General features: G+C 43.2%; 1 protein-coding gene across 1 annotated transcript; it reads right to left on the bottom strand.

Moving 5' to 3' along the window:
* Positions 1-12690: 12690 nt before the first annotated feature.
* LOC123993819 (contactin-5-like) lies at positions 12691-99259 on the bottom strand. The gene is made up of 4 exons (XM_046296287.1): positions 99046-99259; positions 70007-70130; positions 66838-67007; positions 12691-12812 (listed from the first exon to the last, which is right to left on the bottom strand). Exons 1-4 carry the CDS (start codon positions 99185-99187, stop codon positions 12691-12693), a joined length of 558 nt encoding a protein of 185 aa, XP_046152243.1. The 5' UTR covers positions 99188-99259.
* Positions 99260-133356: the final 34097 nt, after the last annotated feature.

Below are 133356 nucleotides of genomic sequence, written 5' to 3' on the forward strand. Positions count from 1 at the left end.
GAGAGGAAAAGAGAGGAGAGGAAAGGACAAGAGAGGAGAGGAGAGGACAAGAGAGTAGAGGAGAGGAGAGGAGAGGAAGGGCGGGGAGAGGAGAGGACAAGAGTGAAGAGGAGAGGACAAGAGAGCAGAGGAGAGGAGAGGAGAGGAGAGGAAAGAGGTAGGGAGGATGTGAGAGGAGAGAAGAGGAGAGGAGGAGAGGAGAAGAGGAGAAGAGCGGAAAGGAGAGGAAAGAGGTAGGGAGGATGTGAGAGGAGAGAAGAGGAGAGGAGAAGAGGACAAGAGTGGAGAGGAGGAGAGGACAAGAAAGGAGAGGAGAGGAGAGGAAAACAGAGGACAGGAGAACAGAGGAGAGGCGAGGACAAGAGTGGAGAGGAGAGGACAAGAGAGGAGAGGCGAGGACAAGAGTGGAGAGGAGAGGACAAGAGAGGATAGGAGAGGACAAGAGAGGAGAGGCGAGGACAAGAGTGGAGAGGAGAGGACAAGAGAGGATAGGAGAGGACAAGAGCGGAAAGGAGAGGAAAGAGGTAGAGAGGATGTGAGAGGAGAGGACAAGAGAGGAGAGGAGAGGAGAGGAAAGAGGTAGAGAGGACAAGAGCGGAAAGGAGAGGAAAGAGGTAGAGAGGATGTGAGAGGAGAGGACAAGAGAGGAGAGGAGAGGAAAGAGGTAGAGAGGAGAAGAGAGGAGAGGAGAGGACAAGAGCGGAAAGGAGAGGAAAGAGGTAGAGAGGATGTGAGAGGAGAGGACAAGAGAGTAGAGGACAGGAGCGGACAAGAGAGGAGAGGAGTGGAGAGGAGGTGAGGACAAGAGAGGAGAGGAGAGGACAAGAGAGGAGAGGAGAGGACAAGAGAGGCGAGGCGAGGACAAGAGAGGCGAGGCGAGGCGAGGCGAGGCGAGGAGAGGAGAGGTATCTGAGGCTGACAGGCTCTTGGCAAGCCATCCCGAGGGGCCACTCCAGCCGTTGAACAGTGGGATCCTGGAAGAGAGCTGAGCCAAACAGATATTGTACATCCCAAATGTCACCCTATTTCATATTTAGTGCACTACTTTTGACCAGCGCCCATAAGGCTCTGGGCAAAAGTGGTGTACTTTATAGGCAATAGGGTGACATTTGGGATGCATGCAAAAACCAAGATGATTCATGACCAAGGAGATCAGATCAACTCAAAGCAGAGCGTACATTAGAGGACAACTGCAGTGAGATGTGAGATATGTCATTAAAGGTTGTCACCTCCCACACACACTACCGCTATGTCTGCGTGAAAAAATAATGGATTTAAATTTCTAATGACCCGGTAAATTACCCGGTCAATTTGAGCTCTTGGGTCAAACTGAGCGTCCGCTGTGAAAAAAATCACATTTGTAGAATGATAGCTAGGCTAACATGACAAATGATAGCTAGGCTAACATGACAAATGATAGCTAGGCTAACATGACAAATGATAGGTAGGGTAACATGACAAATGATAGCTAGGCTAACATGACAAATGATAGCTAGGCTAACATGACAAATGATAGCTAGGCTAACATGACAAATGATAGCTAGGCTAACATGATAAATGATAGCTAGGCTAACATGATAAATGATAGCTAGGGTAACATGACAAATGATAGCTAGGCTAACATGATAAATGACAGCTAGGCTAACATGATAAATGATAGCTAGGCTAACATGATAAATGACAGCTAGGCTAACATGATAAATGACAGCTAGGCTAACATGACAAATGATAGCTAGGCTAACATGACAAATGATAGCTAGGCTAACATGATAAATGATAGCTAGGCTAACATGATAAATGATTGGTAGGGTAACATGATAAGCCTAGTGGTTAGAGGAGGCAGGTAGCCTAGTGGTTAGAGGAGGCAGGTAGCCTAGTGGTTAGAGGAGGCAGGTAGCCTAGTGGTTAGAGGAGGCAGGTAGCCTAGTGGTTAGAGGAGGCAGGTAGCCTAGTGGTTAGAGGAGGCAGGTAGCCTAGTGGTTAGAGGAGGCAGGTAGCCTAGTGGTTAGAGGAGGCAGGTAGCCTAGTGGTTAGAGGAGGCAGGTAGCCTAGTGGTTAGAGAAGGCAGGTAGCCTAGTGGTTAGAGGAGGCAGGTAGCCTAGTGGTTAGAGGAGGCAGGTAGCCTAGTGGTTAGAAGAGGCAGGTAGCCTAGTGGTTAGAAGAGGCAGGTAGCCTAGTGGTTAGAGATTGGCCCAGTAACTGAAAGGTTGCAGAATCCCTGAGCTGACAAGGTAATAATATATACCATTTAGCAGACGCTTTTATCCAAAGCTTACAGTCATGTGTGCATACATTCTACGTATGGGTGGTCCCGGGATCGAACCCACTACCCTGGCGTTACAAGCGTCATGCTCTACCAACTGAGCTACAGAAGGACTACCCAGGTAAAAATCTGTCATTCTGCCACTGAACAATGCAGTTAACCCACTGTTCCCCGGTAGGCCGTCACTGTAAATAAGAATAAAGGTTAAATAAATAAAACATATAGAGTGCAGTACATTTACTAAGGCCCAGCTCTCGTCAAAAGTAGTACACTTTTTAGAGAATACTGTGAAATGTGGAAGGCACTTTGGTCTTCACTGCAGAGGGCTGAGCTCAGCAGAAATCATCCTGCTGTTGTTTGGTCTGTGCTGCAGAGGGCTGAGCTCAGCAGAAATCATCCTGCTGTTGTTTGGTCTGTGCTGCAGAGGGCTGAGCTCAGCAGAAATCATCCTGCTGTTGTTTGGTCTGTGCTGCAGAGGGCTGAGCTCAGCAGAAATCATCCTGCTGTTGTTTGGTCTGTGCTGCAGAGGGCTGAGCTCAGCAGAAATCATCCTGCTGTTGTTTGGTCTGTGCTGCAGAGGGCTGAGCTAGCAGAAATCATCCTGCTGTTCTTTGGTCTGTGCTGCAGAGGGCTGAGCTCAGCAGAAATCATCCTGCTGTTGTTTGGTCTGTGCTGCAGAGGGCTGAGCTCAGCAGAAATCATCCTGCTGTTGTTTGGTCTGTGCTGCAGAGGGCTGAGCTCAGCAGAAATCATCCTGCTGTTGTTTAGTCTGTGCTGCAGAGGGCTGAGCTCAGCAGAAATCATCCTGCTGTTGTTTGGTCTGTGCTACAGAGGGCTGAGCTCAGCAGAAATCATCCTGCTGTTGTTTGGTCTGTGCTGCAGAGGGCTGAGCTCAGCAGAAATCATCCTGCTGTTGTTTGGTCTGTGCTGCAGAGGGCTGAGCTCAGCAGAAATCATCCTACTGTTGTTTGGTCTGTGCTGCAGAGGGCTGAGCTCAATAGAAATCATCCTGCTGTTGTTTGGTCTGTGCTGCAGAGGGCTGAGCTCAGTAGAAATCATCCTGCTGTTGTATATCCTCATCTTGCCAAGCATATAGAAAGTGAACTAAATACTAGCTTGGTCCCAAAAAGCACGCTATTCCCTATATAGTGCACAACTTTTGACCTGGGATGTATGAGCATTTTAGGCCCCTGAAACTAAATCCAATTCATGTAAACCATGATTTTATCAAATTGAAGAACAATAGAGCCATGTCTTTTAAAGTAGCAATCTGTTGTAAAAAAAATAAAACTGTTATCATAAACAGCTGAGGGATGGGCCTGGAGAAACAGTAAACAGCCTGGAGAAACAGTCAACAGTTGAGGGCCTGGAGAAACAGTAAACAGCCTGGAGAAACAGTAAACAGTTGAGGGCCTGGAGAAACAGTAAACAGCCTGGAGAAACAGTAAACAGTTGAGGGCCTGGAGAAACAGTAAACAGCCTGGAGAAACAGTAAACAGCCTGGAGAAACAGTAAACAGCTGAGGGCCTGGAGAAACAGTAAACAGCTGAGGGCCTGGAGAAACAGTAAACAGCTGAGGGCCTGGAGAAACAGTAAACAGCCTGGAGAAACAGTAAACAGCCTGGAGAAACAGTAAACAGCCTGGAGAAACAGTAAACAGCCTGGAGAAACAGTAAACAGCTGAGGGCCTGGAGAAACAGTAAACAGCCTGGAGAAACAGTAAACTGCCTGGAGAAACAGTAAACAGTTGAGGGCCTGGAGAAACAGTAAACAGCCTGGAGAAACAGTAAACAGCCTGGAGAAACAGTAAACAGCTGAGGGCCTGGAGAAACAGTAAACAGCCTGGAGAAACAGTAAACAGCTGAGGACCTGGATAAACAGTAAACAGCCTGGAGAAACAGTAAACAGCCTGGAGAAACAGTAAACAGCTGAGGACCTGGAGAAACAGTAAACAGCCTGGAGAAACAATAAACAGCCTGGAGAAACAGTAAACAGCTGAGGACCTGGAGAAACAGTAAACAGCCTGGAGAAACAGTAAACAGCCTGGAGAAACAGTAAACAGTAAACAGCCTGGAGAAACAGTAAACAGCCTGGAGAAACAGTAAACAGCCTGGAGAAACAGTAAACAGCCTGGAGAAACAGTAAACAGCTGAGGACCTGGAGAAACAGTAAACAGCCTGGAGAAACAGTAAACAGCCTGGAGAAACAGTAAACAGCCTGGAGAAACAGTAAACAGCTGAGGGCCTGGAGAAACAGTAAACAGCCTGGAGAAACAGTAAACAGCCTGGAGAAACAGTAAACAGCCTGGAGAACCAGTAAACCGCTGAGGGCCTGGAGAAACAGTAAACAGCCTGGAGAAACAGTAAACAGCTGAGGACCTGGAGAAACAGTAAACAGCCTGGAGAAACAGTAAACAGCTGAGGGCCTGGAGAAACAGTAAACAGTTGAGGGCCTGGAGAAACAGTAAACAGCTGAGGGCCTGGAGAAACAGTAAACAGCCTGGAGAAACAGTAAACAGCCTGGAGAAACAGTAAACCGCCTGGAGAAACAGTAAACAGCTGAGGGCCTGGAGAAACAGTAAACAGCCTGGAGAAACAGTAAACAGCTGAGGACCTGGAGAAACAGTAAACAGCCTGGAGAAACAGTAAACCGCCTGGAGAAACAGTAAACAGCTGAGGACCTGGAGAAACAGTAAACAGCCTGGAGAAACAGTAAACAGCTGAGGGCCTGGAGAAACAGTAAACAGTCTGGAGAAACAGTAAACAGCCTGGAGAAACAGTAAACAGCCTGGAGAAACAGTAAACAGCCTGGAGAAACAGTAAACAGCCTGGACAAACTGTAAACAGCCTGGAGAAACAGTAAACAGCCTGGAGAAACAGTAAACAGCCTGGACAAACTGTAAACAGCCTGGAGAAACAATAAACATTCCTGGAGAAACAGTAAACAGCCTGGAGAAACAGTAAACAGCTGAGGACCTGGAGAAACAGTAAACAGTTGAGGGCCTGGAGAAACAGTAAACAGCCTGGAGAAACAGTAAACAGCTGAGGACCTGGAGAAACAGTAAACAGTTGAGGGCCTGGAGAAACAGTAAACAGCCTGGAGAAACAGTAAACAGCTGAGGACCTGGAGAAACAGTAAACAGCCGAGGACCTGGAGAAACAGTAAACAGCCGAGGACCTGGAGAAACAGTAAACAGCCGAGGACCTGGAGAAACAGTAAACAGCCTGGAGAAACAGTAAACAGTTGAGGACCTGGAGAAACAGTAAACAGTAAACAGCCTGGAGAAACAGTAAACAGCCTGGAGAAACAGTAAACAGCCTGGAGAAACAGTAAACAGCCTGGAGAAACAGTAAACAGCCTGGAGAAACAGTAAACAGCTGAGGGCCTGGAGAAACAGTAAACAGCCTGGAGAAACAGTAAACAGCCTGGAGAAACAGTAAACAGCTGAGGGCCTGGAGAAACAGTAAACAGCCTGGAGAAACAGTAAACAGCCTGGAGAAACAGTAAACAGCCTGGAGAAACAGTAAACAGCCTGGAGAAACAGTAAACAGCCTGGAGAAACAGTAAACAGCCTGGAGAAACAGTAAACCGCCTGGAGAAACAGTAAACCGCCTGGAGAAACAGTAAACCGCTGAGGACCTGGAGAAACAGTAAACAGCCTGGAGAAACAGTAAACGGCCTGGAGAAACAGTAAACAGCCTGGAGAAACAGTAAACAGCCTGGAGAAACAGTAAACCGCTGAGGACCTGGAGAAACAGTAAACCGCTGAGGACCTGGAGAAACAGTAAACAGCCTGGAGAAACAGTAAACAGCCTGGAGAAACAGTAAACAGCCTGGAGAAACAGTAAACAGCCTGGAGAAACAGTAAACAGCCTGGAGAAACAGTAAACAGCTGAGGGCCTGGAGAAACAGTAAACAGTTGAGGACCTGGAGAAACAGTAAACAGCCTGGAGAAACAGTAAACAGCCTGGAGAAACAGTAAACAGCCGGGAGAAACAGTAAACAGCCTGGAGAAACAGTAAACAGCCTGGAGAAACAGTAAACAGCTGAGGGCCTGGAGTAACAGTAAACAGCCTGGAGAAACAGTAAACAGCCTGGAGAAACAGTAAACAGCCTGGAGAAACAGTAAACAGCCTGGAGAAACAGTAAACAGCCTGGAGAAACAGTAAACAGCCTGGAGAAACAGTAAACGGCCTGGAGAAACAGTAAACCGCTGAGGACCTGGAGAAACAGTAAACAGCCTGGAGAAACAGTAAACGGCCTGGAGAAACAGTAAACAGCCTGGAGAAACAGTAAACAGCCTGGAGAAACAGTAAACAGCCTGGAGAAACAGTAAACAGCCTGGAGAAACAGCAAACAGCCTGGAGAAACAGTAAACAGCCTGGAGAAACAGTAAACAGCTGAGGACCTGGAGAAACAGTAAACAGCCGAGGACCTGGAGAAACAGTAAACAGCCGAGGAACTGGAGAAACAGTAAACAGCCGAGGACCTGGAGAAACAGTAAACAGCCTGGAGAAACAGTAAACAGTTGAGGACCTGGAGAAACAGTAAACAGTAAACAGCCTGGAGAAACAGTAAACAGCCTGGAGAAACAGTAAACAGCCTGGAGAAACAGTAAACAGCCTGGAGAAACAGTAAACAGCCTGGAGAAACAGTAAACAGCCTGGAGAAACAGTAAACAGCTGAGGGCCTGGAGAAACAGTAAACAGCCTGGAGAAACAGTAAACAGCCTGGAGAAACAGTAAACAGCCTGGAGAAACAGTAAACAGCCTGGAGAAACAGTAAACCGCTGAGGACCTGGAGAAACAGTAAACCGCTGAGGACCTGGAGAAACAGTAAACAGCCTGGAGAAACAGTAAACAGCCTGGAGAAACAGTAAACAGCCTGGAGAAACAGTAAACAGCCTGGAGAAACAGTAAACAGCCTGGAGAAACAGTAAACAGCTGAGGGCCTGGAGAAACAGTAAACAGTTGAGGACCTGGAGAAACAGTAAACAGCCTGGAGAAACAGTAAACAGCCTGGAGAAACAGTAAACAGCCGGGAGAAACAGTAAACAGCCTGGAGAAACAGTAAACAGCCTGGAGAAACAGTAAACAGCTGAGGGCCTGGAGTAACAGTAAACAGCCTGGAGAAACAGTAAACAGCCTGGAGAAACAGTAAACAGCCTGGAGAAACAGTAAACAGCCTGGAGAAACAGTAAACAGCCTGGAGAAACAGTAAACAGCCTGGAGAAACAGTAAACGGCCTGGAGAAACAGTAAACGGCCTGGAGAAACAGTAAACCGCTGAGGACCTGGAGAAACAGTAAACAGCCTGGAGAAACAGTAAACGGCCTGGAGAAACAGTAAACAGCCTGGAGAAACAGTAAACAGCCTGGAGAAACAGTAAACAGCCTGGAGAAACAGTAAACAGCCTGGAGAAACAGCAAACAGCCTGGAGAAACAGTAAACAGCCTGGAGAAACAGCAAACAGCCTGGAGAAACAGTAAACAGCTGAGGGCCTGGAGAAACAGTAAACAGCCTGGAGAAACAGTAAACAGCCTGGAGAAACAGTAAACAGCCTGGAGAAACAGTAAACAGCCTGGAGAAACAGTAAACAGCTGAGGGCCTGGAGAAACAGTAAACAGTTGAGGGCCTGGAGAAACAGTAAACAGCTGAGGACCTGGAGAAACAGTAAACAGCCTGGAGAAACAGTAAACAGTCTAGAGAAACAGTAAACAGCCTGGAGAAACAGTAAACCGCTGAGGGCCTAGAGAAACAGTAAAGAGCCTGGAGAAACAGTAAACCGCTGAGGGCCTAGAGAAACAGTAAACAGCCTGGAGAAACAGTAAACAGCCTGGAGAAACAGTAAACAGCCTGGAGAAACAGTAAACAGCTGAGGACCTGGAGAAACAGTAAACCGCTGAGGGCCTGGAGAACTGTAACGACTCTTAAATTAATAGACAGAGGTATGGATGCAAAGACTGACCATCCATGATATCATCATTATAGTTTTAACCATGCTATAATGTGTTTTTTTACAATTACATTTTTTACAAACATTGTAGTAAAAAAAGCTGATATTTTGAGTTCATATGGGAAAAAAAGGTTGAACTCCTGCCGCTGCTCCATTATACATAAACCAATGGGTTCATTCATTAAAAAGTAACAAAATGGGTGTCGTATTTTAGCATAACAAAACAATCAACATGGTCCTTCTGTAGCTCAGTTGGTAGAGCATGGCGCTTGTAACGCCAGGGTAGTGGGTTTGATTCCCGGGACCACCCATACGTAGAATGTATGCACACATGACTGTAAGTCGCTTTGGATAAAAGCGTCTGCTAAATGGCATATATTATTATTATATTAATCCCCAACAAAATCCATCTGTTTAAACTAGATATTTCATATTTAAGCTATTTAAATTTTAAACTGAATTTAAAATGTTTAAGCTAGAGATAAAGTCTGTATTACTGATGTGTCAACTTCTGTCTGTAGTGTCCCAAAGGCTTGTGGACGTTAGCGACTCCCACAAACCACAGAAGACTCTTCTGACGGTAACCCGGTAGCAGATTTAAAAAATGAATGGAGGTATCCACTGAGTTTACAAAACATTAAGAACATCATACTAATTTTGAGTTTCAACCCCCCCTCACACCCCTTTCGCCTTCACAACATCCTCAATTCGTCGGGGGATGGACTCTACAAGGTGTCGAAAGCGTTCCACAGGGACTTTGGCCCATGTTGACTCCAATACATCAATCAATAAGGGATCATAACCTGGATTCACCTGGTCAGTCTATGTCAAGGAAAAAGCAGGTGTTCTTAATGTTTTGTATGGCAGTGTATATGGAAGTACTTCCTTTTTTAAATGTTTTGACAATGTGTTTCTATTGGCTAATTAGCAGTAAGGACTGTCTGTTATTCCATGTGTTTCTATTGGGTAATAGCAGTAAGGACTATCTGTTATTCAATGTGTTTCTATGGGCTAATAGCAGTAAGGACTATCTGTTATTCAATGTGTTTCTATGGGCTAATAGCAGTATGGCCAAATGCAATGTTTCATCTTCATTGCAGTATGTATATAAACGTATATATATATATATATATATATACAGCAGGGAGCACTACCTAGTTACTGTATATACTGTAATTAAACAGCAGGGAGCACTACCTAGTTACTGTATATACTGTAATTAAACAGCAGGGAGCACTACCTAGTTACTGTATATACTGTAATTAAACAGCAGGGAGCACTACCTAGTTACTGTATATACTGTAATTAAACAGCAGGGAGCACTACCTAGTTACTGTATATACTGTAATTAAACAGCAGGGAGCACTACCTAGTTACTGTATATACTGTAATTAAACAGCAGGGAGCACTACCTAGTTACTGTATATACTGTAATTAAACAGCAGGGAGCACTACCTAGTTACTGTATATACTGTAATTAAACAGCAGGGAGCACTACCTAGTTACTGTATATACTGTAATTAAACAGCAGGGAGCACTACCTAGTTACTGTATACACTGTAATTAAACAGCAGGGAGCACTACCTAGTAACTGTATATACTGTAATTAAACAGCAGGGAGCACTACCTAGTTACTGTAATTACTGTAATTAAACAGCAGGGAGCACTACCTAGTTACTGTATATACTGTAATTAAACAGCAGGGAGCAGGTCTCGAACCCTCGACCCCGAGGTCCGGCATGCTATCGACTGTACCGCTAAAGCTAAAGCTAAAGCATGCTCGTCCGGAAGGGTCGATTTCCACGCTTATAAACCCGGGGTCGATTTCCACGCTTTATAAACCCGGGATCGATTTCCACGCTTATAAACCCGGGATCGATTTCCACGCTTTATAAACCCGGGGTCGATTTCCACGCTTAAAAACCCGGGGTCGATTTCCACGCTTAAAACCCGGGGTCGATTTCCACGCTTATAAACCCGGGGTCGATTTCCACGCTTTATAAACCCGGGGTCGATTTCCACGCCTTATAAACCTGGGGTCGATTTCACGCTTAGAAATCCTACAATGTGATTTCCACGCTTATAAAACCGGGATCGATTTCCACGCTTTATAAACCCGGGGTCGATTTCCACGCTTTATAAACCCAGGGGGCGATTTCCACCCTTGTAAACCCGGGAACTTATAAATTCATAAAAAATCCTACAATGTGATTTTCTGGATTTTTAGTTGAAGTGTACCTATGATGAAAATTACAGGCCTCTCTCATCTTTTTAAGTGGGAGAACATGCACAATTGGTGGCTGACTAAATACTTTTTTGCCCCACTGTATGTATATATATATATATAAAGGGCAGTAATATATATAAATATATTTATACCAACAGGGGTCCTAAAATTCCAAATCAAATAGCTAAATGATGCTTGGTATGACCAACAAAAAACAATTCCATATAGCTTAGTAGAACCCATCCCCAGGCCCAATTCCACATAGCTTAGTAGAACCCATCCCCAGGCCCAATTCCACATAGCTTAGTAGAACCCATCCCCAGGCCCAATTCCACATAGCTTAGTAGAACCCATCCCCAGGCCCAATTCCATATAGCTTAGTAGAACCCATCCCCAGGCCCAATTCCATATAGCTTAGTAGAACCCATCCCCGGGCCCAATTCCATATAGCTTAGTAGAACCCATCCCGGGGCCCAATTCCATAGAACCCATCCCCGGGCCCAATTCCATATAGCTTAGTAGAACCCATCCCCAGGCCCAATTCCACATAGCTTAGTAGAACCCATCCCCGGGCCCAATTCCACATAGCTTAGTAGAACCCATCCCCAGGCCCAATTCCACATAGCTTAGTAGAACCCATCCCCAGGCCCAATTCCACATAGCTTAGTAGAACCCATCCCCAGGCCCAATTCCACATAGCTTAGTAGAACCCATCCCCAGGCCCAATTCCACATAGCTTAGTAGAACCCATCCCCAGGCCCAATTCCACATAGCTTAGTAGAACCCATCCCCAGGCCCAATTCCACATAGCTTAGTAGAACCCATCCCCGGGCCCTCTTAAGGGGTTCTTAAGGTGCAGCTCATGTTTCTCCAGTCTCAGTTACGGTTCAGTGAGAGAAAGTACAGAACAGTACAATATTGAACTCCTATTTGGTTCATTTATTTAATCCGTGTTCTTATTGTGGTCAATACATTAAGCTACAATAGAAAAGGATGCTTACAAAGTATTGATCCAGAGATATCGTAACAACACGCATGCACTCATTTTCCAGTTTAGCCCTAATAGGTGTGCTAGATATGATGAGAATGAGGTGGAGGGGTACACATGAGGAGGGTTAGGGGTTAGGATCTTACCTGGAGAATGAGGTGGAGGGGTACATGAGGAGGGTTAGGGGTTAGGATCTTACCTGGAGAATGAGGTGGAGGGGTACACGAGGAGGGTTAGGGGTTAGGATCTTACCTGGAGAATGAGGTGGAGGGGTACACATGAGGAGGGTTAGGGGTTAGGATCTTACCTGGAGAATGAGGTGGAGGGGTACACATGAGGAGGGTTAGGGGTTAGGATCTTACCTGGAGAATGAGGTGGAGGGGTACACATGAGGAGGGTTAGGGGTTAGGATCTTACCTGGAGAATGAGGTGGAGGGGTACACACGAGGAGGGTTAGGGGTTAGGATCTTACCTGGAGAATGAGGTGGAGGGGTACACGAGGAGGGTTAGGGGTTAGGATCTTACCTGGAGAATGAGGTGGAGGGGTACACATGAGGAGGGTTAGGGGTTAGGATCTTACCTGGAGAATGAGGTGGAGGGGTACACATGAGGAGGGTTAAGGGTTAGGATCATACCTGGAGAATGAGGTGGAGGGGTACACATGAGGAGGGTTAGGGGTCAGGGGTCAGGAGTTAAGGGTCAGGATCTTACCTGGAGAATGAGGTGTAGAGGTACACATGAGGAAGGTTAGGGGTTAGGGGTTAAGGGTCAGGCTCTTACCTGGAGAATGAGGTGGAGGGGTACACATGAGGAGGGTTAGGGGTTTCGGGTCTTACCTGGAGAATGAGGTGGAGGGGTACACATGAGGAGGGTTAGAGTTTCGGGTCTTACCTGGAGAATGAGGGGGTGGAGTACACATGAGGAGGGTTAGAGTTTCGGGTCTTACCTGGAGAATGAGGTGGAGGGGTACACATGAGGAGGGTTAGGGGTTAGGATCATACCTGGAGAATGAGGTGGATGGGTACACACGAGGAGGGTTAGGGGTCAGGGGTCAGGGGTTAAGGGTCAGGATCTTACCTGGAGAATGAGGGGGTGGGGTACACATGAGGAGGGTTAGGGGTTAGGGGTTAAGGGTCAGGGTCTTACCTGGAGAATGAGGGGGTGGAGTACACATGAGGAGGGTTAGGGGTTAAGGGTCAGGGTCTTACCTCGAGAATGAGGGGGTGGAGTACACATGAGGAGGGTTAGGGGTTAGGGGTCAGGGGTTAAGGGTCAGGGTCTTACCTGGAGAATGAGGGGGTGGGGTACACATGAGCACCACTCCTTGTCCTTCCCTTACAGACACACCTCCTCTCGTCCTCCCACTGAAGGATCCCAGATCTGTACCAGGAAACAACAACAATATTAACAGCATTAATATTTGCTATTGTACACAGTTAGTGTTATTTACAATGCTATTCTACACAGTTACAGGTAATTACAATGCTATTCTACACAGTTACAGGTATGTATAATGCTACACAGTTAAATAGTGGTATCATACAACCAGGGTGAGTTTCCCAAATTCTCTGCAGCTTTTAGCTTGTTCTAACGAGTTGCGTTATGTCGATAACCCAGTCGCCAGACACTTTTAAATCAATGTCTAACGATCTATCATCTGTGAGTGAACTAAAATGTGTCAAATTACACAGTTTACTGTTCTACTGAGGGTCTGTGTCTGGGTCATCAATAACTAACACAGTATACTGTTCTACTGAGGGTCTGGGTCATCAATAACTAACACAGTTTACTGTTCTACTGAGGGTCTGGGTCATCAATAACTAACACAGTTTACTGTTCTACTGAGGGTCTGGGTCATCAATAACTAACACAGTTTACTGTTCTACTGAGGGTCTGGGTCATCAATAACTAACACAGTTTACTGTTCTACTGAGGGTCTGGTCTGGGTCATCAATAACTAACACAGTTTACTGTTCTACTGAGGGTCTGGGTCATCAATAACTAACACAGTTTACTGTTCTACTGGGTCTGGGTCATCAATAACTAACACAGTTTACTGTTCTACTGAGGGTCTGGGTCATCAATAACTAACACAGTTTACTGTTCTACTGAGGGTCTGGGTCATCAATAACTAACACAGTTTACTGTTCTACTGAGGGTCTGGGTCATCAATAACTAACACAGTTTACTGTTCTACTGAGGGTCTGGGTCATCAATAACTAACACAGTTTACTGTTCTACTGAGGGTCTGGGTCTAACACAGTTTACTGTTCACTCAATAACTAACACAGTTTACTGTTCTACTGAGGGTCTGGGTCATCAATAACTAACACAGTTTACTGTTCTACTGAGGGTCTGGGTCATCAATAACTAACACAGTTTACTGTTCTAACTGAGTTTCTGTTCTACTGGGTCATCAATAACTAACACAGTTTACTGTTCTACTGAGGGTCTGGGTCATCAATAACTAACACAGTTTACTGTTCTACTGAGGGTCTGGGTCATCAATAACTAACACAGTTTACTGTTCTACTGAGTCTGGTCTGGGTCATCAATAACTAACACAGTTTACTGTTCTACTGAGGGTCTGGGTCATCAATAACTAACACAGTTTACTGTTCTACTGAGGGTCTGGGTCATCAATAACTAACACAGTTTACTGTTCTACTGAGGGTCTGTGTCTGGGTCATCAATAACTAACACAGTTTACTGTTCTACTGAGGGTCTGTGTCTGGGTCATCAATAACTAACACAGTTTACTGTTCTACTGAGGTCTGGGTCATCAATAACTAACACAGTTTACTGTTCTACTGAGGGTCTGGGTCATCAATAACTAACACAGTTTACTGTTCTACTGAGGGTCTGGATCATCAATAACTAACACAGTTTACTGTTCTACTGAGGGTCTGTGTCTGGGTCATCAATAACTAACACAGTTTACTGTTCTACTGAGGGTCTGGGTCATCAATAACTAACACAGTTTACTGTTCTACTGAGGGTCTGTGTCTGGGTCATCAATAACTAACACAGTTTACTGTTCTACTGAGGGTCTGTGTCTGGGTCATCAATAACTAACACAGTTTACTGTTCTACTGAGGGTCTGGGTCATCAATAACTAACACAGTTTACTGTTCTACTGAGGGTCTGGGTCATCAATAACTAACACAGTTTACTGTTCTACTGAGGGTCTGTGTCTGGGTCATCAATAACTAACACAGTTTACTGTTCTACTGAGGGTCTGGGTCATCAATAACTAACACAGTTTACTGTTCTACTGAGGGTCTGTGTCATCAATAACTAACACAGTTTACTGTTCTACTGAGGGTCTGTGTCTGGGTCATCAATAACTAACACAGTTTACTGTTCTACTGAGGGTCTGTGTCTGGGTCATCAATAACTAACACAGTTTACTGTTCTACTGAGGGTCTGTGTCTGGGTCATCAATAACTAACACAGTTTACTGTTCTACTGAGGGTCTGGGTCATCAATAACTAACACAGTTTACTGTTCTACTGAGGGTCTGGGTCATCAATAACTAACACAGTTTACTGTTCTACTGAGGGTCTGGATCATCAATAACTAACACAGTTTACTGTTCTACTGAGGGTCTGTGTCTGGGTCATCAATAACTAACACAGTTTACTGTTCTACTGAGGTCTGGGTCATCAATAACTAACACAGTTTACTGTTCTACTGAGGGTCTGTGTCTGGGTCATCAATAACTAACACAGTTTACTGTTCTACTGAGGGTCTGTGTCTGGGTCATCAATAACTAACACAGTTTACTGTTCTACTGAGGTCTGGGTCATCAATAACTAACACAGTTTACTGTTCTACTGAGGGTCTGTGTCTGGGTCATCAATAACTAACACAGTTTACTGTTCTACTGAGGGTCTGGGTCATCAATAACTAACACAGTTTACTGTTCTACTGAGGGTCTGGGTCATCAATAACTAACACAGTTTACTGTTCTACTGAGGGTCTGGGTCATCAATAACTAACACAGTTTACTGTGCTACTGAGGGTCTGTGTCTGGGTCATCAATAACTAACACAGTTTACTGTTCTACTGAGGGTCTGGGTCATCAATAACTAACACAGTTTACTGTTCTACTGAGGGTCTGGGTCATCAATAACTAACACAGTTTACTGTTCTACTGAGGGTCTGGGTCATCAATAACTAACACAGTTTACTGTTCTACTGAGGGTCTGTGTCTGGGTCATCAATAACTAACAGAGTTTACTGTTCTACTGAGGGTCTGGGTCATCAATAACTAACACAGTTTACTGTTCTACTGAGGGTCTGTGTCTGGGTCATCAATAACTAACACAGTTTACTGTTCTACTGAGGGTCTGTGTCTGGGTCATCAATAACTAACACAGTTTACTGTGCTACTGAGGGTCTGTGTCTGGGTCATCAATAACTAACACAGTTTACTGTTCTACTGAGGGTCTGGGTCATCAATAACTAACACAGTTTACTGTTCTACTGAGGGTCTGTGTCTGGGTCATCAATAACTAACACAGTTTACTGTGCTACTGAGGGTCTGTGTCTGGGTCATCAATAACTAACACAGTTTACTGTTCTACTGAGGGTCTGGGTCATCAATAACTAACACAGTTTACTGTTCTACTGAGGGTCTGTGTCATCAATAACTAACACAGTTTACTGTTCTACTGAGGGTCTGTGTCTGGGTCATCAATAACTAACACAGTTTACTGTTCTACTGAGGGTCTGGGTCATCAATAACTAACACAGTTTACTGTTCTACTGAGGGTCTGTGTCATCAATAACTAACACAGTTTACTGTTCTACTGAGGGTCTGGGTCATCAATAACTAACACAGTTTACTGTTCTACTGAGGTCTGTGTCTGGGTCATCAATAACTAACACAGTTTACTGTTCTACTGAGGTCTGGGTCATCAATAACTAACACAGTTTACTGTGCTACTGAGGGTCTGTGTCTGGGTCATCAATAACTAACACAGTTTACTGTTCTACTGAGGGTCTGGGTCATCAATAACTAACACAGTTTACTGTTCTACTGAGGGTCTGTGTCTGGGTCATCAATAACTAACACAGTTTACTGTTCTACTGAGGGTCTGTGTCTGGGTCATCAATAACTAACACAGTTTACTGTTCTACTGAGGGTCTGGGTCATCAATAACTAACACAGTTTACTGTTCTACTGAGGGTCTGGGTCATCAATAACTAACACAGTTTACTGTTCTACTGAGGGTCTGGGTCATCAATAACTAACACAGTTTACTGTTCTACTGAGGGTCTGGGTCATCAATAACTAACACAGTTTACTGTTCTACTGAGGTCTGGGTCATCAATAACTAACACAGTTTACTGTTCTACTGAGGGTCTGTGTCTGGGTCATCAATAACTAACACAGTTTACTGTTCTACTGAGGGTCTGTGTCTGGGTCATCAATAACTAACACAGTATACTGTTCTACTGAGGGTCTGTGTCTGGGTCATCAATAACTAACACAGTATACTGTTCTACTGAGGGTCTGGGTCATCAATAACTAACACAGTTTACTGTTCTACTGAGGGTCTGGGTCATCAATAACTAACACAGTTTACTGTTCTACTGAGGGTCTGGGTCATCAATAACTAACACAGGGTCTGGGTCATCAATAACTAACACAGTTTACTGTTCTACTGAGGGTCTGTGTCTTTACTGTTCTACTGAGGTCTGGGTCATCAATAACTAACACAGTTTACTGTTCTACTGAGGGTCTGGGTCATCAATAACTAACACAGTTTACTGTTCTACTGAGGTCTGGGTCATCAATAACTAACACAGTTTACTGTTCTACTGAGGAGGTCTGTGTCTGGGTCATCAATAACTAACACAGTTTACTGTTCTACTGAGGGGGTCTGGGTCATCAATAACTAACACAGTTTACTGTTCTACTGAGGGTCTGTGTCTGGGTCATCAATAACTAACACAGTTTACTGTTCTACTGAGGTCTGTGTCTGGGTCATCAATAACTAACACAGTTTACTGTTCTACTGAGGATCTGGGTCATCAATAACTAACACAGTTTACTGTTCTACTGAGGGTCTGGGTCATCAATAACTAACACAGTTTACTGTTCTACTGAGGGTCTGGATCATCAATAACTAACACAGTTTACTGTTCTACTGAGGGTCTGTGTCTGGGTCATCAATAACTAACACAGTTTACTGTTCTACTGAGGGTCTGGGTCATCAATAACTAACACAGTTTACTGTTCTACTGAGGGTCTGTGTCTGGGTCATCAATAACTAACACAGTTTACTGTTCTACTGAGGGTCTGTGTCTGGGTCATCAATAACTAACACAGTTTACTGTTCTACTGAGGGTCTGGGTCATCAATAACTAACACAGTTTACTGTTCTACTGAGGGTCTGGGTCATCAATAACTAACACAGTTTACTGTTCTACTGAGGGTCTGTGTCTGGGTCATCAATAACTAACACAGTTTACTGTTCTACTGAGGTCTGGGTCATCAATAACTAACACAGTTTACTGTTCTACTGAGGGTCTGTGTCATCAATAACTAACACAGTTTACTGTTCTACTGAGGGTCTGTGTCTGGGTCATCAATAACTAACACAGTTTACTGTTCTACTGAGGGTCTGTGTCTGGGTCATCAATAACTAACACAGTTTACTGTTCTACTGAGGGTCTGTGTCTGGGTCATCAATAACTAACACAGTTTACTGTTCTACTGAGGGTCTGGGTCATCAATAACTAACACAGTTTACTGTTCTACTGAGGGTCTGGGTCATCAATAACTAACACAGTTTACTGTTCTACTGAGGGTCTGGATCATCAATAACTAACACAGTTTACTGTTCTACTGAGGGTCTGTGTCTGGGTCATCAATAACTAACACAGTTTACTGTTCTACTGAGGGTCTGGGTCATCAATAACTAACACAGTTTACTGTTCTACTGAGGGTCTGGATCATCAATAACTAACACAGTTTACTGTTCTACTGAGGGTCTGTGTCTGGGTCATCAATAACTAACACAGTTTACTGTTCTACTGAGGGTCTGGGTCATCAATAACTAACACAGTTTACTGTTCTACTGAGGGTCTGTGTCTGGGTCATCAATAACTAACACAGTTTACTGTTCTACTGAGGGTCTGGGTCATCAATAACTAACACAGTTTACTGTTCTACTGAGGGTCTTGTCTGTGTCTGGGTCATCAATAACTAACACAGTTTACTGTTCTACTGAGGGTCTGGGTCATCAATAACTAACACAGTTTACTGTTCTACTGAGGGTCTGGGTCATCAATAACTAACACAGTTTACTGTTCTACTGAGGGTCTGGGTCATCAATAACTAACACAGTTTACTGTTCTACTGAGGGTCTGGGTCATCAATAACTAACACAGTTTACTGTGCTACTGAGGGTCTGTGTCTGGGTCATCAATAACTAACACAGTTTACTGTTCTACTGAGGGTCTGGGTCATCAATAACTAACACAGTTTACTGTTCTACTGAGGGTCTGGGTCATCAATAACTAACACAGTTTACTGTTCTACTGAGGGTCTGGGTCATCAATAACTAACACAGTTTACTGTTCTACTGAGGGTCTGTGTCTGGGTCATCAATAACTAACAGAGTTTACTGTTCTACTGAGGGTCTGGGTCATCAATAACTAACACAGTTTACTGTTCTACTGAGGGTCTGTGTCTGGGTCATCAATAACTAACACAGTTTACTGTTCTACTGAGGGTCTGTGTCTGGGTCATCAATAACTAACACAGTTTACTGTGCTACTGAGGGTCTGTGTCTGGGTCATCAATAACTAACACAGTTTACTGTTCTACTGAGGGTCTGGGTCATCAATAACTAACACAGTTTACTGTTCTACTGAGGGTCTGTGTCTGGGTCATCAATAACTAACACAGTTTACTGTGCTACTGAGGGTCTGTGTCTGGGTCATCAATAACTAACACAGTTTACTGTTCTACTGAGGGTCTGGGTCATCAATAACTAACACAGTTTACTGTTCTACTGAGGGTCTGTGTCATCAATAACTAACACAGTTTACTGTTCTACTGAGGGTCTGTGTCTGGGTCATCAATAACTAACACAGTTTACTGTTCTACTGAGGGTCTGGGTCATCAATAACTAACACAGTTTACTGTTCTACTGAGGGTCTGTGTCATCAATAACTAACACAGTTTACTGTTCTACTGAGGTCTGGGTCATCAATAACTAACACAGTTTACTGTTCTACTGAGGGTCTGTGTCTGGGTCATCAATAACTAACACAGTTTACTGTTCTACTGAGGGTCTGGGTCATCAATAACTAACACAGTTTACTGTGCTACTGAGGGTCTGTGTCTGGGTCATCAATAACTAACACAGTTTACTGTTCTACTGAGGGTCTGGGTCATCAATAACTAACACAGTTTACTGTTCTACTGAGGGTCTGTGTCTGGGTCATCAATAACTAACACAGTTTACTGTTCTACTGAGGGTCTGTGTCTGGGTCATCAATAACTAACACAGTTTACTGTTCTACTGAGGGTCTGGGTCATCAATAACTAACACAGTTTACTGTTCTACTGAGGGTCTGGGTCATCAATAACTAACACAGTTTACTGTTCTACTGAGGGTCTGGGTCATCAATAACTAACACAGTTTACTGTTCTACTGAGGGTCTGGGTCATCAATAACTAACACAGTTTACTGTTCTACTGAGGGTCTGGGTCATCAATAACTAACACAGTTTACTGTTCTACTGAGGGTCTGTGTCTGGGTCATCAATAACTAACACAGTTTACTGTTCTACTGAGGGTCTGTGTCTGGGTCATCAATAACTAACACAGTATACTGTTCTACTGAGGGTCTGTGTCTGGGTCATCAATAACTAACACAGTATACTGTTCTACTGAGGGTCTGGGTCATCAATAACTAACACAGTTTACTGTTCTACTGAGGGTCTGGGTCATCAATAACTAACACAGTTTACTGTTCTACTGAGGGTCTGGGTCATCAATAACTAACACAGTTTACTGTTCTACTGAGGGTCTGGGTCATCAATAACTAACACAGTTTACTGTTCTACTGAGGGTCTGGGTCATCAATAACTAACACAGTTTACTGTTCTACTGAGGGTCTGGGTCATCAATAACTAACACAGTTTACTGTTCTACTGAGGGTCTGTGTCTGGGTCATCAATAACTAACACAGTTTACTGTTCTACTGAGGGTCTGGGTCATCAATAACTAACACAGTTTACTGTTCTACTGAGGGTCTGTGTCTGGGTCATCAATAACTAACACAGTTTACTGTTCTACTGAGGGTCTGTGTCTGGGTCATCAATAACTAACACAGTTTACTGTTCTACTGAGGATCTGGGTCATCAATAACTAACACAGTTTACTGTTCTACTGAGGGTCTGGGTCATCAATAACTAACACAGTTTACTGTTCTACTGAGGGTCTGGATCATCAATAACTAACACAGTTTACTGTTCTACTGAGGGTCTGTGTCTGGGTCATCAATAACTAACACAGTTTACTGTTCTACTGAGGGTCTGGGTCATCAATAACTAACACAGTTTACTGTTCTACTGAGGGTCTGTGTCTGGGTCATCAATAACTAACACAGTTTACTGTTCTACTGAGGGTCTGTGTCTGGGTCATCAATAACTAACACAGTTTACTGTTCTACTGAGGGTCTGGGTCATCAATAACTAACACAGTTTACTGTTCTACTGAGGGTCTGGGTCATCAATAACTAACACAGTTTACTGTTCTACTGAGGGTCTGTGTCTGGGTCATCAATAACTAACACAGTTTACTGTTCTACTGAGGGTCTGGGTCATCAATAACTAACACAGTTTACTGTTCTACTGAGGGTCTGTGTCATCAATAACTAACACAGTTTACTGTTCTACTGAGGGTCTGTGTCTGGGTCATCAATAACTAACACAGTTTACTGTTCTACTGAGGGTCTGTGTCTGGGTCATCAATAACTAACACAGTTTACTGTTCTACTGAGGGTCTGTGTCTGGGTCATCAATAACTAACACAGTTTACTGTTCTACTGAGGGTCTGGGTCATCAATAACTAACACAGTTTACTGTTCTACTGAGGGTCTGGGTCATCAATAACTAACACAGTTTACTGTTCTACTGAGGGTCTGGATCATCAATAACTAACACAGTTTACTGTTCTACTGAGGGTCTGTGTCTGGGTCATCAATAACTAACACAGTTTACTGTTCTACTGAGGGTCTGGGTCATCAATAACTAACACAGTTTACTGTTCTACTGAGGGTCTGTGTCTGGGTCATCAATAACTAACACAGTTTACTGTTCTACTGAGGGTCTGTGTCTGGGTCATCAATAACTAACACAGTTTACTGTTCTACTGAGGGTCTGGGTCATCAATAACTAACACAGTTTACTGTTCTACTGAGGGTCTGTGTCTGGGTCATCAATAACTAACACAGTTTACTGTTCTACTGAGGGTCTGGGTCATCAATAACTAACACAGTTTACTGTTCTACTGAGGGTCTGGGTCATCAATAACTAACACAGTTTACTGTTCTACTGAGGGTCTGGGTCATCAATAACTAACACAGTTTACTGTGCTACTGAGGGTCTGTGTCTGGGTCATCAATAACTAACACAGTTTACTGTTCTACTGAGGGTCTGGGTCATCAATAACTAACACAGTTTACTGTTCTACTGAGGGTCTGGGTCATCAATAACTAACACAGTTTACTGTTCTACTGAGGGTCTGGGTCATCAATAACTAACACAGTTTACTGTTCTACTGAGGGTCTGTGTCTGGGTCATCAATAACTAACAGAGTTTACTGTTCTACTGAGGGTCTGGGTCATCAATAACTAACACAGTTTACTGTTCTACTGAGGGTCTGGGTCATCAATAACTAACACAGTTTACTGTTCTACTGAGGGTCTGTGTCTGGGTCATCAATAACTAACACAGTTTACTGTTCTACTGAGGGTCTGTGTCTGGGTCATCAATAACTAACACAGTTTACTGTGCTACTGAGGGTCTGTGTCTGGGTCATCAATAACTAACACAGTTTACTGTTCTACTGAGGGTCTGGGTCATCAATAACTAACACAGTTTACTGTTCTACTGAGGGTCTGTGTCTGGGTCATCAATAACTAACACAGTTTACTGTGCTACTGAGGGTCTGTGTCTGGGTCATCAATAACTAACACAGTTTACTGTTCTACTGAGGGTCTGGGTCATCAATAACTAACACAGTTTACTGTTCTACTGAGGGTCTGTGTCATCAATAACTAACACAGTTTACTGTTCTACTGAGGGTCTGGGTCATCAATAACTAACACAGTTTACTGTTCTACTGAGGGTCTGTGTCTGGGTCATCAATAACTAACACAGTTTACTGTTCTACTGAGGGTCTGGGTCATCAATAACTAACACAGTTTACTGTGCTACTGAGGGTCTGTGTCTGGGTCATCAATAACTAACACAGTTTACTGTTCTACTGAGGGTCTGGGTCATCAATAACTAACACAGTTTACTGTTCTACTGAGGGTCTGTGTCTGGGTCATCAATAACTAACACAGTTTACTGTTCTACTGAGGGTCTGTGTCTGGGTCATCAATAACTAACACAGTTTACTGTTCTACTGAGGGTCTGGGTCATCAATAACTAACACAGTTTACTGTTCTACTGAGGGTCTGGGTCATCAATAACTAACACAGTTTACTGTTCTACTGAGGGTCTGGGTCATCAATAGTTTACTGTTCTACTGAGGATCTGGGTCATCAATAACTAACATAGTTTACTGTTCTGCCCAGTTAAGGCCCAGTTAGGGCCCAGTTACGGTCCAGTTAGGGCCCAGTTAGGGTCTATCAATGTTGTTCCATTCCTTAGAAGGACCAGCACTAGTAGCAGAATGGTTGGACTCCTATACATATATATATATATATATATATGCCATTTATATATATATGCCATTTAGCAGACGCTTTTATCCAAAGCGACTTACAGTCATGTGTGCATACATTCTACGTATGGGTGGTCCCGGGGATCGAACCCACTACCCTGGCGTTACAAGCGCCATGCTCTACCAACTGAGCTACAGAAGGACCACAATACACAGGCCGAATGGAAAACACACACAATACATCTACATCCTGATACAATAAATACTGTTTCACTGTTAGTTGGTTGACCATTTGAGGGCTTGGATTTTAAGAAAACACATTTGAATCAATATGTAGATTAATAGTATCTACATAAAGCTACGATTAAATCAAGTATAAGGACACAAGACACGGCTCCTCTACTCAAGTGACCAATCACATTACGATTCTGCAATCACCAATCTGTGTAAGTGCGTCCCAAATCTCAAGCTATTCCACAGGGCTCTGGTTAAAATTAGTGCACCATTTAGTAAAGTGTGCCATTTGGGATGCCCCCTCATCTACAATTCAGTGGCACTCTGCCATCCAAGTGAAGCAGGTTTTTCCACCATAACGTGTAAATTGCTTGTAAAGGTTGATTGTTTGTATGAAGAGACTTGAGTCTGTGTTCTATCTGTCAACAGGCGGATTGTAAACAACCATTACTAAGGTCAGCCTTCACATGACACATAACAACATGCTAACCATTACTAAGGTCAGCCTTCACATGACACATAACAACATGCTAACCATTACTAAGGTCAGCCTTCACATGACACATAACAACATGCTAACCATTACTAAGGTCAGCCTTCACATGACACATAACAACATGCTAACCATTACTAAGGTCAGCCTTCACATGACACATAACAACATGCTAACCATTACTACGGTCAGCCTTCACATGACACATAACAACAGGCTAACCATTACTAAGGTCAGCCTTCACATGACACATAACAACAGGCTAACCATTACTAAGGTCAGCCTTCACATGACACATAACAATATGCTAATCATTACTAAGGTCGGCCTTCACATGAGACATAACAAAATGCTAACCATTACTAAGGTCAGCCTTCACATGACACATAACAACATGCTAACCATTACTAAGGTCAGCCTTCACATGACACATAACAACATGCTAACCATTACTAAGGTCAGCCTTCACATGACACATAACAATATGCTAACCATTACTAAGGTCAGCCTTCACATGACACATAACAACATGCTAACCATTACTAAGGTCAGCCTTCACATGACACATAACAACATGCTAACCATTACTAAGGTCAGCCTTCACATGACACATAACAACAGGCTAACCATTACTAAGGTCAGCCTTCACATGACACATAACAACATGCTAACCATTACTAAGGTCAGCCTTCACATGACACATAACAACATGCTAACCATTACTAAGGTCAGCCTTCACATGACACATAACAACATGCTAACCATTACTAAGGTCAGCCTTCACATGACACATAACAACAGGCTAACCATGACTAAGGTCAGCCTTCACATGACACATAACAACATGCTAACCATTACTAAGGTCAGCCTTCACATGACACATAACAACATGCTAACCATTACCAAGGTCAGCCTTCACATGACACATAACAACAGGCTAACCATTACTAAGGTCAGCCTTCACATGACACATAACAACAGGCTAACCATTACTAAGGTCAGCCTTCACATGACACATAACAACATGCTAACCATTACTAAGGTCAGCCTTCACATGACACATAACAACATGCTAACCATTACTAAGGTCAGCCTTCACATGAGCTATAACAACATGCTAACCATTACTAAGGTCAGCCTTCAGATGAGACATAACAACATGCTAACCATTACTAAGGTCAGCCTTCACATGACACATAACAACATGCTAACCATTACTAAGGTCAGCCTTCACATGACACATAACAACAGGCTAACCATTACTAAGGTCAGCCTTCACATGACACATAACAACATGCTAACCATTACTAAGGTCAGCCTTCACATGACACATAACAACATGCTAACCATTACTAAGGTCAGCCTTCACATGACACATAACAACATGCTAACCATTACTAAGGTCAGCCTTCACATGACACATAACAACAGGCTAACCATTACTAAGGTCAGCCTTCACATGACACATAACAACAGGCTAACCATTACTAAGGTCAGCCTTCACATGACACATAACAACAGGCTAACCATTACTAAGGTCAGCCTTCACATGACACATAACAACATGCTAACCATTACTAAGGTCAGCCTTCACATGAGCTATAACAACAGGCTAAGCCTCATCATCTCATGGAAATTAAGTAGTGATGATGTTTTGAGAGTCATGTCAAACATCAAGATGCAAATGAACTGAATTCTGATTTGCATTGCTATTCTACCAAGCAGAGAGAACATCATTTACATTCCTCAGATTTTAAGACAATTACAATACCAACCATCGGCCTTACCTTTTCAAAGCCTGATACCAGGTTGTTACATTTCCACAAAACCTGGGTTACAGGGCTGTGAAAAAGTAATTTGCTCTACTTTTGTATATTTTTGATACTGAATGTTATAAGATCTTCAACCAAAACCTAATATTAGATAAAGGGAACCTGATGTTACAAATAACACAATTACACACAACATAGGTCCCATTACGACGGGCAGAAACCAAGCACAGTGATGGTAGTGTGATGGTTTGGGGATGTTTCATCAAGCACAGTGATGGTGGAGTGTGATGGTTTGGGGATGTTTTGTCAAGCACAGTGATGGTGGAGTGTGATGGTTTGGGGATGTTTTGTCAAGCACAGTGATGGTGGAGTGTGATGGTTTGGGGATGTTTTGTCAAGCACAGTGATGGTAGTGTGATGGTTTGGGGATGTTTTGTCAAGCACAGTGATGGTAGTGTGATGGATTGGGGATGTTTCATCAAGCATAGTGATGGTGGAGTGTGATGGTTTGGGGATGTTTCGTCAAGCACAGTGATGGTAGTGTGATGGTTTGGGGATGTTTCATCAAGCACAGTGATGGTAGTGTGATGGTTTGGGGATGTTTCATCAAGCACAGTGATGGTAGTGTGATGGTTTGGGGATGTTTCGTCAAGCACAGTGATGGTAGTGTGATGGTTTGGGGATGTTTCATCAAGCACAGTGATGGTAGTGTGATGGTTTGGGGATGTTTCATCAAGCACAGTGATGGTAGTGTGATGGTTTGGGGATGTTTCGTCAAGCACAGTGATGGTAGTGTGATGGTTTGGGGATGTTTTGTCAAGCACAGTGATGGTAGTGTGATGGTTTGGGGATGTTTCGTCAAGCACAGTGATGGTAGTGTGATGGTTTGGGGATGTTTTGTCAAGCACAGTGATGGTAGTGTGATGGTTTGGGGATGTTTCATCAAGCACAGTGATGGTGGAGTGATGGTTTGGGGATGTTTCATCAAGCACAGTGATGGTGGAGTGTGATGGTTTGGGGATGTTTTGTCAAGCACAGTGATGGTGGAGTGATGGTTTGGGGATGTTTCATCAAGCACAGTGATGGTAGTGTGATGGTTTGGGGATGTTTCATCAAGCACAGTGATGGTGGAGTGATGGTTTGGGGATGTTTCATCAAGCACAGTGATGGTGGAGTGTGATGGTTTGGGGATGTTTTGTCAAGCACAGTGATGGTGGAGTGATGGTTTGGGGATGTTTCATCAAGCACAGTGATGGTGGAGTGTGATGGTTTGGGGATGTTTTGTCAAGCACAGAGATGGTGGAGTGTGATGGTTTGGGGATGTTTTGCTGCCTCAGGACCTGCACGACTAGCTTTAATAGAAGGAACCATGAATTCTGCTCTGTATCAGATAATTGTAAGCCCTGCTGGGTCATGCAGCAAGACGATGATCCAAAACACACAATCAAGTCTACATGAAAATGGTTCAAAAGCAACACACGTGAAGTTTTGGAATGACCTAGTCAAAGTCCAGACCTAATCCCAGTAGAGATGTTGTGGCAGGACCTGAAACGAGCAGTTCATGCTTGAAAACCCACAAATGTCACTGAGTTAAAGCAGTTCCGCATGGAAGTGTGGGCCAGAAATCCTCCACAGCGATGTGAGAGACTGATCAACAACTACAGGAAGAGTTTGGTTGGAGTCACTGCAGCTAAAGGTGGACTGATAAACTACAGGAAGAGTTTGGTTGGAGTCACTGCAGCTAAAGGTGGACTGATAAACTACAGGAAGTGTTTTGTTGGAGTCATTGCAGCTAAAGGTGGACTGATCAACTACAGGAAGAGTTTGGTTGGAGTCATTGCAGCTAAAGGTGGACTGATAAACTACAGGAAGTGGTTGGTTGGAGTCATTGCAGCTAAAGGTGGACTGATCAACTACAGGAAGTGGTTGGTTGGAGTCATTACAGCTAAAGGTGGACTGATCAACAACTACAGGAAGTGGTTGGTTGGAGTCATTACAGCTAAAGGTGGACTGATCAACTACAGGAAGAGTTTGGTTGGAGTCACTGCAGCTAAAGGTGGACTGATAAACTACAGGAAGTGGTTGGTTGGAGTCATTGCAGCTAAAGGTGGCACAACCAGTTATTGAGTTTAAGGGGGCAATTACTTTCACACAGGGGCATTGGGTGTTGCTTAACTTTGTTAATAAAATATATATTTTTTAAACTCCGGTTCCCTTTATCTAATATTAGGTTTTGGTTGAAAATCTGATGACATTAAATATCAAAAATATGCACAAACAGAGAAAGTCAGAAAGGGGTCAGATAGTTTTTCACGGCACTGTTTTTTCACCGGGCACCAAACAGAAGAAAACAGACTAAAACAGGGATCACTGATGTGTCCAATAAGAAACACTTGTTTCCACGTTCCGTTGTAAAACATTTTGCTACGTTTTGCTCTAATGAATATGACCCTGATGACAGGTGAGACTCAGGGCAGGTTTAGGCTGTAGTTTGCTCTTTAATACTAACAGCCATCACTCGGTACTGTTTACCATGTTACTGGAAGTGTTGGGTAATTATGCCTTACAGCCACATACTGTACCGGGATGTGAGACCTGGGTCAGTGGCCCAAATTAAACCATATTTTGGTATTTTATTAGGATACCCATTAGCTGTTGCAAAAGCAGCAGCTACTCTTCCTGGGGTCCACACAGAACATGACACATGACACAGAATACAGAATGACATAATACAGAAATAGACAAGAACAGCTCAAGGACAGAACAACATGCATTTATAAGAAGGCACATGTAGCCTCCATATCGATAGATACACACAAACTATCTAGATCAAATAGGGGAGAGGCGTTGTGCTGTGAGGTGTTGCTTTATCTGGTTTTTAAAAAACAGGTTTGCTGTTTATTTGAGCAATATGAGATGGAAGGAAGAAGAAGGGAGTTCCATGCAGTAATGGCCCTGTGTAATACTGTATGTTTCCTTGAATTTGTTCTGGACCTGGGGACTGTGAAAAGACAACTGGTGGCATGTCTGGTGGGGTAAGTATGTGTGTCAGAACTGTGTGTAAGTTGACTATGCAAACAGTTTGGGATTTTCAACACATTAATGTTTATTATAAAAAGAAGAAGTGATACAGTCAGTCTCTCCTCTCAACTCTTAACCAAGAGAGACTGGCAGCATAGTATTTATATCAGCCCTCTTATGTATATCAGCCCTCTTATGTATATCTGCCCTATGCAGAGCACTAGTTTTGACCAGGACCCAGTGCACTAAACAAGGAATAGGGTGCCATTGTATTTATTCTGCAGTTCAGACATATTAAGGAAAGATCAAGGGTTCAAACTCTTCATCTGAAGATGATGAAGGTGCTGCTGTAGCACACAGTCCCCTTCCCTGTCTACTGTGTTTGATCGAAAACAAATGACTGGCGGGTTTATACACTCTATCGGCATGACAGAACAGCAGCCTCTGGTAAGACATGGGGCGGGACTATGCATTTTTGTAAACAACAGATGGTGCATGATATCCAAGGAAGTCTCGAGGTTTTGATTACCTGAGGTAGAGTATCTCATGATAAGCTGTAGACCACACTATCTAGTTTTACCACATTTCTATCAGCATGTTAAATGTGCAACCAGAGGGAGAAAAAAAATTCTCAACCACCTTTACTTCACACACAGAGACGCATACAAAGCTCTCCCTCCATTTGGCATATCTGACCATAATTCTATCATCCTGATTCCTGCGTACAAACAAAGATTAAAGCAGGAAGCACCTGTAACTCAGTCTATAAAAAAGTGGTCAGATGACTGTTTTGCTATCACAGACTGGAATATGTTCCGGGATTCTTCCGATGGCATTGAGGAGTACAGCACATCAGTCACTGGCTTTATCAATAAGAGGATCGATGAAGTCATTCCCACAACATCCACACTAAGCTAAAGCTTGGTCATGGCTCACATCAACACCATTATCCCAGAAAACCTAGACCCACTCCAATTTGCATACCGCACCAACAGATCCACAGATGATGCAATCTATACAGCACTCCACACTGCCCTTTCCCACATGGACAAAAGGAACATCTATGTGAGACTGCTATTCATTGACTACAGCTCAGCATTCAACACCATAGTGCCCTCAAAGCTCAACACTAAGCTACGGACTCTGCGACTAAACACCTCCCTCTGCAACTGGATCCTGGACTTCCTGATGGGCCTCCCCCAGGTGGTGAGGGTAGATAACAACACATCCGCCACACTGTTCCTCAACACAGGGTTTCCTCAGGGGTGCGTTCTCAGTCCCCTCCTGTACTCCCTGTACACTCATGACTGCACGGCCAGGTACGACTCCAAAACCATCATTAAGTTTGCTGATGACACAACAGCAGTAGGCCTGATCACCGACAACGATGATACAGCCTATGGGGAGGAAGTCAGAGACCTGACAGAGACCTGGTGCAAGGACAACAACCTCTCCCTTGACGTGATGAATACAAAAGGAGATGATTGTGGACTACAGGAAAAGGAGGACCGAGCACGCCCCCATTCTCATCGACGGGGCTGTTGTGGTGCAGTTTGAGAGCTTTAAGTTCCTTGGTGTCCACATCACCAACAAACTAACATGGTCCAAGCACACCAAGAGAGTCGTGAAAGGACACAACAAAATCTATTCCCCCTCAGGAGACTGAAAAGATTTGGCATGGGTTTTCAGATCCTCACAAGGTTCTACAGCTGCAACATCGAGAGCATCCTGACGGGTTGCATCACTGCCTGGTCTGGCAACTGCTCTGCCTCTGACCGCAAGTCACTACAGAGGGTAGTGCGTACGGCCCAGTACATCACTGGGGCCAAGCTTCACTGCTATCCTTGACCTCTATACAAGGCGGTGTCAGAGGAAGGACCTTGACTCCAGCCACCCAGGTCATAGACTGTTCTCTCTGCTACCACACGGTAAGCGGCACCAGAGCGCCAAGTCAAGGTCCAAGAGGCTTCTAAACAGCTTCTACCCCCAAGCCACAGTTAATCAATTGACTACCCAGACTATTTGCACTTTAATAACTCTACCTACATTTACATATTACCTCAATTACCTCGACACCGGGGCCCAGCCGTTGACTCTGTACCAGCAGCCCCTGTATATAGCCTCCACATTGACTCTGTACCGTAACACCCTGTATATAGCCTCCACACTGACTCTGTACCGTAACACCCTGTATATAGCCTCCACATTGACTCTGTACCGTAACACCCTGTATATAGCCTCCACACTGACTCTGTACCGGTACCCCCTGTATATAGCCTCCACATTGACTCTGTACCGTAACACCCTGTAAATATCCTCCACAATGACTCTGTACCGTAACACCCTGTATATAGCCTCCACATTGGCTATGTACCGGTATCCCCTGTATATAGCCTCCACATTGACTCTGTACCATAACACCCTGTAAATATCCTCCACATTGACTCTGTACCGTAATACCCTGTATATAGTCTCCACATTGACTCTGTATCGTGCTGTGCTGCTCTTTAACCTCTCTAGGGTAGGGGGCAGCATTCAGAATTTTGGATGAAAAGCATGTCCAAATTAAACGGCCTGCTACTCGGGCCCAGAAGATATGATATGCATATAACTGGTAGATTTGGATAGAAAACACTCTAGCGTTTCCAAAACTGTTAAAATAGTGCCTGTGAGTATAACAGAACTGTTTTAACAGGCAGAAACCTGAGAAGAATCCATTCAGGAAGTCGTTTTTTTTTCTTCTTAAAAAAAAAAAGAAAATCAATGCCATTACAGTATCCATTGACTTAGGACTCCATTTGCAGGTCCTATGCCTTCCACTAGATGTCAACAGTCTTTAGAAATCGTTTCAGGCTTGTATTCTTATAAATGAGGGAGTAAGACCAGTCTGATTGAGTGGACCCTAACGTGATGCAGAGTTTTTTCAGGCGCATGTGCATTTCCTGTTTACCTTTTATATTGACAACGTTATTGTCCGGTTGAAATATTATAAATCATTTAGGCTAAAAACAACCTGAGGATTGATTATAAACATGGTTTGACATGTTTCTATGAACTTTACGGATACAATTTAGATTTTTTTGTCTGATTGTTTTGACTGAGTTTGAGCCTGTGGATTACTGTAGAAAAGGCGCTAACAAAACTAAGGTTTTTTGATATAAAGAGACTTCATCGAACAAAAGGAACTGGGCTATGTTCTGGGCTAGGTTGTTCTGGGCTAGGTATGTTCTGGGCTATGTATGTTCTGGGCTAGGTATGTTCTGGGCTAGGTATGCTTTCGCTGAAAAGCATTTTATAAATATGACACTGTGGTTGGTTTAACAAGAAGTTAATCTTTAAACCTATGCAAATATGTTTTGTTTTCTGAATTTTTATAATGAGCATCTCTGTAATTTAATTTGGCGCTCTGCAACCTCACTGGATGCTGGCCAGATGGGACGCTAGTGTCCCACATACCCTAGAGAGGTTAATTATTGGTTATTCTTATCTTCAACTTTTTGGTGGGGAATTTTCATAAAACTACACTGTTGGTTAAGGGCTTGTAAGTAAGCATTTCACTGTAAGGTTGTAATATTCAATAATATTATGGGTGCCTTCCACACATATCCCATTCAACTGAGTTAGTCAATCACCATAGCTGAGAAAGTGACAATGTGTGCCATTATAAAGTAACATTTAATTATGTAGGATAAGATGTGGCTAAGCTTCAATGATAGTCGTGTAGAACGTTCTCAGGACATGACTGAGGACCATGTCAGGACCTTCGTAGGACGTTCTCATGACGTCCGTTTTACGTGACGTCCTTAGGACGTTGTGTGATGGTCCCAAGGGAACATTCTCTGGTGGACCTTTTACTAGTTCCCATTTTTTTAGGACGTTCTTGGCACGTTGTGTGATGGTCTCAAGGGAACATTCTCTGGTGGACCTTTTTCGAGTTCCCGTTTTTTTAGGACGTTCTTGGCACGTTGTGTGGTCCCCTGGAGGTATTGTGACACAACATCCTGACCATCCCGAGGAATTCCTAACAACTCATTATTGTTCGCAGGGCTAACTAACTCAGCACATTGCCCAGTTTCATTTTATTTCTTTTTTTATTTTTAATTTTACCTTTATTTAACTAGGCAAGTCAGTTAATAAAGAACAAATTCTTATTTTCAATGACGGCCTAGGAAAAGTAGGTTAACTGCCTGTTCAGAGGCAGAATGACAGATATTTGTACCTTGTCAGCTCTAGGATTTGAACTTGCAACCTTTCGGTTACTAGCCCAATGCTCTAACCACTAGGCTACCCTCATTGTGTGATCTGCAGGGTCTAACTAACTCAGCTCAGCATATTGACCAGTTTCATTGTGTGATCTGCAGGGTCTAGCTAACTCAGCTCAGCACATTGACCAGTTTCATTGTGTGATCTGCAGGGTCTAGCTAACTCAGCTCAGCACATTGACCAGTTTCATTGTGTGATCTGCAGGGTCTAGCTAACTCAGCTCAGCACATTGACCAGTTTCATTGTGTGATCTGCAGGGTCTAGCTAACTCAGCTCAGCACATTGACCAGTTTCATTGTGTGATCTGCAGGGTCTAGCTAACTCAGCTCAGCACATTGACCAGTTTCATTGTGTGATCTGTGGAGTCTAGCTAACTCAGCTCAGCACATTGACCAGTTTCATTGTGTGATCTGCGGGGTCTAGCTAACTCAGCTCAGCACATTGACCAGTTTCATTGTGTGATCTGCAGGGTCTAGCTAACTCAGCTCAGCACATTGACCAGTTTCATTGTGTGATCTGCAGGGTCTAGCTAACTCAGCTCAGCACATTGACCAGTTTCATTGTGTGATCTGCAGGGTCTAGCTAACTCAACTGACCAGTTTCATTGTGTGATCAGCACATTGACCAGTTTCATTGTGTGATCTGCAGGGTCTAGCTAACTCAGCTCAGCACATTGACCAGTTTCATTGTGTGATCTGCAGGGTCTAGCTAACTCAGCTCAGCACATTGACCAGTTTCATTGTGTGATCTGCAGGGTCTAGCTAACTCAGCTCAGCACATTGACCAGTTTCATTGTGTGATCTGCAGGGTCTAGCTAACTCAGCTCAGCACATTGACCAGTTTCATTGTGTGATCTGCAGGGTCTAGCTAACTCAGCTCAGCACATTGACCAGTTTCATTGTGTGATCTGCAGGGTCTAGCTAACTCAGCTCAGCACATTGACCAGTTTCATTGTGTGATCTGCAGGGTCTAGCTAACTCAGCTCAGCACATTGACCAGTTTCATTGTGTGATCTGCAGGGTCTAGCTAACTCAGCTCAGCACATTGACCAGTTTCATTGTGTGATCTGCAGGGTCTAGCTAACTCAGCTCAGCACATTGACCAGTTTCATTGTGTGATCTGCAGGGTCTAGCTAACTCAGCTCAGCACATTGACCAGTTTCATTGTGTGATCTGCAGGGTCTAGCTAACTCAGCTCAGCACATTGACCAGTTTCATTGTGTGATCTGCAGGGTCTAGCTAACTCAGCTCAGCACATTGACCAGTTTCATTGTGTGATCTGCAGGGTCTAGCTAACTCAGCTCAGCACATTGACCAGTTTCATTGTGTGATCTGCAGGGTCTAGCTAACTCAGCTCAGCACATTGACCAGTTTCATTGTGTGATCTGCAGGGTCTAGCTAACTCAGCTCAGCACATTGACCAGTTTCATTGTGTGATCTGCAGGGTCTAGCTAACTCAGCTCTCGAAGAGAAGAGGAGAGATCAAAGAAAAAGTCTTCAATAAAAATATGAAAGGGCTCCTGTTGTGAATAGAAAGCGGCTCCACCCCAGGAGAGTTAAAGATATTAATATTACCGTTAGATATTTTGAAGCCATATGAAGGGTAGGGGGTCTCCACCCACAAAAAAAGAGAGAATAAACGTTTTTAATTGAATCGTTCTCAGGAGGCTAACCTGTCATCTTTATGGATATTATCAGTGTATTTTGGACGCTAACACATTATCTGGAGCAGCTCACTATGTGAAAAACTAAGGCGTGTTCAGTATGGTGAAATCATGTTCTGTTACTTCCGTTGAAGGAGAGTCGGACCAAAATGCAGCGTCGTTTGTTCGATACATCTTTAATGAAGAAAAAAACCACGAACAATACAAAAACAACAAACGGAATGCGAAAACCTCTACAGCCTATCTGGTGACTACAAACAGAGACAGGAACAATCACCCACCAAACACTCAAAGAATATGGCTGCCTAAATATGGTTCCCAATCAGAGACAACGATAATCACCTGACTGATTGAGAACCGCCTCAGGCAGCCATAGACTATGCTAGACACCCCACAAAAACCCCATGACAAAAACGCACCACAATAACCCATGTCACACCCTGGCCTGACCAAATAAATGTAGAAAAACATACATTACTTCGACCAGAGCGTGACATGTTCGAAATGTTGAGGTACTACCTTAGCTTGAGATTTTTTGTGTTCGGTTGCAAAACGTGTGTGCTCGGCTGAACCATGACCAAGGCTAAGAAGCTGTCACCACAGTAGAGGAATGGAAGGCCTCAGTCTGAATGTTACTATGGTGGCCATTGATTCATCAGTCTCTGACTGTGTCCCAAATGGTACCCTATATACTATATAGTGCACAACTTTTGACCAGAGCCCATAAGGAGAATAGGGTGCTATTTCAGACACAGTCCCTGTAAGTACCCTGTCTTTGCTCTCCATATCTCTCTCCTCAAATCACAGAATACACATAACCTACAGATGTAGGATCTTAATTTGAGCCAGTTTGCTACAGCAGGAAATTAATCATGCAGTAATAGGAATTATTAAGTGGATTATATTTCATGGATATTTTTGTAAGGGTTGATACATTTTTCGTGTAGGACAATCAAGTCTGAAATGTAAATTACAAACTTCAGAAGCATTTTTAAACCTCAAAAGTAAAAAAAAAAAACTTTATTTAACTACGCAAGTCAGCTAAAAACACATTTTAATTTGCATTGATAGCCTAGCAGGGAAGAGTTAACTGCCTTGTTCAGAATGACATATTTTTACCTTGTCAGCTCAGAGATTTGATCTAAAGTTCTCATGCAACAGGCATGAGCATCCAACAGTATACATGTACAGCTAATCAATGGCCTCTCCTGTGTGATAAATGAGATTATAAACTGGGTGGTTCAAGCACTGAATGCTGATTGGCTGACTGCCATGGTATATCAGACTGTACAGTATACACAGGTATGACAAAACATACATTTTTTACTGCTCTAATTACGTTGGTAACCAGTTTATAACAGCAATAAGGCAACCCTTGAGGTTGTGATATATGCCCTATATATTACGGATAAGGGCTGTGTCAAGGCACTCTGCCATGCGTCTCGTTTCAGAACATACTTAACTGCTTCGATATAGGGGGCGCTCTTTTAATTTTTGGGAAAAAAATCATTCCCGTTTTAAACAAGATATTTTGTCACGAAAAGATGCTCAACTATGCATATAATTGACAGCTTTAGAAAGGAAACACTGACGTTTCCAAAACTGCAAAGATATTATCTGTGAGTGCCACAGAACTGATACTACAGGTGAAACCACATGAAATTTCAAACAGGAAATGCCCCAGATTTTGAAGGCGCTGTGTTCCAATGTCTCCTTATATGGCTGTGAATGCGCAAGGAATGAGCCTGCCCTTTCTGTCATTTCCCCAAGGTGTCTGCAGCATTGTGACGTATTTGTAGGCATATCATTGGAAGATTGACCATAAGAGACTACATTTACCAGGTGCTCGCTTGGTGTCCTCCGTTGCAATTATTGCGTAATCTCCAGCTGCGTGTATTTTTCCATTTGCTTCAGAGGAGAAACCCAACTGCCACGAATGACTTATCATCGAATAGATATGTGAAAAACACATTGAGGAATGAAGAATGGAGTTAATTTGGAAAAAAGTTTGGCGTTGTAATGACTGAATTTTCGGGGTTTTTTCTTAGCCAAACGTGATGAACAAAATGGAGCGATTTACACAAATAATATTTTTGGAAAAACTGAACATTTGCTATCTAACTGAGAGTCTCCTCATTGAAAACATCCGAAGTTCTTCAAAGGTAAATTATTTTATTTGAATGCTTTTCTTGTTTTTGTGAAAATGTTGCCTGCTGAATGCTAGGCTTAATGCTATGCTAGCTATCAATACTCCTACACAAATGCTTGTGTAGCTATGGTTGAAAAACATATTTAGAAAATCTGAGATGACAGTGTTGTTAACAAAAGGCTAAGCTTGTGAGCCAATATATTTATTTCATTTCAGTTGTGATTTTCATGAATAGTTAACGTTGCATTATGGTAATGAGCTTGAGGCTATGATTACGCTTCCGGATACGGGATTGCTCGACGCAAGAAGTTAAGCCTTGGTATATTGGCCATATACCACACCTCCTCTGGCCTTATTTCTTAATCATAGAGACCTGAACCCCTTAGGGAACAGGGTCAAATCTGGGACACATACAGTGATTCAAATAAATAAATAAATAAAGTATCAAAAGCAGGATAGGATATTGAGAAGACGTAATATTTACAGAGGAGACGTAATATTTACCGAGGAGACGTAATATTTACAGAGGAGACGTAATATTTACAGAGGAGACGTAATATTTACCGAGGAGACGTAATATTTACCGAGGAGACGTAATATTTACCGAGGAGACGTAATATTTACAGAGGAGAGGTAATATCTATTGAGGAGATGTAATATTTACTAAGGAGAGGTAATATCTATTGAGGAGATGTAATATTTACTAAGGAGATGTAATATCTATTGAGGAGATGTAATATGTACTAAGGAGAGGTAATATCTGTTGAGGAGATGTAATATTTACTCAGGAGAGGTAATATCTATTGAATAGATGTAATAGTTACTAAGGAGATGTAATAGCTATTGAGGAGATGTAATATTTACTAAGGAGAGGTAATATCTATTGAGGAGATGTAATAGTTACTAAGGAGATGTAATATCTATTGAGGAGATGTAATATCTATTGAGGATATGTAATATTTACTAAGGAGAGGTACTATTTACGAAGGAGATGTAATATTTACTGAGGAGATGTAATATTTACTAAGGAGATGTAATATCTATTGAGGAGATGTAATATGTAGGGCTTCAGAATTTTTACTATTTCACTATAAATTCCAGTGGCAGGTGTAGCAGTAAAACATAATCTCCAGGTGTCAGAGAACAAGCTGGGGTTTTGGTTCTGCTATAACGATCTATAGAGACAGTAAAACATAATCTCCAGGTATCAGAGAACAAGCTGAGGTTTTGGTTCCTAGGTTCTGCTACAAAAGAGACAAAGACCACACAGATGTCAGATCATAAAAACTGCCTCAGAAATGGCACCCTATTCCCTATATAGTGCACTACTTTTAACCGGTGCCCATACAGCCCTGGTCAAAAGAAGTGTACTACGTAGTGAACCATTTCAGCCACAAGCAGAGTGAAAAGGAGAGGCTGACTACAGCTGTTCTTCTGTTGTGTTTTATTACAATGCCGTCTCAGGTTGCTACTGACTTATCCTTTCCCATGGTGATGTGAAACTCATGTAAGGAGATCAATATTAATGTGTTCTTAATAATGCAACAATCAAAGATGGACGCTGCACTAAACAGCCTGAGAATATGAAGAGCTGGTTCATTTGCATAAGCATCTACCAATCTGACTGGTTCTCTAAAGACAGGACATATTCCATTTAGTGTCATAGCCTGAACAACAAACAAGGCTTTTGAGGTTGCACACAAGGCAACACTTTGGAGAGAGGGACAGAGAGGGAGAGGGACAGAGAGAGAAAGAGGAGAGACAGAGGGAGAGGAACAGAGAGAGAGAGAGGGACAGAGAGAGAAGAGGGACAGAGAGAGAAAGAGAGAGGAGAGACTGAGAGGGAGAGGAAAACAGAGAGAGGAGAGAGAGGAGAGACAGAGGGAGAGGAACAGAGAGAGAGAGAGAGAGAGAGAGATGTGTTTAACTGGCCTACAACTCCACCCTGGACTTGAACAGCCTTTACGACCAGGTCCACCTCTACAAGGCAGTAGTGCCCACCTTCACCCGGACCCTAAAGAACATCGCCCTCAACCGCAGCCCCAACACCTGACACTGGAGCAACAGATCAATAGCCACCCTGTCCAGACCAAGGACTGATCACCCCAATCCACAAAAGTGGAGACAAATTTGACCCCAATAACTACTGTGGGATATGCGTCAACAGCAACCTTGAGAAAATCCTCATTGTCATTAACAGCAGACTAGTTCATTTCCTCAGTAAAAACAATGTACTGAGCAAATGTCAAATTGTATTTTCACCAAATTACCGTACGACAGACCACGTATTCACCCTGCACACGCTAACTGACAAACAAACAAACCAAAACAATAGTAAAGTCTTCTCATGCTTGATTTCAAAAAACATTTTGACACAATGTGGAATGAGGGTTTGCAATGCAAATTGATGGAAAGTGGTGTTTGGGGAAAAACAGATGACATTAAAAAATAACAAGTGTGCGTTTAAAATTGGCAAAAAACACAGACATTTCTTTCCATGGGGCCATAGGGGTGAGACAGGGATGCAGCTTAAGCCCCACCCTCTTCAACATTTATATCAATGAATTGGCGAGGGCACTAGAACAGTCTGCAGCACCCAGCTTCACCCTACTAGAATCTGAAGTCAAATGTCTACTGTTTGCTGATGATCTGGTGCTTCTGTCCACAACCAAGGAGGGCCTATAGCATCACCTAGATCTTCTGCATAGATTCTGCCAGACCTGGGCCCTGACAGTAAATCTCAGTAAGACTAAAATAATGATGTTCCAAAAAAAGTCCAGTTACCAGGTCCACAAATTCTATCTAGACACTGTTGCCCTAGAGCACACACAAAAAAACAATACATAAATATCAGCGACACAGGCAACTTTCACAAAGCTGTGAATGAGCTGAGAGACAAGGCAAGAAGGGCCTTCTATGCCATCAAAAGGAACATTTTTATTTTTTATTTGACATACCAATTAGGATCTGGCTAGAAATACTTGAATCAGTTATAGAACCCATTGGCCTTTATGGTTGTGAGGTCTGGGGTCCGCTCACCAACCAAGAATTCACTAAATGGGACAAACACCAAATTGAGACTCTGCATGCAGAATTCTGCAAAAATATCCCCTGTGTACAACGTAAAACCCCAAATAATGCATGCAGAATTAGCCCGATACCTGCAAATGATCAAAATCTAGAAAAGAGCCTCTTTGGGATATGTTCAAGCCCAGATGAAAACTGTGCCAATAGTAAACGGACTGTTACTTGGGCCCAGAAGATAGGATATGCATGGTAGTATTGGATTGAAACCATTCGAAAGTTTCTACAACTGTTAAAATAATGTCTGTGAGTATAACATAACTGATTTGGCAGGCAAAACCCAGAGGACAAACCATCCAGGGAAAACATTTTTGAGGTCATTGTGTTTTCCAATGCTTTTCTATGGGAAACCTGATTTATTAGGGCCCAAATTGCAGTTCCTATGGCTTCCACTAGATGTCAACAGTCTTTGGAAATTGTTCAATGTTTTTATTTTGAGAAATGAAGAAGTAGTCCTATTCTTTCAATGTGTCACGCTTAAGTCTTTTGGTGTGAACAGGAGCACGCTCCCCGTTATTTTTCTCCGGTTTTCGAAACAGTTTATCCCATCTTAAATTTGAGTGATTATTTACATTTTAGGTTGGATTAGAAATGTTGTGTGAAATATTTGGACCAAGTTCACAGGGGACTCATTAGATACTTTGTAGTCATGTTGGAACCGGTGTATTTCTGAATCAAACGCGCCAAATAAATTGACATTTTGGGGACATAAAGAAGGACTTTATCGAACAAAACGACCATTCATTGTGTCACTGAGACATTTGGGATTGCAAAAAGAAAATATGCAAAGGTAAGGCATTTATTATATTGCTATTTCAGACTTTCGTGTCGCACCTGCCTGGTTGAAAAATGGTTTTCATGGTTTTGTATGCGGGGCGCTGTCCTCAGATAATAGCATGGTGTGCTTTCACCATAAAGCCTTTTTGAAATCTGACACAGCGGCTGGATTAACAAGAGGTTAAGCTCTATTTTGATGTATTACACTTGTATTTATATGAATGTTAAATATTTATATAGTTTGAATTTGGCGTACTGCAATTTCACCGAATGTTGTCAAATCTATCCCGGTAACGGGATTCGAGCGGATTCCGGGCTTAAGGAATCCCTAAGAGGTTAATTCTACAACCACCTAAAAGTAAGCGATTCCCAAACCTTCCATAACAAAGCCATCACCTACAGAGAGATGAACCTGGAGAAGAGTCCCCTAAGTAAGCTGGTCCTGGGGCTCTGTTCACAAACACAAACAGACCCCACAGAGCCCCAGGACAGCAGCACAATTAGACCCAACCAAATCATGAGAAAACAAAAAAATAATTACTTGACACATTGGGAAGAATTAACAAAAAAACTGAGCGAACTTCTATTTGGCCCTAAACAGAGTACACAGTTGCAGAATACCTGACCACTGTGACAGACCTAAACTTAAGGAAAGCTTTGACTATGTACAGACTCAGTGAATAGAAACTTACTATTGAGAAAGGCCGCCGTAGGCAGAACTGGCTCTCAAGAGAAGACAGGCTATGTGCTCACTGCCCACAAAATGTGGTGGAAACTGAGCTGCACTTCCTAACTTCCTGCCCAATGTATGACCATATTAGAGACACATATTTCCTTCAGATTACACAGAACCACAAAGAATTCGAAAACAAAACTAATTTTGATGAACTCCCATATCTACAGTGTGACATCACAGGAGCAAGATGTGTGACCTGTTGCCACAATAAAAGGTCAACCAGTGAAGAACAAACACCATTGTAAATACAACCCATATTTATGTTTAATATTTTCCCTTTTGTACTTTAACTATTTGCATCGTTACAACACTGTATATAGACATAATATGACATTTGAAATGCCTTTATTCTTTTGGAACTTCTGTGAGTGTAATGTTTACTGTTCATTTTTATTGTTTATTTACATTTAGTTATCTGCTTCACTTGTTTTGGCAATGTTAACATGTGTGTCCCATGTCAATAAAGACCAATGCTAACATATGTTTCCCATGCCAATAAAGACCAATGTTAACATATGTTTCAATAAAGACCAATGCTAACATATGTTTCCCATGCCAATAAAGACCAATGTTAACATATGTTTCCCATGCCAATAAAGACCAATGCTAACATATGTTTCCCATGCCAATAAAGACCAATGCTAACATATGTTTCAATAAAGACCAATGTTAACATATGTTTCAATAAAGACCAATGCTAACATATGTTTCCCATGCCAATAAAGACCAATGCTAACATATGTTTCCCATGCCAATAAAGACCAATGTTAACATATGTTTCAATAAAGACCAATGTTAACATATGTTTCCCATGACAATAAAGACCAATGTTAACATATGTTTCAATAAAGACCAATGTTAACATATGTTTCAATAAAGACCAATGCTAACATATGTTTCCCATGCCAATAAAGACCAATGTTAACATATGTTTCAATAAAGACCAATGTTAACATATGTTTCCCATGACAATAAAGACCAATGTTAACATATGTTTCAATAAAGACCAATGTTAACATATGTTTCAATAAAGACCAATGTTAACATATGTTTCAATAAAGACCAATGCTAACATATGTTTCCCATGACAATAAAGACCAATGTTAACATATGTTTCCCAGGACAATAAAGACCAATGTTAACATATGTTTCCCATGCCAATAAAGACCAATGCTAACATATGTTTCCCATGCCAATAAAGACCTATTTACATTTAGTTATCTGCTTCACTTGTTTTGGCAATGTTAACATGTGTGTCCCATGTCAATAAAGACCAATGCTAACATATGTTTCCCATGCCAATAAAGACCAATGTTAACATATGTTTCAATAAAGACCAATGCTAACATATGTTTCCCATGCCAATAAAGACCAATGTTAACATATGTTTCCCATGCCAATAAAGACCAATGCTAACATATGTTTCCCATGCCAATAAAGACCAATGTTAACATATGTTTTAATAAAGACCAATGTTAACATATGTTTCCCATGCCAATAAAGACCAATGCTAACATATGTTTCAATAAAGACCAATGTTAACATATGTTTCCCATGCCAATAAAGACCAATGCTAACATATGTTTCAATAAAGACCAATGTTAACATATGTTTCCCATGACAATAAAGACCAATGCTAACATATGTTTCAATAAAGACCAATGCTAACATATGTTTCAATAAAGACCAATGCTAACATATGTTTCAATAAAGACCAATGTTAACATATGTTTCCCATGCCAATAAAGACCAATGCTAACATATGTTTCAATAAAGACCAATGCTAACATATGTTTCCCATGCCAATAAAGACCAATGTTAACATATGTTTCAATAAAGACCAATGTTAACATATGTTTCCCATGACAATAAAGACCAATGCTAACATATGTTTCAATAAAGACCAATGCTAACATATGTTTCAATAAAGACCAATGCTAACATATGTTTCAATAAAGACCAATGCTAACATATGTTTCAATAAAGACCAATGTTAACATATGTTTCCCATGACAATAAAGACCAATGTTAACATATGTTTCAATAAAGACCAATGCTAACATATGTTTCCCATGCCAATAAAGACCAATGTTAACATATGTTTCAATAAAGACCAATGTTAACATGTGTGTCCCATGTCAATAAAGACCCATGTTAACATGTGTGTCCCATGTCAATAAAGACCAATGTTAACATATGTTTCCCATGTCAATAAAGACCAATGCTAACATATGTTTCCCAGGACAATAAAGACCAATGTTAACATATGTTTCAATAAAGACCAATGCTAACATATGTTTCAATAAAGACCAATGTTAACATATGTTTCAATAAAGACCAATGTTAACATATGTTTCAATAAAGACCAATGTTAACATATGTTTCAATAAAGACCAATGCTAACATATGTTTCAATAAAGACCAATGCTAACATATGTTTCAATAAAGACCAATGTTAACATATGTTTCAATAAAGACCAATGCTAACATATGTTTCAATAAAGACCAATGTTAACATATGTTTCAATAAAGACCAATGCTAACATATGTTTCCCAGGACAATAAAGACCAATGTTAATATATGTTTCAATAAAGACCAATGCTAACATATGTTTCCCATGACAATAAAGACCAATGTTAACATATGTTTCAATAAAGACCAATGCTAACATATGTTTCAATAAAGACCAATGTTAACATATGTTTCAATAAAGACCAATGTTAACATATGTTTCCCATGTCAATAAAGTGCTTAAATTAAAATGGAAAATTAACTGAGAGAGAGAACAAAGGAGTAAAGTGGGAGAGGGTCTACCTGCTTCTCCGTTCAAGCTTCTCAGCCCAAGTGTGAAGTTCAGCAGCTCATATTATCAAAACAAAGAGAGTAAAAATGTCCTAGGGGGCCAGTAACACAGAGCGGAGTGGGCCAGTAACACAGAGCGGAGCGGGCCAGTAACACAGAGCGGAGCGGGCCAGTAAACATAGAGCGGAGTGGGCCAGTAACATAGAGCGGAGTGGGCCAGTAACACAGAGCGGAGTGGGCCAGTAACACAGAGCGGAGCGGGCCAGTAACACAGAGCGGAGTGGGCCATTAACATAGAGCGGAGGGGGCCAGTAACACAGAGCGGAGTGGGCCAGTAACACAGAGCGGAGTGGGCCAGTAACACAGAGCGGAGTGGGCCAGTAACACAGAGCGGAGTGGGCCAGTAACATAGAGCGGAGGGGGCCAGTAACACAGAGCGGAGCGGGCCAGTAACACAGAGCGGAGTGGGCCAGTAACATAGAGCGGAGCGGGCCAGTAACACAGAGCGGAGTGGGCCAGTAACACAGAGCGGAGTGGGCCAGTAACATAGAGCGGAGCGGGCCAGTAACACAGAGCGGAGGGGGCCAGTAACACAGAGCGGAGCGGGCCAGTAACACAGAGCGGAGTGGGCCATTAACATAGAGCGGAGGGGGCCAGTAACACAGAGCGGAGTGGGCCAGTAACACAGAGCGGAGTGGGCCAGTAACACAGAGCGGAGTGGGCCAGTAACATAGAGCGGAGCGGGCCAGTAACACAGAGCGGAGTGGGCCAGTAACATAGAGCGGAGCGGGCCAGTAACATAGAGCGGAGCGGGCCAGTAACACAGAGCGGAGCGGGCCAGTAACACAGAGCGGAGCGGGCCAGTAATACAGAGCGGAGCGGGCCAGTAACACAGAGCGGAGCGGGCCAGTAACACAGAGCGGAGTGGGCCAGTAACACATAGCGGAGCGGGCCAGTAACATAGAGCGGAGTGGGCCAGTAACACAGAGCGGAGGGGGCCAGTAACACAGAGCGGAGTGGGCCAGTAACACAGAGCGGAGTGGGCCAGTAACATAGAGCGGAGTGGGCCAGTAACATAGAGCGGAGTGGGCCAGTAACACAGAGCGGAGTGGGCCATTAACATAGAGCGGAGCGGGCCAGTAACACAGAGCGGAGTGGGCCAGTAACACAGAGCGGAGTGGGCCAGTAATTGTTAGTATTGTAGGGTAGCACTGTAGGGTAGTATGGTAGGGAAAAAACGGTAGGGTAGTATGGTAGGGAAAAAGGCAGGGTAGTATAGTAGGGTAGTACTGTAGGGTAGTATGGTAGGGTAGTATTGTAGGGCAGCACTGTAGGGTAGTATGGTAGGGTAGTATTGTAGGGCAGCACTGTAGGGTAGTATGGTACGGTAGAATGGTAGGGTAGTATGGTAGGGTAGTATTGTAGGGCAGCACTGTAGGGTAGTATGGTAGGGAACCACTGTAGGCTACCACGGTAGGGTAGTATGGTGGGATAGAAAGGTAGGGTAGAACTGTAGAGTACCACGTAGTATGGTAGGGTAGAAAGGTAGGGTAGCACTGTAGAGTACCACGTAGTATGGTAGGGTAGAAAGGTAGGGTAGCACTGTAGAGTACCACGTAGTATGGTAGGGTAGAAAGGTAGGGTAGCACTGTAGAGTACCACGTAGTATGGTAGGGTAGAAAGGTAGGGTAGCACTGTAGAGTACCACGTAGTATGGTAGGGTAGAAAGGTAGGGTAGAACTGTAGAGTACCACGTAGTATGGTAGGGTAGAAAGGTAGGGTAGAACTGTAGAGTACCACGTAGTATGGTATGGTAGAAAGGTAGGGTAGCACTGTAGAGTACCACGTAGTATGGTAGGGTAGAAAGGTAGGGTAGAACTGTAGGGTTGTATGGTAGAGTAGTACGGCAGTGTAGCATGATAGGGTAGCACTGTAGGGTACCACGGTAGGGTAGCACTGTAGGGTACCATTGCAGGGTAGCACTGTAGGGTAGTATGGTAGGGTAGTATAGTAGGGAACTACTGTAGGCTACCACGGTAGGGTAGTATGGTGGGATAGAAAGGTAGGGAACCACTGTAGAGTACCACGTAGTATGGTAGGGTAGAAAGGTAGGGTAGAACTGTAGGGTTGTATGGTAGAGTAGTACGGTAGTGTAGCACTGTAGGGTACCATGGTAGGGTAGCACTGTAGGGTACCACGGTAGTGTAGCCTGATAGGGTAGCATTGTAGGGTACCATGGTAGGGTAGCACTGTAGGGTACCACGGTAGTGTAGCCTGATAGGGTAGCATTGTAGGGTACCATGGTAGGGTAGCGTGATAGGGTAGCACTGTAGGGTACCACGGTAGTGTAGCCTGATAGGGTAGCATTGTAGGGTACCATGGTAGGGTAGCATGATAGGGTAGCACTGTAGGGTACCATGGCAGGGTAGCACGATAGGGTAGCATTGTAGGGTACCATGGTAGGGTAGCATGATAGGGTAGCATGGTAGGGTACCATGGTAGGGTAGCATGATAGGGTAGCACTGTAGGGTACCATGGCAGGGTAGCACGATAGGGTAGCATTGTAGGGTACCATGGTAGGGTAGCATGATAGGGTAGCATGGTAGGGTACCATGGTAGGGTAGCACTGTAGGGTAGCACGGCTACTTAGTTCTTCACGGTTGGGATGGTGTTCAACTTGCAAGCCCTCCCCCTTTTCTCCTACAAACATAACCATGGTCATTAAGGCCAAACAGTTCTATTTTTGTTTCATCAGATCAGAGGACATGTATTTGTCCCCATGTGCAGTTCCAAACCGTAGTCTGGCTTTTTATGGCGGTTTTTGGAGCAGTGGCTTCTTCCTTGCTGAGCGGCCTTTCTGGTTATGTTGATATAGGACTTGTTTTACTGTGGATATAGATACTTTTCTCCCCGTTTCCTCCAGCATCTTCACAAGGTCCTTTGCTGTTGTTCTGGGATTGATTTGCAGATTTCGCACCAAAGTACGTTCATCTCCTTCCCGAGCAGTGTGACAGCTGTGTGGTCCCATGGTGTTTATACTTGCGTACTATTGTTTGTACAGATGAACATAGTACCTTCAGGCATTTGGAAATTGCTCTCAAGGATGAACCAGACTTGTGGAGGTCTACACTTTTGACTGATATTTAGATTGTCCCATGATGTCAAGCAAAGAGGCACTGAGTTTGAAGGCAGGCCTTGAAACATATCCACAGGTACAGCTCCATTTGACTCAAATGATGTCAATTAGCCTATCAGAAGCTTCTAAAGCCATGACATCATTTTCTGTAATTTTCCAAGCTGTTTAAAGGCACAGTCAACTTAGTGTATGTAAACTTCTGACCCACTGAAATTGTGATACAGTGAATTATAAGTGAAATAATCTGTCTATAAACAATTGTTGGAAAAATGACTTGTGTCATGCACAAAGTAGATGTCCTAACCGACTTGCCAAAACTATAGTTTGTTTATCAAGAAATTTGTGGAGTGGTTGAAAAACAAGTTTTAATGACTCCAACCTAAGTGTTTGTAAACTTCCGACACTGAATGTGAGTACATGGACCTTCAATACTTATCAGCTTATTCTGGGCTATCTGGAGCTTCCCCTTCAGAAGTTTAGAGAAGCCCCCAAACCAGGAATTACAACCATAGTCAAAATGGCATTGAATGAGGGCAGTAGTGGTTAAAATTCTCATGGAGTCCTTATCAAGCAGCTTGCACTTTCTAGCCAAAAACATAGTCCTGGCATTAACCTTCCCTAGCACTTTATTGGCCATGCTCACACCTACCAAACTTCCATCAATGATACATCCCAGGTAGCTAACAGAGGTTTTAGTAGTCATCCCCCCCCCCCCCCCTCCCTAACTCCATTCGTCCCAGGTAGCTAACAGAGGTTTTAGTAGTCAGCACCTCACCCCCCCTAACTCCACTCTGATTTCAGAGGACCTACTCAATTTAGGTCTGGATACAAACATAATTGCTTCAGTTTTCCCGAAGTGCAGAGATAGCTTATTATCTCCAAGCCAATTTCTAACGTTAGTCAGCTCTGTGCTAAGTCTGCTCTCCAACATAGTTTTACTTTAGTGAGACACCAGAAGTGTATAAATCTGCATAAAGAAAAAGACGGCAAGAACAAGCATCTTTCATATTGTTAATATACAGTAGAAACAGTAGAGGCCCAAGCACGCTCCCCTGCGGAACGCCACAACTCATTGGATTTGCCTGAGACAGTGAACCATTAACCTCTACTACTTGCTCTCTTCCTGATAAATAGGACCTTACCCAGCCTAGAGGGATACTGCTTAACCCCAGTGGCTCCAGTTTGGAGATTAGGAGACAGTGGTTGACTGTATCAAAGGCCTTCCGTAGGTCCAGCAGTACCATTCCACACAGATTTCCCTCATCAATCTCTTTCCTGGTGAAGTCAGTCAAGTAAAGTAGCCATGAATCAGTGGAGTTTGTTTTTCTAAAACCCGACTGAAAATCATACGTTAGACCCTGTTTGTTAACATATTCATACATTTGCTCATGTACAATTCTCTCCAGGATCTTACAGAGGATAGATACAGACTTATAATTCCCAGGGTCAGACTTTATTCCCTTCTTATACAGAGGTATAAACTTTAGCTTGTTTCATGTCCCTGGGAAAGATGCCTTGTTCAAGAGAGAGATTAACGATATGCGTAATACAAGGGCCAATTTGCTCAGCAGAATCTATAAGAAACCTTGAAGGAATATTATCCAGGTCTGTGGCTTTGGAGCATGTAAGCTCTGCTAGCATACTGGCCACTATGGCTGTTGCTACCTTTGCAAAAGAAAAAGAGTTTGGCTGAATCCCTAACTCGGCATAATACTTCTTGACTTGGTCATTTACATACAAACCAACACTGGTGGGCAGCTTGCTAACCAAGCCTGCTGGCAACATGATTTTAAAAGAGAGTTGAATTAATTGGCAACCTCTGCGTTTTCATATACCATCTCCCCCTAGGATGTTCAGTCCAATACTGTTAAGTTTAGTGGGGCGGCAGGGTAGACTAGTGGTTAGAGTGTAGAGGAGGCAGGGTAGCCTAGTGGTTAGAGTGTAGAGGTGGTAGGGTAGCCTAGTGGTTAGAGTGTAGAGGTGGTAGGGTAGCCTAGAGGTTAGAGGGGGGCGGCAGGGTAGCCTAGTGGTTAGAGCGTTGGACTAGTAACCGAAAGGTTGCAAGTTCAAACCCCCGATCTGACAAGGTACAAATCTGTCGTTCCCTGAACAGGCAGTTAACCCACTGTTTCTAGGCCGTCATTGAAAATAAAAATGTGTTCTTAACTGACTTGCCTGGTAAAATAAAAATAAATTAAAAAGTTTGTTGTTGGTAGTACAACTACAGCCTAGTTCCTTAAATGATTTCTGGTCATTTTAGTTCTCAATGATTTTCTCATCAAAGTAACCCCTCTTAGCTTCATCCATCCTGCTCTGTGCTCCATCCATCCTGCTCTGTGCTTCATCCATCCTGCTCTGTGCTTCATCCATCCTGCTCTGTGTTTCATCCATCCTGCTCTGTGCTTCATCCACCCTGCTCTGTGCTTCATCCATCCTGCTCTGTGCTTCATCCATCCTGCTCTGTGCTTCATCCATCCTGCTCTGTGTTTCATCCATCCTGCTCTGTGTTTCATCCATCCTGCTCTGTGCTTCATCCATCCTGCTCTGTGCTTCATCCATCCTGCTCTGTGCTTCATCCATCCGGCTCTGTGCTTCATCCATCCGGCTCTGTGCTTCATCCATCCTGCTCTGTACTTCATCCATCCTGCTCTGTGCTTCATCCATCCTGCTCTGTGCTTCATCCATCCATCCTGCTCCGTTCTTCATCCATCCTGATCTGTGCTTCATTTATGTGACGTTTATATAGGGCAAAATCATGCTGCTCTTGTGAGTTCTTACATTTTTTAAAGACCTTATTCCTTGCTTGGATAGATTCTAGAATCTCATGATTAAACCAAGGGCTTGATCTCTGCTTTACCTTGACCCGTCTAATGGGAGCCATCACTGTCTACCCCCACACTATCTAGCACAGGTGACCCATCTAATGGGAGCCATCACATTCACCACATCAAGGAATCTACATGTAAAGGCTTCTCAGGCACTGTCTACCCCAACACTATCTAGCACAGGTGACTCGTCAATTTTACCCACTTCATCCCAAAACATTTCAACACAGTATTTTTTTTGAGTCCTCTGATTCTAACAGTTTTGTGACATCTAAATATATCTTTAAAAAACCCTCCTTGTGTAAAATGTAATAAAATGATCACTGATTCCATAGACTAGATTTATCAGACACCAATATTAAGTCAATTGTACTTTGCACTGTTTCCCATATCCTGGTGGGATCTTTAACCATTTGGGTCAGAGCAAGTGATCTACAGAAGAGCGTACATCTTTGAGCCTTCTTGTTTATTGTTTAAATCGAAGCATATATCCTGCCCTAGTGGCTCTTTTGAGTTTTGGAACACGGTCATTTTACATCTCCTTCTGTAGCTCAGTTGGTAGAGCATGGCGCTTGTAACGCCAGGGTAGTGGGTTCGATCCCCGGGACCACCCATACGTAGAATGTATGCACACATGACTGTAAGTCGCTTTGGATAAAAGCGTCTGCTAAATGGCATATATTATTATATTATTATTATCTTCATCTTCAGTTAACCATCCTAAAACTAGAGATGAGGAGGTGTTGTTGTTGTAACAGTAACATTATAGGTCTACTAAGCTATGCTAGTATTTTATATAGGTCTACTAAGCTATGCTATTATTTTATATAGGTCTACTAAGCTATGCTATTATATTATATTATATAGGTCTACTAAGCTATGCTATTATTTTATATAGGTCTACTAAGCCATGCTATTATATTATATAGGTCTATTAAGCTATGCTATTATATTATATTGGTCTACTAAGCTATGCTATTATATTATATAGGTCTACTAAGCTATGCGATTATATTATATTATATTGGTCTACTAAGCTATGCTATTATATTATATAGGTCTACTAAGCTATGCTATTATATTATAAAGGTATACTAAGCTATGCTATTATATTATATAGGTCTACTAAGCTATACGATTATAGTATATTATATAGGTCGACTAAGCTATGCTATGCTATTATGGACACTGTGCTATCTAACCTCCAAACGAGCTTCAATGTCATACAACACTCCTTCCGTGGCCTCCAAATGCTCTTAAACGCTAGTAAAACCAAATGCATGCTTTTCAACCGTTCGCTGCCTGCACCCGCACGCCCGACTAGCATCACCCCCCTGGATGGTTCCGACCTAGAATATGTGGACATCTATAAGTACCTAGGTGTCTGGCTAGACTGTAAACTCTCCTTCCAGACTCATATCAAACATCTCCAATCTAAAATCAAATCTAGAGTCGGCTTTCTATTCCGCAACAAAGCCTCCTTCACTCACGCCGCCAAACTTACCCTAGTAAAACTGACTATCCTACCGATCCTCGACTTCGGCGATGTCATCTACAAAATAGCTTCCAATACTCTACTCAGCATACTGGATGCAGTTTATCACAGTGCCATCCGTTTTGTTACTAAAGCACCTTATACCACCCACCACTGTGACCTGTATGCTCTAGTCGGCTGGCCCTCGCTACATATTCGTCACCAGACACACTGGCTACAGGTCATCTACAAGTCCATGCTAGGTAAAGCTCCGCCTTATCTCAGTTCACTGGTCACGATGGCAACACCCACCCGTAGCACGCGCTCCAGCAGGACTACTAAGCTATGCTATTATATTATATATATATATCTACTAAGCTATGCTATTATATTACATAGATCTACTGAGCTATGCTAATATATTTATTCAGTTATGTTATATAAAATACTAATTCATCTTGGAGACATCGATTCAGCTTTGATCTGACTTCACTAAATCAGCACCATGGTGATCTTCTATTTATTATCAAATAATAAGTGACGAGTAGGACCTAATACTACGTGGCATAACTATTAGCAGACTATAGTATAGTAGACATAATACTATTAGCACACTATAGTCTAGTAGACATAATACTATTAGCACACTATAGTATAGTAGACATAATACTATTAGCACACTATAGTCTAGTAGACATAATACTATTAGCACATTATAGTCTAGTAGACATAATACTATTAGCACACTATAGTCTAGTAGACATAATACTATTAGCACATTATAGTCTAGTAGACATAATACTATTAGCACATTATAGTCTAGTAGACATAATACTATTAGCACACTATAGTCTAGTAGACATAATACTATTAGCACATTATAGTCTAGTAGACATAATACTATTAGCACATTATAGTCTAGTAGACATAATACTATTAGCACACTATAGTCTAGTAGACATAATACTATTAGCACATTATAGTCTAGTAGACATAATACTATTAGCACACTATAGTCTAGTAGACATAATACTATTAGCACATTATAGTCTAGTAGACATAATACTATTAGCACATTATAGTCTAGTAGACATAATACTATTAGCACACTATAGTCTAGTAGACATAATACTATTAGCACATTATAGTCTAGTAGACATAATACTATTAGCACACTATAGTCTAGTAGACATAATACTATTAGCACATTATAGTCTAGTAGACATAATACTATTAGCACATTATAGTCTAGTAGACATAATACTATTAGCACACTATAGTCTAGTAGACATAATACTATTAGCACACTATAGTATAGTAGACATAATACTATTAGCACACTATAGTCTAGTAGACATAATACTATTAGCACATTATAGTCTAGTAGACATAATACTAATAGCACATTATAGTCTAGTAGACAAAATACTATTAGCACATTATAGTCTAGTAGACATAATACTATTAGCACACCAACCTATTTTGCTACCTGACAACTTTACTGTTTTCACTTTTTAATTACCGTTCATATATTTATTTATTTTTTCCTAAACTTTTTCACTCCGGACGCTTTATCTGGACACGATTCGTCAGGACCTCCAACAGCCGAAGCTAAGTAGTAACATTAACATGATGCCTTCTAATTGTAGTCGCTGTACTCGCCTTACCGCGAGGATAGCTGTGCTACAAGCCCAGCTTCAGACGCAATCGTTAGGCAAGGGTAATTTCAGTGTAGGAAAGGATGAAACAGCGTCTGTGCCACCAGTAAGTACAGATAGTAGTATAAATCCCCTGGCACAGTCCCCGCAGCCGGACAACTTTCTCACGGTTTCTGGAAGGAAATGCTGTAGGAAAGCTCAACCGGTGTCGCTCATTCATCCGACAGAAACTTTCAACCGGTTTTCCCCATTAAGCACCGGGTCGGAGTCAGAGGCCGAGTCTTCTCTGGTCTCTACTCCTCCCGTTACGGGGTCTGAGACGCCGAAGCTTCCCACCATTAGCTCTGACAAATTGAAAACTCTAGTCATTGGCGACTCCATTACCCGCAGTATTAGACTTAAAACGAATCATCCAGCGATCATACACTGTTTACCAGGGGGCAGGGCTACCGATGTTAAGGCTAATCTGAAGATGGTGCTGGCTAAAGCTAAAACTGGCGAGTGTAGAGAGTATAGAGATATTGTTATCCACGTCGGCACCAACGATGTTAGGATGAAACAGTCAGAGATCACCAAGCGCAACATAGCTTCTGCGTGCATATCAGCTAGAAAGATGTGTCAGCATCGAGTAATTGTCTCTGGCCCCCTCCCAGTTAGGGGGAGTGATGAGCTCTATAGCAGAGTCTCACAACTCAATCGCTGGTTGAAAACGGTTTTCTGCCCCTCCCAAAAGATAGAATTTGTAGATAACTGGCCCTCTTTCTGGGACTCGCCCACAAACAGGACCAAGCCTGACCTGCTGAGGAGTGACGGACTCCATCCTAGCTGGAGGGGTGCTCTCATCTTATCTACCAACATAGACAGGGCTCTAACTCCTCTAGCTCCACAATGAAATAGGGTGCAGGCCAGGCAGCAGGCTGTTAGCCAGCCTGCCAGCATAGTGGAGTCTGCCACTAGCACAGTCAGTGTCGTCAGCTCAGCTATCACCATTGAGACCGTGTCTGTGCCTCGACCTAGGTTGGGCAAAACTAAACATGGCGGTGTTCGCCTTAGCAATCTCACTAGGATAAAGACCACCTCCATTCCTGTCATTACTGAAAGAGATCATGATACCTCATATCTCAAAATAGGGCTACTTAATGTTAGATCCCTTACTTCAAGGGCAATTATAGTCAATGAACTAATCACTGATCATAATCTTGATGTGATTGGCCTGACTGAAACATGGCTTAAGCCTGATGAATTTACTGTTTTAAATGAGGCCTCACCTCCTGGCTACACTAGTGACCATATCCCCCGTGCATCCCGCAAAGGCGGAGGTGTTGCTAACATTTCCGATAGCAAATTTCAATTTACAAAAAAAAAATGACGTTTTCGTCTTTTGAGCTTCTAGTCATGAAATCTATGCAGCCTACTCAATCACTTTTTATAGCTACTGTTTACAGGCCTCCTGGGCCATATACAGCGTTTCTCACTGAGTTCCCTGAATTCCTATCGGACCTTGTAGTCATAGCAGATAATATTCAAATCTTTGGTGACTTTAATATTCACATGGAAAAGTCCACAGACCCACTTCAAAAGGCTTTCAGAGCCATCATCGACTCAGTGGGTTTTGTCCAACATGTCTCTGGACCCACTCACTGTCACATTCATACACTGGACCTAGTTTTGTCCCATGGAATAAATGTTGTGGATCTTAATGTTTTTCCTCATAATCCTGGACTATCGGACCACCATTTTATTATGTTTGCAATTGCAACAAATAATCTGCTCAGACCCCAACCAAGGACCATCAAAAGTCGTGTTATAAATTCACAGACAACACAAAGATTCCTTGATGCCCTTCCAGACTCCCTCTGCCAACCCAAGGACGCCAGAGGACAAAAATCAGTTAACCACCTAACTGAGGATCTCGATTTAACCTTGCGCAATACCCTAGATGCTGTTGCACCCCTAAAAACTAAAAACATTTCTCATAAGAAACTAGCTCCCTGGTACACAGAAAATACCCGAGCTCTGAAGCAAGCTTCCAGAAAATTGGAACGGAAATGGCGCCACACCAAACTGGAAGTCTTCCGACTAGCTTGGAAAGACGGTACCGTGCAGTACCGAAGAGCCCTTACTGCTGCTCGATCATCCTATTTTTCTAACTTAATTGAGGAAAATAAGAACAATCCGAAATTCCTTTTTAATACTGTCGCAAAGCTAACTAAAAAGCAGCATTCCCCAAGAGAGGATGACTTTCACTCTAGCAGTGATAAATTCATGAACTTCTTTGAGGAAAAGATTATGATTATTAGAAAGCAAATTACGGACTCCTCTTTAAACCTGCGTATTCCTCCAAACCTCAGTTGTCCTGAGTCTGCACAACTCTGCCAGGACCTAGGATCAAGAGAGACGCTCAAGTGTTTTAGTACTATATCTCTTGACACAATGATGAAAATAATCATGGCCTCTAAACCTTCAAGCTGCATACTGGACCCTATTCATTTGTGGTCCTTCTGTAGCTCAGTTGGTAGAGCATGGCGCTTGTAACGCCAGGGTAGTGGGTTCGATCCCCGGGACCACCCATACGTAGAATGTATGCACACATGACTGTAAGTCGCTTTGGATAAAAGCGTCTGCTAAATGGCATATATTATATATTTATTATATTATTCCAACTAAACTACTGAAAGAGCTGCTTCCTGTGCTTGGCCCTCCTATGTTGAACATAATAAACGGCTCTCTATCCACTGGATGTGAACCAAACTCACTAAAAGTGGCAGTAATAAAGCTTCTCTTGAAAAAGCCAAACCTTGACCCAGAAAATATAAAAAACTATCGGCCTATATCGAATCTTCCATTCCTCTCAATTTTTTTTGAAAAGGCTGTATACGAAATGCTTCAGTCTGGTTTTAGACCCCATCATAGCACTGAGACGGCACTTGTGAAGGTGGTAAATGACATTTTAATGGCATCGGACCGAGGCTCTGCATCTGTCCTCGTGCTCCTAGACCTTAGTGCTACTTTTGATACCATCGATCACCACATTCATTTGGAGAGATTGGAAACCCAAATTGGTCTACACGGACATGTTCTGGCCTGGTTTAGATCTTATCTGTCGGAAAGATATCAGTTTGTCTCTGTGAATGGTTTGTCCTCTGACAAATCAACTGTAAATTTCGGTGTTCCTCAAGGTTCTGTTTTAGGACCACTATTGTTTTCACTATACATTTTACCTCTTGGGGATGTTATTCGAAAACATAACGTTAACTTTCACTGCTATGCGGATGACACACAGCTGTACATTTCAATGAAACATGGTGAGGCCCCAAAATTGCCCTCGCTAGAAGAATGTGTTTCAGACATAAGGAAGTGGATGGCTGCAAACGTTCTACTATTAAACTCGGACAAAACAGAGATGCTTGTTCTAGGACCCAAGAAACAAAGACATCTTCTGTTGAATCTGACAATTAATCTTAATGGTTGTACAGTCGTCTCAAATAAAACTGTGAAGGACCTCGGCATTACTCTGGACCCTGATCTCTCTTTTGAAGAACATATCAAGACCATTTCGAGGACAGCTTTTTTCCATCTACGTAATATTGCAAAAATCAGAAACTTTCTGTCCAAAAATGATGCAGAAAAATTAATCAATGCTTTTGTCACTTCTTGGTTAGACTACTGTAATGCTCTACTTTCCGGCTACCCGGATAAAGCACTAAATAAACTTCAGTTAGTGCTAAATACGGCTGCTAGAATCCTGACTAGAACCAAAAAATTTGATCATATTACTCCAGTGCTAGCCTCTCTACACTGGCTTCCTGTCAAAGCAAGGGCTGATTTCAAGGTTTTACTGCTAACCTACAAAGCATTACATGGACTTGCTCCTACCTATCTCTCTGATTTGGTCCTGCCGTACATACCTACACGTACGCTACGGTCACAAGACGCAGGCCTCCTAATTGTCCCTAGAATTTCTAAGCACACAGCTGGAGGCAGGGCTTTCTCCTATAGAGCTCCATTTTTATGGAACGGTCTGCCTACCCATGTCAGAGACGCAAACTCGGTCTCAACCTTTAAGTCTTCACTGAAGACTCATCTCTTCAGCGGGTCATATGATTCAGTGTAGTCTGGCCCAGGAGTGGGAAGGTGAACGGAAAGGCTCTGGAGCAAAGAACCGCCCTTGCTGTCTCTGCCTGGCCGGTTCCCCTCTTTCCACTGGGATTCTCTGCCTCTAACCCTATTACAGGGGCTGAGTCACTGGCTTACTGGGGCTCTCTCATGCCGTCCCTGCAGGGGGTGCGTCACCTGAGTGGGTTGATTCACTGTTGTGGTCATCCTGTCTGGGTTGGCGCCCCCCCCTTGGGTTGTGCCGTGGCGGAGATCTTTGTGGGCTATACTCAGCCTTGTCTCAGGATGGTAAGTTGGTGGTTGAAGATATCCCTCTAGTGGTGTGGGGGCTGTGCTTTGGCAAAGTGGGTGGGGTTATATCCTTCCTGTTTGGCCCTGTCCAGGGGTGTCCTCGCATGGGGCCACAGTGTCTCCTGACCCCTCCTGTCTCAGCCTCCAGTATTTATGCTGCAGTAGTTTGTGTCGGGGGGCTAGGGTCAGTTTGTTATATCTGGAGTACTTCTCCTGTCCTATTTGGTGTCCTGTGTGAATCTAAGTGTGCGTTCTCTAATTCTCTCCTTCTTTCTGTCTCTCTCTCGGAGGACCTGAGCCCTAGGACCATGCCCCAGGACTACCTGACATGATGACTCCTTGCTGTCCCCAGTCCACCTGGCCATGCTGCTGCTCCAGTTTCAACTGTTCTGCCTTACTATTATTCGACCATGCTGGTCATTTATGAACATTTGAACATCTTGGCCATGTTCTGTTATAATCTCTACCCGGCACAGCCAGAAGAGGACTGGCCACCCCACATTTTCTGGTTCCTCTCTAGGTTTCTTCCTAGGTTTTGGCCTTTCTAGGGAGTTTTTCCTAGCCACCGTGCTTCTACACCTGCATTGCTTGCTGTTTGGGGTTTTAGGCTGGGTTTCTGTACAGCACTTTGAGATATCAGCTGATTTGATTTGATTTGATTTGATATAGTCTTGTAGACATAATACTATTAGCACACTATAGTCTAGTAGACATAATACTATTAGCACACTACAGTCTAGTAGACATAATACTATTAGCACACTATAGTCTAGTAGACATAATACTATTAGCACATTATAGTCTAGTAGACATAATACTATTAGCATTTAATTGTATTGTGTAGCTTACACACTGTATCATAAATAAGCGTTAATTTGATTAGCTTGAACACATGGTTATAACATACCCTATTACAGAATTACACATGGTTATAACATACCCTGTAACAGAATAACACGTGGTTATAACATACCCTATTACATTATAACACATGGTTATAACATACCCTGTTACATTATAACACATGGTTATAACATACCCTATTACAGAATGACACATGGTTATAACATACCCTATTACATTATAACACGTGGTTATAACATACCCTATTACATTATAACACATGGTTATAACATACCCTATTACAGAATGACACATGGTTATAACATACCCTATTACAGAATGACACATGGTTATAACATACCCTATTACATTATAACACATGGTTATAACATACCCTATTACAGAATGACACATGGCTATAACCTACCCTATTACATTATAACACATGGTTATAACATAACCTGTAACAGAGTAAAATAAAACGGAGGTCGACTATCAGTTCGAATAATTTATTTGCATAGATTAACATAATATCAAATCAACAGACCAAGTAGTAGACATTAATCATTACTATGTAGAATTGCATGAAATTTATTTTAAAACAACCATAAAATCAATATTTAAGTGCTGTGTATGCATGCGTCTCAATAAATTATAACCTGAATACATTATTACCCCCAACATGGCCCAATTCACATTTCCAATGCCTGACATACCAAGCTAGAACGGACCCGTTGTCTCATCCAATAGCCAATTTAGGCTAAATATCGCAGAGGGCTACAGCAACTTCCAGAGAAGGTCAGGCTCCTTGGGCTTTCTGGTGCCCACCCTGGTTTGGGTGTCCTCGGCCATAACAAAGGTGACATATCATTCTGGGTTCCACCGCGCAAGAGAGGTCCGTTGAGTTTTATGAACGGCAAGGCAGGTACACAGTGAATTAAGATGTTGTTGTTTTTTTTCTTCAATGTTCTGATTGGCCAAAGTGGTCCAGCCTCAGATGGGTTTCCACAGTGCACACAGCCTATAGGACTGCATCGTTACCACCGCCAGAGAGAGGACAGGGAAGAAACCACCATTTACCTCTAGTCTGCTATACATATTTATTTAGTTCGTCATTCTATCGTTTTTCATGGAATTGTATTGGTTATTAAATATAATTTATTTCGAATTTATCAGAATTAATTTAGTTTGAAATAGTTTACCAACTCCATGTATTATCCAATTTAAATACTTAGTCAGCCGCAACTGAATGTCTTCAACTGTAATTTGACTTCTGCATTCAACTCCTCTGAATCAGAGCGGTACGGAGGGCTGCCTTGCTCAATGGAAGACTTTTCCATCTTGCCTGCTCAGGGATTCGAAAGACCTTTCGCTTACTGGCCCAATGCTTTTAACCCTTAGGTTACCTCCGCACTCCGGCAGAGCTCACCGTTTTCTTATTCTAAAATATTCCACTACAAGATTTTTCGGCATAAATCAGAAGTTTTACTGTCGGTGGTCGACAGATAAATCCGATTCAATGCATGAGATTGTACCATGGCAATGTGGAATAACCTTGAGTTTCACAGGGAGGGATAAATGATGGAAATTCGTTATGCAGAGAGAGAGAGAGTTAGAGAGGGCATCACGTTGTGTGTCCCAAAAGGCACCACATCCCCATCGGGTAACAGTTAAACGTAGTGCACTACACAGGGAACAGAGTGCCATTTGGGACACACACAGACAGGCCTTTAGCTGCTGGCTGGCCATGTTGAGGAGAAGGGGAGACCAGGAAGTAGGTCTACAACACTTTACTAATAAATATTCCAAGGGGAGGAATATTGAATTGAGATCTGTTCCAACTTTCGTCCGATGATAAATGATCATGGTGTGTTGGACTGTATGAAGTTGTCAAGAATAAGTAAGGTCATACACACACACTGGTAAGCATGCACACAAACACACAGACACACAGAGAGAGACACGCACACACACACATTGGTAAGTCTGGTGGCAGGCAGCAGGGAGAGGCCAGAGGGCTGACCAGACTCAGCAGGCACCAGCATAATGTATTGATATCTCAGCAGACATCAGTATAATGTATTGATATCTCAGCAGGCATCATCAGTATAATGTATTGATATCTCAGCAGGCATCATCAGTATAATGTATTGATATCTCAGCAGACATCAGTATAATGTATTGATATCTCAGCAGGCATCATCAGTATAATGTATTGATATCTCAGCAGGCATCATCAGTATAATGTATTGATATCTCAGTGTGTAACAGCAGACCCTATACATCCTACACACACAGTACCCTCCTCTTCCTTCCCTCCCTCCCTCCCTCCCTCCACCTCTTTTTCTTCCTCTTTAAAATTGTAGTTTTCATCAATCTAATTGTCTTCATCATTTCCAATCCACCATATATACACTATATACATTTTACGGACACAGTATATTTTACATGAGTTATATTTAGTTTGTTTTTAGTACCATCCTTCAGCTACAGTCGACCCTTCCTATGCATCTCTGAACACCATCCAGTTTTCATTCATCCACTTTTTGGTATAAGAACCAATGTATTCATCTTTAAAACGTATTCACTTCTAACCTGTATCTTATCCTTTCACCATAACATCCCATATACAACAAACACAACAACACAGCCTGTATATTCTTGAGCAGCAACAGTCCACTGGCTGAGAATAGTGGAACATAAGCTTACTGCAGGCATGGCAATAAGGCTTTTGTGACCTGCACTCCTGGGGAAACTGTAAGCAAAGGGGCACAGTCTCCCCTGGCCTCACCATCGCTATGCTTCCTTGGCTTGTGATGATGTTTTGGAGCCTGGCCACAGGACTACTGGAGGAAGAGAATGGTGGCAGCAACACAAATGGCACCCTATTCTTACACCCTCTCCCCATCGGGCTCTGATCAAAAGTAGAGCACTATATAGGGACTAGGGTGCCAACCCTGGTCTAAAGTAGCATATTACATAGGGAATAGGGTGTTGTTTGGGATGCGGACATGGTGTTAGGCTGCTTCCAATCACCCCACTACCAGGGCAGCTAAGCACAGAGTTAAGGGTACTTCCCAGTCAGACAGCAGTTACAGGGCCTTCAGAAGCTTTTCATACTCCTGGACTTCTTCCACATGTTGTTGTGTTACAGCCTGAATTCAACATGGATTACATATGTATGTTTTCATCTACACAAAATACCCCATGATGACAAAGTGAAAACATGTTTTTAGAAATGTTAGAAAAAATTAAATGAAAATTAAATAAAGAAAAATCAAATGTACATAACTATTCAAAATCCTGAGTCAATACCTTGCAGAAGCGCCATTGGCAGTGATTACAGCTGTCTTTCTGGGTCTCTAAGAGCTTTGCACAATTGGATAATGCAATATTTGCACATTATTTGTTTTAGAAATACATCAAACTCTGTCAAATTGGTTGTTGATCATTGCTTGACAACCATTTTCAAGTATTTCTAGTAGATTTAAGTCCAAACTGTAACTCGGCTTCTTGGTAAGCAACTCCAGTGTAGATTTGGCCATGTGTTTTAGCTTATTGTCCTGCTGAAAGGTGAATTCATCTCCCAGTATCTCCTGGAAAGCAGATTGAACCAGGTTTTCCTCTAAGATTTTGCCTGTGCTTAGCTCTATTCCATTAATTTTTCATCCTGAAAAACTCCCCAGTCTGTAATGATTACAAGCATACCCATAACATGACGCAGCCACCACTATAGTTGAAAATATGGAGAGCGGTACTCAGTAATGTGTTGTATTGGATTTGACCCAAATATAACACTTTGTATTCAGGAGAGATGCTATCTATATATATACTATATATATATTGCTATATATATATATATATATTATATATATGTACTGCATAATTTTGCACGCCCAATTTGTCAGTTTTTGATTTGTTAAAAAAGTTAGAAATATCCAATAAATGTCGTTCCACTTCATGATTGTGTCCCAGTTGTTGTTGATTCTTCACAACAAAATACAGTTTTATATCTTTATGTTTGAAGCCTGAAATGTGGCAAAAGGTCGCAAAGTTCAAGGAGGCCGAATACTTTCGCAAGGCACTGTATATACTGCTATCTATATATACTATATATATACTGCTAACCTTATCGAATATATGTACTGCTATCTCTATCTCTCTCTCTATTTATATATATATACTGCTATCTATATATACCATATATATTGCTATCTATATATACTATACATGTATATATATATATATATCTCCAATCCAATGTTAAATCTAGAATTGGCTTCCTATTTCGCAACAAAGCATCCTTCACTCATGCTGCCACACATACCCTTGTAAAACTGACCATCCTACCAATCCTCGACTTTGGCGATGTCATTTACAAAATAGCCTCCAATACCCTACTCAACAAATTGGATGCAGTCTATCACAGTGCAATCCGTTTTGTCACCAAAGCCCCATATACTACCCACCATTGCGACCTGTACGCTCTCATTGGCTGGCCCTCGCTTCATACTCGTCGCCAAACCCACTGGCTCCATGTCATCTACAAGACCCTGCTAGGTAAAGTCCCCCCTTATCTCAGCTCGCTGGTCACCATAGCATCTCCCACCTGTAGCACACGCTCCAGCAGGTATATCTCTCTAGTCACCCCCAAAACCAATTCTTTCTTTGGCCGCCTCTCCTTCCAGTTCTCTGCTGCCAATGACTGGAACGAACTACAAAAATCTCTGAAACTGGAAACACGTATCTCCCTCACTAGTTTTAAGCACCAACTGTCAGAGCAGCTCACAGATTACTGCACCTGTACATAGCCCACCTATAATTTAGCCCAAACAACTACCTCTTTCCCAACTGTATTTCATTTATTTTGCTCCTTTGCACCCCATTATTTTTATTTCTACTTTGCACTTTCTTCCATTGCAAAACTACCATTCCAATGTTTTACTTGCTATATTGTATTTACTTTGCCACCATGGCCTTCTTTGCCTTTACATCCCTTCTCACCTAATTTGCTCACATTGTATATAGACTTGTTTATACTGTATTATTGACTGTATGTTTGTTTTACTCCATGTGTAACTCTGTGTCGTTGTATCTGTCGAACTGCTTTGCTTTATCTTGCCAGGTCGCAATTGTAAATGAGAACTTGTTCTCAACTTGCCTACCTGGTTAAATAAAGGTGAAAAAAAATATATATATATATATATATATATATATATATATATATATATATATATATATATATATATTTATATATATATATATATATATATATATATATATATATATATATATATATATATATATATATATATACAGTGGGGCAAAAAAGTATTTAGTCAGCCACCAATTGTGCAGGTTCTCCCACTTAAAAAGATGAGAGAGGCCTGTAATTTTCATCATAGGTACACTTCAACTATGACAGACACAATGAGGGAAAAAATGATTTTTAATGAATTTATTTGCAAATTATGGTGTAAAATAAGTATTTGGTCACCTACAAACAAGCAAGATTTCTGGCTCTCACAGACCTGTAACTTCTTCTTTAACCTGTTACTCCTACCCCCTACTTTTTCGAACATTCTGTTAAAAATCGCGCAACATTTCAGCGCCCTGCTGCTCATGCCAGGAATATAGTATATGCATATGATTAGTATGTGTGGATAGAAAACACTCAGACGTTTATTAAACTGGGTAAATCACGGCTGTGACTATAACAGAACGTGCGTTTCATCGAAAAGCGCAGGAAAATCTGATCACTGAAAATGGAAATATATATCCATCCGCCACTTCAACCCATTGATAAAGGCGAACCACAATAAATGGGGCTGAGGGTGCAATACCTACAGCTTCCACACGATGTCAACAGTCTTGTCATTTGCCTAGGGTTTGTTTCTTGGTCAAACGAAGAAGAGACAAGCCATTTGTTCAGGTCTCCGACCGGATATTTTGGTTGAGATTTACCCGGACATTATTTCCAGACGGACAGCTAAAGAATATACATCGCCTCGTGATCAATTTGGTCGCTTATTAACGTGTACTAATACCTAAAGTTGCATTACAAAAGTATTTCCAAGTGTTTTGTGAAAGTTTATCGTCAACTTTTTTAATTTAAAAAAATGACGTTACGTTATAAGACGCTATTTTTTTCGTTTATCACACAGTCTTCATAGATCGATATCTAGGCTATATATGGACCAATTTAATCGAAAAAAAGACCCAATAGTGATTATGGGACATCTAGGAGTGCCAACAAAGAAGATGGTCAAAGGTAATGAATGTTTGATATTTTATTTGTGCGGTTTGTGTAGCGACGACTATGCTAATTATTTTGTTTACGTCCCCTGCGGGTCTTTTGGGGTGTTACATGCTATCAGATAATAGCTTCTCATGCTTTCGCTGAAAAGCATTTTAAAAATATGACTTGTTGCCTGGATTCACAACGAGTGTAGCTTTAATTCAATACCCTGCATGTGTATTTTAATGAACGTTTGAGTTTTAACTAGTACTATTAGCATTTAGCGTAGCACATTTGCATTTCCAGATGTCTAGATGGGACGCCTGCATGTCAGGTAGGAGCAAGAGGTTAAGAGGCTCCTCTGTCCTCCACTCGTTACATGTATTAATAGCACCCGTTTGAACTTGTTATCAGTATAAAAGACACCTGTCCACAACCTCAAACAGTCACACTCCAAACTCTACTATGGCCAAGACCAAAGAGCTGTCAAAGGACACCAGAAACAAAATTGTAGACCTGCACCAGGCTGGGAAGACTGAATCTGCAATAGGTAAGCAGCTTGGTTTGAAGAAATCAACTGTGGGAGCAATTATTAGGAAATGGAAGACATACAAGACCATTGATAATCTCCCTCGATCTGGGGCTCCACACAAGATCTCACCCCGTGGGGTCAAAATGATCACAAGAACAGTGAGCAGAAATCCCAGAACCACACGGGGGGACCTAGTGAATGACCTGCAGAGAGCTTGGACCAAAGTAACAAAGCCTACCATCAGTAACACACTACGCCGCCAGGGACTCAAATCCTGCAGTGCCAGACGTGTCCCCCTGCTTAAGCCAGTACATGTCCAGGCCCGTCTGAAGTTTGCTAGAGAGCATTTGGATGACCCAGAAGAAGATTGGGAGAATGTCATATGGTCAGATGAAAACAAAAGAGAACTTTTTGGTAAAAACTCAACTCGTCGTGTTTGGAGGACAAAGAATGCTGAGTTGCATCCAAAGAACACCATACCTACTGTGAAGCATGGGGGTGGAAACATCATGCTTTGGGGCTGTTTTTCTGCAAAGGGACCAGGACGACTGATCCGTGTAAAGGAAAGAATGAATGGGGCCATGTATCGTGAGATTTTGAGTGAAAACCTCCTTCCATCAACAAGGGCATTGAAGATGAAAAGTGGCTAGCCAGTCTCCGGATCTCAACCCCATAGAAAAGCTTTGGAGGGAGTTGAAAGTCCGTGTTGCCCAGCAACAGCTCCAGAACATCACTGCTCTGGAGGAGATCTGCATGGAGGAATGGGCCAAAATACCAGCAAGTGTGTGAAAACCTTGTGAAGACTTTCAGAAAACCTTTGACCTCTGTCATTGTCAACAAAGGGTATATAACAAAGTATTGCGATAAACTTTTGTTATTGACCAAATACTTTTTTTCCACCATAATTTGCAAATAAATTCATTAAAAATCCTACAATGTGATTTTCTGGATTCTTTTTCTCATTTTGTCTGTCATATTTGAAGTGTACCAATGATGACAATTACAGGTCTCTCTCATCTTTGTAAGTGGGAGAACTTGCACAAATGGTGACTGACTAAATACTTTTTTGCCCCACTGTATATGTACTGCTATCTATATATATATACTGCTATCTATATGTACTATATATATATATATATTTATATTTATATATATATAGCAAAATATCTGTCACAGCCCAACTTGTCCCGGAGATTGCATTCAAGATAAACGCTGCATACAGTGTGTCGACTCAATCGGAAAATGACCATTATATTTTAACAAGGATCTTCCACTATACTTCCGCGATAGGGCTTGAATCAACAACAAAAAAATCAGTCTAACATACTGTATATAATACTGTGTGTAAATGGAGAGATCAGAGAGAGAGATACTCACAGGCAAACTGTAGCAGTGCATCCCGACTCAGGACCGTCCCATAGCTGTTCTCCGCCTTACACTGGTATCTCCCATAGTCTGCCGTCTCGCTGGCGTTGGTTATTATCAAGTTGCCGTCGATCAAGCTGTAACGGTTCTCTGTCTCCACTACTGTTCCATTGATGAACCAACTGCAGACATAAACAATGAGAACAAAGGGTTACATGTATAATCTGTGGCTCCGATTCTTATGAGACAGAGAGAGACAGAGACAGAGACAGAGACAGAGACAGAGACAGAGACAGAGACAGAGACAGAGAGAGAGAGAGAGAGAGACAGAGAGAGAGAGAGAGAGAGAGAGAGAGAGAGAGAGAGAGAGAGAGAGAGAGAGAGAGAGAGAGAGATATATATATATATATATATATATATATATATAGAGAGAGAGAGAGAGAGAGGGAGAGGGAGAGAGAGAGAGTGAGAGAGAGAGGGAGAGAGAGCAACATTTCAATTGGCTATATTAAAACTGTTTAATTTGATCCTGAGTGTAGGTTATTTCCCTGACATCTGGAATCAAGAACCCATAACCCCAATCTTTAAGAACAGAGACAAATTTGACCCTAACAATTACAGAGGCATTTGTGTGAACAGTACCCTGGGAAAGGTTTTCTGTAGTATTATACATGTAATTAATAAGCACAAAGCCTAATTGAATTTATACCAAACATCACATGACTGATGATATGTACACCCTGATAGATAAACATGTCCACCAAAATAATAACAACATACACGCTTGCTTCATCGACTTCCAAAAAGCATTTGATTCTATTTGGCGTACAGGACTGTACTACAAAGTTTTTGAAAGTGGTGTAGGGGGTAAAACATATAACATAATTAAATCAATGTATACTGGCAATACGTGCAGCATTAAAAATGGGCAAGAAAATAACAAAATTCTTTAACCAGGGTCTAAAACTAATTGAATGTGTCATTGAACCAATTGCACTTCATGCCAGCGAGCTGTGGGGTCCACTTGCAAAACAAGATTTCACCAAATGGGACAAACACCCCATTGAAATCAAGCATATAGAGTTCTATAAGATTCTACTACATGTCCAGAGGAAAACTACAAACCCTGCATGCAGGGCAGAATTAGGCCAATATCCACTAATAATAAAAACTCAAAAAAGAGCAATTCAGTTTTGGAAACATCTCAAATACAGTGACTCCCTCATATCATTACCAAGCCCTGTAATGCCTCTCATATCATTACCAAGCCATGTAATGCCTCTCATATCATTACCAAGCCATGTAATGCCTCTCATATCATTACCAAGCCATGTAATGCCTCTCATATCATTACCAAGCCCTGTAATGCCTCTCATATCATTACCAAGCCCTGCAATGCCTCTAATATCATTACCAAGCCCTGCAATGCCAAGAGCTGAGCAAAGAAAAGAGTCTCCCCATCCAGCTGATCCTGGGGCTGAGTTCACAAACCTGTTCTAACACACAGAAGCCTCCAGAACATCCAATCAATCAGGGTAAACCAAATTACAACAAGATAGAAATAGAGTCATACCTGTATACAGGGTTAGAGATAGAGATAGAGATAGAATCATACCTGTATACAGGTACAGGGTTAGAGATAGAGATAGAGATAGAGTCATACCTGTATACAGGTACAGTGTTAGAGATAGAGATAGAGATAGAGTCATACCTGTATACAGGTACAGTGTTAGAGACAGAGACAGAGTCATACCTGTATACAGGTACAGGGTTAGAGATAGAGATAGAGATAGAGTCATACCTGTATACAGGTACAGGGTTAGAGATAGAGATAGAGATAGAGTCATACCTGTATACAGGTACAGGGTTAGAGACAGAGATAGAGATAGAGTCATACCTGTATACAGGTACAGGGTTAGAGATAGAGATAGAGATAGAGTCATACCTGTATACAGGTACAGGGTTAGAGATAGAGATAGAGATAGAGATAGAGTCATACCTGTATACAGGTACAGGGTTAGAGACAGAGATAGAGATAGAGATAGAGTCATACCTGTATACAGGGTTAGAGACAGAGATAGAGATAGAGTCATACCTGTATACAGGTACAGGGTTAGAGATAGAGATAGAGTCATACCTGTATACAGGTACAGGGTTAGAGACAGAGATAGAGATAGAGATAGAGTCATACCTGTATACAGGTACAGGGTTAGAGACAGAGATAGAGATAGAGTCATACCTGTATACAGGTACAGGGTTAGAGATTGAGATAGAGATAGAGTCATACCTGTATACAGGTACAGGGTTAGAGACAGAGATAGAGATAGAGATAGAGTCATACCTGTATACAGGTACAGGGTTAGAGACAGAGATAGAGATAGAGATAGAGATAGAGTCATACCTGTATACAGGTACAGGGTTAGAGACAGAGATAGAGATAGAGTCATACCTGTATACAGGTACAGGGTTAGAGACAGAGATAGAGATAGAGATAGAGTCATACCTGTATACAGGTACAGGGTTAGAGATAGAGATAGAGATAGAGTCATACCTGTATACAGGTACAGGGTTAGAGATAGAGATAGAGATAGAGTAATACCTGTATACAGGGTTAGAGATAGAGATAGAGTCATACCTGTATACAGGTACAGGGTTAGAGACAGAGACAGAGTCATACCTGTATACAGGTACAGGGTTAGAGACAGAGACAGAGTCATACCTGTATACAGGTACAGGGTTAGAGATAGAGATAGAGATAGAGTCATACCTGTATACAGGTACAGGGTTAGAGACAGAGACAGAGTCATACCTGTATACAGGTACAGGGTTAGAGACAGAGACAGAGTCATACCTGTATACAGGTACAGGGTTAGAGATAGAGATAGAGATAGAGATAGAGTCATACCTGTATACAGGTACAGGGTTAGAGATAGAGATAGAGTCATACCTGTATACAGGTACAGGGTTAGAGATAGAGATAGAGATAGAGTCATACCTGTATACAGGTACAGGGTTAGAGATAGAGATAGAGATAGAGTAATACCTGTATACAGGTACAGGGTTAGAGATAGAGATAGAGTCATACCTGTATACAGGTACAGGGTTAGAGACAGAGATAGAGATAGAGTCATACCTGTATACAGGTACAGGGTTAGAGACAGAGATAGAGATAGAGTCATACCTGTATACAGGTACAGGGTTGCCTCTGGCTTCACAGCTCATCATAACTTTCTTCTCCTCAGAGTCCAACGCAAAGACGGCATCATGTGGTTCCTGGACGAACACCGGCCCAAACTCTTCACTCTCTGAAAGACATAGAAGATAATGAGGAGTTAAGAAAAAGGAGGCTCACATTGAAGAAGAAAGCAAGACAAAATACACCAAATGCCAAAAGGCATTTCTTATTTTTTTTGTGTGTGTATGTGTAAACAACCCTTCCTTTTTTAGAGGGAGTAACACCAACACTAAATCATTCAGCACTAAATCAGATGATTTCAGAAGGAGTAACACCAACACTAAATCAGATGATTTCAGAAGGAGTAACACCAACACTAAATCAGATGATTTCAGAAGGAGTATCATCAACACTAAATCAGATGATTTCAGAAGGAGTATCACCAACACTAAATCAGATGATTTCAGAAGGAGTAACACCAACACTAAATCATTCACCGGCACATCAGAGAGTGCGGCACTAAGATGGCACTCAACCAGCTGTATGCGACCATAAGCAAACAGGAAAACGCTCATCCGGAGGCGGCGCTCCTAGTGGCCGGGGGCTTTAATGCAGGAAATCTTAAATCCGTTTTACCTAAAAATCTCTATTGCACTCCACACTGCCATTTCCCACCTGGACAAAGGGAACACCTATGTGAGAATGCTATTGATTGACTACAGCTCATCGTTCAACACCAAAGTTCCCTCAAAGCTCAGCACGACTCCAAAACCATCATTAAGTTTGCTGATGACACAGCAGGGGTCGGCCTGATCATCGACAATGACGAGACAGCCTATAGGGAGGAGGTACATCACTGGCCACAGTGATGAGGATCAGCGTGGCAGATGTGTTGTTACTATGATGTTGAATGCTGAGCTGTAGTCAATGAACAGCATTCTCACATAGGTGTTCCTTTTGTCCAGGTGGGAAAGGGCAGTGTGGAGAGTGATTGAGATTGTGTCACCTCTGGATCTGTTTGGGCAGTATGTGAATTGGAGTGGGTCCAGGGTTTCCAGCATGATGGTATTGATGTGAGCCCTGCCTTTCAGAGCACGTCATGGCTACAGGTGTGAGTTCTCTGGAATGATGAATCACACTTCACCATCCGGCAATCTGACGGGCAAATCTGGGTTTGGAGGATGCCAGGAGAACCCCACCTGCCCCAATGCATAGTTCCAACTGTAAAGTTTGGTGGAGGAGGAATATTAGTCTGGGGCTGTTTTTCATGGTTTGGGCTGTGCCTCTTAGTTCCAGTGAAGAGAAATCTTAACACTACAGCATTCAATTGTATTCCAAGATGGCGTAGCAGTGCAGACGTGTTTTGTTCATCCTCTCGTGTACTTTTGCATTTTTTCGTCTTTTTTTTGTATATATTTCAATTTTATTCTCAATCTCTTCTCCATTTTAGTTCAATTATACCTTCCGGTAACCTGCCTCATCCAATGTGATACAGAACCGCTATTATTTATAGCAAGAACCACCTAGCCATCAGACGAACCAGCTAATTAGCTACAAGCTATTTAGTCATTGTTAGCCACTGCTAGTGGCCTTTACCTTCTGCACAGATACCAGTCCTTTTTAAAATTTAATTTAGATATTTTTTTTTGCCTTGCTAATACTCGCCAGCCTACCAGTAACGGACTCTCCACTACAACGCTGGATTCCTGCCATAATCCCTGGACCATTACTCCTGATCTTCACAGCTAGCTAGCACCCACCGAGTTACCCAGTACCGAAGCTATCCCTGAGGCCCACCTCCCGGCCTACTCAGTTATTCACCATTACTCCTGATCTTCACAGCTAGCTAGCACCCACCGAGTTACCCAGTACCGAAGCTATCCCTGAGGCCCACCTCCCGGCCTACTCAGTTATTCACCATTACTCCTGATCTTCACAGCTAGCTAGCACCCACCGAGTTACCCAGTACCGAAGCTATCCCTGAGGCCCACCTCCTGGCCTACTCAGTTGTTCACCCGGACTCCACCCACACACGGCTAGAACACACTATTCCACCAGATCCTTGCCGTAAGCTCTGGTCTGAAACTATCACCGTGAGCCAGGCCGCATCTCCCGGCTAGAAAACTAAATTAGTTGACTTCTTTGTCAATCTGGCTTGGATCCTTTGTCAACACGGCGCCCCACCACGACTGGTCTCCCGACAAACAATCCATCCGCTGTGCCTTCAACCAGCCTCCATCAGATGACGGAGCAGACGCTTCTACTAGCCCCGGGCTACTAACTTTAAACGCCGCATCACCCGAGTGACAGGGTGGTAGCGACTACTCCGCGGCTTCCCTGTTCCCTGCAATTGTTGCCGCCTGGACTCTATGATCACTTGGCTACATAGCTGATGCCTGCTGGACTGTCCATTATCTAAGGTACTCCATTATGTTTATTTTTTGTTTATCTGTCGGCCCCAGCTGCGAACTCAAGCTCTGTGTGTAGTTAACCGACCCTCTCTGCCAAGTCATCGCCATTTTACCTGTTGTTGTTATAGCTGATTAGCTGTTGTTGTCTCACCCATTGTTGTCTTTGCTAGCTCTCCCAATCAACACCTGTGATTACTTTATGCCTTGCTGTATGTCTCTCTCATGTCAATATGCCGTGTATACTGTTGTTTAGGTTAGTTATCATTGTTTTAGTTTACAATGGAGCCCCTAGTTCCACTCATCATAACTCTGATACCTCCTTTGTCCCACCTCCCACACATTTACATTTACATTTAAGTCATTTAGCAGACGCACACATGTGGTGACCTCACCCATTATAACCAGCTTATCCAGAGGTACAACCTCTCTTATCATCACTCAGTGCCTGGGCTTACCTCCGCTGTACCCGCAGCCCACCATACCCCTGTCTGCGCATTATGCCCTGAATCTAGTCTACCACACCCAGAAATCTGCTCCTTTTATTCATTGCCCCCAACGCTATAGGCGACCAGTTTTGATAGCCTTGAGCCGTACCCTCATCCTACTCCTCCTCTGTTCCGCGGGTGATGTGGAGGTAAACCCAGGCCCTGCATGTCCCCAGGCACCCTCATTTGTTGATTTCTGTGATTGAAAAAGCCTTGGTTTCGTGCATGTCAACATCAGAAGCCTCCTCCCTAAATTTGTTTTACTCACTGCTTTAGCACACTCTGCCAACCCTGATGTCCTTGCCGTGTCTGAATCCTGACTTAAGAAGGCCACCAACAATTCTGAGATTTCCATACCTAACTACAACATTTTCCGTCAAGAAAGAACTGCAAAAGGGGGAGGAGTTGCAAACTACTGCAGAGATAGCCTGCAAAGTTCTGTCATACTTTCCAGGTCTATACCCAAACAGTTTGAACTTCTAATTTAAAAAATGAACCTCTCCAGGAATAAGTTTCTCACTGTTGCCGCCTGCTATCGAACCCCCTCTGCTCCCAGCTGTGCCCTGGACACCATTTGTGAATTGATCGCCCCCCATCTAGCTTCAGAGTTCGTTCTGTTATGTGACCTAAACTGTGATATGCTTAACACCCCGACAGTCCTACAATCTAAGCTAGATTCCGACAATCAAAGCTAAATGCCCTCAATCTCACACAAATCATCAAGGAACCCACCAGGTACAACCCTAAATCCGTAAACATGGGCACCCTCATAGACATTATCCTGACCAACTTGCCATCCAAATACACCTCCTCTGTTTTCAATCAGAATCTCAGTTATCACTGCCTCATTGCCTGTATCCGCTATGGGTCCGTGGTCCACCCCTCATCACTGTCAAATGCTCCCTAAAACACTTCTGCGAGCAGGCCTTTCTAATCGACCTGGCCCGGGTATTCTGGAAGGATATTGACCTCATCCCGTCAGTTGAGGATGGCTGGTCATTCTTTAAAAGTAATTTCCTCACCATCTTAGATAAGCATGCCCCTTTCAAAAAATGCAGAACTAAGAACAGATATAGCCCTTGGTTCACTCCAGACCTGACTGCCCTTGACCAGCACAAAAACATAGGATCGAATAGTCCCCACGATATGCAACTGTTCAGGGAAGTCAAGAACCAATACACGCAGTCAGTCAGGAAAGCAAAGGCAAGCTTTTTCAAGCAGAAATTTGAATCCTGTAGCACTAACTCCGAAAGGTTTTGGGACACTGTTAAGTCCATGGAGAACAAGAGCACCTCTTCCCAGGTTTCCCACTGCACTGAGACTAGGTAACACGGTCACTACTGATAAATCCATGCGAATCGAAAATTTCAATAAGCATTTCTCAAAGGCTGGCCATGCCTTCCTCCTGGCTGCTCCAACCCCGGCCAACACCCCCCCCCCCCCCCGCAGCTACTTGCCCAAGCCTCCCCAGCTTCTCCTTCACCCAAATCCAGACAGCAGATGTTCTGAAAGAGCGACAAAATCTGGACCAATCAATGTCTAGCTGGGCTAGACAATCTGGATCCTTTCTTTTTAAAACTATCCGCCGCCATTGTTGCAAGCCCTATTACCAGCCTGTTCAACCTCTCTTTCATATCGTCCAAGAACCCTAAAGATTGGAAAGCTGCCACGGTCAAAGGGGGGTGACACCCTAGACCCAAACTGTTACAGACCTATATCCATCCTGCCCTGCCTTTCTAAAGTCTTCAAAAGCCAAGTTAATAAACAGCCACGCTCAAGGTACTGAACGATATAACCGCCATCGATAAAAGACAGTGCTGTGCAGCCGTCTTCATCGACCTGGCCAAGGCTTTCGACTCTGTCAATCACCGTATTCTTATCGGCAGACTCAATAGCCTTGGTTTTTATGATGACTGCCTTGAATGGTTCAGTGTGTAATCGGAGGGCATGTTGCTGGGACCTCTGGCAGTCTCTATGGGGCTACCACAAGGTTCAATGATGTCACTCTTGCTGTGGGCGATTCCCTGATCCACCTTTACGCAGACAACACCATTCGGTATACTTCTGGTCCTTCCTTGGAAACTGTACTAACTAACCTCCAAACGAGCTTCAATGCCATACAACACTCCTTCCGTGGCCTCCAACTGCTCTTAAACGCATGCCCGCCCGACTATCATCACCCCTCTGGATGGTTCCGTCCTAGACTATAAATACCTAGGTGAACTATAAATACCTAGGTGTCTGGCTAGAACTCTCTTTCCAGACTCATATTTTAACATCTTCAATCCAAAATCAAATCTAGAATCAGTTTTCTATTTCTCAACAATGCCTCCTTCACTCATGCCGCCAAACTTACCCTAGTAAAACTGACTATCCTACCGATCCTCGACTTCGGCGATGTCATCTACAAAATAGCTTCCAATACTCTGGAAGTAGCTTCCAAACTGGATGCAGTTTATCACAGTGCCATCCGTTTTGTTACCAAATCACCTTATACCACCCACCACTGCGACCTGTATGCTCCAGTCGGCTGGCCCTCGCTACATATTCGGCGCCAGACTCACTGGCTCCAGGTCATCTATAAGTATATGCTAGGTAAAGCGCTTCCTTATCTCAGTTCACTGGTCACGATAACAACACCGTAGCACACGTTCCAGCAGTTATATCTCACTGATCAAAGCCAACACCTAATTTGGCCGCCTTTCCGCCCAGTTCTCTGCTGCCAGTGACTGTAACGAATTGCAAAAATCGCTGAAGTGGAGACTTCTATTTCCCTCACCAACTTTAAACATCAGCTATCTGAGCAGCTAACCGATCGCAGCAGGTGTACATAGTCCATCTGTAAATCGCCCGCCAATATACCTACCTCATCCCCATACTGTTTTTATTTTATTTACTTTTCTGCTCTTTTGCACACCAGTATCTCTACTTGCACATCATCATCTGTTCATTTATCACTCCAGTGTTAAACTGCTACATTGTAATCATTCACTCCTATGGCACATATCTCCTCATGCCTTTTGCACACACTGTATATAGACTTTCTTTTCTCTACTGTGTCATTGACTTGTTTATTGTGTTATTGGCTTGTTTATTGTTTACTCCATGTGTTACTCTGTGTTGTTGTCTGTGTCATACTGCTTTGCTTTATCTTGGCCAGGTCGCAGTTGTAAATGAGAACTTGTTCTCAACTAGCCTACTTGGTTAAATAAAGGTGAAATAAAATAAATAAATAAACAATGGCATTCTAGATGATTCTGTGCTTCCAACTCTGTGGCAACAGTTTGGGAAAGGCCCTTTCCTGTTTCAGCACGACAATGCCCCCGTGCACAAAGCGAGGTCCATATAGAAATGGTTTGTTGAGATTGATTTGGGAGAACTTGACTGGCCTGCACAGAGTCCTGACCTCAACCCCATCGAACACCTTCAGGATGAATTTGGAACACTGACTACGAGCCAGGACCAATATCAGTGCCCAACCCCACTAATTATCTTGTGGCTGAATGGAAGTAATGTTCCATCATCTAGTGGAAAGCCTTCCCAGAAGAGTGGAGGTTGTTATAGCAGCAATGTTCCAACATCTAGTGGAAAGCCTTCCCAGAAGAGTGGAGGCTGTTATAGCAGCAATGTTCCAACATCTAGTGGAAAGCCTTCACAGAAGAGTGGAGGCTGTTATAGCAGCAATGTTCCAACATCTAGTGGAAAGCCTTCCCAGAAGAGTGGAGGCTGTTATAGTAGTAAAGGGGAACCAGCTCCATATTAATGCCCGTGATTTTGGAATGAGATGTTCAGTGAGCAGGTGTCCACATACTTCTGGCCATGGAGTGTGCACTGAGTATACCAAACATTAGGAACACCTTGCAAATACCGAGTTTCACCTGGTCTGTCTATGCCATGGAAAGAACAGGTGTTCCTAATGTTTTGACTCTATTATACATGGGAATATTTTGGAACTGATTTCCAAAATGTAAATTATTTGGAGCTGCTGGTCTATGTTTACTGTCTTTGGAGGGGGGCAAATAAATGGATCTAAATCTCAACATTTGTTCTGCCCTTTTCTGGTCCTTCCTACGTAAGACAGGTTACAACACACTGCAGGCCTATGCTGGGCATTAGCTGGGAAGTAGAGTGCTCTCCACCTAGCTTAATGGCTATTCATCCATAGCATCAAGTGGGGTTACTAAAAGCAGCTAGCTAGCGGTGTTGGCAGTGAGTTCCAGGCTGATTTTACTTCAGAACATGACAGGAGGATTGTGTCCCAAATAGTAGTGCAGGGCTCTGGTCCAAAGTAGTGCACTATGTAGGGAATAGGATGCACTATGTAGGAAATAGGGTGCTCCATGTAGGGAATAGCGTGCAGTATGTATGGAATAGGATGCACTATGTAGGGAATAGGGTGCAGTATGTAGGGAATAGGGTGCAGTATGTAGGGAATAGGATGCACTATGTAGGGAACAGGATGCAGTATGTAGGGAATAGGGTGCTCTATGTAGGGAATAGGGTGCAGTATGTAGGGAATAGGATGAACTATGTAGGAAATAGGGTGCTCTATGTAGGGAATAGGGTGCAGTATGTAGGGAATAGGATGCACTATGTAGGGAACAGTGTGTCATTTGGGACATAAGGGAAGAGCAGAAATGTTGTCCTGTCCCAATACAGAAAAACACAAAGAGGAAAATAACTGGATGAATAAGGTCAAACTAAAGATCACTAACAGACTGATACCACCAGCCTGCCTTAGTACCACTAACAGACTGATACCACCAGCCTCCCCTTAGTACCACTAACAGACTGACATGATACCACCAGCCTCCCTTAGTACCACTAACAGACTGATACCACCAGCCTCCCCTTAGTACCACTAACAGACTGATACCACCAGCCTCCCTTAGTACCACTAACAGACTGATACCACCAGCCTCCCCTTAGTACCACTAACAGACTGACATGATACCACCAGCCTCCCCTTAGTACCACTAACAGACTGATACCACCAGCCTCCCCTTAGTACCACTAACAGACTGACATGATACCACCAGCCTCCCCTTAGTACCACTAACATACTGACATGATACCACCAGCCTCCCCTTAGTACCACTAACAGACTGATACCACCAGCCTCCCTTAGTACCACTAACATACTGACATGATACCACCAGCCTCCCTTAGTACCACTAACAGACTGATACCACCAGCCTCCCCTTAGTACCACTAACATACTGATACCACCAGCCTCCCTTAGTACCACTAACAGACTGACATGATACCTCCAGCCTCCCCTTAGTACCACTAACAGACTGACATGATACCACCAGCCTCCCCTTAGTACCACTAACAGACTGACATGATACCACCAGCCTCCCTTAGTACCACTAACAGACTGACATGATACCACCAGCCTCCCTTAGTACCACTAACAGACTGACATGATACCACCAGCCTCCCCTTAGTACCACTAACAGACTGACATGATACCACCAGCCTCCCCTTAGTACCACTAACAGACTGATACCACCAGCCTCCCCTTAGTACCACTAACAGACTGATACCACCAGCCTCCCCTTAGTACCACTAACAGACTGATACCACCAGCCTCCCCTTAGTACCACTAACAGACTGACATGATACCACCAGCCTCCCCTTAGTACCACTAACAGACTGACATGATACCACCAGCCTCCCCTTAGTACCACTAACAGACTGATACCACCAGCCTCCCCTTAGTACCACTAACAGACTGATACCACCAGCCTCCCCTTAGTACCACTAACAGACTGATACCACCAGCCTCCCCTTAGTACCACTAACAGACTGATACCACCAGCCTCCCTTAGTACCACTAACAGACTGACATGATACCTCCAGCCTCCCCTTAGTACCACTAACAGACTGACATGATACCTCCAGCCTCCCCTTAGTACCACTAACAGACTGATACCACCAGCCTCCCCTTAGTACCACTAACATACTGACATGATACCACCAGCCTCCCCTTAGTACCACTAACAGACTGACATGATACCTCCAGCCTCCCCTTAGTACCACTAACAGACTGACATGATACCACCAGCCTCCCTTAGTACCACTAACAGACTGACATGATACCACCAGCCTCCCCTTAGTACCACTAACAGACTGACATGATACCACCAGCCTCCCCTTAGTACCACTAACAGACTGATACCACCAGCCTCCCCTTAGTACCACTAACAGACTGACATGATACCACCAGCCTCCCTTAGTACCACTAACAGACTGACATGATACCACCAGCCTCCCCTTAGTACCACTAACAGACTGACATGATACCTCCAGCCTCCCTTAGTACCACTAACAGACTGACATGATACCACCAGCCTCCCCTTAGTACCACTAACAGACTGACATGATACCACCAGCCTCCCTTAGTACCACTAACAGACTGACATGATACCACCAGCCTCCCTTAGTACCACTAACAGACTGATACCACCAGCCTCCCTTAGTACCACTAACAGACTGATACCACCAGCCTCCCTTAGTACCACTAACAGATTGACATGATACCACCAGCCTCCCTTAGTACCACTAACAGACTGATACCACCAGCCTCCCCTTAGTACCACTAACAGACTGATACCACCAGCCTCCCTTAGTACCACTAACAGACTGACATGATACCACCAGCCTCCCCTTAGTACCACTAACAGACTGACATGATACCACCAGCCTCCCTTAGTACCACTAACAGACTGACATGATACCACCAGCCTCCCTTAGTACCACGAACAGACTGATACCACCAGCCTCCCCTTAGTACCACTAACAGACTGACATGATACCACCAGCCTCCCCTTAGTACCACTAACAGACTGATACCACCAGCCTCCCTTAGTACCACTAAGACTGATACCACCAGCCTCCCCTTAGTACCACTAACAGACTGATACCACCAGCCTCCCCTTAGTACCACTAACTGACTGATACCACCAGCCTCCCCTTAGTACCACTAACTGACTGACATGATACCACCAGCCTCCCCTTAGTACCACTAACAGACTGATACCTCCAGCCTCCCCTTAGTACCCTACTAACAGACTGATATGATACCACCAGCCTCCCCTTAGTACCACTAACAGACTGATATGATACCTCCAGCCTCCCCTTAGTACCACTAACAGACTGACATGATACCACCAGCCTCCCTTTAGTACCACTAACAGACTGACATGATACCACCAGCCTCCCCTTAGTACCACTAACAGACTGACATGATACCACCAGCCTCCCTTAGTACCACTAACAGACTGATACCACCAGCCTCCCCTTAGTACCACTAACAGACTGATACCACCAGCCTCCCTTAGTAACACTAACAGACTGATACCACCAGCCTCCCTTAGTACCACTAACAGATTGACATGATACCACCAGCCTCCCTTAGTACCACTAACAGACTGATACCACCAGCCTCCCCTTAGTACCACTAACAGACTGACATGATACCACCAGCCTCCCCTTAGTACCACTAACAGACTGATACCACCAGCCTCCCCTTAGTACCACTAACAGACTGACATGATACCACCAGCCTCCCTTAGTACCACTAACAGACTGACATGATACCACCAGCCTCCCCTTAGTACCACTAACAGACTGACATGATACCTCCAGCCTCCCCTTAGTACCACTAACAGACTGATACCACCAGCCTCCCCTTAGTACCACTAACAGACTGATACCACCAGCCTCCCCTTAGTACCACTAACAGACTGATACCACCAGCCTCCCCTTAGTACCACTAACAGACTGACATGATACCTCCAGCCTCCCCTTAGTACCACTAACAGACTGATACCACCAGCCTCCCCTTAGTACCACTAACAGACTGATACCACCAGCCTCCCCTTAGTACCACTAACATACTGACATGATAACACCAGCCTCCCTTAGTACCACTAACAGACTGATACCACCAGCCTCCCTTAGTACCACTAACAGACTGATACCACCAGCCTCCCTTAGTACCACTAACAGACTGACATGATACCACCAGCCTCCTTAGTACCACTAACAGACTGACATGATACCACCAGCCTCCCCTTAGTACCACTAACATACTGATACCACCAGCCTCCCCTTAGTACCACTAACAGACTGATACCACCAGCCTCCCCTTAGTACCACTAACAGACTGATACCACCAGCCTCCCCTTAGTACCCTACTAACAGACTGACATGATACCACCAGCCTCCCCTTAGTACCACTAACAGATTGACATGATACCTCCAGCCTCCCTTAGTACCACTAACAGACTGACATGATACCACCAGCCTCCCCTTAGTACCACTAACAGACTGACATGATACCACCAGCCTCCCTTAGTACCACTAACAGACTGACATGATACCACCAGCCTCCCCTTAGTACCACTAACAGACTGATACCACCAGCCTCCCCTTAGTACCACTAACAGACTGACATGATACCACCAGCCTCCCTTAGTACCACTAACAGACTGATACCACCAGCCTCCCTTAGTACCACTAACAGACTGACATGATACCACCAGCCTCCCCTTAGTACCACTAACATACTGATACCACCAGCCTCCCCTTAGTACCACTAACAGACTGATACCACCAGCCTCCCCTTAGTACCACTAACAGACTGATACCACCAGCCTCCCCTTAGTACCCTACTAACAGACTGACATGATACCACCAGCCTCCCCTTAGTACCACTAACAGATTGACATGATACCTCCAGCCTCCCTTAGTACCACTAACAGACTGACATGATACCACCAGCCTCCCCTTAGTACCACTAACAGACTGACATGATACCACCAGCCTCCCTTAGTACCACTAACAGACTGACATGATACCACCAGCCTCCCCTTAGTACCACTAACAGACTGATACCACCAGCCTCCCTTAGTACCACTAACAGACTGACATGATACCACCAGCCTCCCCTTAGTACCACTAACAGACTGACATGATACCACCAGCCTCCCCTTAGTACCACTAACAGACTGATACCACCAGCCTCCCCTTAGTATCACTAACAGACTGATACCACCAGCCTCCCCTTAGTACCACTAACAGACTGACATGATACCTCCAGCCTCCCCTTAGTACCACTAACAGACTGACATGATACCACCAGCCTCCCTTAGTACCACTAACAGACTGATACCACCAGCCTCCCTTAGTACCACTAACAGACTGATACCACCAGCCTCCCTTAGTACCACTAACAGACTGACATGATACCACCAGCCTCCCCTTAGTACCACCAACAGACTGACATGATACCACCAGCCTCCCCTTAGTACCACTAACAGACTGACATGATACCACCAGCCTCCCCTTAGTACCACTAACACTGACATGATACCACCAGCCTCCCCTTAGTACCACTAACAGACTGATACCACCACCTTAGTACCACTAACTGATACCACCAGCCTCCCCTTAGTACCACTAACTGACTGACATGATACCACCAGCCTCCCCTTAGTACCACTAACAGACTGATACCTCCAGCCTCCCCTTAGTACCCTACTAACAGACTGATATGATACCTCCAGCCTCCCCTTAGTACCACTAACAGACTGACATGATACCACCAGCCTCCCCTTAGTACCACTAACAGACTGACATGATACCACCAGCCTCCCCTTAGTACCACTAACAGACTGACATGATACCACCAGCCTCCCTTAGTACCACTAACAGACTGACATGATACCACCAGCCTCCCCTTAGTACCACTAACAGACTGATACCACCAGCCTCCCCTTAGTACCACTAACAGACTGATACCACCAGCCTCCCTTAGTACCACTAACAGACTGACACCACCAGCCTCCCTTAGTACCACTAACAGATTGACATGATACCACCAGCCTCCCTTAGTACCACTAACAGACTGATACCACCAGCCTCCCCTTAGTACCACTAACAGACTGACATGATACCACCAGCCTCCCCTTAGTACCACTAACAGACTGATACCATCAGCCTCCCCTTAGTACCACTAACATACTGACATGATACCACCAGCCTCCCTTAGTACCACTAACAGACTGACATGATACCACCAGCCTCCCCTTAGTACCACTAACAGACTGACATGATACCTCCAGCCTCCCCTTAGTACCACTAACAGACTGATACCACCAGCCTCCCCTTAGTACCACTAACAGACTGATACCACCAGCCTCCCCTTAGTACCACTAACAGACTGATACCACCAGCCTCCCCTTAGTACCACTAACAGACTGACATGATACCTCCAGCCTCCCCTTAGTACCACTAACAGACTGATACCACCAGCCTCCCCTTAGTACCACTAACAGACTGATACCACCAGCCTCCCCTTAGTACCACTAACATACTGACATGATACCACCAGCCTCCCTTAGTACCACTAACAGACTGATACCACCAGCCTCCCTTAGTACCACTAACAGACTGATACCACCAGCCTCCCTTAGTACCACTAACAGACTGACATGATACCACCAGCCTCCCTTAGTACCACTAACAGACTGACATGATACCACCAGCCTCCCCTTAGTACCACTAACATACTGATACCACCAGCCTCCCCTTAGTACCACTAACAGACTGATACCACCAGCCTCCCCTTAGTACCACTAACAGACTGATACCACCAGCCTCCCCTTAGTACCCTACTAACAGACTGACATGATACCACCAGCCTCCCCTTAGTACCACTAACAGATTGACATGATACCTCCAGCCTCCCTTAGTACCACTAACAGACTGACATGATACCACCAGCCTCCACTTAGTACCACTAACAGACTGACATGATACCACCAGCCTCCCTTAGTACCACTAACAGACTGACATGATACCACCAGCCTCCCCTTAGTACCACTAACAGACTGATACCACCAGCCTCCCCTTAGTACCACTAACAGACTGACATGATACCACCAGCCTCCCCTTAGTACCACTAACAGACTGACATGATACCACCAGCCTCCCCTTAGTACCACTAACAGACTGACATGATACCTCCAGCCTCCCCTTAGTACCACTAACAGACTGACATGATACCACCAGCCTCCCTTAGTACCACTAACAGACTGATACCACCAGCCTCCCTTAGTACCACTAACAGACTGATACCACCAGCCTCCCTTAGTACCACTAACAGACTGACATGATACCACCAGCCTCCCCTTAGTACCACTAACAGACTGACATGATACCACCAGCCTCCCCTTAGTACCACTAACAGACTGACATGATACCACCAGCCTCCCCTTAGTACCACTAACAGACTGACATGATACCTCCAGCCTCCCCTTAGTACCACTAACAGACTGATACCACCAGCCTCCCCTTAGTACCACTAACAGACTGATACCACCAGCCTCCCCTTAGTACCACTAACATACTGACATGATACCACCAGCCTCCCTTAGTACCACTAACAGACTGATACCACCAGCCTCCCTTAGTACCACTAACAGACTGATACCACCAGCCTCCCTTAGTACCACTAACAGACTGACATGATACCACCAGCCTCCCTTAGTACCACTAACAGACTGACATGATACCACCAGCCTCCCCTTAGTACCACTAACATACTGATACCACCAGCCTCCCCTTAGTACCACTAACAGACTGATACCACCAGCCTCCCCTTAGTACCACTAACAGACTGATACCACCAGCCTCCCCTTAGTACCCTACTAACAGACTGACATGATACCACCAGCCTCCCCTTAGTACCACTAACAGATTGACATGATACCTCCAGCCTCCCTTAGTACCACTAACAGACTGACATGATACCACCAGCCTCCACTTAGTACCACTAACAGACTGACATGATACCACCAGCCTCCCTTAGTACCACTAACAGACTGACATGATACCACCAGCCTCCCCTTAGTACCACTAACAGACTGATACCACCAGCCTCCCCTTAGTACCACTAACAGACTGACATGATACCACCAGCCTCCCCTTAGTACCACTAACAGACTGACATGATACCACCAGCCTCCCCTTAGTACCACTAACAGACTGATACCACCAGCCTCCCCTTAGTACCACTAACAGACTGACATGATACCTCCAGCCTCCCCTTAGTACCACTAACAGACTGACATGATACCACCAGCCTCCCTTAGTACCACTAACAGACTGATACCACCAGCCTCCCTTAGTACCACTAACAGACTGATACCACCAGCCTCCCTTAGTACCACTAACAGACTGACATGATACCACCAGCCTCCCCTTAGTACCACTAACAGACTGACATGATACCACCAGCCTCCCCTTAGTACCACTAACAGACTGACATGATACCACCAGCCTCCCCTTAGTACCACTAACAGACTGACATGATACCTCCAGCCTCCCCTTAGTACCACTAACAGACTGACATGATACAACCAGCCTCCCCTTAGTACCACTAACAGATTGACGATCACTGTGTGGTTCTGGCAATAATTTGAATTTTTTTTCAGTTTTATAATGTCACCTTAATCAGTCATCTGGAAGCACAGTTCCCATCCGTCAAGCCCACGGTAACAACAACATCAGCATCCTCTCCTCTCCTCTCCTCTCCTCTCCTCTCCTCTCCTCTCCTCTCCTCTCCTCTCCTCTCCTCTCCTCTCCTCTCCTCTCCTCTCCTCTCCTCTCCTCTCCTCTCCTCTCCTCTCCTCTCCTCCCTTGCATCACAGTGTGCATCCTATGAGACATTGGTGAGACTCAGCAGTCATTACCCTCTTGGCACATCAGGTGCTCCGAGTGCCCCTCAGACGGAAAGATGAAATACTGTTGTAATTTGTCCTGGGTGTGTGTGTCTGCATGTCATTGGAATGGAGTCCTAACTATCGATGAGGATTGATACAGGAAGACTTGTTTATACTGATCAGCCTGGCAGCAGCCACTCTTCATGGGGTCCAGCAATATTAAGGCAGTTTACACCGTTATAAAAAACATGACAATACAGTTACATATTTCACAACACACTGTCCTCTACATACATCCATACATGTCCTGGTAGAGTCCTCTACATACATCCATACATGTCCTGGTAGAGTCCTCTACATACATCCATACATGTCCTGGTAGAGTCCTCTACATACATCCATACATGTCCTGGTAGAGTCCTCTGCATACATCCATACATGTCCTGGTAAAGTCCTCTGCATACATACATACACAGTATGTCCTGGTAAAGTCCTCTACATACATACATACATACACAGTATGTCCTGGTAGAGTCCTCTACATACATACATACATACATACACAGTATGTCCTGGTAGAGTCCTCTACATACATACATACATACACAGTATGTCCTGGTAGAGTCCTCTACATACATACATACATACACAGTATGTCCTGGTAGAGTCCTCTACATACATACATACATACACAGTATGTCCTGGTAGAGTCCTCTACATACATACATACATACACAGTATGTCCTGGTAGAGTCCTCATACATACATACATACATACATACATACATACATACATACATACACAGTATGTCCTGGTAGAGTCCTCTACACACACACACACACACACACACACACACACACACACACACACACACACACACACACACAGTATGTCCTGGTAGAGTATGTTAGAAAGTAGCTGGGTATAAAATCTTACTATGCTGCACAGCATTAGGGCAGTGATTGGGGACATTTGTATTTATTATGGATCCCCATTAGCTGCTGCCAAACCAGCAGCTACTCTTTCTGGGGTACAGCAAAAATATAAAATTAAACAATTTTAAAAACATTACAATACATTCACAACATATTATGTGTGTGCCCTCAGGCCCCTACTCTACTACCACATATCTACAGCACAAAATCCTTGTGTACGTGTGTGTATAGTGTGTATGTTATCACGTGTGTGTGTGCATGTGTCTGTGCCTATGTTTGTGTTGCTTCACAGTCCCCGCTGTTCCATAAGGTGTATTTCTATCTGTTTTTTGGCAGACATGGCTTCTCGAACATGTGAACTCTCATAAGCCTTAATATTAAACGTGTATGCTATCTGTAAATACTAATACAACTGTTAAATTACGAGCCTACTTGGTTTAGCCATAGAAAAGGTGAGCAACCTTCCCACTAGCCATGATTGGCTGAGATAATGAGTGGGCTGGACATGCCGAGAAATTAGTTTGGATTGGTCTGCCATACAGCACGCGTCTGTCTATTGGAGCTGGTCAGTATGTTTAGGTAATTGTGTCAAACGCAGCTTTTAAAAATGATTTATCCCGCAGTAAAACTGCATAAACCCAACGTCAAGTTAAAGTGTACTGTTAGCTAGCTAACGATATGTGTATGATCTCCACTTTCTGGACGACCGAGTTTTGAAATCAGTGGAATTTGAGATTGATAGCTAAAGAGATGGCGACAACACCTGTCTGGATTACATTGTCAAATGGATGGCAACCATGGCAACCATGCACAGCATCAGACAGGAGAAGTGTCCAACCATGCTAGCTACATTTTCAGAAATTACATGTTTCATTTCCAGTGTACTGTTAGCTAGCTAACGTTAGCTGGCTTGGTAGTTGTGATTAGGGTCCATTGTTTAGCTAGCCACATGTCTTAACAAAAGACTCCATGCAAGTATCCATTTCAATAGAATGTCACTGCAACTGTTGATAGACGTACTAGCTGGTAAATTCTCTCTGGCTATCTACTCTGATTTCAGATCACGGGTAAGATAGTCTAGCTAGCCACATTTGCAGATATTACACATTTCTAATTTTGACAGAAAGTGGTTTCATTTCAAGTGTACTGTTAGCTAGCGAGCTGGCTGGGTGGGTAGCTAGCTAACGTTAGCTGGCTGGGTGGGTAGCTAGCTAACGTTAGCTGGCTGGGTGGGTAGCTAGCTAACGTTAGCTGGCTGGGTAGGTAGCTAGCTAACGTTAGCTGGCTGGGTGGGTAGCTAACGTTAGCTGGCTGGGTAGGTAGCTAGCTAACGTTAGCTGGCTGGGTGGGTAGCTAACGTTAGCAGGCTGGCTCGCTAGCTAACGTTATGTGTATGATCTTATTCTTCGTATCTCAGACACATTTGCTTGACTAGTTAAAGACATACAACCTGCAGATTCATGCAGGGTTGTAACATCATGAGTTGGGATTAGGGTTTATTGTTTAGCTAGCTAGCAGGGCACCACTAATCTAAGGTTGTTTCAACTCCAGAACACAGGACACCACTAATCTAAGGTTGTTTCAACTCCAGAACACAGGACACCACTCATCTAAGGTTCTTTCAACTCCAGAACACAGGACACCACTCATCTAATGTTCTTTCAACTCCAGAACACAGGACACCACTAATCTAAGGTTCTTTCAACTCCAGAACACAGGACACCACTAATCTAAGGTTCTTTCAACTCCAGAACACAGGACACCACTAATCTAAGGTTCTTTCAACTCCAGAACACAGGACACCACTAATCTAAGGTTCTTTCAACTCCAGAACACAGGACACAGTGAAAGAAAAGAAGTCAGGCCATGATGAAGAAATGCTACATGTCTTAACAAAAGTCTCCACTCTAATCAAATCAAATTTTTATTTGTCACATACACATGGTTAGCAGATGTTAATGCGAGTGTAGCGAAATGCTTGTTACATCATGCATTGGGATTCATAGTTTATCTAGCTACATTTCTTAATAAAAGACTCTCGTCTTCGTGTGCCAGAGCGCAGAATAACTGATGAATTTTTGAACCCATTGAGTATGTCCAGTGTCAGTAAACATCGGCAACAAAGCATGAAAACTGCCTGGGGTGATCTCTCATTATGTGTCTGGAAGTAGCCAGCCAATGTTAGCCAGTTAGCTTGGGTGTTTGACTGTCGTTGTGAGGTCAGAGCTTTCGGGAGCAACTCTACTCATTGGCCAGAGTGTCCAGTGTGCGCTCTGAACGCAAAAAGCTCTGAATTTACGAATGGACAATCTGACAGCACAGTTGCAGTCACCAGCGTCCTGATTAACATAACATCCTAACCAGCTCTACTAGAGCGATTAATGTCTAGTGAGCTGTTCTCGCTCTCTTAGATGTCTGGAAGTAGCTTGCAAGTTAGTATAGATCTATCAACACACAATACCCCATAGTGACGTCACAATACCCCATAGTGACGTCACAATACCCCATAGGCATTGTGCACGGATGAACCCTTAAGGAGATGACGGGCTGAATGGGTGTAGATAAAGAAGGGCTGTCCAGTAGATACCAAAACTATTAAAAGGCCATTTTCTCAAAAGTGAGTTTACAAGTTGATCAACTTTCACAGCAGAATTTCTTTCCCATTGTTCCTCAAATGCAGTGTATGATATACCATTTTGTAGCTCTGAGTCTCTACTTTTATCCAATGTAAAAGAACAGAAATTCAAATGTTGCTACATAAGACCGAATCCAGGTGGTGAATCACATATATCAGGGGGCGTAAAGCCATAACAGATACGTTTTTCCAGCAGCAGACTATGATCATGTAAAAAGCTGCACAAAACAACCCCAACAATTTTTTGATCATCAATTTCAATATTTAAATCACTCAGAAAATATACCTCTGTTGATATCACATACATTATCAAGCATTTCACATACGTTATCCACATACTGACTGTTAGCGCTTGGAGGTCTACAGCAGGTTCCCACCAGAATGGGCTTTATGTGAGGCAGATTAACCTGTAGCCATATTACTTCAACAGTATTTAACGTGGGATCCTCTTTATTCTTTACAGTAATGTGGTTCTGAATATAAACAGCAACACCTCCACCATTGGCATTTTTGTCTTTTCTGTAGATGTTATAACCTTGTATTGCTTACACTGTATCATCAAAGGTTTTTATCTAAGTGAGTTTCAGAGATATTATTGATTTCATGAACATTGTTTCTTAACGTGGGCTATTTGTAGCACTTTTCTTCTGGGATGAACACAGTGGACTTCCTCCTAGGGTATACTGGCTCAGCACTAACAGTATACATCTGGTTCATAGTCACATGATTACTGCATGTAATTGCTGTAGGATCAGTAGAGGCATTCAGGGCAGATAGAGGGACATACATTAGGTTACTTATACTGTGTCTAACAATGCCCCTGGTATAATGTACATTTGAAAAAGCATTATGACAACTCTGCGTCACAATGGTAGGGATTATCTGAGCTGGGCTTGGGTCATTGATAAGTCATTGTCTCAACGCAGCCTTAAAGTGCTGTGAAAGGACACAGGGTCCCACAGGATTTGGGTGGATCCCATCCTCCTTATAAAACCTGTTTTGTTTCCAGAAGGCATCGAAATTGTCAACAAAAGTAACACCCATTGAGCTGCAATAATCACGTAGCCAGTTGTGAAGAGAAAGAATCCTGCTAAAGCGTTCAATGCCACATTTCAGAGATGGCAGAGGGCCAGATATGATGGGTCTTTTGTTAGCAGAAAGTCAATCAGCTCTTTAAAATCCAGTTTCAACTGTTCAGAACTGCCCTTCATAATGCCATTAAAACCCACATGGACTATGATAGAATCAATGTCCATGTCCTGGTGTAGTACATTCAGGAGCAGCTTAGTAATGCCATTAAAACCCACATGGACTAGGATAGAATCAATGTTTATGTCCTGGTGTAGTACATTCAGGAGCAGCTTAGTAATGTAATTTACTCCAGCTCCGGGATAGGACATTGTTTTTGCACTGGGAATGGTTACATTTGTTACCATGGAGCTGCTAAAAATCACGGCTTGCAAGAAGGATGAGGAAATCCACCAACTCCCATGCTTCACAGGATTCAGAGAACCCTTTATGGACGGGCGAGAGGCAGGATGACTTGAGCCCGTTGCTCCCGGTGTCTGGTGCAGGCCTGCGACAGATGGAGAAGCCCCACTCGATCCAGAGCAGGGATGGAAGGTTGACGACATCGACTTCAAAATCATAGGGGAAGAAGTGGGAGTAGGCACAGCGGCCGCAGACACAGGTAACCCCAGCGACGGTGCAGGAAGATCAGGCTCCAGACACAGGTAACCCCAGCGACGGTGCAGGAAGATCAGGCTCCAGACACAGGTACCCAAAGCGACAAAGGTGCAGGAAGATCAGGCTCCAGACACAGGTACCCAAAGCGACAAAGGTGCAGGAAGATCAGGCTCCAGACACAGGTACCCAAAGCGACAAAGGTGCAGGAAGATCAGGCTCCAGACACAGGTACCCAAAGCGACAAAGGTGCAGGAAGATCAGGCTCCAGACACAGGTACCCAAAGCGACAAAGGTGCAGGAAGATCAGGCTCCAGACACAGGTACCCAAAGCGACAAAGGTGCAGGAATACTGATCCCCAGTCGGACTTAATCTAGTGTCCCCAGAAGAGGATGTGATGTCATTGATACAGGAAGGCTTGTTTATACTGATCCCCAGTCAGACTGAATCTAATGTCCCCAGAAAAGGATGTGATGTCATTGATACAGGAAGACTTGTTTATACTGATCCCCAGTCAGACTGAATCTAGTGTCCCCAGAAGAGGATGTGATGTCATTGATACAGGAAGGCTTGTTTATACTGATCCCCAGTCGGACTTAATCTAGTGTCCCCAGAAGAGGATGTGATGTCATTGATACAGGAAGGCTTGTTTATACTGATCCCCAGTCAGACAGATTCAAGTATCCCCAGAAGAGGATGTGATGTCATTGATACAGGAAGGCTTGTTTATACTGATCCCCAGTCAGACTGAATCTAATGTCCCCAGAAAAGGATGTGATGTCATTGATACAGGAAGACTTGTTTATACTGATCCCCAGTCAGACTGAATCTAGTGTCCCCAGAAGAGGATGTGATGTCATTGATACAGGAAGGCTTGTTTATACTGATCCCCAGTCAGACTGAGTCTAGTGTCCCCAGAAGAGGATGTGATGTCATTGATACAGGAAGGCTTGTTTATACTGATCCCCAGTCAGACTGATTCAAGTGTCCTCATGTCTCTGGTAGTGGACCTGATGAGGTGATCGAAGACGTGACAGGTCTTGAAGCCAATGAGAGATGGAGAACCGATGTGGGGGTTTTCTCTCCGTGCTCTACTATGGCTAAAGGACTATGCATTATGTGGACTACTAGGAATCATCATACCTTTTCTAGTTGTGATTTACAAATTAGATTCCATGTCATTTGTGAAACAAACAGCCTTTACAGAATGTCCTGTAATACTCTAAAACTACAACAGAAAAATAGGTGAGCAGGTGAATATTAGCAGGTTGACATGTCCTTATCTTCTCCAGATGCACTGTTAAATCTGGGACACTGCAGAAACCATGTGTTTGTGCCAGCTGTGGTAAATCTGGGACAGGATGGAGTTGACCACTGCAGCTCTGGTCAAACGTAGTGCACTATGCAGGGAACAGGGTGCCATTTGGGACACAGCCAGGGTCTAACCAAGCAGGAAGCAGCCGTGGTCGTGCTGTCTGGAGGCTAGGCAGAGGCAGAAGGGGATAGCTCCCTGATGGAGCTCTAGTACCAAGACTGACTCACCCTCCAGAAGTGTGATCAAATAGACTGACTCACCCTCCAGAAGTGTGATCAAATAGACTGACTCACCAGAGGTTGTATGTATTGGTCATTGTATTGTAGAAAACACTCTGACTGTGCCAAGTGTCCAGTTACAGGTCCCACCTCTGATCTCTCATGGGACCTCTGACCCTGCCCTTCTTGGCCCTCGGCCAATTACAAGGTTATGGCCGGGCCCAGTATATAAGAAATGTGAGCTGGCCAAGGCTGTGGTGTGAATGAGGAGGAAGTTTACACCTCTCCACCAACCAGCTTCCTAACGGCTGTTAAGTGTAATTAGCTGGTAAATTGTTTTCACAACGGTTATTACATGGCTATTGCTTTTAAACTCTTTCCTTCGATTTTATTCTTCTACAATTCAATGGTCAAGTGTTAAGGTTGTTTCAACTCCAGAACACAGGACACCACTCATCTAAGGTTCTTTCAACTCCAGAACACAGGACACCACTCATCTAATGTTCTTTCAACTCCAGAACACAGGACACCACTAATCTAAGGTTCTTTCAACTCCAGAACACAGGACACAGTGAAAGAAAAGAAGTCAGGCCATGATGAAGAAATGCTACATGTCTTAACAAAAGTCTCCACTCTAATCAAATCAAATTTTTATTTGTCACATACACATGGTTAGCAGATGTTAATGCGAGTGTAGCGAAATGCTTGTTACATCATGCATTGGGATTCATAGTTTATCTAGCTACATTTCTTAATAAAAGACTCTCGTCTTCGTGTGCCAGAGCGCAGAATAACTGATGAATTTTTGAACCCATTGAGTATGTCCAGTGTCAGTAAACATCGGCAACAAAGCATGAAAACTGCCTGGGGTGATCTCTCATTATGTGTCTGGAAGTAGCCAGCCAATGTTAGCCAGTTAGCTTGGGTGTTTGACTGTCGTTGTGAGGTCAGAGCTTTCGGGAGCAACTCTACTCATTGGCCAGAGTGTCCAGTGTGCGCTCTGAACGCAAAAAGCTCTGAATTTACGAATGGACAATCTGACAGCACAGTTGCAGTCACCAGCGTCCTGATTAACATAACATCCTAACCAGCTCTACTAGAGCGATTAATGTCTAGTGAGCTGTTCTCGCTCTCTTAGATGTCTGGAAGTAGCTTGCAAGTTAGTATAGATCTATCAACACACAATACCCCATAGTGACGTCACAATACCCCATAGGCATTGTGCACGGATGAACCCTTAAGGAGATGACGGGCTGAATGGGTGTAGATAAAGAAGGGCTGTCCAGTAGATACCAAAACTATTAAAAGGCCATTTTCTCAAAAGTGAGTTTACAAGTTGATCAACTTTCACAGCAGAATTTCTTTCCCATTGTTCCTCAAATGCAGTGTATGATATACCATTTTGTAGCTCTGAGTCTCTACTTTTATCCAATGTAAAAGAACAGAAATTCAAATGTTGCTACATAAGACCGAATCCAGGTGGTGAATCACATATATCAGGGGGCGTAAAGCCATAACAGATACGTTTTTCCAGCAGCAGACTATGATCATGTAAAAAGCTGCACAAAACAACCAACAATTTTTTGATCATCAATTTCAATATTTAAATCACTCAGAAAATATACCTCTCTGTTGATATCACATACATTATCAAGCATTTCACATACGTTATCCACATACTGACTGTTAGCGCTTGGAGGTCTACAGCAGGTTCCCACCAGAATGGGCTTTAGGTGAGGCAGATGAACCTGTAGCCATATTACTTCAACAGTATTTAACATGGGATCCTCTTTATTCTTTACAGTAATGTGGTTCTGAATATAAACAGCAACACCTCCACCATTGGCATTTTTGTCTTTTCTGTAGATGTTATAACCTTGTATTGCTTCCACTGTATCATCAAAGGTTTTTATCTAAGTGAGTTTCAGAGATATTATTGATTTCATGAACCTTGTTTCTTAACGTGGGCTATTTGTAGCACTTTTCTTCTGGGATGAACACAGTGGACTTCCTCCTAGGGTATACTGGCTCAGCACTAACAGTATACATCTGGTTCATAGTCACATGATTACTGCATGTAATTGCTGTAGGATCAGTAGAGGCATTCAGGGCAGATAGAGGGACATACATTAGGTTACTTATACTGTGTCTAACAATGCCCCTGGTATAATGTACATTTGAAAAAGCATTATGACAACTCTGCGTCACAATGGTAGGGATTATCTGAGCTGGGCTTGGGTCATTGATAAGTCATTGTCTCAACGCAGCCTTAAAGTGCTGTGAAAGGACCCAGGGTCCCACAGGATTTGGGTGGATCCCATCCTCCTTATAAAACCTGTTTTGTTTCCAGAAGGCATCGAAATTGTCAACAAAAGTAACACCCATTGAGCTGCAATAATCACGTAGCCAGTTGTGAAGAGAAAGAATCCTGCTAAAGCGTTCAATGCCACATTTCAGAGATGGCAGAGGGCCAGATATGATGGGTCTTTTGTTAGCAGAAAGTCAATCAGCTCTTTAAAATCCAGTTTCAACTGTTCAGAACTGCCCTTCATAATGCCATTAAAACCCACATGGACTATGATAGAATCAATGTCCATGTCCTGGTGTAGTACATTCAGGAGCAGCTTAGTAATGCCATTAAAACCCACATGGACTAGGATAGAATCAATGTTTATGTCCTGGTGTAGTACATTCAGGAGCAGCTTAGTAATGTAATTTACTCCAGCTCCGGGATAGGACATTGTTTTTGCACTGGGAATGGTTACATTTGTTACCATGGAGCTGCTAAAAATCACGGCTTGCAAGAAGGATGAGGAAATCCACCAACTCCCATGCTTCACAGGATTCAGAGAACCCTTTATGGACGGGCGAGAGGCAGGATGACTTGAGCCCGTTGCTCCCGGTGTCTGGTGCAGGTCTGCGACAGATGGAGAAGCCCCACTCGATCCAGAGCAGGGATGGAAGGTTGACGACATCGACTTCAAAATCATAGGGGAAGAAGTAGGAGTAGGCACAGCGGCCGCAGACACAGGTAACCCCAGCGACGGTGCAGGAAGATCAGGCTCCAGACACAGGTAACCCCAGCGACGGTGCAGGAAGATCAGGCTCCAGACACAGGTACCCAAAGCGACAAAGGTGCAGGAAGATCAGGCTCCAGACACAGGTACCCAAAGCGACAAAGGTGCAGGAAGATCAGGCTCCAGACACAGGTACCCAAAGCGACAAAGGTGCAGGAAGATCAGGCTCCAGACACAGGTACCCAAAGCGACAAAGGTGCAGGAAGATCAGGCTCCAGACACAGGTACCCAAAGCGACAAAGGTGCAGGAAGATCAGGCTCCAGACACAGGTACCCAAAGCGACAAAGGTGCAGGAATACTGATCCCCAGTCGGACTTAATCTAGTGTCCCCAGAAGAGGATGTGATGTCATTGATACAGGAAGGCTTGTTTATACTGATCCCCAGTCAGACTGAATCTAATGTCCCCAGAAAAGGATGTGATGTCATTGATACAGGAAGACTTGTTTATACTGATCCCCAGTCAGACTGAATCTAGTGTCCCCAGAAGAGGATGTGATGTCATTGATACAGGAAGGCTTGTTTATACTGATCCCCAGTCGGACTTAATCTAGTGTCCCCAGAAGAGGATGTGATGTCATTGATACAGGAAGGCTTGTTTATACTGATCCCCAGTCAGACAGATTCAAGTATCCCCAGAAGAGGATGTGATGTCATTGATACAGGAAGGCTTGTTTATACTGATCCCCAGTCAGACTGAATCTAATGTCCCCAGAAAAGGATGTGATGTCATTGATACAGGAAGACTTGTTTATACTGATCCCCAGTCAGACTGAATCTAGTGTCCCCAGAAGAGGATGTGATGTCATTGATACAGGAAGGCTTGTTTATACTGATCCCCAGTCAGACTGAGTCTAGTGTCCCCAGAAGAGGATGTGATGTCATTGATACAGGAAGGCTTGTTTATACTGATCCCCAGTCAGACTGATTCAAGTGTCCTCATGTCTCTGGTAGTGGACCTGATGAGGTGATCGAAGACGTGACAGGTCTTGAAGCCAATGAGAGATGGAGAACCGATGTGGGGGTTTTCTCTCCGTGCTCTACTATGGCTAAAGGACTATGCATTATGTGGACTACTAGGAATCATCATACCTTTTCTAGTTGTGATTTACAAATTAGATTCCATGTCATTTGTGAAACAAACAGCCTTTACAGAATGTCCTGTAATACTCTAAAACTACAACAGAAAAATAGGTGAGCAGGTGAATATTAGCAGGTTGACATGTCCTTATCTTCTCCAGATGCACTGTTAAATCTGGGACACTGCAGAAACCATGTGTTTGTGCCAGCTGTGGTAAATCTGGGACAGGATGGAGTTGACCACTGCAGCTCTGGTCAAACGTAGTGCACTATGCAGGGAACAGGGTGCCATTTGGGACACAGCCAGGGTCTAACCAAGCAGGAAGCAGCCGTGTTCGTGCTGTCTGGAGGCTAGGCAGAGGCAGAAGGGGATAGCTCCCTGATGGAGCTCTAGTACCAAGACTGACTCACCCTCCAGAAGTGTGATCAAATAGACTGACTCACCCTCCAGAAGTGTGATCAAATAGACTGACTCACCAGAGGTTGTATGTATTGGTCATTGTATTGTAGAAAACACTCTGACTGTGCCAAGTGTCCAGTTACAGGTCCCACCTCTGATCTCTCATGGGACCTCTGACCCTGCCCTTCTTGGCCCTCGGCCAATTACAAGGTTATGGCCGGGCCCAGTATATAAGAAATGTGAGCTGGCCAAGGCTGTGGTGTGAATGAGGAGGAAGTTTACACCTCTCCACCAACCAGCTTCCTAACGGCTGTTAAGTGTAATTAGCTGGTAAATTGTTTTCACAACGGTTATTACATGGCTATTGCTTTTAAACTCTTTCCTTCGATTTTATTCTTCTACAATTCAATGGTCAAGTGTTTCTATTGTTTTGTGTGTAGAGCCTCCTGGTAATAGTTTCTCATCACTTCTGTTTACTGAGCCACAGGGCCGGGACCAGAACCAATCAGAGCCACAGGGCCGGTGCCAGAACCAATCAGAGCCACAGGGCCAGAACCAATCAGTTCCGAACACCATTCAGTCAACTGCGCACTATAACGTTGTATGTGTCTGAGACAATAAAGGAGGGATCATCAACTAGATTCAGACAACAACAACAAGGTAGCGGATGGTCGGTGGGCCGGAACACCGCAAGAAGGCCAAACAGACATAATGCTTATTTTCAATGACGTCCTAGGAACAGTGGGTTAACTACCTGTTCAGGGGCAGAACAACAGATTTGTACCTTGTCAGCTCGGGGATTTGAACTTGCAACCTTTCGGTTACTAGTCCAACTCTCTAACTACAAGGCTACCCTGCCACCCCAATACGATCACTTTGTCTTTCTGTATTATGGGTAGGAATACTTGGGAACAGATTTCTTCAATTAAAATCACTTGGAGCTGATTTCCCGGATGTTTTTTTAAAATGTTTTTTTTACAGTCTTTTATGTCCAACAATGAAAATTCCACACACCAAAGAAATATCGATATATATGTTTTTTGCTCAGAAGACCTGGGGGGCCACATTGGCGCGCGGGCCGTCAGTTGGGGAACACTGTAATAAAGGGTTAATATTCATCTTGAGTCTGTGTCCTGTCTGTCATTGTGCCTCCAACCGGGTACCCAGAGCCATCCTCCCTTATCTTAACCTATTTTTCAAGTATTTAAAAAAAACTCAAATACTTTTAGCTTTTTCTAGAACTTGCCAATGGATCAGATGGGAAGGGTTTAGTCCTCTAGGACTATCCGACGTTGTTCCATAGTGCCAGGCAAGCTCAATAAAGCACACACTTTGTTCCATAGTGCCAGGCAAGCTCAATAAAGCTGTGTTCCATTGTGCCAGGCAAGATCAATAAAGCACACACTTTGTTCCATAGTGCCAGGCAAGATCAATAAAGTTTGTTCCATAGTGCCAGGCAAGATCAATAAAGCTGTGTTCCATAGTGCCAGGCAAGCTCAATAAAGAACACACTTTGTTCCATAGTGCCAGGCAAGATCAATAAAGCTGTGTTCCATAGTGCCAGGCAAGCTCAATAAAGCAGTGTTCCATAGTGCCAGGCAAGCTCAATAAAGCAGTGTTCCATAGTGCCAGGCAAGCTCAATAAAGCAGTGTTCCATAGTGCCAGGCAAGCTCAAAAAAGTTGTGTTCCATAGTGACAGGCAAGCACAATAAAGCACACACTTTGTTCCATAGTGCCAGGCAAGCTCAATAAATCACACACTTTGTTCCATAGTGCCAGGCAAGCTCAATAAAGCTGTGTTCCATAGTGCCAGGCAAGCTCAATAAAGCACACACTTTGTTCCATAGTGCCAGGCAAGCTCAATAAAGCACAGCAAAAGTGTCTAAATGATTTAGAATACTATTTGAAAAGTAGCAGCCTGAAATGCATCAGATGTTGGTGGATGTAAATGTGCCCTCCTCCAGTCGGTCCCGTATCACACGGGGCACAACAACACTGCAGGCCTTGGCTGGGCATTAGCTGGGAAGTAGAGTAGACTATTAGCCAGGACTGATTGACTGACTGACTGACCTTGGCTCCTGTATTCCTCCTGAGAGCTGAGCAGACTGAGGGTAGACAGGTGATGGTTGGAGAATGATGCCGGCCAGTCAGGAGTCACCAGGCCTCTGCCGTGGTCATGTCGGTGTTGAGGCTGGGGCCACGACCTGAGCATCGATGAGGAGATGTCTGGTTTCCTTCTCGATACTGCTGCGTATGACACTGGCCGTACTGCGATAGCAAAGTCTGCAAAAAATGGGAAGGAAAACGAACTGAGTTCAAATGAAATGGCATATTCACCTAATAATGTGCAACAATTCAAATGTTCTACAGAATCTCATAACAATATGTTTAGATACTGTATAATAACAGCTATCCCCACTGTGAATTAGATACTGTATAATAACAGCTATCCCCACTGTGAATTAGATACTGTATAATAGCAGCTATCCCCACTGTGAATTAGATACTGTATAATAACAGCTATCCCCACTGTGAATTAGATACTGTATAATAACAGCTATCCCCACTGTGAATTAGATACTGTATAATAACAGCTATCCCCACTGTGAATTAGATACTGTATAATAACAGCTATCCCCACTGTGAATTAGATACTGTATAATAACAGCTATCCCCACTGTGAATTAGATACTGTATAATAACAGCTATCCCCACTGTGAATTAGAAACTCTATAATAACAGCTATCCCCACTGTGAATTAGATACTGTATAATAACAGATATCCCCACTGTGAATTAGATACTGTATAATAACAGCTATCCCCACTGTGAATTAGAAACTCTATAATAACAGCTATCCCCACTGTGAATTAGATACTGTATAATAGCAGCTATCCCCACTGTGAATTAGATACTCTATAATAACAGCTATCCCCACTGTGAATTAGATACTGTATAATAGCAGCTATCCCCACTGTGAATTAGATACTGTATAATAACAGCTATCCCCACTGTGAATTAGATACTGTATAATAACAGCTATCCCCACTGTGAATTAGATACTGTATAATAACAGCTATCCCCACTGTGAATTAGATACTGTATAATAACAGCTATCCCCACTGTGAATTAGATACTGTATAATAACAGCTATCCCCACTGTGAATTAGATACTGTATAATAACAGATATCCCCACTGTGAATTAGATACTGTATAATAACAGCTATCCCCACTGTGAATTAGAAACTCTATAATAACAGCTATCCCCACTGTGAATTAGATACTGTATAATAGCAGCTATCCCCACTGTGAATTAGATACTCTATAATAACAGCTATCCCCACTGTGAATTAGATACTCTATATTAACAGCTATCCCCACTGTGAATTAGATACTGTATAATAACAGCTATCCCCACTGTGAATTAGATACTGTATAATAGCAGCTATCCCCACTGTGAATTAGATACTGTATAATAGCAGCTATCCCCACTGTGAATTAGATACTGTATAATAACAGCTATCCCCACTGTGAATTAGATACTGTATAATAACAGCTATCCCCACTGTGAATTAGATACTCTATAATAACAGCTATCCCCACTGTGAATTAGATACTGTATAATAGCAGCTATCCCCACTGTGAATTAGATACTGTATAATAACAGCTATCCCCACTGTGAATTAGATACTGTATAATAGCAGCTATCCCCACTGTGAATTAGATACTGTATAATAACAGCTATCCCCACTGTGAATTAGATACTGTATAATAGCAGCTATCCCCACTGTGAATTAGATACTCTATAATAACAGCTATCCCCACTGTGAATTAGATACTGTATAATAGCAGCTATCCCCACTGTGAATTAGATACTGTATAATAGCAGCTATCCCCACTGTGAATTAGATACTCTATAATAACAGCTATCCCCACTGTGAATTAGATACTGTATAATAACAGCTAAGATTGATGCTATCCCCACTGTGAATTAGTCCTTCTGAATTAGCTCAGTTGGTAGAGCATGGCGAATTAGATACTGTAACAGCTATCCCCACTGGAATTAGTGGGTTCGATCCCCCGGGACCATCCCCACTGTAGAATAGATATGCACACATGACTGTAAGCTATCCCCACTGTGAATAGAACTGTATAATAACAGCTATCTGCTAAATGGCATATATTATTATTATATTATTATAACAGATATCCCCACTGTGAATTAGATACTGTGAATTAGATACTGTATTATAACAGCTATCCCCACTGTGAATTAGCCACTGTGAATTAGATACTGTATAATAACAGCTATCCCCACTGTGAATTAGATACTGTATTATAACAGCTATCCCCACTGTGAATTAGATACTGTGAATTAGATACTGTATTATAACAGCTATCCCCACTGTGAATTAGCCACTGTGAATTAGATACTGTATAATAACAGCTATCCCCACTGTGAATTAGATACTCTATAATAACAGCTATCCCCACTGTGAATTAGATACTCTATAATAGCAGCTATCCCCACTGTGAATTAGATACTCTATAATAGCAGCTATCCCCACTGTTAATTAGATACTCTATAATAGCAGCTATCCCCACTGTGAATTAGATACTCTATAATAACAGCTATCCCCACTGTGAATTAGAAACTCTATAATAACAGCTATCCCCACTGTGAATTAGATACTGTATAATAGCAGCTATCCCCACTGTGAATTAGATACTCTATAATAACAGCTATCCCCACTGTGAATTAGATACTCTATAATAACAGCTATCCCCACTGTGAATTAGATACTCTATAATAACAGGGACACATTTTAGCTGGAAACATGTCCAGCCAATTCAATTATTTTTTTTAAACTATTGTTTTAACAACTCTTCACTTTGTCCACATTTTGTTGTGTTACAGCCTGAATTCAGAATGGATTAAATTGAGATGTTGTGTATGTGTCCAACACACAATACCCCATAACGTCAAAGTTTAATTATGTTTTTAGAAATGTTTACAAGTTATTTAAAGCTGAAAAGCTGAAAAGTATTCAACCCCTTTGTTATGGCAAGCCTAAATAAGTTTATGAGTAAAAATGTGCTTAACAACTCACATAATAAGTTGCGTGTACTCACTCTGTGTGCAATAATACTGTTCAACATGATTTTTCAATGACTACCTCATCTCTGTATCCCACACATACAATTATCTGTGAGGTCCCTCAGTGGAGCAGTAAATTTCAAACAAAGATTCAACCACAAAGACCAGGGAGGGTTTTCAATAGCTTGAAAAGGGCAGATGGGTTAAAATAAAAAGCAGACATTAAATATCCCTTTGAACATGGTGAAGTAATTAATTACACTTTAGATGGTGTCAATAAACCCAGTCACAACCAAGACACAGGTACCCTTCCTAACTCAGTTGCTGGAGAGGAAGGAAACTCCACAATACTAACCTAAATGCCAGTGAAAAGAAGGAAGCATGTACTGAATAAAAAATATTCCAAAATATGCATCCTGTTTGCAACAAGGCAGTAAAGTAATACTGCAAAATATGTGGCAAAGAAATAAACTTCATGTCCTGAATACAAAGTGTTAATTTTGGGGCAAATCCAACACAACGCATCAATGAGTAGCACTCTTCATATTTTCAAGAATGGTGGTGGCTGCATCATGTTATGGGTATAGTTGTCATCGACAAGGACTGGGGAGTATAAAAAATAAAAAAAAAAAATGAGCTAAAAACAGGCAAAATCCCAGAGGAAAACCTGGTTCAGTCTGCTTTCCACCAGACACTGGGAGATGAATTCACCTTTCAGCAGGACAATAACCTGGTTCAGTCTGCTTTCCACCAGACACTGGGAGATGAATACACCTTTCAGCAGGACAATAACCTGGAGCTGTTTATGGAAATCGATGGCAAGACCTGATAATGGCTGTCTAACACTGATCAACAACAAACTTGACAGATATTGAAGAATAATGTGCAAATATTGTACAATCCAGGTGTGCAAAGCTCTTCGATACAGCACTTCCCAGTAAGACTCTACTTCCCAGTAAGACTCAGAGCTCTTAGATACAGTACTTCCCAGTAAGACTCTACTTCCCAGTAAGACTCAGAGCTCTTAGATACAGTACTTCCCAGTAAGACTCAGAACTCTAATCACTGTCAAAGGTGATTCTAACATGCATTGACTCAGGGGTGTGAATAGTTCTGTAAATGAGATATTTCCGTATTACATTTTCAATAAATTTGCAAAGAAATCATAAAAACATGTTTTCACTTTGTCAATATGGGGCATTGTGTGTTGATGGGTGAGAAGAAGAAAAAATCAATTGAATCCATTTTGAATTCAGGCTGTAACACAACAAAATGTGGAAGATGTCAAAGGGTGTGAATCGTTTCTGAAGGCCCTGTAGCCTCAGCAGTACTAAAACACACTGATGGTTACTTTACAATGAGCAGGCGACAACAGAGACGCAGTTATGTAACACAGGATGGTTGTACTTCAGCTTCTTGAGATGACAGAGGGAAACCAACTGGTGAAGTGGGACAGGTGGGTGGATTTCCTTTTATAGGCAGCATCTCCTTTCCTTTTATAGGCAGCATCTTCTATTTAGTGGATTTCCTTTTATAGGCAGCATCTCCTATGGGACAGCATCACCTTATATGTAGTGGATATCCTTTTATAGGCAGCATCTCCTATCCTTTTATAGGCAGCATCTCCTATTTAGGCAGCATCTCCAATGGCACAGCATCTCCTATGTAGTGGATTTCCTTTTACAGGCAGCATCTCCTTTCCTTTTACAGGCAGCATCTCCTATGTAGTGGATTTCCTTTTACAGGCAGCATCTCCTTTCCTTTTACAGACAGCATCTCCTTTCCTTTTATAGGCAGCATCTCCTTTCCTTTTATATGCAGCATCTCCTTTCCTTTTACAGGCAGCATCTCCTTTCCTTTTACAGGCAGCATCTCCTTTCCTTTTACAGGCAGCATCTCCTTTCCTTTTACAGGCAGCATCTCCTTTCCTTTTACAGGCATCATCTCCTTTCCTTTTACAGGCAGCATCTCCTATGTAGTGGATTTCCTTTTATTGGCAGCATCTCCTATGGCACAGCATCACCTTATATGTAGTGGATTTCCTTTTACAGGCAGCATCTCCTATTTAGAGGATTTCCTTTTATAGGCAGCATCTCCTATTTAGGCAGCATCTCCTATTTAGGCAGCATCTCCTTTCATTTTACAGGCAGCATCTCCTTTCCTTTTACAGGCAGCATCTCCTTTACTTTTATAGGCAGCATCTCCTTTCCTTTTACAGGCAGCATCTCCTTTCCTTTTACAGGCAGCATCTCCTTTCCTTTTACAGGCAGCATCTCCTTTCCTTTTATAGGCAGCATCTCCTATGTAGTGGATATCCTTTTACAGGCAGCATCTCAAATGCCACAGCATCTCCTTATATGTAGTGGATTTCCTTTTACAGGCAGCATCTCCTTTCCTTTTACAGGCAGCATCTCCAATGGCACAGCATCTCCTATGTAGTGGATTTCCTTTTACAGGCAGCATCTCCAATGTAGTGGATTTCCTTTTATAGGCAGCATCTCCTATTTAGTAGATTTCCTTTTACAGGCAGCATCTCCTATTTAGTAGATTTCCTTTTATAGGCAGCATCTCCTATTTAGGCAGCATCTCCTATTTAGTGGATTTCCTTTTATAGGCAGCATCTCCTATTTAGTAGATTTCCTTTTACAGGCAGCATCTCCTATTTAGTAGATTTCCTTTTATAGGCAGCATCTCCTATTTAGTAGATTTCCTTTTACAGGCAGCATCTCCAATGGCACAGCATCTCCTATTTAGTAGATTTCCTTTTATAGGCAGCATCTCCTATTTAGTAGATTTCCTTTTATAGGCAGCATCTCCTATTTAGTAGATTTCCTTTTACAGGCAGCATCTCCTATTTAGTAGATTTCCTTTTATAGGCAGCATCTCCTATTTAGTAGATTTCCTTTTACAGGCAGCATCTCCTATTTAGTAGATTTCCTTTTATAGGCAGCATCTCCTATTTAGTAGATTTCCTTTTATAGGCAGCATCTCCAATGGCACAGCATCTCCTATTTAGTAGATTTCCTTTTATAGGCAGCATCTCCTATTTAGTAGATTTCCTTTTATAGGCAGCATCTCCTATTTAGTAGATTTCCTTTTACAGGCAGCATCTCCTATTTAGTAGATTTCCTTTTATAGGCAGCATCTCCTATTTAGTAGATTTCCTTTTACAGGCAGCATCTCCTATTTAGTAGATTTCCTTTTATAGGCAGCATCTCCAATGGCACAGCATCTCCTATTTAGTAGATTTCCTTTTATAGGCAGCATCTCCTATTTAGTAGATTTCCTTTTATAGGCAGCATCTCCTATTTAGTAGATTTCCTTTTACAGGCAGCATCTCCTATTTAGTAGATTTCCTTTTATAGGCAGCATCTCCTATTTAGTAGATTTCCTTTTACAGGCAGCATCTCCTATTTAGTAGATTTCCTTTTATAGGCAGCATCTCCTATTTAGTGCACTACATTTGACCGGAGACGCAGCCATAGTCTCAGGACTGATATTTATCACAACCTCATTAAACAATTATACATATTTAATAAATGTCTTGCTGTCTGCCATACTGAAAGGTTCGTGGGGACAAAGGTAAGAGATTGACGACTGTAGGAGTACTTCTTTCCCAGACAGACGGACTGATGAGGACAGACGGCTAAACATAATGAAACGGTACGGTTTCAAGAAGAGACATTCAAAAATGATTTCTTGGGCACGGCACAGCCCTCCTCTCTCTGCCAGAGTCCAATTTTTCCTTCTCCAATTCATGTTCACTGCACATACATCAATGTCATTTGAAATATAAAAAAGGCCAAATTGAGTAAAATAACAGAACAAGAGCAACTTTCTTTAACGTGAAACATTGAAAAGACTGTCTATTAGGTGTGAAGCTCTGCCTGGACTGAACTGTCATAGCACATCAGTATCCGGAAGCCACTTCACCCCAAACACACTTCACATGAACAACACAATGACAACAAATCACGGCACACTAGAAGAGATTTGCAAAAAAACAACTTTGGAAAAGGAAACCTTTTTAACTAATTTAATTAATGAACCGCGATAACTTCTACATTCAAGTTCGTTTGAAAACGTCAGTCCAGACACATTCATAAAAAACAAATCCTATTATGTTTGTATAACTGGAAAATAAAATAAATTAAAGTAAATGACAAGAAATGAAAGAAAATTAGAATAAAAAGAAACAAGAAACAAGCCTGCAGGGACAAAAAATACAGTATGCTGCAAAGAATGAGTGATACTGAGAGAAGAAAATGAAGGATGATAAGATTGTCTAATCAAAGCCCCATGGGCTTCTGGGGGTTTACTTCTCTCTGTGTGATAAAGTATGTTAAAAGACCAAAACAAAACAGAAAATAATCCCAGGTCTTTGGGGAGCTGTCTGCTCTGGAGAGAAAATACTACGCTATCTGAAAATGTAAAGTAGGCAATTACTCTACTTATTCATAATTGCATTAAGGCTTAATCAACGTGCAGTGGGCATTTCATATGCCAGGAAACTATAATGAAGAAAGGAGAATCTATTAAATATTAAAGAGGAGTTTGACAGTTGATAAGCAGCGAGTTTGATATTTGCAAAGGAGCCAACTAGTTACCTGCTACACACAGGGAACTGATATGATAATGGATAGTAACCGTGTATAGAGATAATGGATAGTAACTGCATAGAGATAATGGATAGTAACTGCATAGAGATAATGGATAGTAACTGCATAGAGATAATGGATAGTAACTGCATAGAGATCATGGATAGTAACTGCATAGATATAATGGATAGTAACTGCATAGAGATAATGGATAGTAACTGCATAGACATAATGTATAGTAACTGTGTATAGAGATAATGGATAGTAACTGTGTATAGAGATAATGGATAGTAACTGTGTATAGAGATAATGGATAGTAACTGTGTATAGAGATAATGGATAGTAACTGCATAGAGATAATGGATAGTAACTGCGTATAGAGATAATGGATAGTAACTGCATAGAGATAATGGATAGTAACTGCATAGAGATAATGGATAGTAACTGCATAGAGATAACGGATAGTAACCGTGTATAGAGATAACGGATAGTAACTGCGTAGACATAATGGATAGTAACTGCATAGAGATAATGGATAGTAACTGCATAGAGATAATGGATAGTAACTGTGTATTGAGATAACGGATAGTAACTGCATAGACATAATGGATAGTAACTGCATAGAGATAATGGATAGTAACTGCATAGAGATAATGGATAGTAACTGCATAGATATAATGGATAGTAACTGCATAGAGATAATGGATAGTAACTGTGTATAGAGATAATGGATAGTAACTGCATAGAGATAATGGATAGTAACTGTGTATAGACATAATGGATAGTAACTGTGTATAGAGATAATGGATAGTAACCGTGTATAGAGATAATGGATAGTAACTGCATAGAGATAATGGATAGTAACTGCATAGACATAATGGATAGTAACTGCATAGAGATAATGGATAGTAACTGCATAGACATAATGGATAGTAACTGTGTATAGAGATAATGGATAGTAACTGCATAGAGATAATGGATAGTAACTGTGTATAGAGATAATGGATAGTAACTGCATGGAGATAATGGATAGTAACTGTGTATAGACATAATGGATAGTAACTGTGTATAGAGATAATGGATAGTAACTGTATAGGAATAATGGATATTAACTGTGTATAGAGATAATGGATAGTAACTGCATAGAGATAATGGATAGTAACTGTGTATATAGATAATGGATATTAACTGTGTATAGAGATAACGGATAGTAACCGTGTATAGGGATAATGGATAGTAAATGCATAGAGATAATGGATAGTAACTGTGTATAGACATAATGGATAGTAACTGTGTATAGAGATAATGGATAGTAACCGTGTATAGAGATAACGGATATTAACCGTGTATAGAGATAACGGATAGTAACTGTGTATAGACATAATGGATAGTAACTGTGTATAGAGATAATGGATAGTAACTGCATAGAGATAATGGATAGTAACTGCATATAGAGATAATGGATAGTAACTGCATAGAGATAATGGATAGTAACTGCATAGAGATAATGGATAGTAACTGCATAGAGATAATGGATAGTAACTGCATAGAGATAACGGATAGTAACCGTGTATAGAGATAACGGATAGTAACTGCGTAGACATAATGGATAGTAACTGCATAGAGATAATGGATAGTAACTGCATAGAGATAATGGATAGTAACTGTGTATAGAGATAATGGATAGTAACCGTGTATAGAGATAATGGATAGTAACTGCATAGAGATAATGGATAGTAACTGCATAGACATAATGGATAGTAACTGCATAGAGATAATGGATAGTAACTGCATAGACATAATGGATAGTAACTGTGTATAGAGATAATGGATAGTAACTGCATAGAGATAATGGATAGTAACTGTGTATAGAGATAATGGATAGTAACTGCATGGAGATAATGGATAGTAACTGTGTATAGACATAATGTATAGTAACTGTGTATAGAGATAATGGATAGTAACTGTATAGGGATAATGGATAGTAACTGTGTATAGAGATAATGGATAGTAACTGCATAGAGATAATGGATAGTAACTGTGTATATAGATAATGGATATTAACTGTGTATATAGATAATGGATAGTAAGTGCATAGAGATAATGGATAGTAACCGCATAGAGATAATGGATAGTAACCGTGTATAGAGATAATGGATAGTAACCGTGTATAGAGATAACGGATAGTAACTGTGTATAGAGATAATGGATAGTAACCGTGTATAGAGATAACGGATAGTAACTGTGTATAGATAATGGATAGTAACTGTGTATAGACATAATGGATAGTAACTGTGTATAGAGATAATGAATAGTAACCGTGTATAGAGATAATGGATAGTAACTGCATAGACATAATGGATAGTAACTGTGTATAGAGATAATGGATAGTAACTGCATAGAGATAATGGATAGTAACTGTATATAGAGATAATGGATATTAACTGTGTATAGAGATAACGGATAGTAACCGTGTATAGGGATAATGGATAGTAACTGTGTATAGACATAATGGATAGTAACTGTGTATAGAGATAATGGATAGTAATTACGTAGAGATAATGGATATTAACCGCATAGACATAATGGATATTAACTGGGTATAGAGATAATGGATAGTCACTTTGTTGAGATAATGGATAGCAACTGTGTATAGAGATAACGGATAGTAACTGTGTTGAGATAATGGATAGTAACTGGTTGGAGTATGTGGTTGGACATCCAGGATGTTTTATATTCCAGATTGACATGTACTACGTAGATATAAATATATTAAACCCTTGCCCTCCATGTGTAAGAGCAATTTCCATATTGCTTTGCTGCTAACCTTACTTTGCTACCTGCCAACTTTACGTTTTTGACTTTTTAATTACCGTTTATATTTTTAATTTTTGCACTCAACTTTTCTCATTCGACTTCTTCACTCCGGACGCTTTATCTGGGCGTGGTTCGTCAGGACCTCCAACAGCCGAAGCTAAGTAGTAACATTAACATGATGCTTTCTAATTGCAGTCACTGTGCTCGTAATATACAGGCGTATGATCACCTTATGGCGAGGATAGCCGTACTGCAAGTCCAGCTTCAGAAGCAATCGTTACTAAGCAGTTGCTAGGGACTCTCCTGGAAGAAGCTAGCTAGCTTACAAAGAATAACAACAAAAAATATCTAGTTAACAGAAGAAAGGAAGACAAAATAAGGACAAAAGAAGGACAGAAGAAAAAGGAAAAGAAAGAGGACAACAAAGTGAAACAGTCAGCACTTCTATTGCTACTTCGTATTTCGTCGTCCTAACGTAGTCTACACTGCTATCTGCCCAGCAGCTAGCCAGCTAGCAAACGTCCACCGTCTACCGAATAGCAGCACTGTAGAAACTATTACACTCAACTGAACGACTTGATTAGTGTAGTGTTAGCTAGCTACATAGTTGTCTTTGCTGTCTTCGTATCCAAGATAATTGTGTAGTTTAGAGCGTGTAGTCTTAGAGTGATTATCTTAATTTACCGAGGTTAGCTAGCCAGCTATTTGTCGTCCTTAACGTAGGAGACACTGCTAGCTAGCCAACAGCTAGCCAACGTCTACTGAATAGAACTTCCGCACTCAACAACCCGGTCGCATTCCGCTTCGCTCCACAGGTAGTATCACATTTTTCATTTCATTTCATTACAGCACAACGGTTTGATTTGTTTGATCGTAGCTAGCTACATAGCTAGCTACATAGCCGTCTGTGTATCAAAGATAATTGTGTAGTCTAGAGCGATTTTCTAGGTTAGCTAGCCAGCTATTGTCGTTCTTTTAACGCAACGTAACGTAATCAACACTGCTAGCTAGCCAGCTAGCCCCCGAATAGCAGCACTGTAGAAACTACTACACTCAACGGAACGACTTGATTAGTGTAGTGTCAACAACGCAGCCACTGTCAGCTAGCCTACAAAGTCAACAACGCAGCCACTGCCAGCTAGCCTACTTCAGCAGTACTGTATCATTTTTAATAATTTTAGTCAATAAGATTCTTGCTACGTAAGCTTAACTTTCTGAACATTCGAGACGTGTAGTCCACTTGTCATTCCAATCTCCTTGCATTAGCGTAGCCTCTTCTGTAGCCTGTCAACTATGTGTCTGTCTATCCCTGTTCTCTCCTCTCTGCACAGACCATACAAACGCTCCACACCGCGTGGCCGCTGCCACCCTAATCTGGTGGTCCCAGCGCGCACGACCCACGTGGAGTTCCAGGTCTCCGGTAGCCTCTGGAACTGCCGATCTGCAGCCAACAAGGCAGAGTTCATCTCAGCCTATGCCTCCCTCCAGTCCCTCGACTTCTTGGCACTGACAGAAACATGGATCACCACAGATAACACTGCTACTCCTACTGCTCTCTCTTCGTCCGCCCACGTGTTCTCGCACACCCCGAGAGCTTCTGGTCAGCGGGGTGGTGGCATAGGGATCCTTATCTCTCCCATGTGGTCATTCTCTCTTTCTCCCCTTACCCATCTGTCTATCGCCTCCTTTGAATTTCATGCTGTCACAGTTACCAGCCCTTTCAAGCTTAACATCCTTATCATTTATCGCCCTCCAGGTCCCCTCGGAGAGTTCATCAATGAGCTTGATGCCTTGATAAGCTCCTTTCCTGAGGACGGCTCACCTCTCACAGTTCTGGGCGACTTTAACCTCCCCACGTCTACCTTTGACTCATTCCTCTCTGCCTCCTTCTTTCCACTCCTCTCCTCTTTTGACCTCACCCTCTCACCTTCCCCCCTACTCACAAGGCAGGCAATACGCTCGACCTCATCTTTACTAGATGCTGTTCTTCCACTAACCTCATTGCAACTCCCCTCCAAGTCTCCGACCACTACCTTGTATCCTTTTCCCTCTCGCTCTCATCCAACACTTCCCACACTGCCCCTACTCGGATGGTATCGCGCCGTCCCAACCTTCGCTCTCTCTCCCCCGCTACTCTCTCCTCTTCCATCCTATCATCTCTTCCCTCTGCTCAAACCTTCTCCAACCTATCTCCTGATTCTGCCTCCTCAACCCTCCTCTCCTCCCTTTCTGCATCCTTTGACTCTCTATGTCCCCTATCTTCCAGGCCGGCTCGGTCCTCCCCTCCCGCTCCGTGGCTTGACGACTCAATGCGAGCTCACAGAACAGGGCTCCGGAAGGCCGAGCGGAAATGGAGGAAAACTCGCCTCCCTGCGGACCTGGCATCCTTTCACTCCCTCCTCTCTACATTTTCCTCCTCTGTCTCTGCTGCTAAAGCCACTTTCTACCACTCTAAATTCCAAGCATCTGCCTCTAACCCTAGGAAGCTCTTTGCCACATTCTCCTCCCTCCTGAATCCTCCTCCCCCTCCCCCTCCTCCCTCTCTGCAGATGACTTCGTCAACCATTTTGAAAAGAAGATCGACGACATCCGATCCTCGTTTGCTAAGTCAAACAACATCGCTGGTTCTGCTCACACTGCCCTACCCTGTGCTCTGACCTCTTTCTCCCCTCTCTCCAGATGAAATCTCGCGTCTTGTGACGGCCGGCCGCCCAACAACCTGCCCGCTCGACCCTATCCCCTCCTCTCTTCTCCAGACCATTTCCGGAGACCTTCTCCCTTACCTCACCTCGCTCATCAACTTATCCCTGACCGCTGGCTACGTCCCTTCCGTCTTCAAGAGAGCGAGAGTTGCACCCCTTCTGAAAAAACCTACACTCGATCCCTCCGATGTCAACAACTACAGACCAGTATCCCTTCTTTCTTTTCTCTCCAAAACTCTTGAACGTGCCGTCCTTGGTCAGCTCTCCCGCTATCTCTCTCAGAATGACCTTCTTGATCCAAATCAGTCAGGTTTCAAGACTAGTCATTCAACTGAGACTGCTCTTCTCTGTATCACGGAGGCGCTCCGCACCGCTAAAGCTAACTCTCTCTCCTCTGCTCTCATCCTTCTAGACCTATCGGCTGCCTTCGATACTGTGAACCATCAGATCCTCCTCTCCACCCTCTCCGAGTTGGGCATCTCCGGCGTGGCCCACGCTTGGATTGCGTCCTACCTGACAGGTCGCTCCTACCAGGTGGCGTGGCGAGAATCTGTCTCCTCACCACGCGCTCTCACCACTGGTGTCCCCCAGGGCTCTGTTCTAGGCCCTCTCCTATTCTCGCTATACACCAAGTCACTTGGCTCTGTCATAACCTCACATGGTCTCTCCTATCATTGCTATGCAGACGACACACAATTAATCTTCTCCTTTCCCCTTCTGATGACCAGGTGGCGAATCGCATCTCTGCATGTCTGGCAGACATATCAGTGTGGATGACGGATCACCACCTCAAGCTGAACTTCGGCAAGACGGAGCTGCTCTTCCTCCCGGGAAGGACTGCCCGTTCCATGATCTCGCCATCACGGTTGACAACTCCATTGTGTCCTCCTCCCAGAGCGCTAAGAACCTTGGCGTGATCCTGGACAACAAACTGTCGTTCTCAACTAACATCAAGGCGGTGGCCCGTTCCTGTAGGTTCATGCTCTACAACATCCGCAGAGTACGACCCTGCCTCACACAGGAAGCGGCGCAGGTCCTAATCCAGGCACTTGTCATCTCCCGTCTGGATTACTGCAACTCGCTGTTGGCTGGGCTCCCTGCCTGTGCCATTAAACCCCTACAACTCATCCAGAACGCCGCAGCCCGTCTAGTGTTCAACCTTCCCAAGTTCTCTCACGTCACCCCGCTCCTCCGCTCTCTCCACTGGCTTCCAGTTGAAGCTCGCATCCGCTACAAGACCATGGTGCTTGCCTACGGAGCTGTGAGGGGAACGGCACCTCAGTACCTCCAGGCTCTGATCAGGCCCTACACCCAAATAAGGGCACTGCGTTCATCCACCTCTGGCCTGCTCGCCTCCCTACCACTGAGGAAGTACAGTTCCCGCTCAGCTCAGTCAAAACTGTTCGCTGCTCTGGCTCCCCAATGGTGGAACAAACTCCCTCACGACACCAGGACAGCGGAGTCAATCACCACCTTCCGGAGACACCTGAAACCCCACCTCTTTAAGGAATACCTAGGATAGGATAAAGTAATCCTTCTCACCCCCCTTAAAATATTTAGATGCACTATTGTAAAGTGGTTGTTCCACTGGATGTCATAAGGTGAATGCACCAATTTGTAAGTCGCTCTGGATAAGAGCGTCTGCTAAATGACTTAAATGTAAATGTAAATGTTAGGCAAGTGTAATTTAAGTGTAGGAAAGGATGAAACAGCGTCTGTGCCACCAGTAAGTACAGATAGTAGTATAAATCCCCTCACACGGTCCCCGCAGCAGGACAACTTTCTCACGGTTTCTGGAAGGAAATGCTGCAGGAATGCTCAACTGGTGTCGCTCATTCAGCCGACAGAAACTTTCAACTGGTTTTCCCCATTAAACAGTGAGTCGGAGTCAGAGGCCGAGCCTTCTCTGGTCTCTACTCCTCCCGTTACGGAGTCTGAGACGCAGAAGCCTCCCACCAACTCTGACAAGTTGAAAACCCTAGTCATTGGCGACTCCATTACGCGCAGTATTAGACTTAAAAAGAATCAATCAGCGATAATACACTGTAGCAGGGCTACCGACATAGACTAATCTGAAGATTAGCTGGCTAAAGCTAAAACTAGGGATATTGTTATCCACGTCGGCACCAACAATGTTAGGATGAAACAGTCAGAGGTCACCAAGTGCAACATAGCTACTCTGGTCACCTCCCAGTTACGGGGAGTGGTGAGCTCTATAGCAGGTCTCACAACTCAATCGCTGGTTGAAAACTGTTTTCTGCCCCTCCCAAAAGATAGAATTTGTAGATAATTGGCCCTCTTTCTGGGACTCACCCACAAATAGGACGAAGCCTGGCCTGCTGAGGAGTGACAGACTCCATCCTAGCTGGAGGGGTGCTCTCATCTTATCTATCAATATAGACAGGGCTCTTCTGTCTCCTCTAGCTCCACAATGAGATAGGGTGCAGGCCAGGCAGCAGGCTGTTAGCCAGCCTGCCAGCATAGTGGAGTCTGCCACTAGCAGTCCGTGTAGTCAGCTCAGCTATCCCCATTGAGACCGTGTCTGTGCCTCGACCTAGGTTGGGTCAAAACTAAACATGGCGGTGTTCGCCTTAGTAATCTCACTGGAATAAAGACCTCCTCCATTCCTGCCATTATTGAAAGAGATTGTGACACCTCACATCTCAAAACAGGGCTACTTAATGTTAGATCCCTCACTTCCAAGGCAGTTACAGTCAATGAACTAATCACTGATCATAACCTTGATGTGATTGGCCTGACTGAAACATGGCTTAAGCCTGATGAATTTACTGTGTTAAATGAGGCCTCACCTCCTGGTTACACTAGTGACCATATCCCCCGTGCATCCCACAAAGGTGGAGGTGTTGTTAACATTTATTCGAGCAAATTTAAAATAAAATAAAAATGTTTTCACCATTTGAGATTCTAGTCATGAAATCTATGCAGCCCACTAAATCACTTTTTATAGCTACTGTTTACAGGCCTCCTGGGCCATGTTCCTCACTGAATTTCCTGAATTCCTATCGGACCTTGTAGTCATGGCAGATAATATTCTAATTTTTGTTGACTTTAATATTCATATGGAAATGTCCACAGATCCACTCCAAAAAGCTTTCGGAGCCATCATCAACTCAGTGGGTTTTGTCCAACATGTCTCCGGACCTACTCACTGACACAGTCATACTCTGGACCTAGTTTTGTCCAACATGTCTCTGGACCTACTCACTGACACAGTCATACTCTGGACCTAGTTTTGTCCAACATGTCTCTGGACCTACTCACTGACACAGTCATACTCTGGACCTAGTTTTGTCCAACATGTCTCCGGACCTACTCACTGACACAGTCATACTCTGGACCTAGTTTTGTCCAACATGTCTCCGGACCTACTCACTGACACAGTCATACTCTGGACCTAGTTTTGTCCAACATGTCTCCGGACCTACTCACTGACACAGTCATACTCTGGACCTAGTTTTGTCCAACATGTCTCTGGACCTACTCACTGACACAGTCATACACTGGACCTAGTTTTGTCCAACATGTCTCCGGACCTACTCACTGACACAGTCATACTCTGGACCTACTCACTGACACAGTCATACTCTGGACCTAGTTTTGTCCAACATGTCTCCGGACCTACTCACTGACACAGTCATACTCTGGACCTAGTTTTGTCCAACATGTCTCTGGACCTACTCACTGACACAGTCATACTCTGGACCTAGTTTTGTCCAACATGTCTCTGGACCTACTCACTGACACAGTCATACTCTGGACCTAGTTTTGTCCAACTTGTCTCTGGACCTACTCACTGACACAGTCATACTCTGGACCTAGTTTTGTCCAACATGTCTCTGGACCTACTCACTGACACAGTCATACTCTGGACCTAGTTTTGTCCAACATGTCTCCGGACCTACTCACTGACACAGTCATACTCTGGACCTAGTTTTGTCCAACATGTCTCTGGACCTACTCACTGACACAGTCATACTCTGGACCTAGTTTTGTCCAACATGTCTCCGGACCTACTCACTGACACAGTCATACTCTGGACCTAGTTTTGTCCAACATGTCTCTGGACCTACTCACTGACACAGTCATACTCTGGACCTAGTTTTGTCCAACATGTCTCCGGACCTACTCACTGACACAGTCATACTCTGGACCTACTCACTGACACAGTCATACTCTGGACCTAGTTTTGTCCAACATGTCTCTGGACCTACTCACTGACACAGTCATACTCTGGACCTAGTTTTGTCCAACATGTCTCTGGACCTACTCACTGACACAGTCATACTCTGGACCTAGTTTTGTCCAACTTGTCTCTGGACCTACTCACTGACACAGTCATACTCTGGACCTAGTTTTGTCCAACATGTCTCTGGACCTACTCACTGACACAGTCATACTCTGGACCTAGTTTTGTCCAACATGTCTCCGGACCTACTCACTGACACAGTCATACTCTGGACCTAGTTTTGTCCAACATGTCTCTGGACCTACTCACTGACACAGTCATACTCTGGACCTAGTTTTGTCCAACATGTCTCCGGACCTACTCACTGACACAGTCATACTCTGGACCTAGTTTTGTCCAACATGTCTCTGGACCTACTCACTGACACAGTCATACACTGGACCTAGTTTTGTCCAACATGTCTCCGGACCTACTCACTGACACAGTCATACTCTGGACCTACTCACTGACACAGTCATACTCTGGACCTAGTTTTGTCCAACATGTCTCCGGACCTACTCACTGACACAGTCATACTCTGGACCTAGTTTTGTCCAACATGTCTCTGGACCTACTCACTGACACAGTCATACTCTGGACCTAGTTTTGTCCAACATGTCTCTGGACCTACTCACTGACACAGTCATACTCTGGACCTAGTTTTGTCCAACATGTCTCTGGACCTACTCACTGACACAGTCATACTCTGGACCTAGTTTTGTCCAACATGTCTCCGGACCTACTCACTGACACAGTCATACTCTGACCTACTCACTGACACAGTCATACTCTGGACCTAGTTTTGTCCAACATGTCTCCGGACCTACTCACTGACACAGTCATACTCTGGACCTAGTTTTGTCCAACATGTCTCCGGACCTACTCACTGACACAGTCATACTCTGGACCTAGTTTTGTCCAACATGTCTCCGGACCTACTCACTGACACAGTCATACTCTGGACCTAGTTTTGTCCAACATGTCTCCGGACCTACTCACTGACACAGTCATACTCTGGACCTAGTTTTGTCCAACATGTCTCCGGATCTACTCACTGACACAGTCATACTCTGGACCTAGTTTTGTCCAACATGTCTCTGGACCTACTCACTGACACAGTCATACTCTGGACCTAGTTTTGTCCAACATGTCTCCGGACCTACTCACTGACACAGTCATACTCTGGACCTACTCACTGACACAGTCATACTCTGGACCTAGTTTTGTCCAACATGTCTCCGGACCTACTCACTGACACAGTCATACTCTGGACCTAGTTTTGTCCAACATGTCTCTGGACCTACTCACTGACACAGTCATACTCTGGACCTAGTTTTGTCCAACATGTCTCCGGACCTACTCACTGACACAGTCATACTCTGGACCTAGTTTTGTCCAACATGTCTCCGGACCTACTCACTGACACAGTCATACTCTGGACCTAGTTTTGTCCAACATGTCTCCGGATCTACTCACTGACACAGTCATACTCTGGACCTAGTTTTGTCCAACATGTCTCTGGACCTACTCACTGACACAGTCATACTCTGACCTAGTTTTGTCCAACATGTCTCCGGACCTACTCACTGACACAGTCATACTCTGGACCTACTCACTGACACAGTCATACTCTGGACCTAGTTTTGTCCAACATGTCTCCGGACCTACTCACTGACACAGTCATACTCTGGACCTAGTTTTGTCCAACATGTCTCTGGACCTACTCACTGACACAGTCATACTCTGGACCTAGTTTTGTCCAACATGTCTCCGGACCTACTCACTGACACAGTCATACTCTGGACCTAGTTTTGTCCAACATGTCTCCGGACCTACTCACTGACACAGTCATACTCTGGACCTAGTTTTGTCCAACATGTCTCCGGATCTACTCACTGACACAGTCATACTCTGGACCTAGTTTTGTCCCATGGAATAAATGTTGTGGATCTTACTGTTTTTCCTCATAATCCTGGACTATCGGACCACCATTTTATTACGTTTGTAATCGGAACAAATAATCTGCTCAGACCCCAACCAAGGAGCATCAAAAGTCGTGCTATAAATTCACAGAAAACCCAAAGATTCCTTGATGCCCTTCCAGACTCCCTCTGCCTACCCAAGGACATCAGAGGACAGAAATCAGTTAACCACCTAACCGAGGAACTCAATTTAACCTTGCGCAATACCCTAGATGCAGTTCGAAGAGCCCTCACTACTGCTCCATCATTCTATTTATCCAACTTAATTGAGGAAAATAACAACAATCCCAAATGTATTTTGATACTTTTGCAAAGCAAACTAAAATGCAGCAGCAGCATTCCCCAAGAGAGGACAGCTTTCACTTCAGCAGTGATAAATTCATGAACTTCTTTGAGGAAAAGATCATGGTCATTAGAAAGCAAATTACGGACTCCTCTTTAAATCTGCATATTCCTCCAAAGCTTAGTTGTCCTGAGTCTGCACAACTCTGCCAGGACCTAGGATCAAGAGAGACGCTCAAGTGTTTTACTACTATATCTCTTGACACATTGATGAAAATAATCATGGCCTCTAAACCTTCAAGCTGTATACTGGACCCTATACCAAACTAAACTACTGAAAGAGCTACTTCCTGTGCTTGGCCCTCCTATGTTGAACATAATAAACTGCTCTCTATCCACAGGATGTGTACCAAACTCACTAAAAGTGGCAGTAATAAAGTCTCTCTTGAAAAACCCCAACCTTGACCCAGAAAATATAAAAAACTATCGGTCTACATCGAATCTCCCATTCCTCTCAAAACATTTTGAAAAAGCTGTTGCGCAGAAACTCACTACCTTCCTGAAGACAAACAATGTATATGAAATGCTTCAGTCTGGTTTTAGACCCCATCATAGCACTGAGACTTCACTTGTGAAGGTGGTAAATGACCTTTTAATGGCCTCAGACTGAGGCTGCATCTGTCCTCGTGCTCCTAGACCTTAGTGCTGCTTTTGATACCATCGATCACCACATTCTTTTGGAGAGATTGGAAACCCAAATTGGTCTACACGGACAAGTTCTGGCCTGGTTTAGATCTTATCTGTCGGAAAGATATCAGTTTGTCTCTGTGGATGGTTTGTCCTCTGACAAATCAACTGTAAATGTTGGTGTTCCTCAAGGCTCTGTTTCAGGACCACTTTCGTTTTCACTATATATTTTACCTCTTGGTGATGTAATTTGGAAACATAATGTTGACTTTCACTGATATGCGGATGACACACAACTGTACATTTTGATTAAACATGGTGAAGCCCCAAAATTGCCCTGCCTGCAAGCCTGTGTTTCAGACATAAGGAAGTGGATGGCGGCAAATGCTCTACTTTTAAACTCGGACGAAACAGAGATGCTTGTTCTCGGTCCCAAGAAACAAAGAGATATTCTGTTGGATCTGTCAATTAATCTTAATGGTTGTTCAGTCGTCTCAAATAAAACTGTGAAGGACCTCGGCATTACTCTGGAACTTGATCTCTCTTTTGAGGAACATATCAAGACGGTTTCAAGGACAGCTTTTTACCATCTACGTAACATTGCAAATATCAATATGTTAGTCAATATGTTAGTAAATATGACAGTATGTTAGCTAATATAACAGTATGAAACTTTCTGTCCAAAAATGATGCAGAAAAATACATCCATGATTTTGTCACTTCTAGGTTAGACTACTGCAATGCTCTACTTTCCGGATACCCGGATAAAGCACTAAATAAACTTCAGTCAGTGTTGAACACAGCTGCTAGAATCCTGACTAGAACCAAAATATTTGATCATATTCCTCCAGTGCTAGCCTCCCTACACTGGCTTCCTGTCAAGGCAAGGGCTGATTTCAAGGTTTTACTGCTAACCTACAAAGCATTACATGGGCTTGCTCCTACCTATCTTTCCGATTTGGTCCTGCCGTACATACCTACACGTATGCTACGGTCACAAGACGCAGGCCTCCTAACTGTCCCTAGAATTTCTAAGCCATTATCTGGAGGCAGGGCTTTCTCCTATAGAGCTCCATTTTAATGGAATAGTCTGCCTACCCATGTGAGAGACACAGACTCGGTCTCAACCTTTAAGTCTTTACTGAAGGCTCATCTCTTCAGTAGGTCATATGATTGAGTGTAGTCTGGCCCAGGAGTGTGAAGGTGAACGGAAAGGCACTGGAGAAAAGAACCGCCCTTGCTGTCTCTGCTTTGCTTGCTGTTTGGGGTTTTAGACTGGGTTTCTGGAAGCACTTTGTGACATCAGCTGATGTAAGAAGGGCTTTACAAATACATGTTATATCTATGAGAATCGCACAGTGGTTCACAGAAGATCAGGAACAGAAAAGAGAGCAGAAATACAGCTTTACCATTGTAATATTGAAATACAACCCTATCATTGTACCATTGAAATAAAGGCCTTCGGTTGTACTATGTGTTTCCCCATCTAGAATATAAATGCGTGTGTCTCTTTGAAAACAGTCACATTGAGAGTTCAGAGTGGGGATATATCCTGACAGTCACATAGAGAGTTCACAGTGAGGATATATCCTGACAGTCACATAGAGAGTTCACAGTGGGGATATATCCTGACAGACACATTGAGAGTTCACAGTGGGGATATATCCTGACAGTCACGTTGAGAGTTCATAGTGGGGATATATCCTGACAGTCACATTGAGAGTTCATAGTGGGGATATATCCTGACAGTCACATTGAGAGTTCATAGTGGGGATATATCCTGACAGTCACATTGAGAGTTCACAGTGGGGATATATCCTGACAGTCACATTGAGAGTTCATAGTGGGGATATATCCTGACAGTCACATTGAGAGTTCATAGTGGGGATATATCCTGACAGTCACGTTGAGAGTTCACAGTGGGGATATATCCTGACAGTCACATAGAGAGTTCATAGTGGGGATATATCCTGACAGTCACATAGAGAGTTCACAGTGGGGATATATCCTGACAGTCACATAGAGAGTTCACAGTGGGGATATATCCTGACAGTCACGTTGAGAGTTCACAGTGAGGATATATCCTGACAGTCACATAGAGAGTTCATAGTGGGGATATATCCTGACAGTCACATAGAGAGTTCACAGTGGGGATATATCCTGACAGACACATTGAGAGTTCATAGTGGGGATATATCCTGACAGTCACATTGAGAGTTCATAGTGGGGATATATCCTGACAGACACATTGAGAGTTCACAGTGGGGATATATCCTGACAGACACATTGAGAGTTCATAGTGGGGATATATCCTGACAGTCACATTGAGAGTTCATAGTGGGGATATATCCTGACAGTCACATAGAGAGTTCACAGTGGGGATATATCCTGACAGTCACATTGAGAGTTCACAGTGGGGATATATCCTGACAGACACATTGAGAGTTCACAGTGGGGATATATCCTGACAGACACATTGAGAGTTCACAGTGGGGATATATCCTGACAGTCACATTGAGAGTTCATAGTGGGGATATATCCTGACAGTCACATAGAGAGTTCATAGTGGGGATATATCCTGACAGTCACATAGAGAGTTTACAGTGGGGATATATCCTGACAGTCACATAGAGAGTTCATAGTGGGGATATATCCTGACAGTCACATAGAGAGTTCATAGTGGGGATATATCCTGACAGTCACATAGAGAGTTTACAGTGGGGATATATCCTGACAAATACAGCCGATTATGGGGAGAAGCTTCTTGTCAGTGTGACTGGTTGGGTGGACAGGCTTCAAGCTCTCGTCAACTGTCACCTCCATCTGATGAAGTCACTGACCCTCACAGATCTCTCTGATCTCTATCTCTTCACAGGGTAGAAAACAGAACAACACTCAGTTTATGTTCCAAATGGCACCCCATACCATATTTAGTGCACTCATTTTGCCAGGAGCCCTATTCACTAGGGAACAGGGTGCCATTTGAGATGCATTTTCAGTGTTACAGGAAGCCCTGATAGAGCTTTAATACAAAGGCAAGTAAAGTGAGGACAGATGGGATCATTTCAAGCCTCCACATCACCTCTATGACATCAGACCACATCACCTCTATGACATCAGACCACATCACCTCTATGACATCAGACCACATCACCTCTATGACATCAGACCACATCACCTCTATGACATCAGACCACATCACCTCTATGATAACATCAGACCACATCACCTCTATGACATCAGACCACATCATCTTTAACATCAGACCACATCACCTCTATGATAACATCAGACCACATCACCTCTATGATAACATCAGACCACATCACCTACATGATAACATCAGACCACATCACCTCTATGACATCAGACCACATCACCTCTATGACATCAGACCACATCACCTCTATGACATCAGACCACATCACCTCTATGACAACATCAGACCACATCACCTCTATGACAACATCAGACCACATCACCTCTATGATAACATCAGACCACATCACCTCTATGATAACATCAGACCACATCACCTCTATGATAACATCAGACCACATCACCTCTATGATAACATCAGACCACATCACCTCTATGATAACATCAGACCACATCACCTCTATGATAACATCAGACCACATCATCTCTATGATAACATCAGACCACATCATCTCTATGATAACATCAGACCACATCACCTCTATGATAACATCAGACCACATCACCTCTATGATAACATCAGACCACATCACCTCTACGATAACATCAGACCACATCACCTCTATGATAACATCAGACCACATCACCTCTATGATAACATCAGACCACATCACCTCTATGATAACATCAGACCACATCACCTCTATGATAACATCAGACCACATCACCTCTATGATAACATCAGACCACATCACCTCTATGACAACATCAGACCACATCACCTCTATGACAACATCAGACCACATCACCTCTATGACAACATCAGACCACATCACCTCTATGACAACATCAGACCACATCACCTCTATGACGACATCAGACCACATCACCTCTATGACATCAGACCACATCACCTCTATGATAACATCAGACCACATCACCTCTATGACATCAGACCACATCACCTCTTTAACATCAGACCACATCACCTCTATGATAACATCAGACCACATCACCTCTATGATAACATCAGACCACATCACCTACATGATAACATCAGACCACATCACCTCTATGACATCAGACCACATCACCTCTATGACATCAGACCACATCACCTCTATGACATCAGACCACATCACCTCTATGACATCAGACCACATCACCTCTATGACAACATCAGACCACATCACCTCTATGATAACATCAGACCACATCACCTCTATGATAACATCAGACCACATCACCTCTATGATAACATCAGACCACATCACCTCTATGATAACATCAGACCACATCACCTCTATGATAACATCAGACCACATCACCTCTATGATATGACCAACATCAGACCAGACCACATCATCTCTATGATAACATCAGACCACATCACCTCTATGATAACATCAGACCACATCACCTCTATGATAACATCAGACCACATCACCTCTACGATAACATCAGACCACATCACCTCTACGATAACATCAGACCACATCACCTCTATGACATCAGACCACATCACCTCTATGATAACATCAGACCACATCACCTCTATGATAACATCAGACCACATCACCTCTATGATAACATCAGACCACATCACCTCTATGACAACATCAGACCACATCACCTCTATGACAACATCAGACCACATCACCTCTATGATAACATCAGACCACATCACCTCTATGACGACATCAGACCACATCACCTCTATGACATCAGACCACATCACCTCTATGATAACATCAGACCACATCACCTCTATGATAACATCAGACCACATCACCTCTTTAACATCAGACCACATCACCTCTTTAACATCAGACCACATCACCTCTATGATAACATCAGACCACATCACCTCTATGATGACATCAGACCACATCACCTACATGATGACATCAGACCACATCACCTCTATGATAACATCAGACCACATCACCTCTATGATAACATCAGACCACATCACCTCTATGATAACATCAGACCACATCACCTCTATGATATCAGACCACATCACCTCTATGACATCAGACCACATCACATCTATGATAACATCAGCATTAGTTCAGACTGGACACAGGAGAAGACAGAGAACAAAGGCATTTCATTATAGTGTAGAACATATGAAGGTGTTACATTTCAACCCAAAACCAACCAACAATACCAAGTTCACAGTGCAACCTGACCACCAAGGCCCAATGTCCACAGGGTGTCACAGCATCTAAATGCTTGTGTGGGGGATGGGACCAACCTAAATGAGACATAATTCCTGAGAGTGATTTAGAGTTCACCCTGTATAGATAGCAGTGAACACAGACAGCATACATACACATAGAATATTATTCTATGTTTGGTGCTGTCTATCACAAATTCCTCTGGATACTGTAACAGAGAGAAACGTGTTGGCCCCTCAGAGGGGGAGGGCTGACTAGTTATTTGGCATTGTGATGTCCTTGTGTTCATGGACCATTTGCCATGCAGCTCCAGGTGACAGAGAACACATCAAGTAGGGCTGTGACTACAGTTTATGTAACGGATGAGGACTCTGTAGTTTATGTAATGGATGAGGACTCTCTGTAGTTTATGTAACGGATGAGGACTCTCTGTAGTTTATGTAACAGATGAGGACTCTCTGTAGTTCATGTAATGGATGAGGACTCTATGGTTTATGTAACGGACGAGGATTCTCTGTCGTTTATGTAACGGACGAGGATTCTCTGTCGTTTATGTAACAGATGAGGACTCTATGGTTTATGTAATGGATGAGGACTCTATGGTTTATGTAACGGACGAGGATTCTCTGTAGTTTATGTAATGGATGAGGACTCTCTGTCGTTTATGTAACGGATGAGGACTCTCTGTAGTTTATGTAACGGATGAGGACTCTCTGTAGTTTATGCAATGGATGAGGACTCTGTAGTTTATGTAACGATCCGTTATGGTCTTTGAGGTGTTTCAGCAAGGCTGGAATCGGGCAGATTTGTCTTTGTGGAGGACGATTGAATCAAGCCACATACAAGGTTTTCCTGGAAGAAAACATGCTTCCTTCTACTCTGACAATGTTCCCCAACTCTGAGGATTGGTTTTTCCAGCAGGACAATGCTCCATGCCAGACAGCCTGGTCAGTCAAGGTGTGGATGGAGGAACACCAGATCAAGACCCTGTCATGGCCAGCCCAATCTCCTGACCTGAACCCCATTGAAAACCCCCAGATCAAGACCCTGTCACGGCCAGCCCAATCTCCAGACCTGAACCCCATTGAAAACCCCCAGATCAAGACCCTGTCATGGCCAGCCCAATCTCTCCAGACCTGAATCCCATTGAAAACCCCCAGATCAAGACCCTGTCATGGCCAGCCCAATCTCCTGACCTGAACCCCATTGAAAACCCCCAGATCAAGACCCTGTCATGGCCAGCCCAATCTCTCCAGACCTGAACCCCATTGAAAACCCCCAGATCAAGACCCTGTCATGGCCAGCCCAATCTCTCCAGACCTGAACCCCATTGAAAACCCCCAGATCAAGACCCTGTCATGGCCAGCCCAATCTCTCCAGACCTGAACCCCATTGAAAACCTCTTGAATGTGATCAAGAGGAAGATGGATGGTGACAAGCCATTAAACAAAGCCAAGCTGCTTGAATTTCTGTGCCAGGAGAGGCATAAAGTCCCCCAACATCAATGTATTTATGTTTTTATTTGACTAGGCAAGACAGTTAAGAACAAATTCTTATTTTCAATGACGGTGTAGAAACAGTGGGTTAACTGCCTTGTTCAGGGGCAGAACGACAGAGTTGTACCTTGCCAGCTCGAGGATTCAATCTAGCAACCTTTCGATTACTAGTCCAACACTCTAACCACTAGGCTACCTGCTGCCCCAATGTAAAAGACTGGTGGAGAGCATGCCAAGACATATGATAGCTGTGATTGAACTCTTCCCAAGTTAAAACATTAGAATTGTGTTGTTTTAAAAATGAATATGAACTTATTCTCTTTGCATTATTCGAGGTCTGACAACACTGCATCTTTATTGTTATTTTGACCAGTTGTCATTTTCAGTAAATAAATGCCATTAATGACAATATTTTGATTTGGAATTTGGGAGAAATGTTGTCAGTAGTTTATAGAATTAAACAAAAATGTTCATTTTACCCAAACACATACCTATAAATAGTAAAACCAGAGAAACTGATCATTTTGCAGTGGTCTATAATGTTTTTTTCCAGAGCTGTAGATCTCACTGCATAATTCTAACAAGATTACTAAATTGCAAGTTAACTCCAATAACTGAACAATGACAGAAAAGGGTAGAAACTTCATCAGTTGGTCACCCATGCAGGTGTAACAGCTACAACAGGGTCTGACATAGGAAGCTACAGCTACAACAGGGTCTGACATAGGAAGCTACAGCTACAACAGGGTCTGACATAGGAAGCTACAGCTACAACAGGGTCTGACATAGGAAGCTACAGCTACAACAGGGTCTGACATAGGAAGCTACAGCTACAACAGGGTCTGACATAGGAAGCTACAGCTACAACAGGGTCTGACATAGGAAGCTACAGCTACAACAGGGTCTGACATAGGAAGCTACAGCTACAACAGGGTCTGACATAGGAAGCTACAGCTACAACAGGGTCTGACATAGGAAGCTACAGCTACAACAGAGTCTGAAATAGCCTCTAGTGTAAATGGTTGTCTAACTGCCTGTCTAACTGCCTGTCTATCTGCCTGTCTAACTGCCTGACTACCTGCCTGACTATCTGCCTGTCTAACCGCCTGTCTATCTGCCTGTCTAACCGCCTGTCTATCTGCCTGTCTAACCGCCTGTCTATCTGCCTGTCTAACCGCCTGTCTATCTGCCTGTCTAACTGCCTGACTACCTGGGGCGGGGCGGCAGCGTAGCCTAGTGGTTAGAGCGTTGGACTAGTAACCGGAAGGTTGCGAGTTCAAACCCCCGAGCTGACAAGGTACAAATCTGTCATTCTGCCCCTGAACAGGCAGTTAACCCACTGTTCCCAGGCTGTCATTGAAAATCAGAATATGTTCTTAACTGACTTGCCTGGTTAAATAAAGGTAAAATTAAAAACCTGCCTGTCTATCTGCCTGTCTAACTGCCTGTCTAACTGCCTGTCTATCTGCCTGACTATCTGCCTGCCTGACTATCTGCCTGTCTAACTACCTGCCTGTCTAACTACCTGCCTGTCTAACTACCTGCCTGTCTAACTGCCTAGCTGCCTGTTGGCTGGCTGTGGATTTCAGTGTGAAACATTAATTAGGATAACTTAAGCAGGTGAGATGTTCACGGGGGCTCAAGTAGATGGACATGATTAGCCACATAGTTTGGTAAGATTAATGAACACCTTCACTGGGAGATTATATTGACAGAAGCTGGTTATCCTTGAGACCATTTATTCACTGGCATATCATTACAGATAGAACTATCTATATATCATATGAAATAACACCCCTATTCCCCTCCTCGCACGCCCCTCGATTCAGAGCAGAGCTGATGTCCTACTAAACCAGGACTTTTCTCTGATCCTTAGTGCACTGTGGGGAATTTCGCTCGCACCAAATGAGTTTCACTTCAACCTTTTGCAAATGCAACAATAATATTAGAAGGAATTGCATATTCGTCATTCCGTTTTGGCACACCGAAAGGACAAGGAAAGTGCACACTGTGCAGGGCAGAGAAGCTCTGTCTGCAATCACAAATAGCATCCTATTCCGTACTTATTGCACTACTGATGGCCAGAGCCCAGGGATAAAGGGTGACATTTGGGACTGCCTCTGTGTCCTTGTCTATAAACTGAGGTTGCTGTAGCAGTACACATGTAGGACTCTACCCACGCTACATCTCTGAAACTCTCTGTCCTTCTGTACATATTACCATGTAATTCAAATCCAATAGATTAACACGTCATATTCCAGATCGCTGTGACCTTTTTGCCTGTCTATGATCATTCTCTTGCCTCCTCCCTTTGGATTAACAAACATGGTAAGACTCCAACCATCTGCCTCCTGTGTCTGCATTTGGGTCTCACCTTGTGCCTTGATAATTACAGTCATACATTCAGTCTTTCATTGTGCACATCTTTGTAGACATCTTTCAACACACAACCGTTGAACCAAAATATAAGTGTGCTTTGAAATATAATGACTACATTTGTTTAATCCCTAAAACACAATATATTAACATCTTCTCAGGCAAATCTTCTCAATTTACAGTACCAGCCAAAAGTTTGGACAAAGCTACTCATTCCTGTTTTTTTGTACTATTTTCTACATTGTAGAATAGTAGTGAAGACATCAAAACTATAAAATAACACATATGGAACCATGTAGTAACCAAAGAAGTGTTAAACAAATTATTGTGAAGTGGAAACATCTATGAGCAACAACAGCTCAGCCTCTGAAGCCCCACAAGCTCACAGAACGGGACCGGCAAGTGCTGAAGAGTGTAGTGCATAAAACTCCTCTGTCCTCGGTTGAAACACTGACTACCGAGTTCCGAACTGCCTCTGGAAGCAACGTCAGCACAAGAACTGTTAGTCGGGAGCTTCATGAAATGGTTTCCATGGCCGGACAGATCGCACACAAGCCTAAGATCACCACGTGCAATGACAAGCGTCGGCTAGAGTGGTGTAAAGCTCACGGCCATAGGACTCTGGAGAAGTGGAAACGCGTTCTCTGGAGTGATGAATCACGCTTCACCATCTGGCAGTCCAACAGACAAATCTGGGTTTGGCGGATGCCAGGAGAATGCTACCAGCCCCAATGCATAGTGCCAACTGTAAAGTTTGGTGGAGGAGGAACAATGATCTGGGACTGTTTTTCATGGTTTGGACTAGGCCCCATAGTTCCAGTGAAATTAAATTGTAACACTACAGCACACAATGACATTCTAGACTATTCTGTGCTTCCAACTTTGTGACAACAGTTTGGGGGCATGACAATGCCTCCGTGCACAAAGCGAGATCCATACAGAAAATGGTTTGTCGAGATCGGTGTGGAAGAACTTGACTGGCCTTCCCAGAGCCCTGACCTGAATTGGAACGCCGACTGCGAGACAGGCCTAATCGAGTGCCTGACCTCACAAATTCTCTCGTGGCTGAATGGAAGCAAGGCCCTCAGCAATGTTCCAACATCTAGTGGAAATTCTTCCCAGAAGAGTGGAGGCTGTTACAGCAGCAATGTTCCAACATCTAGTGGAACGCCTTCCCAGAAGAGTGGATGCTCTTATAGCAGCAATGTTCCAACATCTAGTGGAACGCCTTCCCAGAAGAGTGGATGCTCTTATAGCAGCAATGTTCCAACATCTAGTGGAAAACCTTCCCAGAAGAGTGGAGGCTGTTATAGCAGCAATGTTCCAACATCTAGTGGAAAAACTTCCCAGAAGAGTGGAGGCTGTTATAGCAGCAAAGTGGGGGACCAACTCCATATTAATGCCCATGATTTTGGAATGAGATGTACAGTGAGCAGGTATCCACATACTGTTGGTCATGTAGTGTATCAAATGAACTAGTTTTACCCCATTGGTTGGGGGTTTCCCTTTAGTTTCCACAGGGGAGCATTGAGAAAACAAACACCAATTCAGGGTATAAATTACCCCTAAATGTGTCTGGGATCCAACTAATTCCATCACCTACTTCCAGACATGCATTAGATTCCTTTGAAATGGTGCTTTAGGCTTTTTCCAACGCTCATACATTCTGTCCTCTCTGATCTGTTCTCGTACTGTGGGTAATTACAGTGGGAGCTGAGGAGCCACGGAGAGAGTAAGACAGAAAGGGAGAGAGAGAGGGACGAGAGAGGAAAAGAGAAGGAAAGAGCAAAGGATTAAACCTCCACAGTACTATCTGATGCCAAGTCAGGAAATTCCATATGAAACAAAGACGTTTTACAGTTTTTCCCTTCTGAAAGCTTTTGATCAACGAATCCAACATTGTCTGCGACGTTGAGTCAGAACAGAACATGTAGATATGTTGATAATAAACATATTTTTCTTCTAGTCCCACAGAAATAGGACCCATACTGTATGTGGTAACATCTTATGTGGTCACACGTTTCAAACTGAACCGTTGGGCCATAAAACCCAATGTTCCTACGTTGTCAACGCAACATGAAGTAATGGAAGCAGTAGGATCCTGTAGAATGCTGACCTGTCTCCTCTATCTCTCTCTGCCATTCTGTACAACGTGTTCTGCTGGTTAACCAACTTTCCAGAAGCCCCCACGGAGTGTCTAGTACAGTTTATTTGTTTTTGCTGAGTATTTCTCTCCATTGATTTTTGATCTGAGCTATCCATTCCTGGTGCCTTTGTTGATCTCAGCTGACAGAACCAGCACAGCTTGTTTATTTTAAACTACTATACAGCCAGGTGTCTGTCTGTCTCTCTCTCTCTCTCTGTCTGTCTGTCTCTCTGTCAGCACCACGACACCGTGGATGACTATGGGAGCACCACTACACCGTAGATCACTATGGGAGCACCACTATACCGTAGACCACTATGGGAGCACCACTACATCACTATACTGTAGAGCACTATGGGAGCACCACTATACTGTATATAACTATTGGAGCACCACTACACTGTATATCACTATGGGAGCACCACTATACTGTAGTACACTATGGGAGCATCACTATACTGTAGAACACTATGGGAGCACCACTACACTGTAGATCCCTATGGGAGCACCACTATACTGTAGATCCCTATGGGAGCACCACTATACTGTAGATCCCTATGGGAGCACCACTATAATGTAGACCACTATGGGAGCAGCACTATACTGTAGACCACTATGGGAGCAGCACTATACTGTAGACCACTATGGGAGCACCAAAATACTGTAGACCACTATGGGAGCACCACTACACCACTATACCATAGAGCTCTATGGGAGCACCACTATAGTGTAGACAACTATGGGAGAACCACTATACTGTAGAGCACAATGGGAGCACCACTATACTATAGAGCACAATGGGAGCACCACTATACTATAGATCACTATGGGAGCACCACTATACTATAGATCACTATGGGAGCACCACTATACTGTAGATCACAATGGGAGCACCACTATACTGTATATCACTATGGGAGCACCACTATACTGTAGTACACTATGGGAGCATCACTATACTGTAGAACACTATGGGAGCACCACTATACTGTAGAGCACTATGGGAGCATCACTATACTGTAGACCACTATGGGAGCACCACTATACTGTAGAGCACTATGGGAGCATCACTATACTGTAGACAACTATGGGAGCACTACTACACCACTATACCGTATAGCTCTATGGGAGCACCACTATACTGTAGATCCCTATGGGAGAACCACTATACTGTAGATCCCTATGGGAGCTGTGTTTTGGGATTTATTTGCAATTTGAAGTGTGAGATTGTAATTCACCGTGCACCAGGGATAACTAATTAGGTATCTCAACGCGGAGTGATGCATCAAATCTTTTTCACCAAGGGCAAAGGAGTCATGCACCAGAAATATGGTTTCCTATGTGAGTGTCATAGGGAAATGGGATGTTATATTCATGGACCACACCATGAATAAATACTAAATGCTAAAGATCCTATGAGATGCTTTAACAAATAATTGAGGTTTGTTTTCCAAAGGGAACCCTATTCTCTTTATAGTGTCTCAGATTATTTCCAATGACGGCCTAGGAACAGTGGGTTAACTGCCTGTTCAGGGGCAGAACCACAGATTTGTACCTTGTCAGCTCGGGGATTTGAACTTGCAACCTTTCGGTAACTAGTCCAACACTCTAACCACGAGGTTACCCTGACACCCATAAAAAAAAAATTGAATTTTATTTTATTTCACCTTTATTTAACCAGGTAGGCTAGTTGAGAACAAGTTCTCATTTACACAAGATAAAGCATAGCAGTGTGAACAGACAACACAGAGTTACACATGGAGTCAATAACACAGTAGAAAAAAAGGGAAAAAAAGAGTCTATAGGCATGAGGAGGTAGGCGAATAATTACAATTTAGCAGATTAACACTGGAGTGATAAATGATCAGATGGTCGTGTGCAGGTAGAGATACTGGTGTGCAAAAGAGCAGAAAAGTAAATAAATAAAAACAGTATGGGGATGAGGTAGGTAGATTGGGTGGGCTATTTATCGATGGACTATGTACAGCAGCAGCGATCGGTTAGCTGCTCAGATAGCAGATGTTTAAAGTTGGTGAGGGAGATAAAAGTATTTTTATTTGCAATTCGTTCCAGTCACAGGCAGCAGAGAACTGGAAAGAAAGGCGGCCAAATGAGGTGTTGGCTTTAGGGATGATCAGTGAGATACACTTGCTGGAGCGCGTGCTACAGATGGGTGTTGCCATCGTGACCAGTGAACTGAGATAAGGCGGAGCTTTATTCTCTATATAGTGTCCCAGATGGAACTCTATTCTCTATATAGTGTCCCAGATGGAACTCTATTCATTTACATTACATTACATTACATTTAAGTCATTTAGCAGACGCTCTTATCCAGAGCGACTTACAAATTGGTGCATTCACCTTATGACATCCAGTGGGACAGTCACTTAACAATAGTGCATCTAAAACTTAGGGGGGTGGGGTGAGAGGGATTACTTAACCTATCCTAGGTATTCCTTAAAGAGGTGGGGTTTCAGGTGTCTCCGGAAGGTGGTGATTGACTCCGCTGTCCTGGCGTCGTGAGGGAGTTTGTTCCACCATTGGGGGCCAGGGCAGCGAACAGTTTTGACTGGGCTGAGCGGGAGCTGTACTTCCTCAGTGGTAGGGAG

Source organism: Oncorhynchus gorbuscha, linkage group LG13 (genome assembly GCF_021184085.1).
Source record: "Oncorhynchus gorbuscha isolate QuinsamMale2020 ecotype Even-year linkage group LG13, OgorEven_v1.0, whole genome shotgun sequence".
NCBI classification, from domain to species: domain Eukaryota; kingdom Metazoa; phylum Chordata; class Actinopteri; order Salmoniformes; family Salmonidae; genus Oncorhynchus; species Oncorhynchus gorbuscha.

What these genes read in the sequence shown, in the direction of transcription:
- LOC123993819 (XM_046296287.1), bottom strand. Translation starts at nt 99,187, where the DNA reads ATGCTCAGGTCGTGGCCCCAGCCTCAACACCGACATGACCACGGCAGA. An exon ending in GGAGGAATACAGGAGCCAAG is followed by an intron (nt 70,131 to 99,045) that starts GTCAGTCAGTCA and finishes TATGTCTTTCAG; the next exon opens with AGAGTGAAGAGTTTGGGCCG. An exon ending in TGCACTGCTACAGTTTGCCT is followed by an intron (nt 12,813 to 66,837) that starts GTGAGTATCTCT and finishes TTCCTGGTACAG; the next exon opens with ATCTGGGATCCTTCAGTGGG.